This window comes from Carex rostrata, chromosome 22 (genome assembly GCF_964058835.1).
Source record: "Carex rostrata chromosome 22, lpCarRost1.2, whole genome shotgun sequence".
NCBI lineage: Eukaryota > Viridiplantae > Streptophyta > Magnoliopsida > Poales > Cyperaceae > Carex > Carex rostrata.
This window is the reverse complement of record NC_135939.1, coordinates 7475810-7617599: the sequence shown is the minus strand read 5'-3', so window position 1 is coordinate 7617599 and position 141790 is coordinate 7475810. Positions and strand designations below refer to the sequence as shown.

Sequence of the window (141790 nt, the reverse complement as noted above, 5' to 3'; positions counted from 1 at the left end):
ATTGGGAAAAGGAATTGAGGGATCGAGCAAGGGTTTTAGGTGATATGGCACTGACGAATTTTATTCTGACGGTGGTTGGAGTAGGCGCGGCGGTGATGCTCTTGCGCACTGACGTGAAGCAGTCGGCGACGATATTTCGTCGGAACGTGCGTCAGATCCGACAGTGGCTCGAGGAAGAATCTGCCTCTGCTGCCAAGTAATTCCTCTTCTTTGATTTTTACTTTATTTTCTATTCTTTTTTTGTTGTTTCAAGTAAAGTGCAAAGCCAGGAATGGGATGCTAAAACAGGAGGAAGCTTGCTTTGGAAGATTCAGCTTCTTGTTATGGGTATTATTATAGCAGATATGCTCTGGTATCGATTTGGTGGAATATTATGTAGTTGACGGCATGCTACTTAGATAGATGATTCCAATGGATAGAGGTTGCATATTCAGAATTTTTTTATATAATAAGACCAGCTTAATTTTGTATTATGTAGCTCTATTACGCTGCCTTTTAGATAATCACTTTGATTTTGAATTTTGCTGATGATTGTAGAAATGCTGAGCGGTCTGCACCCAAAGAGCTAGATTCTTCATCTGCTAAGAAGGATCTGCCACCAAAAGATGAGAAGCATTAATCTGGTCAATTGTTGTTCTCTTTTAGCCTTTTTTTTTTAGTTTATGCTCGTGTAACAGGCAGTTTGCACCCTGGAACAAGAGTAATGAAGAAATTTTGTAGATCTTGAATAAGAAAAGGCTGATGTCGAACAAGCTTTTCTGTAAGTTGAAAGATCTAGTTTTTTTTTTTGTTGAACATCCCATGGAATGTTGGAAGCGTGGTTAATATTGTAACCAAATAGAAGAAAAGAAATTGATAATGGAATTGAAGTTCTGTAAGGGTGTGTTCGGCAGACAAAAACCCACCGGAAATTAAGTGGGATTGAGTTAATATTCCCCGAACCGTTCGGCAGACCTATTTTCTCCCCAAAACTCCCCACCATTTTCCCCATCTCTTTCCCGTATATGTTAAAATTGGTGGGAAAAAATCTATTCAGTCAGACTGAATTTTCATTTTCCCAATTGCGCGTTGCCTTCTCTCTCTCTCGTCAATCGTTTTACCTCAAATATCATTTTTGCGGGAGAAAGTCAAGCGGGAGCGGAAGAAAGAAGACGATGTGCAAGACACTCGAGTGCTAGCACTGATTTTGCTTCGATCATGACAGGAGAAGGTAATATGTTCACCAATTTTGGTTATAACGGGTATTAGATTATTGTTGAATTTAAGCTTGCCTCCTCAAGAGAGCTTGGTGTATGAACGTTGTGGTGGTGAAATACCAACGCTGATGGCAGCTTGAGAATAACTTGGCTTAAAATCAAACTCTTTGTTGTAGAATTGTTGCATTTTTCCTATTTACTGAATGCCTTGTGCTGCTGTTAAAATATTGTTGTTTTCTTAAAAATGTTTTAGAATGAACAAGGTGTGCTGGTTTTAGCAAGGTTAAGGTTTTTGGGGTAAAATTGTAGTGTTTTAGTTTGTACTTGACGTTTCATTAATGAAAAGGGGCCTATCTGGCCTTTTATATAAATAAAAAAAATGAGATTATTGTTGGATTTCAAATTATCACGAGTTTAATTAAGTTAGATATCCCATTGTCATACTTTAGTCTTCAGATATTTAGATGAGAAGGGCCCTATCTGGTCTATCTTTGTACCTGCTAGTGTACCGACCTTGACTTGGGGCCATCTTATCCTTTCTAAACATAAATTATCCTTGTACACTTCTTGCTTGCATTGTGTGAATTCCTTGGTACCAGTTGATACCAGGGACAGTTCCCAACTGGTACTGATATGAGGTTTGTTCTCCAATTCTTCCTGTTTTATTGTATTTATATTGTTATATATTTGTTACTTAAAAGTGCTCAGTGAAGAATATTTTATCTTTAACTTTTATGCTTGGTGTTATCCAAATTATTCTAGGTTCTGGTTTCAATTGTTCTCGACTTCATCCAAAAGCCTCATTTTGGCCTGGGTTCTTCAACTATTCTAACAAGCATCGAGAAAATAAAAGGCAGAGGGAAAATAAGGGGCTAAAAGTTGTTCAAACAGAATTTACAGTTATCTTGCAAATCCACAGTGCTTAAAATTCATATTATGTTTCTTTTAGTTATTTTAACCTTGTTTTGTTTGTCAGTTTTTACTTTTTACTATTAGGTGTTGTACCAGGGACAGTTTCCAACTGGTACGGATATGTGATGACAGGACCAATACATAAATTTATTAATTTGAGGGACCAAATCGTATACTTATTAAGGCGGAGGGTGTGCTTTGTAAATTATGTGAATTTGGTAATATTACTTTCATGATTGTGTAGTTTAAATAAGTCTTAATTATATCAAAATAATAGACAACATTATGATTGTGCTATCATTTGGTATATCGGGTTTTGGTACCAGAACAGTACTAGTCGTTGCATAAATTTGAGAATGGTATTTTCAAAGCAATTAATCTTAGGCAAGATATTATGGTATACTCAATTATTTAATCTTTTTCTACTAAAAAGAAATTATTTAATCTTATGTATACTCAGTTATATAATGGTACCAGCAACTACTTGGTACCCCTTTTCTGTTTGCTTCTGGTATGAATTATTTGTGGTTTGAATTGTGAATGGTTCAAGATTTCCAATTATACGCAACATACACTCCTGAATTTACTTTGGCCGGTACCGTTAGACTGGTACAGGTTGGTGGCTTATGGTTATATGTGATAATCCAGTTTGGTTATATATGGACCATGGTACTTCAGTTTGGTGGCTTATGGTTATATAATATGTGTGGGTCATAGTTATTTTGGAAATTTTGGCACTTCATAACTTTACTTGTTTTGAGCATATTAACATAATCCACGTGCATAGCTTACTAAATACATTCCATCAAGGATACTACGTCGTTGTCTTCATTAAAACCCAATTTTCCATTCCACATTCAATTATTCCAACTCAATTTTGATTCAACTAAGCAATAAATAAATGTAATGTCTAGAAGCCAATTTAATGAAATTCGTAAAATACATCGATCTCATTGAATACAACTTATTTAATATAAAAATAAATATTTATATTTTATAAAATAATAATCGATAAATAATGTTATGTTATTATTTAATACATATTATTTAGTTACATGTAATAATTTATTAATAAGAATAATTATATAATATTAAACATTTTTAAATAAAATTTTTTATAACTAATCCAACAGTACAACTGAAGCTCATTTCAGCATGTTCCCATTATCAATTCCATATTCCCATGCATATTCATACTTATTGGTTCCCACTTTTTCAAAAGTGAATTTCCATCTCCATTAAAATTCATCTCGCGTAATTCCGTGACAAACGAACAGGTCCTAGAGGTGATTCTTTTTTCACCAATTGTCAACTTTTAACCACCTGTGCCATCTTAGGATCCACATACAAGTATCATTTTGTTTAGTACTTTGCATGCCAGAATGTGGCATTCATGTTAGGGTTCATAATTCATCACTGAATAAAATATATATGCAGGGAATCTGTTTAACTTTCAAGATTATTTATTATGGACACACACACCAATGCAATATATTGAAGTAAAGACACTGAAATTGTATGCCAGGGAATTTAGAAAAAAGAAATGGAAAATGGAAAAAATGTAGTTCCAGTATTTAGACTGGTCTCCATAAGTTGCAGAAAAATAAGCCTGAGTTATATTTCTGACAAACCAGTAAACTGATTGGAGACCAAACTGTTCTTTTCCATCCCAGAAAAATATCCAGGCAGTCAAAACCAGTAAACCACCTAGGTTGTAAATGTCACTGCAGACTGCAACACTAAATAACAACATCAAATAATGAAACAAAGGGGCAAGCTGTTGTCCATAGAAAGGGTTTCATTATCCACTGTGTCATACTGTGCACAGCAGTCGGTTATGTACCAGGATACAAGAATCAAATAGCCTCTATCATGCCTCTCTCTAGGTCGCATGCCGGTGAGGTTGCCCATGTTCTATCTGGCTCAAGCTCTAGTCATATGGGTGCACTCGGCTTGTACCAGCATCTACTGTTCCTCTCTTGCTACATTCTGTCCGATATATAGTTGGGTTTTGTGCTAAGAAACCATAATTCTTAGCTGTGCCGTCCCCACTTTTACAAAAGTATCAAATGAATATTCTTGTTGATATTTATGAAATAATAAATAATATAATTTAATTCCTACAATTTTGGTTAACATCTCTCGAACTTTTTAATTTGATTGCTAGATTGAGCGAAATCTGAAAATTCCTAATAGGAAATGTTTGGGACACATTATGCACCAGTGTAGAGTATGGCAAGTTCTGTTTAATTAATTCTGCAGTTTACTATTGTTAGTTGATTTCAGTGAATATGGTTTCATGTTAATTGAATAAAACAATAATATATATACAGAGAGAGAGATGGGCTATGGTGCATTGCAATGCATGGAAGGATTTGTGCATTGAATCATAAATCTAAAATTCAAAATCCAAATGGCCGATCCAAACCGTTCATCTTGTTCTCCATATTAATATGTGCTTGGAGACCAAATTTTATATTTTTCTGAATTTTTTTACTATTTATTAAGTATTTTACAAAATTGTTGATCCAACGGTGGCTGCTGATTTTACTGTTTTGTTAAGCCACCGTTGAATAAACAATTTTGTAAAATACTTAATAAATAGTAAAAAAATTCAGAAAAATGTAAAATTTGGTCTCCAAGCACATATTAATATGGAGACCAAGATGAAAGGTTTGGATCGGTCATTTAGATTTTGAATTTTAGATTTATGATCCAATGCACAAACCCCTCCATACATTGCAATGCACCATAGCCCATCTCTCTCTCTCTATATATATATGAGTTAGGCTGGGGTGCTATGGATAGCATAGTGGCCTCTATGCTACGGCTCAATATTCGAGTTTTCAAAATCCAAACGGTCGATCCGAACCGTTCATCTTATTCTCCATATTAATATCTGCTTGGAGACCAAATTTTATAATTTTCTGAATTTTTTTACTATTTATTAAGCCACTTTGAAAATCGCTAATCCAACGGTTTTACTGTTTTGTGCAGCCACCGTTGGATCAACAATTTTGTAAAATACTTAATAAATAGTAAAAAAAATTCAGAAAAATGTAAAATTTGGTCCCCAAGCAGATATTAATATGAAGAATAAGATGAACGGTTCGGATCGACCGTTTGAATTTTGAAAACTCGAATATTGAACCGTAGCATAGAGGCCACTATGCTATCCATAGCACCCCAGCCTAACTCTATATATATATATATATCAACCAAGTCAGTATGTCGTACCATGTGGTGCTGTTTTGTTATGATGAAAATAACTTCAATAATAGAAAAAAAAACTCAGTGGATATGCTGTTTTGCTATCAATATTTTCCTGTCAATTTCTATACGGATATGGATATCTTCTTTTTATAATAATAAATAACATAATTTTTTCATAATATATATCTACTATTTGGATACGGATAATTAAAATTTAAAATCATATCCGTATCAGCATGGATATTCGGATATTAGATATCCGTATCTAATTTTTGAATACGGATTCACATACGGTCGGATAATATCCGATCCGTTTGTACCACTACTAATGGACCTAATCTATACTAGAATATAAGTTTATAAAATATAATTTATATTCTATAAAAATGATTAAATCTTAAGATACTTACTCAAGCTACGTCAAGTTCAACATTTACAATTCAATTTTACTTATTACATTTTAAATTATCATGACCAAAACTCATATATTCTTATTTAACTCTACTTATCTAAAAGTGGGTTTGTTGTGTATAATTAGGGCCTGTTCGGATGTAATTCCGAAAATATTGTTCACGTGGGAAAAAAAAAATTCACTCAGACTGAATTTTTTTTTTTTCCACGTGAATAGTAAATTTCAGTTCAAACTTTTTCTATTCCCGTTCTTATTCCCATTCTCACTGTGCAGCCGAACATGACCTTAAGGTATAATTTATATTCATATATGATGTATTCATTTCTTTTACCATAGTTGTTGGATCTTCATTTTGATTAGACAGGCAATGTACAATTTTTTTTCTTTCTTTTTTTTGTAAATTGAACCACGCGATACATTCAAAACGAGTAAAATAAAATAAAGTTAGAAAAGATAAACATAGAAATCAAATCAATTGTCAGGAGGTGTATTATGCATTTATGCATATCGTACAGCACAATAAATTGTTTTGTCAGTATAATAATTAAAGTAAAAGCAATCTTAAAAATTCCATTACCGGGATTTGAACCCGGGTCGCCTGGGTGAAAGCCAGGTATCCTAACCGGACTAGACGATAATGGATTTGTGATTCATTTCATTATTTCTATAATAAAATAGATAAATACGCATAAGATTTCATGTGCCTCAATTGAAATTAAACATTAGGACAAGACGCCTCGAATGATTTCAATATTATAATCAAATGATATTAATTTTTTCATTCAAATTGAAATTGCGAATCTAATTCATGCGATGATTACAATTGCATTGCAATTAATTAGATGCATGGAATTTATTAACGAATTTTGAAATTTTAATTAATGCACAATAACTGACATCATTAATATGAAAAGAAATTAACTTTAATTGCATTTTTTTGGGATTTTAATGCATAAACAAAACAATAATTTTTTTTTTAATTTTATATATATTATACAGAGAGAGAGAGAGAGAGAGTTAGGCTATGGTACTTCGTGAAGTAAAGCGAGTATTTTACTTCATGTTTATATCTTCAATTTCAAAGTTCAAAATGTCGATCGAAACCGTTCAAGTTGATCTCCATATTAAATTGTGCTTGGAGATCAAATTTTGACAATTTTTAGAAATTTTACAGTTGATCTCATAAAAAGTTATCAACTTTTGGTTTTGTTTATATGTGAATCAATAGGTTTAAAAATTAACTTCGAGAAATTATCCACATTAGTACGTTTTTACAAGTTTTGATTACAACCAAAATAAAGACGAAATGTCATAATTTTTTACACGTGCATAAATAAATTGATGTAGATCATATCCAACGTTTTATTTTGACTTTTAAGTTTTAAATTATTAAAGTTTAAAAAAAATAGAGACATGATGGAGGCACAAAAAATGGAGGTATTTGAATCCTCCAATATATATATATACAGAGAGAGAGAGAGAGAGGTTGACTAAGCTCAAAACATTTTTTCCTACCCTCAAAACAAACGACTCGGTTTTTCGATTTTCAAAGTCCAAAAAGTCAATCCAATCCATTAGATGTTCAATCAATATTAAAATATGCTTTGAGACCAAATTTTACAATTTTTGGAATTTTTTTGCTATTTATTAAGATGGTTTGAAAATTGTTGTTTTTCAATGGTGCAGAAATTTAATAAAAACAATGATTTTCAAAACATCTTAATAAATGTAAAAAAAAAATAATTCAAAAAATGTAAAATTTTGTCTCCAAACACATTTTAATATAGATTAAACATCTAACGGTTTGGATCAACTGGACTTTAAAAATAGAAAAACCAAGTCATTTGTTCAGGAGGCTAGGAAAAAACATTTTGAGGTTAGCCAACCTTTATATATATATACTAGTATCGTGCCCGTGTGTTGCAACGGAACATATTATAAGATTTAATAGAATATGAAGAGACATTTTTGTTTGACATTCACACAAAATTAAGAAAAAATATATTTAAATGAAAATAAAAGCAAATGAAAAAAAAAATCAAAATAATAAATAATAATAAAAGAAACAACAAATGAAACAAAAAAGATCAAATATAACATGAAAAAAAATCTTGAAGTATCATTGCGATTTAATATCTAATTTTCTCTATAAGGAAGGCAGGTCATTAAACGATTTAGAGGAGAAATGATATGTAAAGAAACAAAATTGAGAAAGATATGATTAAATAATTAAAATAAGAATTTTTTCTACATATATATTCTTAATGAAAATTATTTTAACAATGAAAATTTCTCTACACAAAAGTTATAGATATTATTTATTTTCTTTCCAGATCGAAAATATATGATTGTATCCATCAGTACAAGATCTGCTATTCATCTATTCACAAAGATAGAATAGTCCTAAACAAAATTCAGAAAGATATGATTGTTTCTATTTTTATTGTCGAAGTTATAGAAGAAGAGAATAAATGAAATGGAGAAAACAGAGAAATAAGGAAATAATTTAATTATAGGAATCAAAGATAGGTGTAAGGAGCTATAAGGAAACAGATCGCTAGGGATTTCTTTAATTTTAATTATGACAAACCATGTAGCAGTCATAAAATAAACGTTTTTAATCAAAAGAAGACAAATTATGTGATTGGACGGTTGATATTAAATTCAAAAATTTATCTTTCAATTTCAGCCGTTGGCGGATCAGGACAACTACTGTTAGTGTAATAATCTAGAAGTCAATAAAACAATAATTGATTATATATAAAGCTTTGTTCATGAATTGGATGATTAATATCATTTTGTTGCATTGAGTATTATTTCATTTATGGATCATTTCGAGTTCATGACTGAAATTGTGAAACTCCATAATATAGATGATATATACTCTTAAAAGGTCACTGACCAAGGTAATTAGCAGGAACACTAATTACCGCTGTAAGGTTAGTATGTGGATTAAATGATGGTCAAGTTTTACATACCATAGACAAGGAGTTGTCATTTTAATCACATAGATATATGTTCCAGGAACATGATATCTGACAGACCCCGAATGAAACATTATACGGAATTGTGTTCGTGTCATTAATGCTTTCATTCAGTGTTAAGTTCTAAAGTATGAGGTATTCATCTTTCCTACTAAGAAATGTATATGTGTGATTGTTATCAAACGCTGTCGGTAAAATGCAGTTATAACGGTAGCTCTTCGATATACATGGCTTAGCTGAGGTAGTGATGGTTTACCAAAAGTACTATTGTCCCTCGTATCTCTATACGAGCTATAGCATCACTGGGCCCCTTGATAGAGTAAGATTATCAGCGCGCGGTATGATTACAAGAGTAATCATATTTGATAATATGCTCAAGATCAAGAAAAGATTAAGTTTACAAGGATGACACACACCTACCTTGAAACTAATCTGATAGCTATGTGACAAAAGAATTAACACGAGTAAATTGTTTACTGGATCGTGATATTGTACTGTACAGCATCATCTGTGTAATTGGATGGTCATGATGTGTTGCCAGATGCCGCTCATGATTATAGAAGTTAAAACAGTTTTAACTCTATTTACCAACATAACGCAGATCCTATTGGGTCACACCATATAGGAGTTAATCGGAGAATCTTATTGTGATTGATTATAAATTGGTTATGATCAATAGTAAGATGGTTATAATTAATTATACGTGTTATAATTAAATTATAAATGTTATGTGAAAATAACAAGCAAAAACATTGGTTAATTTATAAACGTACACGTTACGTTGTATAAAAGTTAACCGGTTAATTTATAAATGTGCAGGACACGTTGTATAAATTACCGAAACAACAACCGCAAGAAAAATATATATAATTGTTCAGAATAATTATACGAATATTATTTGTATTCGGGCCGAGGGCATTCGGGTCTTTTCAGATTCGTCCTTATCCGCATGACATGTCATCGATCCTATCCAGATGACACGTCATCGATCTTATCCACATGACATGTCATCCTTATCCATTCAATGGCATATCTTGTAAATAGGCATATGTTGAGGGGTATTTCGGTCTTTTGCGAACCTCCTCAAAAGCCTATAAATAGATGGGTGCATGTAGAGAGAAAAACCGCTAATTCACTTGTATCGTTTCGTGCAGAATCGAATCGGTATTTTCTCTCTTTCTCAGTTTCTCTCCCAAATAGTGTTTCGGTTGAGAAAAGAAAGTTATACGTAGTTGACGTATAATCTTGCGGGTTGTTGTGGAGTATATTTACGGGATCGATGAATAGTGTTTTACCGAATTTCGCGGTATGTCAGTTTTGCTTATTGATGAAACTGAGTAACCGAAAATTCGTGTTTACGGGTTTTCGTCTTTTTCCTGTGAATAGTGTTTTTGCAGAATTCCGCGGTTTGTAGTATTTCTGGCAAAAGAAATAAACCGCTCTCTGGTTAGTCCTGGTGGATAACCAATAGAGGTATCACACGTGTGATACTCCGAGTCGATTCCTTCCCTAGTGAGGCTCTACTCGCTCGGTCTGCATTCCAACTGTGATTTGGAAACAAGGTATAAATATGTTATATTAATCTATTTAATTGGTAAGTAGATTAAAGTTTTAGAAATCAATCATGGAGTAGATCTGTAAAATGATTAAATTGGGTTTTGATGCCAAAGGAATACTGAAGGTGGACCGCCTTGGAAAGTTTCCTGACATGCCCCGTTTAATCCTTGGCTTAAGTTAGAAGTAAAAATTTTGTTTTACGTTCTTTCCGCAGCTTAAGCCTAAACGGGTTTTGGTTACAAGCACCGTAAAAACCCAACAACTACATGCTAGTGGTTTGCTAACGGGTTACCCGTGACCCATTCCGGGTAACCCGTTAGGGGTAACGGGTAGGGCGGGTAGACGGGTAGGATGGGTACGGGTACAACCCGCAACGGGTAGACGGGTAGTTTTCCCAAAACCTCTACCCTACCCGTTTATTACCCGTACCCGTTGCGGGTTGACTGGTACGGGTATCCCGGGTACGGGCGGGTTTTTTTTTTTTTGTTTTTTCTGAATTTTTATGCTTTGAGATTCGTGCCAAGTTAAAGGACATATCCCGGAGTCCGTTTAGATATAGGGGTCCGTTTTGAGATTCATGCCAAATTAAAATTGACGACTCAGATCTCATTGACTCATTCTACTCAGTCAGGTATTGCACTGGATCTGAATTCTATAGGGGTCAAATTTGAGATTCATGCCAAATTAAAATTGACGACTCAGATCTCATTCTACTCAGTCAGGTATTGCACTGGATCTGAATTCTAAAAGTAGGCCTGTTACATTAAGAAATTTTTAATAATAAAAATTAGAATGTTTAAAATATAATCGAAAATTTTAATGGCAAACTAGGAGTCAAAAAATTTAAAACAAATATAACCTTGGTCTGAATTTTCGAAACAACCAAATTTAATCGAATCTTGAAATTATAGCTTATATAAAATTGGGAACAAGATACAATCTTTTATGCATAAAAATAGGTTTAAAGCTTCTTTTATCAATATCCCGTACTTGGAGGGTCTATTTAGCAAAATGACCAACATAACTCAACTCTTCTCCCTCTCTTTCCCTCCCTTCTCTGTGTAGTCCGCCCCTCCCTTTGCTTGGTCCGCCAAAAGAAAGAAAAAGAGAGGGGAAGCCCTCTTCTCCCTCTAAAATCCATTATATACCTTGAGATCTTGAAGAAGGAAATTGGAAGGGTTGATTATCTCCCTCTAGTAAGCATCTAGTCCCTCCATTGACAACTCTCTCTTCTCTCTTTCAAAAATCTGAATTTTATCTCCATTGCTAGGGTTTTGCTCCAAATCCGAAATCTTTGTATAAATTATGAGTAATCTATCTCCATTATGCTTCTAGGTTGTTAATTTAGTGATTATCTTCTCAATTCTATCTTAATCTTGATTTTCTATCTAGGGTTTGGTTCAAATCCGAAAATTAGAGAAGGGTTTTGATTTGTCTAGGCTAATCCAACAAATAAAGGTGTTAATTGGTAAGTTCTTCTCTCACTCTCTTAAAATCTGGAATTATTTTGATTATGATTGATTTAGGATTTGTGTAGTTGGAAAAATTGATAAATCTGAATTTTTATGTGACATCGTCAATTTATGCAATGTTCTTGACTTCATGAAGTTAATTAGTGTTGTTGTGCTTGATTCAAACCGACCTTGCAAATTTTATAGTTACTACCAAGGCTTGAGTGTTTTGATCGGTTGAAACTCTCGTGTTAAATTAAATTTGGTTATTGAGATTTTGAATGGATTGAATCAGTTTTGATGACCTCTTCTCTCAACCTATGTATGTCATTGATTAATTAAATTTCCTTTGCTTGAATGAGTTGTCAACAATTGCTTGATTTTCCTTCTAAAATACTGAATTAGTCATGATTACCCTTGAAGGGTTGATTAACCTATTTATACAACTTTGAATAACCAAAATTACCCTCCTCTCTGTGCTGGTATTGATTTTTCCGTTCAACAGTATTCTGTGTCAGCACTTTCTGGTATACTGGTATGTTGTTTTGAGTTGCCAAAGTCATTTCTGTAAATTTTCAGCATTTTGTGCTGTTCTGGCCGAATTCTGGTAAAATTCAGGGGTGGTTTTGTAAATTTTCCCATTTTCTGTATTTTGTGTGCTATTCTGCAACATTCCAGGGTCTGTTCTGTAAATTTCCAGTATTATGAACAGTTCTGGGTCAATTCTGGTAAATGAAAGGGTTTGTAGTGTAAAATTTCGGGTCTGACAGGGTTCAGGGACCAAATGGTGACAGAAAATAAAATTTGTTTAGAAAACAGTCCCTGGTAATTTAATAATTTGTGAGCACAGATAGCTACTCAAGAATAAATAAATAGGGGACCAAGTTGGTATAAGTTGATCTCTTTTTTATTGTTCCCTCTTTTGTGCATGTTGTTGTTCAATTGGAATTCTAAAAGGTGAACTTTGCATATTCTATGATGTCCAACGTATTGAATCAAAATAGCAAGTGTTGATGAACAAACTTGATTTACCATTAAATTCGTGACTGCACAGTGGGCAGATTTTTAGGCTGATTAAGGAGCTAATTTGAATGGGCAATTCTAAATCATTCTGGACAAATAAAGAGTCTATTTGATGCGTCTCGGAGTCTAGTTTCTAGTGGTTCAAGTTTCAAGTTGTTTGGAGTTTCCTATAAAAAGTTATTGCAGTTTTAGTAACCAAGGGTCAGAATTTAGGGCTGCTGTCTATAATTCTGTTTTTCATTTATTTTGTGTTCTTGTTTACTCTTCCTCCAGTAGCACTCTCTATTTTTAACATCAAGAAGGTGGATACAAAGTTATATGGATTATGTTAAGGAAAGTATAAAGAAAATAATATCACTCAAGTAAGCATATCAATCGTCGAACAAAGATTGAATTAAGTATATATGTTGATATAGGTGTGGGCTCGGTTGAGCAAGATTTTGCGGGACCTTTCGAGACGTTCGAACCATAGGTGCGCGATACGTTTTTCATAATCAGGTGCGGGGTTCTTGGACTTGTTTGATGTTTCATTTTCAGAAATTAAATTATCTTTTCCAATTGTCATGTTGTGTGATTGATTGTTGCATACTTGGAATTGTCATGTTGTATGTTTGATTGTTACATAATTAGAATTATGTGAATTGTGTGCATAATACATCTAAAACCGAATTGTTGCGGTATGGTTGATTTGCATATTTGTATGGTTGTCATTTTGATTGTTCTCTTATGAGTTGACTATGGATAAAGGTCACCACAAATTGATGATTGTGAAATGATATGTGAATGAAATGGCAAGGTTGAGCTGTATCAGCTAACTTTGAGATGATATGTGAATGAATTTGCAAAGTCTGCTAGCTGACTTTGATCCCAGGATCCTAATGGCCTTAGGTGAACGGCCCTCGAGGTTTCCCAGTACCGGTTGGGACGAGGGGTGGGTGACTATATACATATGTGTTGATTGTGATTATGGGTGACTTATGTGTGACGTCTGTGGCTCGGGGGCATTACCCTACGTGGTAATGCATTTGGATGGTTAGTTGACTATGACGGCATTCTGAATTATTTCCTGTGAATTTTCATTTTATGACTTCGAACCAGACTTTAGTAAATGGTTAATCCAAAGCATTTACAGATGGGTGTCAGACAAAGGGTCCAGCTCGGTGGAACATCTGTAGGTGCCTGTAACCCTACAGATGAGGGTCAGATAAAGGGTCCAGCTCGGTGGAACATCTGTAGATGTTACCAGCCATAATAAAATAAGTTAGGCCAAATATGTGTTTGTTTGAACTTCATCTTGGAAATTCCTTACGTTGCTTTTCATTCGATTATTGTTGTCAAGCATGTGCATCCATAGATATATTGTAATAGAACTGCTAATGCGATTTTGTATGGATTTCATTTTTGAACATGGAGTCTGATTGCAAGTCCAATAACCTGATTGTGGCAAATTTCGCACTGAGAATTTATTCTCACCCCCACCCTTTGGGTTCTTTTACAGGTATCGGTGCGGCTGGGTCTAGAGAGACACGCTAGTAGCTGACCCTTGGTATAGATCACCATATTACCTTAGCAGTTATTTTGTTATTTGACTAGAGAGGCATATCTTGTTTTGTTGTATAGTGCTCTCTATGTCACACCTTATGGTCAGTATCCGTACGAGATACCTCTTGTATGATCTACTTGTACCAGACATTTTGTACTTGAACTATATATATAAACTTATTTTAGGTATTTTATTGTGATGTGATGGAAATATTGTAATTGCCTTGTAAGCATACATGGAGTTGTATGCTTACGGCGGGCGGGGCTCTGTCACTACTCGTGGCCGCGGGGTGTGACAAGGCCGCCAAAAAAATTTTGAATTTCAAATTTTATAACGGGTCAGGTACGGGTACGGGTAAAGGGTAGAAGAGTACGGGTAGGCGGGTAGACGGGTACGGGTACAACGGTTTTTTTTCAAATTGGGTAGTCCGGTCCGTTTATTACCCGTACCCGTCTACCCGGGCAACGAGTACGGGTATCTCGGGTAACGGGTACGGGCCGGGCAAAACGGGTTTAGCAAAACACTACTACGTGCATAATATAAGAATGAAGATATATAAAGGTTGGCTAAGATCAAAGTGGTAGTTCATGAGCTTTGGTGCTACCAATTAATTTTTCAATTTTCAAAGTTCAAAATGTCGATCCGAACCATTCAAGTTGTTCTCCATATTAAATTGTGCTTGGAGACCAAATTTTACATTTTTCTAAATTTTTTACTATTTATTAAGCCACTTTGAAAACAACTGATCCAACGGTGGCTTCTGATTTTACTGTTTTGTTAAGCCACCGTTGGATCAGCGATTTTCAAAGTGGCTTAATAAATAGTAAACAAATTCAGAAAAATATAAAATTTGGTTTCCAAGGAAAATTTAATATGGAGAACAACTTGAACGGTTCGGATCGACGTTTTGAACTTTAAAAATTAAAAAACGAATTGGTAGCACCAAAGTTCGGGAACTACCACTTTGATCTTAGCCAACCTCTATATATATATACTAGTATCATACCCGTGCGTTGCAACAGGGACATATTATAAGAAACAAATATATCATTGAAAATAATAATTATCTAAAAATTAAAACACATGTTAATAGAAAATTTATATGATTATGTATTTTTAATTAACTTTAATCGTGATCTCTGATAACAATTTGATGATGTGATGATTCTTTATTTTTAAGTACCAATGATATCAACTAATAGCTCGATTCGAATATAATATCAAATATCATACAACAATTCAATATCAACATATAATATGATATCAAAAAACATAAATAAAAAGTGTTATCGTTTGTTTGTATATGATATATATATACACACACACATATTATAAAAAAAATATATATTCACACACATGTTCCAATTTATATTCTTCTTTGTTTCCAATTTAGAATACACACACACACATTGATATATTATATATTGGAAATATATTCTAAATTACCCACACCAATATGTATAGAAACAAAAAAAGAAAAATAAGGAAATTAAAAAAAAAAATTTCATTGTGATTCGTATAGAAACGAAGAAGTAAGGAAACAATAAATAAGAAAATGGAAGGTGAAGTCTTCTCAATTGAAGAGGAAAAAAAAATGGAAATAAAGGAATAAGGAAACAAATAAATATATAGCTATATTTCATAATTTGTTCATTTTAAATTGTAACGTATCGTGTGGCAGCACATGTGGTGGGTATGTTTTTAACTAAATTTAGACTTTTATACATAAAAGAGATGCATTTAATCAAAAGAAGACAAATTATGTAATTGGAGAGCTGAGATCAAATCCGAGGTTTTATCTCTCAATCATAGCCGTTAGCGGATCAGACACCCAACGTGCATAATAATAGAATGGATATATATATATATATATATAGAGATGGGCTATAGTGCATTGCAATGCATGAACCCTCTTATGCATTGCACTATTAATCATGGATTTAAAGTCCAAACGACCAATCTGAACCGTTCATCTTGTTCTTCATATTAATATGTACTTGGGGACCAAATTTTATATTTTTTGGAATTTTTTTACTATTTATTAAGCAATTTTGAAAGCTGCTGATCTGATGGTCCAGAAAATTTTACTGTTTTTTACTGTTCACATCAAAACAGCAATTTTCAAAAATACTTAATAAATAGTAAAAAAATTCCAAAAAATGTAAAATTTGGTCTCCAAGCACATTTCAATATGGATTAAACATCTAACGGTTCGGATCGGTCGTTTAGACTTTAAATCTGTGATTATAGTGCAATGCATAAGGGGGTTCATGCATTGCAATGCACCATAGCCCATCTCTCTATATATATATATATATATATATAGATGGGCTATGGTGCATTGCAATGCATAGGCCATGGTGTGCATTGGACCATAAATCACCGATTTAAAGTCCAAATGACCGATCCAAACCGTTCATCTTGTTCTCCATATTAATATGTGCTTGGAGACCAAATTTTATATTTTTTGGAATTTTTTTACTATTTATTAAGCCACTTTGAAAATCGCTGATCCAACGGTGACTGTTTGGAACAGTAAAATCAGAAGCCACCGTTGGATCAGCGATTTTCAAAGTGGCTTAATAAATAGTAAAAAAATTCCAAAAAATATAAAATTTGGTCTCCAAGCACATATTAATATGGAGAACAAGATGAACGGTTTGGATCGGTCATTTGGACTTTGAATCGGTGATTTATGGTCCAATGCACACCATGGCCTATGCATTGCAATGCACCATAGCCCATCTCTCTCTCTCTCTCTATATATATATATATATATATGAGCATCCGGTAGTTATATGTATAATATAAAGGAAAACCAAGGGAAGTGCGGTTGGGAAGGTGCAAGAACATAATGATACTACATGCGATCACTTGCACACATGATTATAGAACAAAAAGCATCATATTCATGCCCCTTTCCTTTCCTAACCGCATGGATCTCATATTGGCAAATTAAAATAGTGCATTTTTATGAACCGTGATGCTGTCGGTTCAAAGTGGCACGAACAGAATCATTTTTATGCGCTAAATTTCAACTCACATGTTTTAGCTGCTTGCGTAAGAATTAATTAATTAAGTAGGTAGCTGCCTACAATTTGTTTATTATATATATAGAGTGAGTCTATGTAACTATGCATATTACGATTTGGCACCGTGCTACGGCTCTATATTCGAGTTTTCAAATTCTAACGGTCGATCCGAACCGTTCATCTTATTCTCCATATTAATATGTGTTTGGAGACTGAATTTTTTTTACTATTTTTTTAGATTTATTGAAAATCACTATTTTTGGATGGTCCATAATTTTCAGATCAAGTGATTTTCTAAATATCTAAAAAAATAGTAAAAAAATTTCAAAAAATGTAAAATTTGGTCTCCAAATACATATTAATATGGAGAACAAGATGAACGGTTCGGATCGACCGTTAGGATTTGAAAACTCGAATATAGAGCCGTAGCACAGTAACAACCCATGATATGCATAGTACCATAGACTCACTCGTATATATATACACTAGTGGAAAAACTGGAATCAGGATCGGCCTATCTAGATCGGTTATATGGACACCCGATCCTAATAAGTATCTGGATCGGTTTATTTAAAACAACCGATCCTAAAAACTATTCAGATCGGTTTTTAGTAACAACTGATCCTAGTTTAATACTATTAGGATCGGTTTTTTGTGGAAACGGTTCCTGATACTATCAGGATCAGTTTTATTTTAGAACCGATCCTAATAGTTCAATCATTTGGATCTGTTTTTACTAAAAACCGTTCCTGATAGTATCAGGATCAGTTTCCAACAAAAACCGATCCTAATAGTTTGAACTATTAGGATCAGTTATTGGTTAGAACCGATCTTGATACTATCAGGATCTGTTTTAAATAAAACTGATCCTGATAGTAATGTATATTTTTTAAGAAACTAGAAAGAAATTTTTTTTTTTTATTCCATGAATATACATATTAGTTATAAATGATTTCGATGTAACATTTGGCAAATTGAAAAAAGAAAGAGATACATTATTTCCAGAGAATAGAGAACTAAATTTCCAGGAGCATATCACAGCACCTGTCCCCTCATTAAGTGTCATTGCTGATGACAAACCTCCAAAAGAAACAAAACACACACCAAGAACCATAAATCTAGAATTCCAAAACATATAAGATTACACTTCTTTTTTTGGTAAAAAGCCAAGGTCCAGTTTCATTAAGAAACAGTGTTAAATTACAAAAACATAGTAAAAATCTTCAGAGCTCCAGTCATCCAAAATTCAAAGAACCAATTTTTTTCAGTCTGACTCTTCATTTTGTTCTTCATCTGACTCCGAAGATCCTTCATCTGACTCCGAAGATCCTACATCCATCTCTTCCCCTTTCTTTGATGATCCTTCAACTAACTTTTTACTTATTATTTAATTATTTTTGTATCTTTGATTTATTTAATTAAAGTAGATTATCTTTGTGATTTGTCTAATCTGGAACGGTTCTACAGGTAAAAACCGTTCCAGATTGTTATCTGGAACGGTTTTTACCTGTAGAACCGTTCCAGATTACTTTTTCTGATTTATTTTGAACTAATATATATATCTGAGATATTAGAAAGTTAAAAAAAAATTAAATAGATAACTGTACAAGATTTTTTTGTATCTTAATAATTAACTGTACAAAAAGAATTGTATAGAAATGTGTTTGAGTATATGTATGTGTAGGTCTGTGCAATTTTATGTAAAAAAATTGATTATCTTTGTGATTTTTCTAATCTAGAACGGTTCTATAGGTAACAACCGTTCCAGAATGTTATCTGGAACGGTTTTTACCTATAAAACCGTTCCAGATTACTTTTTCTGATTTATTTTGAACTAATATATATATCTGAGATATTAGAAAGTTAAAAAAAAATTAAATAAATAACTCTACCAGATTTTTTGTATCTTAATAATTAACTGTACAAAAAGAATTGTATAGAAATGTGTTTGAGTATGTGTATGTATAGGTATGTGCAATTTTATGTAAAAAAATTGATTATCTTTGTGATTTGTCTAATCTGGAACGGTTCTACAGGTAAAAACCGTTCCAGATTGTTATCTGGAACGGTTTTTACATGTAGAACCGTTCCAGATTACTTTTTCTGATTTATTTTGAACTAATATATATATATGAGATATTAGAAAGTTAAAAAAAATTAAATAAATAACTGTACAAGATTTTTTTTTATCTTAATAATTAACTGTACAAAAAGAATTGTATAGAAATGTGTTTGAGTATGTGTATGTGTAGGTATGTGCAATTTTATGTAAAAAAAGTTTAATATTTTGGTCATTTTTATAATCTGGAACGGTTCTACAGGTAAAAACCGTTCCAGATTGTTATCTGGAACGGTTGTTACCTATAGAACCGTTCCAGATTACTTTTTCTGATTTATTTTGAACTAATATATATATCTGAGATATTAGAAAGTTAAAAAAAAATTAAATAGATAACTGTACAAGATTTTTTTGTATCTTAATAATTAACTGTACAAAAAGAATTGTATAGAAATGTGTTTGAGTATATGTATGTGTAGGTCTGTGCAATTTTATGTAAAAAAATTGATTATCTTTGTGATTTTTCTAATCTAGAACGGTTCTATAGGTAACAACCGTTCCAGAATGTTATCTGGAACGGTTTTTACCTATAGAACCGTTCCAGATTACTTTTTCTGATTTATTTTGAACTAATATATATATCTGAGATATTAGAAAGTTAAAAAAAAATTAAATAAATAACTCTACCAGATTTTTTGTATCTTAATAATTAACTGTACAAAAAGAATTGTATAGAAATGTGTTTGAGTATGTGTATGTATAGGTATGTGCAATTTTATGTAAAAAAATTGATTATCTTTGTGATTTGTCTAATCTGGAACGGTTCTACAGGTAAAAACCGTTCCAGATTGTGGTGAGAATACTGTTGTGGTGGCCATGGGGACAATTCATGTTCCAGTTGTACCCGGTGGAACAATTCACAACAGGCCGATGCCGCCCGACCATGCAAGAGTAACGGTGGATGGTGTTAGAGATGCGGACTTCCTAGAGCTCCCCTTACCTGTACCAAATGGTGAGCAGTTAACCCTTGGATCGGTCCTCGGCAGTTTCACTGTATGGCCGATGCCCATGATATTGACAGGTTCAGACGAGGTATATTATTGCTAAGTTCTTATACTTCTTAATTTGTATCTATATGACAGAGTCATGGTTCATTATGGATTTTATTTCAATTTATTACGAAATTTTGCAGGTACCACGCGAAGAGGTACATCTTCCTGTAGGTGGGAAAGCAACGAGTCACTGCAAGGCGCTCGATGGTATCAACTTTGACAAGCTGGGACAAACATTCAAGAATCTGCGTGATCGATTTGCGGAGCTAGATGGCAGTCCATTCAAAATCGATCCGCCACTTGATCTTTTCTGTTCAGCAGACTCCATATACGTTTATGCAGATGATTTTGCGGCCTTGCTTGCACCACGGGAGTGGCTCACTGGACCAATCATTCAGATGTGGATGCTGTGAGTTAATATTCATAATAATTATAGAATTTAGTACATTCAATTCAAATAAAACAAATTTGAGAACACCTGTATGCCTTCTTTTTTTTAGGTATTGGCACAAATACATCAAGGAGGAATTTCCCGATGTGCATGTTGGTTTCATGGACCCCCAGCGGACGAATGCCACCATGCTGAGTGATGATCGAGGAGGTGTACTTCAATACATAGGGCAAGCACTCAACGAAAATCGGGACAAGAGATTGATATTTATACCTTATCACCACATGTTAGTGTTATATATATATTCTAATTTTATTATATTTATGTCAAAATATAAAAATTATATAATATGACATGCTACAAACCTAACATGCAGCAATCATTGGGTATTGACCGTGCTTATCCCAGGAGAGAGTGCATTGTACGTGTACGATTCTGATAAGAAAAGTAAAAAAATGCTAATGATCACTGCTGCGGTCGAGGAGTAAGTGCCATCCTAAATTTTATGTTTGTTTAGAATGCATTAGATTTTTTTATTATTTTCTCATTTATCATTTTAAATATCCCTCGTAAGTACTGATTGTTCAATGTGTGCATATTTCAACAGTGTTTTCGTCAGGGTAATGAAGACTTCTTTGACGATTCATAACGAATGCAAGGTACTAGTTTCTATTGAGTTATAATTGTAAGGACCTAGATGCAAAAAATTGTGAATATCTAGACATATAAGCCATTTGTATGCTCATTGACATACAATTCAATTTTTTCAAACTTATTATGTAGTGCCCACAACAACCAGCCGGCTGGGAATGTGCATATTATGTCATGTTGCTCATGCAAGACATAATAAACGAACACATATATACTTTTCCGAACTTAAAGGTATGCATTTATATATTTTCAAAAAGTAATTAACCATTGTTGCTTCAAATATAATAAAATACACAATTAATTGTGCATGCTCTTCTATCTTTTAAAAAATGCAGGACATTCCCGCTAAACATACTGTACAACGCTTGACCGACTTACGAAAAATGTGGGTTCAAATTTTCTTGAAAGAGGTACGGTAGACATGAAGTACAACAATTTAGGATGTGTATGTTTATGATTTTTAATTTCGGACTTTATTGTGATTTGTATGTGTAAACATAATTTAGGATATGTAAACTTAATTTGTAGGATGTGTTTGATATCTATTTGTGATTTGTATGCATATATATTTATCAATCTGTGATTTGTATCGGTAGCATATTAATTGGGCCAGCATATATATATAAATGGGAGCTGGCCAAATAATTAAAATTACATTTTTTTACATTCAACAAAACATCTGGATCGGTTTTTATTCAAAAACTGATCTAGATATGAAATTTTTAGTAAAAAAATATTCAAAAATATTATCAAGAACGGTTTTTATATTAAAACTGATCTCAATAGTTCCTATCTGGATCGGTTTTTATTCAAAAACTGATCTAGATATGAAATTTTTAATAAAAAAAATATTCGAAAATATTATCAAGAACGGTTTTTATATTAAAACTGATCTCAATAGTTCCTATCTGGATCGGTTTTTATTCAAAAACTGATCTAGATATGAAATTTTTAATAAAAAAAAATATTCCAAAATATTATCAAGAACGGTTGTTATATTAAAACTGATCTTAATAGATCCTATCTGGATCGGTTTTTATTCAAAAACTGATCTAGATATGAAATTTTTAATAAAAAAAAATATTCCAAAATATTATCAAGAACGGTTTTTATATTAAAACTGATCTTAATAGATCCTATCTGGATCGGTTTTTATTCAAAAACTGATCTAGATATGAAATTTTTAATAAAAAAAAATATTCCAAAATATTATCAAGAACGGTTGTTATATTAAAACTGATCTTAATAGATCCTATCTGGATCGGTTTTTATTCAAAAACTGATCTAGATATGAAATTTTTAATAAAAAAAAATATTCCAAAATATTATCAAGAACGGTTGTTATATTAAAACTGATCTTAATAGATCCTATCTGGATCGGTTTTTATTCAAAAACTGATCTAGATAACTATTATTAAGATCGGTTTTATGAAAAAACCGATCCTATTAGTTACTATTTGGAACGGTTCTTTAAAAAATATAAAACCGATCCTGATAATATCAGTATCGCCTTCATCAGGATCGGTTGGATTCCGTTACTGATATGTGTATATAACCGATCCTGATTCCATATTTTCCACTAGTGATAGCAATTATTAAAGTCAATAATTTACAACTTTTCTTTTCTTCAAAGAAGAACTTTAATGTTAATGATGGAAGTTTAGCAACAATTACAAGTGTGGGAGAGTATTCACAAGGTGGTGGCGGAATATTTTTTCATATTTTTTTCATAAAAAATGATATACCAATTGCAAAAAAATATGATATACTCCGCAAGTATTCTTTCATATTTTTTTCTTGCGAATACTTTCATATTTTCTCACAAGAAAAAATGATATACCAATTGATAGAAATTAATCAATTAATTGGTATATCATTTTTTTCTTGTGAGAAAATATGAAAGTCTGGCCTTTTAATTTTTTAATATTCATGAAAAATCTTTTGTCTGAATATTAAACATATGATCTTTCAAATAAAAATTGTTATTTTTAAATATTTTAAATAAACATATGATTTAAAAAAAACTTCAATTTCAAATTATTGTTTCAAATTCTAAAATTAAAATATTTTGTGTTTTCTTTTTTAAAATTTATATATGAGATTCATGAGAATTAGCATTTAGTCTAGTATCAAATGCAATATTTTCCGTGCGAGAAGTGGTATATTTAAAACCCGGCTGAAATATCCCTGGTGAATATTAAATAGTTGTAAGGCTTGAATCCCAACCCTTTTAAAAAAAAAAAGTTCTGAAATTGATATTCAAAATTCAAACAGCCAACATGGCACTTTTAAATTAAAAATCTCAACTTTTATGTGACTATAATATATAGATTTAGAGTAGAACTAGGGTGCTCTTAAGCTCACCAAAGTTTTGGCGAGCTTAACTCTAAAACTCACAAAATCGATTTCAAATGACGAATCCGAACCGTTGAAATCCGCCTACCTTATGTGTGATGCATCTACATATGAAATTTTTAAACATTCGAATTAATTTAGTATAAAGTCAAGTGGTCAAAATTAGAAGGTTAATAAATTAATTTTAGTGCATTCATTTTTGAACGTTTTTTGACCGCTTGACTTTATATTATATTAATTCGAATATTTAAAAATTTCACATGTAGATGCATCACACGTAAAGTAGGTGAGTTTCAACGGTTCGGATTCATCATTTGAAATCGATTTTATAAGTTTTAGAGTTAAGCTCACCAAAGTTTTGGTGAGCTTAAGAACACCCTAGTTCTACTCTATAGATTTATATATTTTAAATTTTCAACTTCGGAAATTTATTCTTATAAATGTAATTAACAAGATAAATACAGAAATACTATTTCTAAAACTCAAACGAAAAACTTTATAATTATAATCCAAAAATTGAAATTCCATAAATTCTTAATTTAAAAAGAAAAACTACCTGGCCAATATTGAAACTTATTTAATGACATTACGTTTCTTTTGGTAGCTATGAAATTTATTCATACCTACCAAAGAAAATATCACTTAATTCTTTAGAAAATTGTACGATGAATTTTAATCATAGGAAGGACGAGGTTGCTAAGTTGGACCCACCCACAGTTCCCGATTGTGCTTTTTTTTTTTTACCTGGGGAAGCTAGTGCCAGAACCTTCCCAATTACGCTTTCTTTCCTTCGATTGGTGTAATATTATTTTATATTTTGATATTGTAATGAAAAGCAGAGCTGGGTTGTTTTTAAATTTATCAAGCCTTTTTTTGAATTTAATTTCTAAATTTATTCAATTAATTTTATATAGAGTCAACTTATAAGAGAGCGATTTAAATTTATTCATGTGACATCAACTTCAAAATTTATTGGACAGACTTCAAATGAGTAATTGAAACCGATTTACTTTATGAGTGACGTGTTTACATGCAAAAATTAAAATATTTTCGAGTTATTTTAGTATCAAGTCAAACGGTAAAAAAGTGTAAAAAAATGAAAGTATTAAAATTAAATTAAAAATTCACACATTTAACCGCTTGAGTTGATACAAAAATAAATTAAAAAATTTATAAAAATGCAGATCGATTTGAATCCACCTTTTAAAGTCGATTTGAAAGTTTTTGATGTTGGTATTATATATACTGAAATGACATTGAGATTATAAAAGAAATAACAACAACAATCATAATTACAAGATTTTTCATAAAAAAATTTGAGACTTGGGCAAAATAATATAGCAAATGAAATAAAATAACAAATAACAAGAAATAAAAAAATGACCCGGTGGGCCAGTACCTCTAGATAGAGATTAGAGAGCGATTAAAATTTTTCTTGTTAGCTTTTAAATTTTTTAATGGGAAGAATCAGTTCGATTCGAAAACTAAAGTAGCTCTAAATAGAGATAAGAGAGCGATTTAAATTTTTGTACCATTTGGCGTCAGTATGCTTTTATTGCCTTTCTTTTGCTTTCAACTCGCACTTTTTTCGGTGAATGCAGCAAAGCCTCCACCCCTTTCAAATCAAATCAATGTTTTCTCAAAAGAAAAAAACAAAAAACAAAAGTATTTCAATTTTCAAATCAAAACTTCTTGTCCGAAAATGAGAATAGAATCTTTTGGTGCGTTATTTTGCGTGCATCGGACGGTTTAACATTCATCGAGATTTATATAATAAAAAAAAGTTTCGGGCGTATGTTCGAAATTCAATTATATTATTAGGTTATTAAAAACTTTAATTCTTATCTCAAGAAAGAAAATCCATTTACTATAAATCATACGGCTACAAACAAGCACATGATATTACACATATGTTAGATTTGAACAACAACCAAGTACTAGAGAATATAAATGCATATTATTTCATTTGAATTTACCATTATTTAGATAGGACACAATCACTGTTTTTCAGAAGAAATGCAAAATTACCCTACACAATTACTGAACTTGAAAATGAAGATAACATGAAACTTATTATTACTGAACTTGTTGATATAACAAAAAACAAAAAAAAATCTTTTACATTTTTATAAATGAAGATTAACTCGCAACTTCTATCTTAAAACCTACTCAATTAGCACAGATTCCTCACATGTCACACACACACACACACTATATATATATATATATATATATATATATATATATATATATATATATATATATAGGAGGGTTCAAATGCCTCCATTTTTTAAAACTTTAATAACTCAAAATTTATAACTTAAAAGTCAAAATAAAACCGTTAGATATGATCTACGTCATTTTATTTATGCACATGTAAAAAATTATGACATTTCAATTTTATTTTGATTGTCATCAAGAGCTTGTAAAAATTGCATTAATATAGATGATTTCTAAACGTTGATTTTGAACTTATTGATTCACATAAAAGCAAAATTAAAATGTGATAATTTTTTATGAGCACATAAAGAAAATAACATAGATCACATCTAACGGTTTTATTTTGACTTTTAAGTTTTAAATTTTGAGTTATTAAAGTTTTAAAAAATGGAGGCATGATAGAGACACAAAAAATAGAGGCATTTGAACCCTTCTCGTATATATATATATAGTTTCATGTAATGAGTTGCCAAATGGCTGGTGCCAAAGCAAATAGCCTAATTCATTAGAATTTAAAATTTTTGGATCACTTGATGTCTCTTGCATTTTTACACATGTTTACGTCGGACTTAGAAAGTACTTTTATTTATACAATGGAATTTATTCCTTCAATTAAGACCGGATTCCAAGAAGAGAAAGGTTTGGTGAAGGTGAACTGGCAAATGGCAATCTTTTAAGTTTCACGGCCTTCAATGACACAATTTTTTTTTTTATTCTTCCCATCATCCCATGTAAGAGATTCCGTTTCAAATTCAAAGAGGTCACGAATTTTCATTGGGAAACTTTTATGCCTTTTTGTTTTCAGAAAAATTACCCTCTTTCTCAATTAAATTAATCTTCATCAAGGAATAAAGGCCAGACAACTATTTTTTTGTCTTTTCTTTTCTTGTATTGATGAAATTCTTGAAGAAATAATTGATCAACAATTTTTTGGATGAAAAGATAAACCTACTTCCACGCGTCAGTTTTTTTTTTTTTTTTTTTTTTATAAAAACCATAAGAATCGAAATGTCATTTTGGTTCCGAATTTTTTTTTTTTTTTTTTTTTGAGACCAAAATGACAATTCGGTTCCATTTATTTTTACAATTTTTCAACGTATTTTTTTATCGAAATATATGAAAATGACTGGAACCGAAATATCATTTCAGTCCAAAAAAAAAAAGAACCAGAATGACATTTCGGTTTTTATGATTTTTGTAAAAAAATAAAATAATCACGTTAGTTTCATAATTTTTTTTTTTTTCTAATTATGATTTATAAGAAAAATTCAGAGTCTTCAGTCAGGACTCAGGAGTCAGATTCAGTACAGGGCTGCTTTTTTTTTTTTTTTTTTTTGTGGGGGTGGGGGGGGAATATTTACACACTACAATTTATCGCTAGTCAGTAAGTCAGTATACTATCTTGAGCCCTACACTTCTTTTATAATTTCTGGTTCTCCTCTCTTCCATATATATCCTGACGTCTAGGGCCCACTAATATGAACTTTCTCAACATTGTGCATGGGAGCTGCTAAGGGTATTTGTGGGTCCCTAAGTCAGTGAGACAGGACCAGTGTATGGTCCAGAGACGTTATCACATTAACAATACATACACATACAATCTAGATGTTTCTTTTCTGAAATAGATGTGAGTTTTGGCACTACAGTAAACCCGTTGTAATTTGCAGTTTCATGTCAGTCAGTGGGACCCACAGGTAACCTTCTTGTGGTCTACCACGATTCCTTTATACCAGATCCGACAAAAATAATTTACTATCATATATTGAAGTACATACGCTGATACGCACACCCAGAACTCTTTTGTCTTTGTTTCTCTCAAACTTAAGCGGTATAAAGAAAAGATAATCACAAGATATCACAGAGACAGAGAGACAGAGAGAGAGAGAGGAGAGAGAGAGAGAGAGACATGATTGCTTTGGAACAAATCTGAAGGAAAAAGTGAGCGCACTCTATCTGGTAAAGCTTCTCTTCTCTTTATTTCCACCTTTATTTCTCTTTCCCTTTGAGGAACATCTTTATTTCACTTTCATTGAAATGGAGATGAGATGGCATGATGAGAAAGCACCGTGCATGCAATGTCGCATTCATTTCTTTTGACCAGTACCAGTTTTCCGTTCCCTTATTAGAATTTCCCACAGACTGAAAGCGATGAAACAGAGTAGCTGCTTGTAAGCGAGAAGGGGATTTTAAATTCTGGGAAATTGGTTTGGTATGTTATTTTATTTATTTTTATCTCTCAGTTTTCATGGCTAAGTATGTGTTGCTTTGCTTCAAGGTGATTTAAGATTCTGTTGTTTTTCAATGGAGAATTTACTGAAAATTAACCAACAATTCTACCAAAACTAACATGGCTATGTATTCTTATCCTTATATTTTCAGGTAACGAGGAGCTTCATCAAAGTTGAACCCTGATTCGATTCTGTTGAAGAAAAAAACATCTCAGTTATTCAATTTCAATCCAGTGCATATTACTCCATAGACAAAATTTGGAGAAAATAGAAAAAAAAAATGGCAGATTTTGCTGTACAACTCCGAGCACGGCACACCAAAATACGTAATGTCCCAATTGCTGTAACCCCAGAAGGATTCTGGTGTTGCCCTTCTCCAGCTGTTCTTCAAAAAACCATGAAAAATCAAGCACCACAAACTAAACCTCACAAAGGATCCCCACCAAATTCAAAGGCTTCTTCAGTTCAAAGAGCACCAACCATTTCATCAGAGAAACGAACGATTGCAAATTCAAATGCCGAGAACCCAAATTCCTTGGAAAATTTATCTAAAGTCACTGATAAGCCCCAACAGAAGCACAAGATTTCAGTTGGGTTTGGGCAGCGTGAGACGAGCGACTTTAAGGTGGTTTTGCATGGAAAAGATGGCTTTGTGGTGAAAATGAGTGTGCATAAAAATGTTTTATTGGAGAATAGCAACTATTTTGCCCAAAAAATTTCTGAAAATTCTCCGATGTCTTGTGCGGAGATACCGGACTGTGATGATGTAGAGATTTATGTGGAGACGGTCGGGTTGATGTATTGCAAAGATATCAAGCTTAGATTGGTTAAACAAAGTGTGCCTCGTGTTCTTCGAATTTTAAAGGTTATTTCTCTAGACAATGCAATTAAAAAATTATACTTCCTTAAATTGATCCATAATATTTATTAGGATGGATATTGTGATAATAGTTCTGTTTGGTATATTTGTTGGTTTGTGCTATAAGATAATATAATATACCTTGATACTCATGTAGGCCACAGAGTTAGTTAGCTAGTTATGATCATCCACCACAACTTGCATCTAGTAGCAAATGCTTAGTGGAATGCTCAAATTAATATATATATATTTAAAGGCCCCACTAATCTGTTCCCTAATCTGTAAGTCTCAAGAAGAGACCCAAATTAAACTACTGAGTTACTTGAACCACCTATGCATATTACATATAGAAAAATTTGTTCAACACAGTTTTAATTCTGATTTCAGATTGCTGAATCCCTTGGCTTTCGTGCATGTGTTGTATCATGCCTGGATTATCTTGAAGCTGTTCCTTGGGTAGGAGACGAAGAGGAAAACGTAATTTCATATTTACGCCATCTCCAAATTGACACCAAGGATGATTACGGCATTAGCCCTTTACTAAGAAGAGTCTCATCCAATACACAAAACAATGCACCGAATAACACATTAGCCCAAATCATAGAGCTGGTTTTAAAAAGCACTGAAGATAGAGCCAGGCGTGAGATGAAATTGGTTGTCTCGAAACTTCTAAAAGAAAACAATAGTTCTACTAGCGGAGCTATCGACATATCCACTGAAACCTTGTATGAGTCATGCAAAGTCTGTTTGAACTCGTTATTGGATCGATTCAGACAGGCATCCGAGCCCGAATTTGCAAACCAGACAATGGAGGTCAGAGACCCGGTAAACAGGGGGATTGTATTAGAAGTCGATAACCTACTTTGGTTGCTTGAAATTTTGTGTGATAGGAATGTTGGTGATAATTTTATAACAATGTGGGCTGGCCAAGATGAACTGGCAAGTCTCCACGCGAAGCTACCAACCATGTCACGCCACCTTGTCAGCTGTGTCACTGCCAGAATTTTTGTCGGTGTAGGAAAAGGAGAGGTTCTTCCCTCAAAGGAGACGAGGCAACGACTAATACATGTTTGGCTGCAACCACTTATAGATGATTATAACTGGTTGCAACATGCATGTAGGTCGTTCGATCAAAAGGTAGTGGAAGAAGGAATCGGAAGAACGATACTTACTCTTCCATTGGAAGAACAACAAAGTATATTGCTTACATGGATGAGCCGGTTTCTAAAGGCCGGTGATGCGTGCCCTAATTTGCAAAGAGCATTTGAGGTTTGGTGGCGAAGAACCTTTGTTAGGCCATTTGTTGAAGAAGGTAATAGAAGTTGATGATGTGAGTTTGGATTAGGATTTTATCTTATCATGTTTGGTAATTTGTATGAGAATGTGTGAAAATTCTCTGGGTTCCTTTCGCTAATCTCTTCTCTAAAGCTCAAAATTTCAATTTGAGATTGATTAGTGATATATGTATCTTTAGCTCCCATTTTGGGAAACAAAAATTTATGTATCTTTAGTTTTCTTGTGTCAGTGGTTATTACCATTTAATCCTCTCTCCGTCCAATCTTCTCTTTTTAGAAATGTAAAATTTATTTTATTTCTATTTTTGTTTGATGACATTAAAAAATTGTGTAGAAGTTGTACCAACAATTGTTTTTTCGTATAAGTTGAACTAATAATACCAAATTGGGCCAATTTTGTAAATTATCTGCTCCTCCTACTTTGGTTGGTCTAGGCCCAAAATATCTTTTAACAACAAAAGAATAAACCGACGAATAAATGCATTTTGTCTTCCAGGTTCCATAGTCTCCCCTAAAACGGGTCGATTATTTCGTAAAAATCACTCGACACAAATATAGTTACAAACATCCAGTCGCATCGTTGGTAGAAAGCCTAGGAGTTTGTGGAGCTTAAACTTCACATCACTCTCTCTTTCCCAATTGCTGATTGATAGCTCTCTCTCCTCCTGTCTCTCTCTCTCTCTCTCTCTCTCTCTCTCTCATGGAGATGGAGCCATGGAGGGATTATAAAAGAGAGGCTAATCTCAATTACCGTATCAATTAATCCAGCTGTGGGCTCGGTTAGTTCCATTTTCATACTATTTCACATTTTCACTTCAAGCGCAATGGTTGCTTTTTCTTTTTTCTTCATTTTTTTTTGGGTTTCTCAGTCTAAAAAGGAATTTTAAAAGTTGAATGCGACACAGCTCCTTATGGGTCTGATTAAGTAAAATTACAAAAACACCATTTTTTTTTTTATGTTTTTGACATAGCTTTCCTTAATATTTAGTAATTGTTCTGAAAAGAAGGGTGCTAACTGTGAAACTTTTCTTTAATATTTTAATGTTTCGTGATAAATTCGCGATGTTGCGACCGAAAGAGAAAGGCTTTGCTCTGTTTGTAACTTTTTGACTTATTTACACGCTGCTGATTCTGATCCTCGTCATCATATACTTGTTTTCTTTTGTTTTACTTTTTCTATATAATTAAACTTTCTTTGTGTCTCGCTTGGTAAACAGATTGCATACACAAAGAAGAATCGATATAATAATAGTTATGAATGCTTTGTGCTAGCCACATGCTCATGCTGCCTTAGTCTACTGAGCTAATCCAGGTACTGTTGATTCTAAATTGATTTTTTTTTTTGTCTCCCAAAGTTGTATTGAGTTCACTGATCAAGATACTTGGAAATTTTTTTGTTTGAATTTAGAATTGTTGTCTGTGATTATTGAAGACATTTTTTTGTCTATTGTTTAACTTTGTGTTGAGGAAACATTTGTAAACCCACTAAACCCGTAAATTATTGAGAATTACTTATTAAATGCTCATTTATGGGTAATTTTGTAGAGAAATAATGGGATGGCTGAAGAAAATTTTCAGTGGTTCGGACAAAATTACACGGTCACACTACCATGAAGAATCAGATGACGACAGAGACTCAGATGATCACATTAAATCATCTGTAATAACATTTTTTTCCCCTTTTTTTACTTATTTTCCGTCTGTTACATAAATTCAAGGATTACAGAGGGCCAATAACACACTCTTAGTGTTGTGCTGTAAATTACAATGCACCAAGATGTTAATGGACAAAAGTAACTGTTTGTTTCTCTGCACTTTTCAAGAGCTGCCTTTTGTTTTACTGACTTCTGTCAGTGTGCATAATACACCAACAATTATGTAAAGATTAACTTGGTTTACCAATAAAGAATCCTCTTTGTGCTTTAAATTATTACTCTTGTTGGTTCTGTAAAATCTAGGGAACGAATAGTTCAGAATCCAAACAATCATACCTTACCATCTAAAAGGGTGTTCTTTTTCTTAAATTACCAGAAATCTCTGGTATTTGCTGCAAATAATTTCTATTTTCTTTTGGTGGAGGAAAACACCCAGGTCTTATTACCAGTAATTGTAAGCCTGGATACATTCATCTGGTTCTCTCATGGAAATAAGGGAAAGCAATAAATTGTGTTTCAGAAAACTCATTTTTTCAGTGATTTAATTTTTCTAATTACTGTATAATGGAATGAAGGGTTCGCGATCAGAAACTGACAATGAAGAAGTCGATCATGCCATTGCTCTTTCTTTAGCTGATGCAGAACATAAAAAGGGAAAAGCAATAGGTCTGTTTTTTTCCCCTTTGGATAGGGATCCATTGACAACAGATTAGTTTGATAATCTTGACAACCATATAAAATAACTTATTATTTTGAAACCCGGAAAGTAAAATATAATCTATATTTATACCCATCATACACATGAAAATGATGAAATTTGATGTAAGTTTCACCGTTCATCACATGACAAGAAATTTGCAACAATTCATATTTAACTGTATTTGATGGAACATCAAATGATTTTAGAATTGCGTGAAAATTGATACACAACCAATCTATAAAGAAAATAACATTTCTATAATTTTTTTCTATTTTTTTTGACGTTATTTAAGAAGATGTTGTCAAGGTTGTCAAGATAAGGCATTTTCAAGGGATCATAACCCTTTTTTGTTCCTATTTTATTTTCCAGAATATTAGTTCTAAATTGTTATTAAATGTAACTTTTTGTACAGTCTTTCTCAATGTCAAAGTATTAAAAATGCACCTCTGAAAACAAAGTTCATGCACTAATCCTCCCAAATGCAAAAAACAATCATGTGCATATGCCCCTATAAACATGAAAACTCAATTGTCTGACATTTTCACATGGTTCTCTTCAAATGAATGAAGAATCAAGAGGGACACTGTTGGTACTTATCTAAAGATATTTCAGAGGGAGGGTATGTCCTGATGTTTCTATTTGGGTGTTTAGCAAGGACAAGCATAAAAAATAAAATAAAATAAATAAAACACTGTTCCTTGTCATGTGAAAGAAAACTAAGAAAAAGACTCATTTTTTTTCTAATAGTATCATTTATTGTTGAGTGTTTAGCAAGGACAAAAAAAAAAAAAACTGTTCCTTGTCATGTGAAAGAAAACTAAGAAAAAGACTCATTTTTTTTCTAATAGTATCATTTATTGTTGGATTAATTTTAGAAACAAGCTCTCATACGGATGAAGATGAAGTGCTAGCCAGGGCTTTACAAGAAAGCCTAAATGCTGAGTCACCCCCACACCTTACCAATCAATTATACCAACCCTTTCCTTATCTTGTACCTATAGAAACATTCAGGTATGTTTTTAGTTGTAAATTTGGAATAGATCTATCAGCATTTCTTATATGACCTGAGAAGATATAACATTTTTCTTTTTTCGTTTATCATTTGGGGAATCAACATCATTTATAGAATCATTTATAGAAGATACAGTTTATTTCTGCAAATTATCTTTTAATACTTGACATATAGCAAACACGATACTATTTTCCAAAATTGGATTTCACTTGCTGTTTTCAAATTCTGCTTAGGACTGCGGTATATCTAGGTAGGATCATTGTGTAATAGAACAGACTTGTTTTTTTGTTATTTCATTTTCTTTCTATTCTTTTCATTTGTCTTGTCCGGGATGCAGGGTATGTGCAGGGTGCAAAGCTCCAATAGGCCAAGGGCGTTTCCGTAATTTTGTGGGTCATATCTGGCATTCTGAGTGCTTCCGATGTTGTGTTTGTTTGGAGCCGATGTCTGAGGCTGAAGTATATATATTGTTACTGTCAGAACTGTATTTCCTTTTTGTACATTCAAAAAATATTGTAGATTGATTATTCTTCTCTTTGTTGGGAACAGGCCATGATGCATAATGATCGTCTCTATCACAAGTCATGCTACAAGGAGCAGTATAGGCCGGTTTGTCATGTTTGTAAGAACTATGTATGTGCTTTTAGCATTTTATTTTAAATTTCCAGTTAGTCCTGGTAAGAACCATCTATCACCTTATACGGGGTGGTTCTTGACATCTATTAAATGTATGGTTCCCAGAAAAAAATATTAACTGTTTATCCACAAACACCTATACTATTGTTATTTCCAAGCATGACAGTGGCTAGTAATAATCTAATGTATATTCGTTTTGTCTATAAAAGTTTTTGAGTCTTGGGCTCTTGGCTTGTCTGTCCCTTCGAAATAGAAAACAGTATGTTTTGTTTTTCACATTAAATAAACAGTCTACTGTTAGGTTTATTGAGAAATGAATTGGAGAATAAATGCATAAGGAGAAATTAGACAGAGAGCAGCTAAATTTATTGGAGGTGATCAATTTTATTGGGAAGATATTAATTCAAAATGAATATCTTTGGATTATTGAATGTGTTATATTTGTTTCTTAAATTTTGTTTTCCTGACAGAAAGTTGGTGTGCATGTCTACTGTGGGTTCTTTCCAATTATGAGACCATGGTGTTATTTTTCAAATGCTATACACAGTCATGTTCTTTTGCAAAAAAAGAAGAAACATGGTTAAAAAGTGAAATGCTTTTTCAAGGTCCAAAGCTAATAGCTTTATCTTATTTGTTCAGATACCAACAGACAGATATGGCAGAATAGAGTACCGGGTGCACCCATTCTGGCAAGAAAAATTTTGTCCTTCACATGAGAAGGATAAGACGCCTAGGTGTTGCAGCTGTGAGCGAATGGAGGTTTGTGAAATTACTGTAGCACCCCTTTTATCAGTGTAACTGAGGAAGTGACTTTCCTAATCCTTCAATTGTTGAAGTCATGAAAAACATCCTTCTCTGTGAACAATTACATGCACTATGTTGAGAAAAGGTCTTTATGTAATAGAAAAATGGCACAGTCATTTGTCAAAAGAAAAAAAAAGAAATACATTTTCTATTCTGTCTGTGGCAGCTTTGGATTGGTAAATTAAATCCTTAATCAATGTTTGTTAACACATGACATTCTTTTAAAATACTCTTGAATTTAGTCATTTGCTATTATGAAAATGCTTTGCTTACTATATCTTCCCTTGTCGGTTTAATTAGCCGAGGGATGTAAAGTATGTGACACTAGATGATGGCCGAAGGCTGTGTTTGGAATGCTTAAATTCTTCTATAATGGATACAAGTGAATGCCAACCACTTTATCTCGATATTCGTGAATTTTACGAGGGCTTAAACATGAAAGTCAATCAGCAAATCCCTCTCCTCTTAGTTGAGCGAGAAGCCCTAAATGAAGCTATGGAGGGTGAAAGAACTGTAAGAATACTTGATTATTTATCTGTTTATTTTTCTTGTATTAGTTTTAATCCAATGTGCCTCATGGGAGAACTTAAGGGACTATCCTGTTAGATAATTGAATGTACATATTCCTTGATAAACAATGTTATACCACCATGAAATGTAAAATATGTACTTAATGAAACTTAGCCCCTTGTACCCAAACTATCCTCCTTTTCGGAGGGCATTGTTGGTCATTTTTCTTAATAAACTAGGGCAAGAGAGGTATGATGGTATTTTGTCATGTTTTATATGGTCCTGTAAATCTAGAAAGAAATCTAGAAAGATTTACAGGTTGATGTAGATTGTTATTTCAGATTTTATAGGGGCATACATGAACTTTTCTGATTCAAAAGAGATGTTTACTGTCTTTTGATGTGCTGCAAAAAATAAAAAAAACTTACAGGATTACCATCATCTTCCCGAAACAAGAGGTCTTTGTCTAGCTGAAGAGCAGATAATCAGAACTGTAAGTTTTTGAGTAATTTAGCAATTTTACCTTAGATATTGGATTTTATTTATCTAAGCTGAGAAAACATTATTTCAGATTCTGAGAAGACCAAGGTTTGGGCCTGGAAATATGATCTTGGATCTCATTACAGGGCCACACCGATTGGTAAGGCATTGTGAGGTTACAGCTATTCTAATATTGTATGGGCTACCAAGGTAACAATTGGCATATGAAATATCTTTTAAAAATTCATATTTACCATTATTATCTTTAGCGAGAATCATTAACCCACTTTTTATGAACATTTTTTTGGTGTTGTTGCAGATTATTAACAGGGTCAATATTGGCTCATGAGATGATGCATGCATGGCTTCGGCTTAATGGTACTTGCCACAATATAATGTAGAGATAAATTTGTAGAATGATTCCTGCAACTTAGATTAAAATACAGAGATGTAGAAGTATATTAATTATATATATTAAAAAAAGATTGTACTAATAAAATTGAATGCACATCTTATTTATTTCAGGTTATAGATCACTTAGACCAGATGTGGAAGAAGGCATATGCCAAGTACTGGCCCACATGTGGCTTGAGTCAGAAATCATGGCTGGTTCCAGTAGCAGCGCATCGAGCTCGAGTTCAAGTTCAAGCTCAAGTTCGAGTTCAAGTTCGAGTTCATCTAAGAAAGGAAAAAGGGCTGAATTTGAGAGAAAGCTCGGTGATTTTTTCAAGTTTCAAATTGAAGCTGACACCTCACATGCTTATGGACACGGATTTAGAACTGGTATTCGTGCAGTTAATAACTACGGTCTCAGGCGCACTCTCGATCACATTAGATATACTGGTTCCTTTCCTTAATTCCCGTCGGTCATTATATGTAACTAGAGAGAGAAAATAATTGGCAGTTATCATTTTGTTCCTGGTCAATAACCAATAAATTTACAGAAAATGGAACAGTAAATAATAAGAAATAGAGAAATGACAACAATGAAGTTCATCTAATGATTGATGTGATATGTGTTGATTTATATACTATTTTTTTTTTTCCTTTAATTAGATGTGTAGTTTTGAATTCCAGAAGAGATGGTAACATGTTTTGGCGTAATGTCAAGTATTACATTTCTGCTTTGTGCTACGATGCACCTCCTTTTCTATTTTAATCTCAAAACTAATAATTAGGATGTGATGGGCCAAGACAGCAAATGAATTGAAGCCCATACAAAACACTGTATTAGAGCCCATTTTAATTGTGTGCACACCACATACAAAGCGATTAAAATAATTTTGGAAGATTATATTATCCCAAATGCATCCCATTCAGTTCCTTTTTCTGATAAACTTTCCCATAATTATAAGATTTAACTTGTACAGACAATATATATGCCATTATTGTAGCGGTCAATAGAAGAAAATCAGCACAAAACCTTTACAAGATATGTTTCTGGATTAAGTAGTCATTGCAAAATCATTCTGTTAATAAATTTAGATATTCTTTATTAGTATTACAACTTTAATGTGATCCATCAAATGGAAAAAGAAAGGAAATGTATCTTAAAAAGGATAGATTCCTCTTAAAATAAAAATCTCATGTTCTTCAAATTTGTAGCTTTTCTTATTCTTCCACCTTTATCTATGGAATAAGGCCATAAACTTTCTCAGCTGTCAGTATTGTTTTATTAAGGTAAGATTATATTATTGAACTTAAGTATGAATTCCTATCATAAATTATTTATTTCGAGCAACTCATATTGATATTTGCATCATACATTGCAGATTTGTATATTTGCTTCATCTTTGCCATGAACTGGCTCAGACGAAATTACCATGAAAATTACAATTCCGAGGTTTCAAATATCATGTTACTACCTCAGTAATTAATACGAGTAGAACTAGGGTGTTCTTAAGTTCACCAAGCCCCTTTGTGAACTTAACTTTTAAATCTATCAGATTAGCTTTGAAAAATCAAAACCGTTGAAACCGATCTACCTTAGAAGTGATGCGTTTACATGCAAAAAATTTAAGTCAAGTGGTCAAAATTTGAAAGTTTATACATTAATTTTTCATTTTTTGAACATTTTTTGACCCCTTGGCTCACCAAGCCCCTTTTAGAAGGCATCACTACTAAGGTAGATCAGTTTCAATTGTTTGGATTCCTTGTTTGAAGCAAATCCGATAGGTTTTAGAGTAAAGTTCACAAAGAGGCTTGGTGAACTTAAGAACACCCTAGTTCTATCCAGTAATATATTCTAATTCTTCTGAGAAAAACTTGATTTTCATGAGATTTTGATGTCTTCTATTTCGGTATAATATGATTTAGGGAGGCGAGGATGGAGACATCGAACTTGCCGTTGCCATGTCTTAAACAGAACAAGAAAGCAAAAATGGGAAAGCTGTTGTTGGTATATATTACTTTTTCTCACAACAATAATTTTATTGTATTGGCTAGCATTGGCATGGTAATGACATTTAGCAGGCTTTGAAAAATAAGAGAAACATTTTAATTGATCTTATTAATAATTTCAGAAACCTCCTTATATCTGGAAGAAGATGAAATGCTAGCTTGGGCATTACAAGAATGTCTAAATGTCGAGCCACCGCCTAAACAAATTTTGGTGTAAGTGAAAATCTCAGGCACAATTCAGCTGTTGTTCCTTCCTTATCTGAGCAAATTTTGGTTGTTCAAGGCAGATTTTTTGGTTTTGTACAGTACATGTGCAGCTTGCAAAACTCAAATTGGTGAAGGGAATTTTGAGAATTTTATGGGTGATACATGGCATTATAAGTGCATCAGATGCCATGCTTGTAGCCAGTCAATATCTGGAGCTGAGGTAGAATACCACAAGAACATTCCCCATTATACCCCTCAAAGTATCTATTTCATATTTATTTTTGTGTTTTTGAACAGGCCTTTAAGCGTAAGGACCGCCTCTACCACAAGTCATGCTATGGTCAAATGTGTGAAGTTTGCTTGAAAAATGTAAGAATTATCTACACATTCATTATTCTTTTGAACCATTTTTAATAAACATCATTCTATTTTAGTTCATTTTGTTTTCCTATATTCTACTTGCACACTTACCTGAAGCTAGTTTTAGATAAACGTTTACAAAATTGACTACTTCATTAGGTAAGTACCAGTACCAGTGTATTTGTCTTGTGAGGTAGTTGATGAATACTAAACTTCAAACCGGTACTTGATGAACATTAATGTTTAAAAACTATTCATATGCAAAGGTATAATGTTCTTGAAAAGTGAAATGTACTACTCTGACAACCACACCTTTGATACTCCTGACTATTATTTTATTTCAATTTGTGTAGCTTTCAGCAAATCAGCTTGGTAGAACACAGTACAAATGTAATCCAATTTGGAACCAAAAATATTGTTTGTCACACGACACAGATGGCACACCTCGGTGTTGCAGTTGTAATCGACTGGAGGTATGTGCAATAGCCATAATAATATTATTGGTTTAATTAGAGCAAAAAAACTCTAATAATCACCAATTGAGCTATTGTGGCACCTTTTGATTCTAGCATTACTAATAGAGGATAAAAAATATTGTATTGGAGATAATAGTGGGTGTGAATTATGGGAGTTGATTAACATTGTAATAGTGGTAGGTAGGAGATGCTTAGTGGAGTCGTTTATGATTATATCTTTAACCAAGTCTATAAATAAGTGTCATGTCATTGTACTCAAATACACAATATCAATACAAATTATCTCTTTTCTTAAATCCTATTAATTACTCTTGAGGCCTTAAAACAATCATATAAATTAATCTCCTGGCCAATCACAATGCACCATGACAGTTCCTGTGATGGTGTTCCATCTTTTGTGTTGTGGTTTTTCACATTGATGATAATGCCATAAAACCAAAAAAAGAAAAGAAAGGAGAAGCAAAAAGAAATCCAGTGTGTGATGCCAAGGTTTGTTTACGATATCAAAGATTTTATTCATAAGAAACAAAATTGTCTTGTCCATTTAATTACAAGAAAGGAAGAAGAAAAATCATGTTTCTTTCATTCTGGAAAAAGTATTGATATCTCTGCAAGTTGCTTATTTACATGTAGGATCAACCATTTGAATTAAAAAAATGAAGATTTGGAGGTGAAGCACCAATTAATCAGTGCTTTGCAAAGAACCATTTGCCTACCATTTTATAGTATATTTAACTATTTGAAAGGAGGCCCGCAATTTTTATACAATTAATTCATATATCTTTTTTGTTGGTTCAAATTAGCCAAGTGATGTTGACTATGTGACACTAAATGATGGCCGAGATCTTTGTTTGGAGTGTCTAGATTCTGCAACAATGGATAATGTTGAATGCCAACCACTATACATGGATATCCGAGAATTCTTCGAGGGCCTAATGATGGAAATTAAACAACAAATTCCTTTGCTTTTAGTCGAGAGAGATGGACTAAATGAAGCCATGGAGAAAGAAAAGGCAAGGAAAACAACACACTTTACACACAAGCGCACACGCAACTATTTATTCAATTACTGAATTGATTGTGCAATTTTGTTTATCTATTTTATTCACCCTTCCTTGAGTAATTATTAAATGTACCAGCAACGTTGGATGCTCATTTTAACATGTTCAAATATTAATTTATAATTCCTATTCACATGATTACGGATAAGAAGGGGTAATGTGGTAATTACTTTTTGGGAAACATTGAAGATAATTTAAATATGTAGTTTCATACATAAAGGGATGTTTTATCACATAATTTTGTTGATGGATTTACAGAATCACCACCATGACTCTCTGACAATAGGCATGTGCCTTTCTGAAGAACAAGTCATAAAAACTGTAAGAGTCTTCTAGCAATTTTCAAATTTGGAACATAAATAGTTAAGTTTTGCTCTGTTAAACATAACTTACATTATTTCAGGTCGTGACGAGGCCAAAGATTGGACGAGGTAACAGGATCACAGGCCTCATCACAAAGCCGTACAAAGTAGAAAGACACTGGCAGGTTACAGCCATTCTGGTATTGTATGGGCTACCAAGGTAAATTTAATCTACATTAACTATGTTTTATTTTCTTTACAAATAAAAATGTTTTTTAATCAAGTCCACAACATTTACATTTGGCAATTTGAAGTAATATTGTCTCAATTTTGCCAATGCAGACTATTTACGGGATCGATATTGGCTCATGAGATGATGCATGCATGGCTACGTCTCAATGGTATTGTGTGAGCATTACATAATTGTATATAAAATGTACTGAACTCATTGTAATTTCATAAATATACATTGTATTTATCTTTAATAAACTTCTTTCTATATTGTTTTCATCTTTAGGATATACATGCCTTGAACCTGATGTCGAGGAGGGCATTTGCCAAGTAATGGCACACATGTGGCTTGAGTCAGAAACTATGGCCGGCTTCATAAGCAGCGCCTCAAGCTCGAGTTTGAGTTCCTGTAGAAGGGCAAAGAGTGAATTTGAGAGGAAACTAGGTGCATATCACAAACTTCTAATTGAAAAGAATCCTTCACGTGTTTACGGAGCTGGATTCAGAGCTGCTATGGCTGCAGTTAATAGATATGGTCTCAGGCGCACTCTTGAACATATTAAACATGCTGAAGCCTTGCCTTAATAGTTATTAGTATAACTGCCGGTTGGGAGAATTTATTTAACTGTTAGGTTCAAATTAGAATTTACTTGAGAAGTAGAAAACTTATAGAAGAAATATGTAGGGGAATAAGAGATGAGAGAACTGGCTATGTTTCTCTATTGCTTAATTATCCGAGATACTTTGTGATATATGTTACCAGAAAAAAGACCTATCTGATGCTTTTACCAGTAAAAGCTTAAAAAATTATGCATACTACACACCCAACATAGAAGAAGATATAATAATACAACATAAATTAGTTTCTAAGTTTCCAACATTTTGAATAAAAGCTGCTAAGAAAATTCCTTTCTGTTTTAGAAAAATGCTGCAATTTGCAGATATCATTCTTCCAGTCTTATCTTAATTAACTCTGCTCTTCATATCTTACAATAAAGAATCCATGAATTGTTTTTAATTGGCGATACGGATTTATGCTTATTCTTATTGCTGCATATATGATAACACCTGAAATGAAACCACCTATTTAACATGAAAATGTCAATATGTTTAGGGAAAAAATGGACTGGGCCAAAATGACATTTCTGACCCTTTTGTGTCTCTATCATAAGTTCATCCTTAATCGGAACAGAGAGCATGATGCTACAAATGTAGATAACAACTTTACAATCAAACCAACTAGACTACCTAAAGAGCAAAAAAGAAAAAAAAAAGAGGAGGGTTCAAATATCTTTCTTTTTTGTGTCTCAATTATGCCTCCATTTTTAGAACTACAATAACTTAAAGTTTAAAACTTAAATGTCAAAATAAAATTGTTAGATATGATTGATATTATTTTATTTATGCACACATTAAATATCATGGCATTTCAATTTTGTTTTCATTAGCATCGAGAGCTTGTAAAAATACACTGATGTGCACATAGAGAAAATAATATAAATCACATCTAACAAATATTATTTGACATATAATTTTTATAATTTTAATTATTAGAAAATTAAAAAGTGGTGGCATTCGAACCCTCCTCGAGAAAGAAAGAAGAACAAAATTAATTTCAACAACTACTTGATCTAACTCATCATCCGATGGAACTCGTGGAAGTCGAGTTCTCCATCTCCATCGACATCATACACGCTGATCATGGCTTGGCAATCAGCGACCGACCGCTCATCCCCGAGCCGACTGAGCACCCTCTGTAGGCCCTTGGATGTTATTCGGCCCGACCCTTTCACCGCCTCAAACATCTCGAATGCTTTCCTCAAATCCTCCTCTTCTTCCCTCTCCATTAACTTCACAAAGTCACCAAAGTCGAGGTGAGAAATAGTGTCAAAATCAATCTATCAACAATATAAATTAACACAGTTAGTTGAATTAAGTACTCAATTTGGTGTTGTTCCTCCGATGTACGTAATTAATATATATATATATATATATATATGGTTGCAGGGGAATATGGGATTGAAGTTGCTATCTCTTCTCAGCTTCGATCTCTTGTTTATCAATGGCTACTCAATTTGGTGTTGGACTAATGATTACTATAATGAGATGCATTCATAAGAATATTTTGGTCAAATCCCTGTAGATAAATGTTTTTACACAAAAAATTAATGCCACACCGACAGTAGCTTTATTAAGCTTATTCTGACGTGTTTCCTGAGATAATGGGGGATGAGTGTAAAATTATTTGATTAAGCTTGGTTCTATTTTAAGTAATTAAAGTCAACTATATGAATTTTCTAGCTTTGTGCTGTTGCCTCTAGCCATATTATTCAATATTCACACCATTGGACGAATCATTTGGGAGGAGCTACCTGCCTAAGGCAATTTTCTTATCTTATTCAAGAAAAGAAGTAATTTTTTCCTTTTTAACTATGTTCATTAAAATATATATATATATATATAGGGACCGGCTAATTTGCTGCTGGCAGCACTTCGGTGAAGTGCTTACGGGGTCATATTAGCGTATGTCTATCTTTGACAAAATTATGCCCAGATGATGAAAAATCACATTTTTTTAATGCAAATAAAATATAATAGCTTAGTGAAGATGATTAATTATGTATTTTTTTATTTTATTTTATCCTACTCTCTCTGTCCCTGATTATTGATTTCCAGCATCAATATAGTGGAACTCACTGCAACAGAGGAGGTATGGTTGAAATTGTACACAGAACAGCTAATTCAGAAATCTTTGAGAAATAAAGAAAATGGTGAATACCTCATCAGAGCGCAGTTCTTCATCTCCCATGGCGGAGAAAAATGTCGATAACTCATGACCAGAAATTTTGCCATCTCTATCGCTGTCCAAGTGCCGGAAAACTTTCTGTAATTCAGCCAAACGGCTTCGGCTGTTAGACGAAGAGGAAGAATGACAAGGAGAGGAAGCATCTGAGTTGAAACAGAGCATGGGGATCAAACTGAGCTTGAAGCTCCTTTTGCGCGAGAGCTTTTTCGAATTGGAGTACTGTTTCGGGTTTTTCAGGGCTACATTTGCCATGTTTGTGTTTGAACTTTCAAGTATACTGGTAACTTTGGCTTTTTTCGAGTGAGGTGAGGGAGTATCAAGTGTCTAATTTATAGAGATTGGAGAGAGGTTTATGTAGTTAACTTTGTTGATTAATAAATTAAGTAGATAATATATAGTATATATGTTAAGTGGTTACTTTTATCATGTAGGTTTTATTATGGGAGGCATCATCTGCATTTCAAACAAAACTGGAGATCTCCTTAATCATTTTCTCAGGATATATAGATAGCAATCCATAGGCCCATGGCCAGATGTGCGTTTGGAGAAGTACATTAAATTTTAAGTGCTTCAAGAAATTAAATGAAACGAAATTATTTTAAGGTGTTTTTAGCTCGAGCAGAGTTGCAAAAATTTTAATATTAAACATCTTTTAATTTTGTTATTTTACTTGTTAACATGGAGATAATATAGAAAAATACAAATATTTTTTTTTAAATCCGATAGTATTTCATTTCACTTTATTCATTACAGTTAAGTATATATAAATAATTTAAAATGATTTAATATGTTCGTTTTAATTGTATTTTACCTATCAATACAAATAAAACAAAATAAATTATAGAAGGTGAATCATGTTTGTCAGAATTCAGAAGAAAGTTGTTTATAGTTTTTTGAGAAAATTTACCCATTTTTCCAAATCAAATGACGACAAGCAATTGCGATTTTAAAGTTCAAAACATCGATCCGAACCGTTCAAGTTGTTCTCCATATTAAACTGTGCTTGGAGACCAAATTTTACAATTTTTGAAACTTCTTTTACTATTTCTTTAGAAATTTTGAAAATAGCTATTTTTGCTGAAAAATAGCGATTTTCAAAATTTCTAAAGAAATAGTAAACAAATTTCAAAAATTATAAAATTTAGTCTCCAATCACAATTTAATATGAAGATCAACTTGAATGGTTCGGATCAACGTTTTAATCTTTGAAATTGAAGATATAAACGTGAAGTAAAACACTCGCTTTACTTCACGAAGTACCGTAGCCCAACTCTCTCTCTCTATATATATACCATGCTTAAACTTAATTTTTGGTGGTTGTAAAGTTAAAGGGTCATTAGTTATTTGGAAACCCTTAACTAGTTAATTGTACTCTTTCAAAGCATTCTTTTTTATTCCCATGATGCAACAATCGAACTTTGATATTGATACCTGAAATCTAGATTTTAAAGAACAACTTCCAATTTTCAATCTTGCATGTTCAAATTTGCTTAAAATTCATAGTTCACTATGTGTACAAGAAATCAAGTCAGTGATTTTGATTTATCATCTGAAATCTAATTGTTGAATTTTTAAATCTCAGATGCAACTTCAATATGATGTACCAAAACGAGCCATTTCATCCCTCCTCGAACAGTACATATATAGTCGTTAAATATATATAATTATTTTTTTTCTGTAAATTATAATATTGAGAGAGAAAGAGAGAGAGAGAGAGAGAGACCTAGCTAGCAACTAGTCGAACAGATAAGATATCCTGTTAATTACATGACAATTTCACTGACATAATTATAATGTAAAGGAAGCTTCACAGTAGCTTCGCAAAAGCAGTTGCGTGCGTTGCCTCTATTGTGCTGTTGTGCAGTGACAGCGATCTCTAATTAGATAAAAGAACATAACCTATTCTGGCTGATCGATATCCATCTTTTGTTCGTATGTAGAAGAGAAAAGTGTAGCTAGCTAAGCCCATCATCGATCTTTTTAGAAAAACGGAAAGAAAACATCTTTAATTGGTAGTCTCCTCTCCTTTAGTGGGAAGCTGCATGCATGGTTTTGTTTTTCATGCATGCGCAGCGCAATCAGTTCTCTCTCTTCACGTAAAAAGTGCATGTGCTTTGCAGAATTAATATGCAGATGGCTTTAATTTCTCAGTTAAATTAAAACTAAGAGGAAGCAAAATTTATTCTATTCATCTCAAAAAAAAAAAAAAAAAAACTAAGAGGAAGCTAGCTAGCTAGCTAGGTGGGTACCGCCACCTTTTTCAATCTGGTCTGAGCTGAAGATTATTTATTTACTTACTTTTGAGATTTTTCAAACTATTTAGTATAAATAATTGGGGTCACCGTTTAATACGTACATATCATTCATACAAATGGAACAAATTAGCGTTCATTTTGAATACGTAACTACTGTCAGTATTAAATTTGTATTTGTATTCTCCATCGCAATACTATATATACAACTTTTTTCAAACTATAGAGGGATCAACTTTTTTTTTTTTTTTATGGCATCGAATTACCCTCTACGTTTTCAAACTTTTTAAAGTCTAAACAGTCAATCCAAACCGTTAAACCAATGAATATTTTTACTATTTATTAACTATTTTACAAAATCATTTTTTTAGACCAATGAATTTTTATACCCATCTTAATAAATAGTAAAAAAAAATATATATATATATAAAATTTGATCTGTAAGCACATATTAATATATCCATTATATTGAACAGTTTGGTTGACTATTTGGACTTTGAAAATGTAGGATGCAATCCGGTGTCATGCATAAAAAAAAGATCCATGTCATAAAAAAAAAAGGATGTAAGTGGATCCCTTCTCATATATATATGTGTGTGTGTGTGTGTGTGTTGGCCAAAGTTTGCATTAACAAAAAAAAATCGAAATTAAAAGAAACGATCGAGTAGTTTCCTGCAATTTTCTTTAATTTATTAGTAATCTAGCTATCAGCTGCTGCCTTTTGTCTTCACTACCAAATTGAAGTTGCATTCGTCCATTGTTGGTGTATATATACGCTCGCTTTTTCATGTACAAAAAGATGATGCTTTTTTGAAGTCAAGACTTGGCCAACTTTTTTTCTCTCCTTTTTAAAGCATATGCAATTATGGATGCATCGTCCAATGATTTCGGGCTGCATGTATACATATATATATATGCTGTGTTGTATTTCTCATTTTCCCTTTGTAATTTTTTGGTCGGGGGTGGCAAGGCCGCTGTCAATTTAAATTAAAGAAAGATTAATTAATTGGAATAAAAACGGATTTTGGGTAGGATAAGAAAATGATGCATGGTTTAATTAGTCTTTAGAAAGCAAAAGGTATCGTACGTTGCCGAGATTTGAATGAACTTGGTACATTCATTTCGCACTAATTAATGCTTCCTTTGAAATTGAATTATTATTGCAAATAATAGTACTATAGTTTTGTTTGTTTCTTTTACAAAAAGAAACACTAGCTAGTATACTTTTACGATACAAATTTTGTGGCAACTGTGTAAATTATAAATACGGATATAATTAATTAAGAACCAACTTTGATTTAGTGATAAAATAATATTTGTTTGTAAGATGTCGCATGTTTAAAATCTGAATGGAGAATCTCTTATGGATATTAAACTAGTTTTCGATGACTTGACTCCAAGTGTATTAAAAAAAAAAAACCATAAATATAATTCTAGGTATATTAATTGTGTACTTTGAGGTCCTTATATCGACTATGTACGTAATTATATATATTTTGTTTGCTTTTGTAACTTATAAATCTATAAGGTTTTTGTTTATTTTTATACTAATAGCGTGCCCATTGCAACTAGAATATATTATAAGAGAACAAAACAATTATCATACAAAATGACATATTTTCATAAAAAAAATTAGACTAATAAAAATAATAATTATATATTCAACGATAAAAAATAGATAAATATCTCATACAAATGTAATACTCATTCATTAATGACATACTTCTGAAATTTCTTTTTACTGGTACATGCCATTTTTTTTTTTTTTTTGTTAAGTTGGTTAACAGAGAAACAAGAGAAAAATCATCATAATACGTTATATTATTTGTAGTTGTCATATTATAACACCTTTTGTTCTCATATTATGGCTTTTGTTATCTTTATAATTAAGAGTTGTTCTATCTTCTTAGAATTTATATGCATTTGTGTACCTAAAATAAAGAATAAAACCATACTTACTTAAATGAGATCATTAAATGACAAATAAAAAAATTTAGACATGAGAAATCAATCCAAAAGTTTCTTAAATGATATTTAAAAAATGAAAATAAATCAAGACCAAAAGAAGGAAGACTAAATAAATTTAAACTTGTGGCGAGTACTTGTCTAAATAAATGTAGACTTGTGGCGAGTACGTGTCTAAAATACATAAAAAAAATGCATAGAATCACAACAAGGCATACTATTTGATCGGATTATTGTTATTCAATTCAAAATTTAATCTTTTAATCACAATCATTAGTGGATCATGACATTTACGTGCTTAATATAAGAGAAGAGATGATTGCATTGTAATATACTCAGTGGCAGATTTAAGTAGAATGAATGGGTCAATATCAACTCAATTTTTTTTATCTTTGTATTTTTGTGTGAATTTCTATATAATGTAGAGTAAAATATCATGGTATTGTTAAATTGATCCTCAATATTTTAGGAACGAAAATTTTATATGATTGACCCATAATGTGTGTTTCACTTCACAGTTTGAAAGTCTATCTAGCTCCACCCCTTATTATACTAGTGAATTATATAAGTGGAATTTTTTTATTTTAAATAATTCTCAAGAATCTTATTTTATAATTATTTTTATTTTGCACAAATATTTTTTATGGAAAGTTTCTAGTCTGTTCGAGTCAGTTAATTTCCACATTTCATCATCTGATTTAGACTCCAAGAATTGCAAAACGATTTTATTTTCAGTGACGTATTTTAGGATCATCATTTAAAAATCCAAATAAGAAATTTTGAACCCTTTTTTTATATTTCATGAGGAATGCATCTACGAATTTTTATAATTTGATTTTACAAGATTGAGAGACAAGAAGATATATAACCGAACTAAATTTATATATTGCATTTAACTTGATCTAATTTTCTTATGGACGATTACAAAAAAAAAAAAAAAAAATTCTCTGATAGACTGTTCATCTTAGACTATACAAACTAAAGAAAATTGAAGATTTAATTGGTGATGCATTGACAAGATAATAATAAAAATATTACAAATTAAATGACAAAAACAAAAAAAACTATTAGCAATTATTATGCTATTTATTTCTCGTAAATGTCTTTTGTTATCTATTTAAACACTTTTTATCCCCAAATAACCTTAAAAAAGAATGTCTTATGTAGTTATATTTTCACATCTGGGTTTTGTTTTGATGACTATATAAAGAGCAAGTAAAATAATTTAGTTATACAAAATATTTGATGATCATCAAAGTAGAACTGAAATATTAAAATATTCGACATACATGTAAAGAAAATGACATAGGATTACATCAAATAGTTAATTTTGTCATTTGAAGTTTTCATCATAATTTAAAATAAAATAATATACATAATGGAGATAAACAAAAATAGAGACATTTGAGCCCTTCCATGTAATTCTCCCATCCAATGAATACTTTTTAAAATATTATTTACATGTGGTGTTTTTACATTTATTTTTTCATATTAGCATCTCCATTTGTTTAGTCACAAAATTAATCATTTTGGGCTGAAATGGAGGTAATGCCTAAAAATAATCATAGTCCAAGAAATTAAACTTTGTCAGTAAAAATGTATTGTTTGCAAGCAAGTTGATGGTTAAATTAGAAATAAAAGCATGCGATGGATGTAAATTTAGATAATTATTAAATGCATGTAGGAAATGATCACATGAATGGACGGCGTCATCACATGGTAGGGAATCAATTTGGGGACAATATCTCAACTTCTCTGGAACTCATCATTGGCAAGCAGCATTGACTAGAGGTGCTATCGGGTCGGGTTGGGTCCGGATACTATTATATTTGAACTCGTACTCTAAAAGTGTTCGGGTCCGAATTTCGATCCATACACTTATCTGTTTCAATTCGAGTCGGGTCCAGATCCGGATACCTATCTACCCGTAGGTATTTCAAGTCCAGTCTTTCGATTCCGGGTAAATAGATACCCATAACTTGTTTGTAGATTATCGGGTCCGGTTTGGATACGGGGCAGTTCCGGATCCGGAGCGGGTATATGTCATAAAAAAATCAGGAGGATGAAGAGAAAATAACTTTTGAAAATAAAAATATTGAAAAAGAAATAATTTTTAAAAAGTAAAATATTAGAGATGACGATTTCTTTTTTCTATGGTTCAAAAAATCTATGAATGAAATACTAATAATTTGTAGAAAAGACATAACAATGAGCGCAATAAATTTCCATTATCATGCAGAGGATATCAAGTCAAATATTGAAGGATGTATTCATAATAATAAATTTTATTTAAAAAAATTAGTGCGGCTGTTATAGAAGGAATAAATTTGGCATCCATTTATGTGTATAAACATAGCAAATATGTGACTGCATTCTATTTTCTCACATTCAAAAAGTACTGGGCTCAGCACGGCTTATGCAAAGTTGTATTTTTTATATATTAATAGTTATTAATATATGTTTTATCGGGTATTTATACGGGTATCAGGTTGGGTTCGGTTATGGGTTGGATAATTAAATGAAACTCATATCTTATCCATTACGGTATCGGTTCCGGTTCGGATATTAAATTATTAATTTTGTAACAATACCCAGTGTTTTAATATCCGGTTCTTATTCGGTATTCGGAAAGCCACTGAATACCGCATATACAGTATGCGACCGAACATTCGAATTTTTATTTGGATTTATATATTCGGATTTTCAAATGAAAAATCATAGACATTAACTCTAATAAACATAGATAAACATTACAAATAAATATAAATAAAACATAACACAAGTTAGAACAAGTTAACAACCCACAGTACAAATTACAAAACTACAAATAAGCATAAATAAAACATAAGTTCAAACTTAAATAAATGAAATTATAACTTATTCGATTCTTATTCGGTTCTTATTTAGATTTTTATTCTCTATTCGGAAATATTCGGAAATATTCGGAAATATTCGGTTCTTATTCGGATTCTTATTCTCTATTCGGAAATATTCGGCCGATTAGATAATGCGGAAAAATATATTCAGCTGAATATTCGAAATTGAATATTGGACCGAATACGAATACTCGGCCGAATAGACCGAATATTAAAACACTGACCATACCCATAATTTAACTGGTTATATTTTTTAAACCATACACTATCCAAATTAATTGGATCCAAATAATCGGATAAAAGTAGCACCTCTAGCATTGACAGTTGACTATCCTTTTTCTGCTAATTTCACAATTCACAAATACAAATTATATATATTCAGCTTGTTGTCTGAATTGATGCATACTTGTCCATGATCATGACATTCTATCCTATTTGAACTCTTTCTCTGCACATGACAAAGATAACACAAGATATATGAACAGTTGCACAAGATCTTCATATTGATTCATGACAAAAGATAATACAAGATATGAACAGTTAATTAAACAAGATCTTCATATTGATTCTTACGTACAAATTTACCAGCTCTCTTTTCCTTTTCTTTTTTCATTAATTATCAGGGTTGGAGCCAGACTTTCAAGTTATGAGGGTCAAATATGAATGAGAGTCAATTTTATAAAAAAAATTTCATGCTACGAATGAGAGTCAGTATTAACGTACCTACATCATCTTACTTTATACTATATAGAAAATTGTGTATAAGTACAAAAATATTCAAAATAAACTGGGATCAATTGACCTCATTTCTTGAATGTAGCTCCGCCTCTTATTATCAATGACCCACATTGTATCAGGAAAAAAAAAAATGAGCTCAAGTTTTTTGGTATTAACAGAGGCGTACATATAGCTTATTACAAGAAAATATTGGTCAAGTTCACATAAGTATAAAAAAATTAATATTTTAAACAATAAAATAAGATAGTCAGATGAAGGTTACAAATTTTCAGTCAATAACTGCCATGTTCAGTTCTTTCAGTTAGTTCAACAACTACCATTTGGCAGTCATTAATAAATTAATTATTTAATAATAAATATTGGAAAACATATATTAATCTTCTCATCATATGCATGGATCAGCGGAGGAAGTGCTGATCAATACCTCCTAATTAATAAAATAATCTATGATTAATTTACTTGATTCCATAAAGATTCAGTAAATTAGGGGCTTACAAACTATAAAAATGTATTTGAACAAATTTAAATAGAGAATTGCAAATAACAAAACAACCGAATTTTCTCTTGCATAAGCAGAAAAGCGCCTTCTGTTTTCTCAAAAACTATGTTCTGAACCCAAATCAATTATGATAACCGGAGAAATGTCCCTCCAAATCCTTCAATATAATGAAAAGGAAGGGAATGTTCTTCAAATTTTCAAACAAGAGGCCAGTCAACTTACCAAAAGAAACAACTTTCTTTACAGTATACAGAGATAGCGCCTTTTTGGAAACTTCAAATCTCAAAAGGCTCAACAATAAGCAGTAAATGAAAATAGGTGACAAAAACCTTCCCACGAAATTCCTTACTACTTTTCTATATTATAATTATTTTTAGTTACAGTCATCATTACAAAGATGAATATCTCACCAAACGAAATTAATAAAACAAAATCTCGCATGTAAAATTTTTACTCCTCAAGAATTACCAAGAACGCTCACTTATGGGAAAAGAGCCAAAAGAAAGTTGGAAATAGGGGGCCAAATAATTAGTAAAGTATGATCTTAATTTTCATGAGAAGTGTGAAAGAGTATTCAGAAAAAGGAATAAAGGTTTAAAAGAAAACATAATTTTCCATTTCATAGGGGTGGGTAGTTTGGTCCCCCTCTGCCTCCCTTCCCTCCGCCCCATTTCAAAATTATGTATGATTTTTTCAACTGTCAATTGCATCATTTGCACTAGCAAGCTCAGGCACTTTACAAAGTAATCGATTCATCTCCTGTGAAAATTCAAGCTTGGCTCGGTTCGTCTTTCCTCCGACCACAACTGTGCTCCCATCTTGTAGAGCCCATATCTATATTTCAAATCAAAATTAAAAAAAAAAAAAAAAAGTTTCTCTATTGCATCTCTACTGTTACCTTATAAAGTATTTATTACCTGAGAGTGGGACAGAAAGCTGATGCAGGTTGTAAGCATCAAAGCACCAAATCCTGCATATACAACTGGTACTCCTGGGTCCGTCTGATAACAATGGAAACATGGAATACCAAATTTACATATTTTAATAAAAAAGGCATCAGATTGAAATGTAACTGTTTTGCTTTCTGTTTCTCAAAAAAAAAAAAATAATAATAATAATAATAATAAGCTGTTTTTGCTTCCTGTGAATATCCATATATATGTAGTGTGAGTAAAGCTAGCGTGTGACATGCTCACTAAGAAAGTTTGGTGAGCATAACTCCAAAAGCATATCGGATCGACGTCAAATGCCAAATCCAAACCGTTGAAATCCATGTACTTCATGAGTGATGCATATATATGCAAAATTTTGAAAGTTTCGAGTTTATTTGCTACACGGTCAAGTGGTCAAAGAAATGAACATTTTATTATAAGTTATTTTATATATTCAATTTTTATTATTTCTTTGACCACTTGACCGTGTAGCAAATAAACTCGAAACTTTCAAAATTTTGCATGTATATGCATCACTCATGAAGTACATGGATTTCAACGGTTTGGATTTGGCATTTAACGTCGATCCGATATACTTTTGGAGTTATGCTCACCAAACTTTCTTGGTGAGCATGTCACACGCTAGCTACACGCTAGCTTTACTCATGTAGTGTTACTCAGATAATAGTGAACTTCAGATGACTTGCATTTTTTTTTTTTCCAAAATGCAAAATCTTTTTGGAATTAAAACTTACCTTCAAATCAAGGCCAGTACTACCAATAGCATCTTCCACGACGATTTTGGTGCCGTTAATTTCAATAGGAAGTTTTGAGCTGGGCCTGCGGACCCCAGCAAACTTTCCCTCTTCATCATACAGGACAATGGACTGTAAATCACGCGCCAGCATAGATCTACAATCCATCAATGAATATATAATCATATTTCAACTTCGAACCTATATATATCTTGGGCAAAAGTAGCCTCTAAAAAAGTTTTTCTGTCGATGTATTTTCTATCTAGGAGCTACACCAAATAAGTAACTTAGTAAAAATACAAATTTATCCGCACATTAACAAATTAAGGGATAATTGCAAGGAGAGTTGAAAAGCCTAAACAGTGAATTAACAACCATGAATCATATAATAAATTATACTGTATGGTGTGAACTTACATTCCTTTGACTCCTTTAGAAGAAGAGTCAGATTCACCGGTTGGCAAGAATGTGCCAAAAAGTTTAAAATCACCACTCCTTTGTAAAGGAGCGACAGCTAAATTGAAAGGCCCCTCTCCGTTTTTCAAAATTTGAAGAGCTGAAATTCCCCAGTCGGTTTGATAAATCGTGATACCTCCATATCTTAACGGGTCATTCACTCTAATAGTTTTCCTTAATACTTCCTTACCCTCAAGATTGAAAAGCGATATATCGGTGTAAAATTGTGATACCTATTAATGTGCAAAGGAGAGTCAGAACCTTATTTACCTTTAGAAAAGTTTCTACAATGATTTCACAGGTAAAATGCCTATATTATTATGGACAGATTGCAACAACTAATATTTTAGACCAAAGAAGGTTTAGTACTTGACATTCGTATTTGCCAGAAATTGAAGCAGTCCTTGGCAAATACAAATATTTCCATGACATTTGTGCAAAGAAAAGAAATATATTGAAAAAGATACTGGTCCATAGCAAAAGATACCTCTCCACTCTCATAATACTCCATATAGAACCGGTTCACATGGACCTCGGTGTTAAATGAATCCAAGGGATTGGAAAGAAATCCAGTGGGAGCCATCACATCACCTACTACGAAATTAAGACCTTGAGGCACCATAATGGACCCTTTAAAGCTCCCGGCTGCAGTAAGTGTGGCCCCACCCATGATTAGGAGCAATGCTATGTGTACTCCAATTGGGGCAAATCGACCTGCGAGTCCTTTGAAAGCATACAAGCTCGGCCCCTTTAGAAATACCTATATAGAAGGTAATAAATCATAACATACACTAGTCAGAAAGGGAGAAAGAAGAAAAAAATAATAATAAGAAGTAATGGAAATGCACCTCATAACCATTTCCCATTAAGATAGCACCCAAGTCTTGAATGGAGGCACGTGGACGTGAATCCGTAAATTCTTGCTTGCGAATAGTCACTGGCGAACTTACAAATGACCATCTGCAATGGTACAGTCAAAAGGTTTCTCAATTGCACAAAAGGTACTAATTTGATCCAATTTTGCTTCAATTAACTAAACATTACGTACCTTCTAGCAATTTTGACAAGAGGTATCTGAGTAGTGTAGCTACAAGCCATGAGAGATGATGCAAGAAGAACCACTAAACCCAAGAAGACAGGGGATGTCCACATGTGATCGAACCCAGGGTACACGATCCATTTCCATGTGAAAATTCCCAATATAGGGCTCTCTTCAGGAAATTTGTTGGAATAGAACTCCAGCGACTCCCCTTGCTCAATGAATGTCGCTGCATTGCAAAATTTAGATAATCTCAACTCTCAAATGACAAATGATTCCGAGTATTGGAGCAAGAATTTGAACATTGATTGAATTTATTGTACCTAAAGCCATGAGCGATCCAATGACAGCCATCTCACCAATGGCGAGAGGTAGGTTAGAAAGCAGCGCCAGAGATTTCCTTGGTAGTCTCTTAACAAAACGCCAGACAGAGGGAGACGAGGAAGAAGGAGAAGAGGTGTCCCCGCGGCCATCTTCAGTGGTGACACGGCCGAAGAGCACGATCTTCTTCTTTGGGTTAGGTTTCTGTTTGGTGCCACCCTGGTTGCATCGGATCCGGATGGAGAGACGGAGATGGGATCTGAGAGGAGAGGTGAATTGGGTTTTGAGAGGGTTTAGTGCGGGAGACATCGGAGAGATAAGGTCGAGATGATCATTCTGATTTCTGGGGGGGTTTTAGCGGGAATAGAAACGGTTCGTTGTGGATAAGGTGGGCGATTGGCGAATGCGTGGGTACGGCTACAAATTCTCGCTCCGTGGTCCATTCTGCACCGATCGGGTTTTAATTGATCATATGGTACACTGGGTCGAGACTTGACAGGGGATCTGAATCTGATGAGTTGCCGACCGTTCGATCAACGGATTTCATAATAGATATCTCATGTTGTAAACAATTATCTAAGTCATAGGATAGATTCAGCACCTGAGGAAGAACGTTAACAACCTACTGCTATGGATTGCTCGTGAGTAAGATTCTTTAGAACGATTGTGTTGTGAACTTGGTGATTGTTCATGATTTTTTTTTTTTTTTTTTTTTTTTAGCTTGATATGAACTATATGCATGATAGGTGTTGTTACTTTATTGAGGGGTCTATTTTGGATTAGTGTGTTTGCATCGAGTCCGCATCATCTTCGATTCATTAACTCAAAAAAAGAGAATCTTTTGAGTTCACTTAATTTCAACCGTCTGATCAAGATCGGAATCAATTCGGTCCATACCTATATCGTACGAGATCATTTAATATTAGTATGCTACTCCCTTGAATTTTCAAAAGTAGTGAAAAAAATAAGTTGATTTCGATATGATAAAACATATATTTTTATGATAACAAAAACAGTGATGCTTGAATACTAAAAAAATATTTTACAGCAGTGGGTTGCTTGAGAGTAACAAAGATTAATACTAGTAATGGGCAAGCCCAAATAACTTATTTTATTTAAACTGTCTGATCAGCTAATTAATAAAGCCTTTTAAGAGATCCATTTTATATTATCCAGCTGGTTGCCCTACAAAATAGAAATTGAAACTAGAGAGCCTAAAAAATTAGAGCAACCATTTTATTTCCATCTAATAAGAATCTTTATCTTTGTTTTATTCAATACCAACAAATACAATTTTCTAAGCATGTTTTATGCTCGTTACAAAAATACAATTTTCTTTAATAACAACAAATACAATTCTTCTTTCCAAATAATATACTCCTTACTAACGAATAATAAACTAAACTGAAGCAAAAGCCCCAAAAAAAGAAAAGATAAATGAAAAGACATAAATCACAAACTAAATCCGGTATAATTAATCTCATCATCAAATGAAAAAGGCTATGACACCCCAGATGGGATAGAGCACAAGAAAGATGAGCCCAAGAGTGTTGTACATGGCGTGGGGCTTGGCGAAGCAGTTGCGGAAGCCTCCGGAAGCTCTAATGTGCTCTTGGAGAAGGTAGACACTGATGACAAGACAGATGAGCAAACCGACAATGCCTTCCCGAATTGTATGTGCGATGAAATCAGGAGCTATCACTAGTAAAGTCCCGAGTGCGTTCGGAATCTCCGACCATTCTACACTTGCCAGATGACACCTTGTTAATAATCTTCTTCATGTGCATGTTTTAGAATATATATATAGTACCACATTTTTTTTTATCCAACCTATATATGCGTTGCTACTGTATATGTAACTGTTTAATGGATAATTAAGTTTGTACAATTATACACTTTTTTTTTTTCTTTAGGTTCATTCGTAGTCAAATGGATGCATTTAATTTGTAGTTATATGTCATATTGGAAATTGATCTTCATTTAAAAGCAGGAGCAGAGTCAGACTTTCAAACTATAGATCTAAAAAAATATATAGGGATCAATTATATAAAAAAAATTCTATGAAAAATAAGGATCAATTTTACAATATCAAACCATTTCACTCTAAATTATATAAAAAAAAAAACCATACCTAAAGAAAAAAATTAAAATTGGGGGGTCACTTGACCCCATTTCCTCTTAATGCCCCTGTTTAAAAGTAATAAATTGATATGGACAGACCATGACACATTAAGTTAATTAATATTTCCTGCTCTTGTCAATTAAGTTATTGGTAACTTGTTATATATATTATATACCTGGGCTATGTTGCGGGAAGAAAAAGCGAATAGTAGTGAGAACAAAAGCAATATAATGCCCAACCTCGCCACTGCAATTAAAAAACCATAAAAACCATAAATTAAAATTCTTTTGCTGAACTTGGATCGATAAGAAAGAAATAATTAAAATGGGAAAATGGAAAGATATTCACCTGAGGATTGCAAACGGCAAATTAGGAATGCTACAGAAAATGTAAGGCACCAAAAGAGCAGTGAACATCTTTGTTTTCAATTTCGTGTTGCTCAGTACCACCAAAAATCTATATAATCCATATATAAATATTTTTTTCGTCAACAAATAAGAAATAAAAACACAAATTAAAGTAGCAAAAATAGAGGGAGATTAATTACACACATGCCAGCGATGGATGCGAGAGACTGGAGCAAAATGGTGCTGATGACGACGAGGCTGAGACTACCACTGAGGTGAAAGGCATGGCTCACAAGCTTACGGGCAGCTGATCCGAGTTCGTTCAAATCTGACCCGATCGATGAGCTCGGAATCTGACATGTCCGTTGTCATGGCCAGGTATTTCTCGGTTCTTCCCATCTTTTGGTTTACTAAAATTCTGAGAGAATTGATGAGATGGGAAGAATGTGAAGGGTAGAATTGGTTTATACTAATTATATATGTCAGAGTATTGCTATTTATATAAGAATTAAGAAATGAGGGGGTAGATTCGCCAGGCCCAGGGAACAGAAGAGAAGACGGAGGTAGGTGTGGTCAGACCGTCAGAGTTGAGCCCTGACTCCTGAGGCAAGCCGCGCAGGAATGTCAACATACGGATCAGGTATATGCTCGTTTTACTGCAGTGCTTTCTGGAGCGGGTCAGTTGTTTTTACTTTTTAAGCCCGCTACACATGATGTTGAACAGATTGCATACAAAATAAATAAAAAGGTTGTTATAGTTATAGAATGAACCTGTCGTGTAATATGAATATGATTACTGGTTCAATTAGTAGCAAGTAGGTTGTAGACTTGCAGTCCGCACGCCATAGTAGACGGGCGGAATAACGGACAACTTATTCCAAACTTAATTAATAAGTCGAAAGTTTTATTTATATCACATTAAAAATAAATAAACTAAAAAAATAATATTTTGGAGGGAATTTTGAAAAATACCAGGATCTCTAAGTTAATCTCCGGAATCCAAAAACTAAAAAATACACTGATCGGGTTTTAATTGAATGCGTGGGTACGGATACAAATTCTCGCTCCGTGGTCAATTCTGCACCGATCAGGTTTTAATTGATCATATGATACACTGGGTCGAGAGGGGATCTAATAAGTTGCCACCGTTCGATCAACGGAATTCGTGTTTGGTTAACAATAATATTAATTAATATCTGATGTTGTAAACAATTATCTAAGTCATAGGATAGATTCAGCACCTGAGGAAGAACAACCTACAGCAATGGACTGTTCTCGAGTCAGATTCTTTAGAATGATTGTGTTGTGAACCATGTGATTGTTTATGTTGCTTTTTTTTTTTTTTAGCTTGATATGAACTGTATACATGATATATAGGTGTTATTATTTTATTGAGGGGTCTATTTTGGATTAGATTGTTTGCATCGAGTCCGCATCGATATCATCTGCATTAACTAAAAAGAAAATATTTTGAGTTTACTGAATCTGTGCCGTCTTAACTTACAACGTAGTAGACACTTTTCGCGAGGGAAAAAAACGCATTTATGACAGTACTCCGTCGCGAAAAGTACCGTCGCAAATAGAAAAAGCAGAACAATGACGGTACTCCGTCGCAAAAAGTCATTTTTTTTATCTTCGCAAAAAGTGTATCATTCTTGTTGTTAGGATCAGAGCCAATTCGACCCATGTCTCTGATGCATGGTATTTTTTAATATTAGTACGGATCTCAATAGGACAGTTCAGATCTATTAAAGCACGTTCCATTAATGCAAAGGATATGAATTCGTTTGTATCTAATATTGAGGGGGAATATTTTGGGGATACGAATCTGTTGTTATTCTAAGAAAAATAGCAGCTCTCTGCTCTGCATTCTTCTACTTCTCTCTTCAAAAGAAGAGGAGAGAGAAAATAGAGAGATAGAATAGCAGGAAGATATAAAGAGGAGAGAGATAGAATAGCACAATTTTTGAAGAGTAAGATTTCATTACATATTTTGAAACCGTTGGTACGATAGAACATATATTTTCAATATGATAGAACATATTACACGACAGGTTTATTCTGGTGAAAAAATAGGTTGATTTCAATATGATAGAACATATATTTTTATGATAACAAAAACAGTTATTCTTGACTACTTAAAAAATATTTTACAGCAGTGGGTTGCTTGAGAGAGTAACAAAGATTAATACTAGTAATGGGCTAGCCCAGATAACTTATTTTATTTAAACTGTCTGACCAGCTAATAAAGCCTTTTAAGAGGCCCGTTTTACATTATCCAGCTGGTTGTCCTACAAAATAGAAATTGAAACTACATAACCTAAAAAATTCTATCTTTGTTTTATTCAATACCAACAAATACAATTTTCTAAGCATGTTTTATACTTGTCACAAAAATACAATTTTCTTTAATACCAACAAATACAATTCTTCTTTCCAACTAATATGCTCGTTACTAACGAATAATAAACTAAACTGAATCAAAAGCCCCCCCCCCCCCCCCCCCCCCAAAAAAAAAAGATAAATGAAAAGACATAATATTACAAACTAAATCCGGTATGATTAAGCTAATTTTCAAATGAAAAAAGCTATGACACCCCAGATGGGATAGAGCACAAGAAAGATGAGCCCAAGAGTGTTGTACATGGCGTGGGGCTTGGCGAAGCAGTTGCGGAAGCCTTCGGAAGCTCTAATGTGCTCTTGGAGAAGGTAGACACTGATGACAAGACAGATGAGCAAACCGACAATGCCTTCCCGAATTGTATGTGCGATGAAATCAGGAGCTATCACTAGTAGAGTCCCGAGTGCGTTCGGAATCTCCGACCATTCTGCACTTGCCAGATGACACCTTGTTAATAATATTCTTCATATGCATGTTTTACGGTATATAGTACCGCATTTTTTTTATCCAATGTATGCGCGTTGTTACTGTATATGTAACTGTTTAATTGATAATAAAGTTTGAACCATATTATAGGATGATACACTATTTTTTTTCTTTGGATGCATTCCTAGTCAAATACATGCATTTAATTTGTAGTTATATGTCATATATATATAAAAGTTGATCATCATTTAATTAAAAGTAATAAATTGATATGGACAGACCATGACACATTAAGTTAATTAATATTTCCTGCTCTTGTAAAGTTATTGGTAACTTGTTATAAACAAACCTACTGTATTAATTCATAATTTCATATTTCATTGTAACATTACTTTATCTCTGTAATGAGTTCAGGATGTGTGAAAAAAAATATGTATATACCTGGGGAATGTTGAGGGAAGAAAAAACGAATAGTAATGAGAACAAAAGCAATATAATGCCCAACCTCGCCACTGCAAAAAACCATAAAAAACCATAAAAAAAATATTCTTCTGCTGAACTTGGATAAGAAAGAAATAAAATTTTCACAAGTAAAAAATGGGAAAATGAAAAGATATTCACCTGAGGATTGCAAACGGCAAATTAGGAATGCTACAGAAAATGTAAGGCACCAAAAGAGCAGTGAACATCTTTGTTTTCAATTTCGTGTTGCTCAGTACCACCAAAAATCTATATAATTCATAAGTATTTATTTTATCGTCAACAAATAAGAAATACAAATACAAATTAAAGTAGCAAAAATAGAGGGAGATCAGATTACACACATGCCAGCGATGGATGCAAGAGACTGGAGCAAAATGGTGCTGATGACGACGAAGCTGAGGCTACCACTGACGTGAAAGGCATGGCTCACAAGCTTATGGGCAGCTGATCTGAGTTCATTCAAATCTGACCCGATAAGCTCGGAATCAGACATGTCTGTTGCCATGGCCAGGTATTTCTCGGTTCTTCCCATCTTCTGTGTTTACTGAAATTCTGAGAGAATTGATCAGATGGGAAGAATGTGAAGGGTAAGGTTAGAGAAAAAGGCAAAATTGGTGTATACGAATTATGTCAGAGTATTGCTATTTATATAAGAAATGAGGGGGTAGATTCGCCAGGCCCAGGGAACAGAAGAGAAGACGGAGGTAGGTGTGGTGTGGTCAGACTTCGGAGCCTGAGGCGAGCAGCGCAGGAATGTCAACATACGGATCAGGTTTATGCTCGTTATTCTGCAGTGCTTTCTGGAGCGGGTCAAGTTCATTTTACTTTTTAAGCCCGCTACACATGATGTTGGACAGATTGCATACAAAACAAATAAAGAGGTGGTTATAGAATGAACCTGTCGTGTAATATGAATATGATTACTGGTTCAATTAGTAGCAAGTAGGTTGTAGACTTGCAGTCCGCGCGCCTTAGTAGACGGGCGGAATAACGGACAACTTATTCCAAACCTAATAATCCGAAATTTTTATTTATACCATATTAAAAAAAAAAAAAAAACATGTTTCGTGAGGATTTCGAAAAATACCAGGACCTTCAAACCAATATGCAGCTCTATATTTTGGGGGAGGACAGAGAGGGGGACGCAGATTGGTTTGAAGATCTCTCAAAAATCCAAAAATGCATTATAATATTAAATACATTTAGGTTTTTTAGGGGCCTCCAAACCAATATGTGTCCCTCTAAGAATGAAGTCGCAGATTGACTTGGAGGCATTGGTATTTTTCGAAATTCCCATAATTTGGAGTATTTTTTTTTAATACGGTATAAATAAAAATATCAGCCTAATAAGTATGGACTATTTGATAATAATTTCTTTACAAAAATTAAAAAGTATGTTTATACTTTATAAATATATTGTTGGACATATAAATAGCTTAATAAATAAATTTATACTTTTCATTAAGCCTTTTTTCCTAGTAATAATGAGTAATTGATATTCCATAAGAGTGTTAAGTCAAGTCTCTAATTTATTTAGCTCTATATCAGATATGTCGCATCGCATCATTGATATATTAATCTATCCAATTTAGTTTTCCTTTAACTCATTTTTATTTTATTTTATTTTATCAGATATGACTCTTGCATCATGCATCTTTTTCTTATTTCATAAAAAAATTGTGCTTGATGCATCTATCCAATTTAGTCATTATGTACCAAGGTAACGGTAAAAAATGACATCAATATTTGCAGTGGAAAAGTGAAGTGAACTTCAATATATAAGCTCAATTGACCGGAATTTGTTAAAAGGTGTCTCCATTTATATATTAAGCAAGTAGGATAGTTGAAATTAAAAGATAAAAATTTCAGATTGAATATCAATTTTTCAATTAAATAGTATGTATTTTTATGTTTTTTTACGTGTAGAAGTCTAAATTTATTTTGACATGTATTCACCACATGTAAATTGTATTATCTTTTTAATTGATCATGGTTTATTTCCATGTTTTAAATACCATTTAAATAATTTTTTTAACTGAGTGATAATTGATTGGTTATGTCTTCATTTATTTCTTTGTTTCTTACATATTTAAAGAATATTATTTGTCATTTAATATGTCATTTTGTATGAGATATTCTTATGAAAATATGTCAGAAAAAATATTTAATATGTCATTTACCATTTAAATAATTTTTTTAACTGAGTGATAATTGATTGGTTATGTCTTCATTTATTTCTTTGTTTCTTACATATTTAAAGAATATTATTTGTCATTTAATATGTCATTTTGTATGAGATATTCTTATGAAAATATGTCAGAAAAAATATTTAATATGTCATTTAAAGAATGTTATTTACATGTAAATGTAAAATGTCATTTAAGAAATATTATTTGTTATTTAATCTGAATTTTTTTTATGAAAATATATTATTTTGTATGTTTTTTTCTTCTTATAATATGTTCGCGTTGCAACGCACGGACACGATACTAATTTAGAATTATATAAATATTTAGCATTATTCAACGAAGATTTAAAAAAACAATACTTGTAGAATATATATTGCGAGTTAGGCTGGGGTGCTATGGATAGCATAGTGGCCTCTATGCTACGGCTCAATATTCGAGTTTTCAAAATCCAAACGGTCGATCCGAACCGTTCATCTTATTCTCCATATTAATATCTGCTTGGAGACCAAATTTTATAATTTTCTGAATTTTTTTTACTATTTATTAAGCCACTTTGAAAATCGCTAATCCAACGGTTTTACTGTTTTGTGCAGCCACCGTTGGATCAACAATTTTGTAAAATCCTTAATAAATAGTAAAAAAATTCAGAAAAATGTAAAATTTGGTCTCCAAGCAGATATTAATATGGAGAATAAGATGAACGGTTCGGATCGACCGTTGAATTTTGAAAACTCGAATATTGAGCCGTAGCATAGAGGCAACTATGCTATCCATAGCACCCCAGCCTAACTCTATATATTGCCGCTTTGTAAAGCCAATTAAGATTTCCTGATTAACTACAACATACTTAATCCAATTCTAAAGATAAGTACTACTATTTTTTATTTTAAAAAAAAAAAAAACTGATAGTGGTTAATGATAAGTAATTCTTATGAACCATCAATTGATGGGGTCCGGATTCCAAAAGTAACTCGAATTTTGAGTTTAAATCCGGACCATCTGATCAAAATTCAGACTAATTCGTTTCTCTGTAGGACTCAAGGAATTCCTTTAATATAATATCTGTGCATATCATGATTGGACGATGAGAATTCAACTCAAAACTTCGAGTCACTTTAGGAGATCCGAATTGAATCTGAATCCCCCAAAGTAATCCAAATGTTGAGTTAAGATCTTTAATTAGAATTCGGATCAATTCGGTCCAGAGTACGATGCACAATACTTTTATCATCTCAAATGCTTCGCCTTTGAGTTCTAAAATACATTAGATTGGATTCAAACGGCAAATTCGAATCATTAAAATTGATCTATTTAAAAAGTAATGTTTTTGTATACAAAATTTGTTAATTAGTTAATTTTGTTTAGTATAAAATAAAGTAGTAAAAAGCTATTGAAAAATAAATTCAGTAAAAAAAAAAAACAAATAATTTGTTATTGCTTTGACTTTTTGACTTTGTTCTAAATAAAATTTAAAATATAAATGATATTCATCGTTTAAATAAAATTTTCAATTAAGTTTACTGGTCATTTTAATGAGCTTAAATACATATCAACATCACTTATAATTATTAGCACGCTGCTAATAGGAAGTAGGAAGTCATGTTTCATAGCAGCCTTTTTCTTAAAAGTCTACAAAAAGTGCCGTGACATTCGACGCAACTAGAAGTCTAGAACTAGTAGAAGAACATTTTGGATATGAATCCGCTGCTTTTTTATAAGAAAAGCAGAGCGCTGCTTTTCTGAATCTAACCGTTTAAAATTTTATATTCACATATTTCTTTAAAGAAACTTTTTTATACACAAATTTAAACGGTTAGATTCAGAAAAGTAGCCTGCTGCTTTTTTTATAGAAAAGCAGCATAGTTGATTCCTTGAATCACTCATTCAAATTAGGAGAGCATGTCCAGGTGGAAAATGGGACCAATTTTGCTGACCATAATATATTTCTAAAACTAATAATTAAGATCGTTTGTCTATGACACCTTCTAGAAGCCTCTTGATAAAGATACAGAAGCATAGGAACGAAGTAAGATATGCACTTGAAAAAATAAATCAAAATTTAAGAAATATCTTTACAAATTTTAGTCAAAAATAAAAAATGCATCATGTACTAACATAATTTTAGATTTTTTAAATAATAAACTTTATAATTAATTTTAATATTTCTAATAAAACAAAAAAAAATAGACATTTAAATATGTTATTGAGTATGCAGTGTAGGTTGCTTATACATATAAGTTTACCATGATATCAGTGTTATTTCTGTCTAAATGCTACAAATTTCAAAACTTATCGATTCAGCTTCAAACGATGAATCAAAACTATTCAAGTCGATCTACTTCATAAATAATGCATTTACATACAAAATTTATAATATTTTGAAATTTTTTAGTATCAAATAAAGCAGTTAAATATGAAAAAAAAAATCATTATTTTTTATCATTTTTTGTCCGCATGTGTGGAATTTGTTATTTGAATTTGTTTCTGATAACAAATCGCTTCTTTATTTCTTTCTTGTGAGAGACCGGAAAAGCCTAGTTTCAAGGCCCACAGAAAAGCCCAGTAGCCCAATTTCTAGGTAGATTATTCGCTGAATTAATCATATTTTTTATAAGAAAAAAAAAAAGGAAGATATTTTCACACTTGAAGAAGTGCACCTGGAAATTCCAGCTGCCATGATTCCTACAATTTCTGCAACTCGATTCCCACAATTACCACCTCCAACTCACCACATTAACAAATCCAAGCACCTTCAGTTCTGTTGCTCTGTTCCGAACAGCATCGCTCTTTCCTTAGCTGTATCTTCAACAAATTCAAATTCTGAGAGCCAAATATGTGAAATCGAGAGATTATGTGACCAATCAAATACTGAAGCTGCAATTCGTTTAACTGAGCAATTGATAAAAGGTGGTTTTATAATTCAACTACAAACACTTCTTCTTCTTCTCCAATCCTGTGCTGGGTCCCCCTCACTAGCTTCTGTTCGGAAAACACACTATCTCATAACAAGATCACAACCCAAAACCAGTACCTTAGTGTTTTGCTACTTAGCTTCAATATATTACAAGCTTGGCAGTGTCACTGATGCACGACAACTGCTCGACAAAATGCTTCAAAGACCGAGACCGGGTAATAAAAGAAGGGACACCTATGAAAAGGTGAGAGAGTTACATAAAGAAATCAGAGAGATTGGTTATGTACCAGATACTCGGTATGTATTACATGATATAGACGAAGAGGCCAAGGAGCAATCGCTCATGTACCATAGTGAGAGGCTTGCTATTGCATTTGGGTTAATTAGCACACCTCCTGGCACAACACTGAGAATCATGAAGAACCTCAGGATATGTGGAGATTGTCACAATGCAGTCAAATTAATTTCAAAGGTTGCTAATAGAGATATCATAATGAGAGATAACAAGAGGTTTCACCATTTTAGAAATGGTGTTTGTTCTTGTGGGGATTTCTGGTGAATATAGGTCTTGAAAAGGTAACTTTTTTTATTTTTTTCATTAGCCAAATGGTTTGTGTGGTCATATAAGAAATTTACAATAACTATCCAGCGATCTGAATTTGTGCACATTTTGGTTATTGTATTTAGCTTTGTTAAAAAAATACTTAGAAAATACAAATGAACACTGTAAGAGATGATTCTGGGAAAAGGGATTCTAATATATGATGCACATTATATAATTATCTTGTTGTTTATAGATTGCGATGTCTTTCGAACCATTGATCTTGATCTAAATTATGAAATCTGCTTTTACATATGAAAATTCCAAATTTTTACCTTCTTTTTTTTTTGGCCAAACAGCCCTTAGGCAGATTTTCATTTAAAAACACTGAAAAGGATCAACGTTACATGAGATCCATCAGTGGATAAGTAAACCCTACATTATTAGTTCAAGCTTGTGATAGCTCTCTGAATGCCCACAAGTGTATTTCCAGAGTGTATGATTGAATTAGCCATGCTAGCTCTTTGGAAATCTGTATCAAATATACATGACTCAATTTGCCTTGCCCTGGTTGGCCTGGATGTTGTCACTAGCGGGTGATATTCCAGCTGCAGTGGGGATAGAGCACCACAGTACCGGAAGGCGGCAGCCCTACTCAATAAGATTTGTGTCAAAGAATAGTAAATATCCGATTCCTTCTGATTTGGAGCTTTGAAGGAACCGTCTACATAACAAAAGTATCGCAGTTGGGGTTATGCATTTGGGTTTGCTGGTCTGTACCAGTGTACCAGTGCATTGTTAGATCCAAAAATTGAAAATTATGCAAAGTTTTGATAATCGTGCCAAACAATAGTGTAATTTATTTTCCCTGTCTCTTTCTCTCAAAAATTAGGTACCAAACATTAGTTTTGATAATCAAACAAGTTTTGATAATCGTGCCAAACATTAGTGATGACCTGATGACCACTAATGACCACTAATGTTTTGGATAATTTATTTTTTGGATAATCGTGCCAAACATTAGTGGTACACTAGTGTAATTGAAAATTTATTTTTTGGATAATCAAACAAGTTTTGATAATCGTGCCAAACATTAGTGGTCATCAGGTCATCTTTCTCTCATATTGTTCTACATTTTCACTCAAATGAATGTCTTGCCAATTGACATCTTCCTTTCTCTCTTTCTTTCCCTAATTTCAAAACAATTTAATCTGGCTGTTGCTCCATCTGGCTATGAAGGAAACATGTTTTTGTTTTGGTTTTGCACTCAGCAATTAAGCTGGTATATTTCAAAACAATTTAATCTGGCTGTTGCTCCATCTGGCTATGAAGGAAACATGTTTTTGTTTTGGTTTTGCACTCAGCAATTAAGCTGGTATATTATATTTTATTCAACAATTATTATTTTGCTCAATCAGCATTAAATGCCTGATTATTTTGTTTCTCTTCATCAACAACCATATGATATATACCCGCTAGGTGTTCTACCTAATACTCAACAGAATCTTATATTCTCAAAGCATGTGTTTTCTACTTTTCTTAATCAAAATACATACTATTTGATCCATGCTGCCAGCGTTGGGTGACCTGACAAGGACCTATAACCTTCTCTAGTCCTTGTTAAGCACTTGGTTGTTGTAATATTACTTCATGCAAACTTGTTTGATGAAATTCTTCACTCACACCATGACCACCTCCAACTTTATCTGAACTTTCTAAATTATTGCTCGGGTAATATTATAATCCTCTTTCACCAAAATTTCTTAGCAAAGGCGGATTTCTGTCCGAAAAGTAATGGATGTATGGTTGTACTCATGATACTGCAAATTCTGGTCAAGGATATCTTTTTCTATGGATTGTAAATGTTCTTATCATTTCTACACTAATTAAATAGTTTGTTGCAACCTATGTATAATCTTGTTCGATGAAATTGCTATTCCACCAAAATTATTAGCAAAGGTGGATTTCTGACCTCAGAGAGTTTGGTTACATGTGGAACCTAATGTACTAGTGAGTGTTTGTGTGTGTGTGTGTGTGTGTGTGTTCTAATTTTGATACTGGTTTGCATTTTTCACATGAATTATTGATTTTGCAGGAGTTTGAGACTAATAGTATCTGAAAGCTGGGTTTGCTGCATCACCCAATTAATCAAAAAATTGGGTAGTCTGAACCCCAGAACTTAAAAGGGAACATGTCATACTTTAAGTTATTTTCTTCCTAATAATAAATTGTTACTGTTCTTAAAAGTAAATATACAGTATTTTACTGTACATCTATCTACAGTACAGTTACACTGCCAAAGGTGTTTAACATAATCTGCAACCTTTCCAGCACTGCATAGTACCTGTTACTGAACAGCCAATTGTAACAGTGAGAAGGTCTCAGCAGATTGCACAAGTGTCAAACAGCTCCTAATCAAAAAGTTCATTGTTCAAGAGCACATATATTTCTCATGACCACACTGCTTTTTATTCGGGCACATATCTATTTCAATAAGGGAACAATTATCATAATTTTATGGGGTTCAAGAACAAACTTTCTTAAGAAAATAGCAGTATAACACCAAACAAACCATATATGTGTAAATGCCTTAGAAAATAATTGAGGGCATTGATATGGTAACTAACGAATGGCCTTTGTTTATGATGAAAAAATTGTATCTTCCTTCCTATGTCATATGGTTTGTGAATTAATTTATGTTTTGTGTTTATTTCTGATGCTATGCGTTCATTTTGGTGCTGGCAGTTGTTGTAGGTTCTCTGTGATGTTGTTTAAAGAGTACAAGTATTGTTTGGATGCGGTAAGCTCCGGCTGTCTGGAGTTGTATCCTGTTGCAGGGGTGCAAACGGGTTGGATATTATCCGACCGTATCCGACTCCGTATTCGAAAATTTGATATGGATATCCGATATCCGAAGAGATTCTGGAGGCTTGGAAAATTTTCAAACAGAACAAGGAGTACAGGTGTGAATACGTGGGTCAGGATCAGAATGTAATGGCAGATGCTTTAGCAAAGATAGGCAGAAGGGAAAGATGGGATAGTATAGGTTACACTTTTCCTCTGTTTAATGGTTTTTAGAACATGCTCGAGTGGTAGGGAGTACCAGAGTGTAATGAATTTTGTGCCTACGGGCTTGAAACATGCAAAAAAAAAAAATGCGGATACGGATACGTATATGGTTTTAAATTTTAATTATCCGTATCCGAATAATAGATATATACTATATAGTTTAATATATATTATGAAAAAAATTATGTTATCTACTCTTATAAAAAGCAGATATCTGTATCCGTATCCGGTTAATATTTGATCCGTATCCGTATCCGGAAAATAAAAACAGATACGGATATGGTTTTTACCACTATCCGATCCGTTTGCACCCCTAGACCTGTAGACATTATTTTATTTTAATACATATTGGCCATCTGGCCGACCAATCAGAAAAGAGGAAATAAAAAAAAATAATAAAAGACAATGGAGACTTAAATCAGACAAATTGGCTAATTAAAAAATTACTTTCTTGGTTTCCAACAAAGAGCTAGTTGGAAAGCACTTATGTGATTGAAATATAAGCACAGAATAGTGGAATGTTGGAAAGTAGAATGGATGGGCAAAGAAAGGGAATTAATTACCAAATCCTTGATATCGGGAAAAGGCATTTACCTCTAAAAAGACTTAAACCCAATATGGCTCTAGCGGTATGACCAACGGTCACAAAGTCCAATGCTTCAGACATCCATAGGCACATACCAATGAGAGGAATAATTTCATTTGGTTTTGTTATCATATTACAGAAGCATGAAGAACCTGTTATATTGGGCCAGTGGTCCCTCTGTTCCGTTCATCGAAAAGATATCTCAGAAAATGCCCCATCAATACTGCTTTAGTGATGATTTGGATATTATTTCAATTTAAGAAATTTTAAGCACCATAGAACACTTTACCATTTCACATGGCACTTTTTCACTTGCTTAAATCAATTTTATTGAACGACGACAATACTTTTGCATTTGGAAAGAGAAAGTGCTGGGACAGATCTGAAGCAATGGACATGATACCAACACTTTTCACTTTTCTTTTTCTTTTTTTCTTATCTTTTATTTCTCATCATCCAAAGATTTGGAACATTAATTAATTCCTTAATTCTTGGCCAAGCGTTGAAATTCAATCAAACAATTTAAACAAAGTACAAAGCACTGAACCAAGAATTACAATAGTAAATAAATAACCAACAAAATATCCAAACAGAAAATAAAGAAACCCGATCAAGGGCTCTGCTCGATTCGAGGCCTACGTGGTGGCGCCACCACCGTTCGCTGTTGCGAATCACAAACCTGGGTCTTGAATTTACAACCAAACCGCTTAGCCACGGTTGATCCCTTTTTCACATCCCCTTCCTCTCCACCCTTCTTATCAATCCTCTCGATCGCTTTTCTCATGCTACAGCACTCTTTTTCAAGCTCGTGCACCCGACTCCTCATACTATCCATGTCCAATCTCATAAGCTGGTTTCCCCTGACGGCTGCACGCCAGCTCGTCCCTACTTCCCTCGTTTGTTCACCGCTTCCTTCTGCTTCTGATTCTGCTTGTTCCTCAGTTGCTATTATTGTTCTGGTTATGGCTCGGCGAAGCTGGAGTTGCTCGAAAAAGAGAACTTGCACGACTGCTCTCAGCGGTAACCGTTCATTTTGAGCGGCATGTGCACATGCTTCAAGAGTTAATTTTTGGTAGTCCATTATACTGGTAACTCTTTCCTTTTCCTCTTCGGTTATCCCGGGGTGCGCCTAATTATGTTAAGAACAATTGTATAAAATAATATTGTAGATGATTGGTATTTATAATTTATATGTAGGTTAGGCCATGTTCACAGCATGTGTGACCTTTCTAATTTGTAGCAGCAATTACCTAACCAGGGTACAACAGACAAATAAATTATTTGCAAATGTGGGGTTTCCAACAAATGACAACAAAATTAGAGACATTCCCATTATACATCATTACCTATCAGGCAATAGTGCATGCTTAATGAAGCCAAACTTGCAAACTAAGGGATGTAGTTAGCAGACATGACAACAAACTTTGGAAGTATCAACTAATCAATAAGAGATTTGAGATTGCTTACGTGCTAAAAGTTTTATAACATAAATAATTAATCAATATATTGATGTACTAATTTACAAAATGCACCTTAATTTAGACTATAAAAAATTTGGAAACACATAAGCAAATGAACCAACCCTAATGCTGATACTTTAAAATGCTTTTTTCTCATAAGCAAACTAAGAGATTTGAGGTTAAATTCTCATTATTATGAGCTTTATGCGTCAAACAATAACTTTGTTAAAATTGAACCTATGAGACAGCTTAATATTAAAAAAATAATCTTTATCTCCGTACCTTGAGATAAATGTCGATGGCACGATACAACCCGTCATCAACTATCCTACCCTGGTCAGGCAGCATAAGTGCCAGGTCACAGAACCTCTCAGGCCGGAGATTCGAATCTGTCGCTATTTCAGCCAAGTATCCATCTATCAACTTCCCGACCGGCACAAGCCTCCTTGTAATCCAATCCTCTCCATTTTGGTCTCCGTTTCCATCTCCATTAGTCCCCAGTCCCTCTAAAAACCACCTTAATATCCTCTCCACACAATCCACATCATACAATGTCTCAACAAGGCATGAATAGTTTGGTATCAATAAATCATCCAGCGCCGCATGCTCAAGTTGGGATGCTATTTTCCTTTCCAATGAATTTCTACAACTTTCCGAAGCATGTAATATACCAACAGTTCTCAATAAACCAAACAAGAATTTAGCTGTGTTTAGGCCAGCAGATGTTTTCTCCCTTGGTAAATTGGATATTACCGTTTCCAATAGTTCTCTCTGTTCATCCTCTGATGGCACGAGCACCGGTGCATTATGCCGGGTTGACCGAGATAATCCAGGTATAGTTCTTTTTGCATATGAAATCAATGACCCTTCTATTAAATCAGGAGTAACATTTTTTGATTTCATGGCTGAGATAATGCGTGTATAAATAGGTAGACTTAATCCGGCCAATTCATCAACCCATGTATCTGATCGGATAACACTCTTTCGCCTAAGGGATGATGTAGTCGATGCCTTTTCAGTAATCGGCCAACCAAACAAGGAATTCAAATCAGACGAATTTGCCCTTGAGGCAATTGCATCTATACATCTTTGAATTAATCCAAGTTGTTCAGCTAGGGGAAGAATCTCTCCTTCACATGATTTCAGTGCTTTGAGAGAATCCTTTAGGTTACGAAACACGGATTGGGACAGAAATCGGTCGGTCCGGGAAAGTAAATTCTGTGACGAGAATTCTTCGGTCATTTCTAAATAATGAGCTGCACAATGGAGAGGGATGGAATTGGAAGACGTCATGTCGATTTTTACACCATAACAAAATTTGGCAGCTATTTCAAATATTTCAGGGCCACCGGGGAAGTTGGGAAGTGAAATTCGGCGTAAGTCCACTTCCTGTATTTCTTCTTCCTCCTCCAATTCGTCGTCATCATCTTCTTCTTCTTCTTCAATTTCGTTTTTGGTACCACCGGACTTCCGTTTGGTTGTGGGTTTTTGATCTAGTATGATGAGGTTTAGTTTTTTGCTTCTAGACATTAGTGGAAACTGGAAAAATGTGTTTAAATTCAAAATTTCAAATTACATTCTTGAGAAAACAACAAGAAATTAAGACAAAAAGGGAGAGCAAGGAAGCTTAATTGTTACCTTGTGGAGATGGTAGCTCATCTCTCCGACTTCTATTACAATATCACTTGGCAAGCCAGTAGTGCAAAACCTACGCAAATAAGATAAAGAAAATTAAGTGGGGAGACAAAACGAAAAACAAAAAGATGAAGAAGAAGAAGAAGAAGAAGATAAGAAGGTGGGTTTCTTACCAAGCTTGGCCTTTGGAGCTGTGCTTCTCCAGTGCCATTGTAGATTGATTAGTAGCGGCTTTTAGAAAACCAATAGCAAATCTTAATTCATAGCGAAGAGTGGAGTCTGGAGTGTACTGAAACGAAACGAAGAGACGAGTGGTTTCTTGTGGGAATCAAAAGAGAGTAGGAATGACGAAATTTTATATATTTTAACAAAGCGTTCTGTATCCTCTACAATAATCTCTCTACAATATTACTAGACTCAAAACGGTAGAGAAGCATTGTACTGTAGTGTATTCCTTGGTACTATTGTTTTTTTCTTTTCCTTTTTGAAAAGAGACTCATCTACTTGTATTAAAGTCTAGAGAGAGAATAGAGGCAGTAGGAGAATCCAAAATCCAAATGGGAGAGATGCATGACGAGACAAGAGGAACTTTGAACGCTGTTTACAAAAGAAAACGCTTTCCGTACAATATTTTTTTACAGTTTTCAAACCAGGCGTCATGGTTGCTTGATTCTCTTATTTCTGATAAAGGGAAGCAAAGATGCCTTATTTTTTTTAGTGCTTCTGCAGCCTTATATTTTTTTTTTCAATTATGAGATTATTTTATAACCCAAAATCAACAATTTTGTACTTTTAAGGGTATAACAGCAAGTATGTTGTTATCCTAAAATGGTGGAACAAGGAAAAGATTGTAACATATTACATATGATTTTTTTTTTTAGTAAGAATCGTAGATTTAGTACACTGGTATGAGTTTTAAAAGTTACTGGAATGTACCATAATCTTTTTATAGAAAAACACATGGTTTTCAGTGAGAGAGATTATATTTTTTTTTATTAAAAGTCTCGGTACGCCCAATATTTTTTAGAATGTTATCTTTAGAGTTGAATATGTGTCTCTTTGTAGAAAAATCAAATATCGTATTACTGCACTAAGTCTGTAGTTCTTAAGAAAAAAATAGGGTAAATTTCGCTGGAGGTCACTAAACTTTGTTATTTGTCACGAATTGGTCACTCAACTTTGATTTGTCCTTTTTGAGTCACTCAACTTTGTTATTTGTTCCAATCAAGTCACTCAACGTTTTCCATCCAAATTTTTAACGGAATATGCTAATTCCGTTAGTTTTTTGGATGGAATATGCTAATTCCGTTAAAATTTTGGATGGAATGGGTATATTCCGTTAATTTTTTGGACGGAATAGGAATATTCCGTTAAAAATTTGGATGGAAAACGTTGAGTGACTTGATTGGGACAAATAACAAAGTTTAGTGACTCAAAAGGGACAAATCAAAGTTGAGTGACCAATTCGTGACAAATAACAAAGTTTAGTGACCTCCAACGAAATTTACCCAAAAAAATATACTTATATAAAAGTAAAAGTTTATTTAACAATCAAAACACATGTCAGAAATAATAAATTGATAAAATTCAAATTGTGATATGCTTTTTTATTTATAGGTATTTAAATCAAATTTTATAAAATTTAAAAATCGGTTGATCAGCAATGTTGTAATTACAAAGAATTATTAATTTAGTTCTTATTGACACTTGGTTGTTAACTGAAAGAATTACGATGCATCGAAAAAATTCATTGTATTTTTTGATATCGCACGCACAAATTTATGAATGGAAAAAAAAATTAAACTTGCATAATTTTTTTATACCAAAAAAACTATTTATAAATGTTAAGGTTTTAAATAGTAATTATAACGTTATTGCGGAGAAGCTAAAAAAATAAAAGTTTTATAGTACATAACATTTTGCTTTCAAAGATTATATTTCATATTTCTACTAAATATTATTGACATTGAAGAATTGAGATAGCAATCAAATAACAACTAATTTTAAGTCTATACTTTTTGTCAATCACGTAAATCAATAAGAAGAAGAAAGAAGAATATATAAAGTAACATTTTTTACAAGTGAAACTAAGAGTAATGAATTTTACAAGTGAAGTCAGTGTCTATTTAATCATTTTACATACTATAATAATAGAAATCAGCTTTCAATTGAAAGTAAGGATAATAATTCAAGTGAATACTAAATGAAAAACAAGAGAAAGGAAGAATTAATATTTAATTTTTTCCGATATAAAAAGAAAAGATTAAATCACAAATAGAAAAAGAAACACATATTTCAGTTTAGCATATCTAGTATAGCGGATCATATGACATCACAAATAGAAACAGAAAGCACAAAAGTCCATGTAAATTGCATAAAAAAATCACATAGCATAGCGGTCTGCGATAGCGCGTAGCAGTAATAGCGGTCATTTATTATAACTATAATGGTAATAGCTAAATTAGCATATTTTTACTTCATAGTTTAGTTTTTATGATTCGAAAAGAGTATAACACAGCTACAACTAGCTATTTAGGACCCTCATAAATGTTAATTAATTTTAATTTTTAAAAACTTTACCTTTTTCCCGTTACATCAAAATTCTCAATTTCCGCAACATCTTTTCCTTTTGAAATTACCAAAATTGCTTTTAATTTTACAGAGTTTGTTTCCTCTAAAGTCACATTTAAGAAAAAAAACCTCCATCCTATCCTAGAAAATTGGATCATGAACAAAACAATTTTACGGTTACCTGACTAGAATCCAACGCCGGGCTACGGAGCTACGGTTCTTGAGATGTACGATTCTACGGCCTATATATAAAAAATACACGAGCAGAGCAGGGGCTCCTTTTTACTTTTGGATTTCTACTCCAGTTTCAGCTTTTCTTTTCAGGTATAGAAAATAGAAATTGATCTTTTAATAGCGGTTTGTGGGGCCCAGTTTGAGAGTGTCTCAGGCGGCAGGCGGGGTGTTTATTCAATCTCCGCACCCACCGTCTGAACCTCATTTAAAACCAGCAGATGGGAATTCTCTTCTCTTCTCTTCTCTTCTCTATCTCATTTTCTATCAAATTCAAAAAAAATCTCTAATAGAGCATTAAAAGCCAGATAGCTCTTTCAGTATTTTAGGTATTATTTCGCTTCCCTCTTCCAAACTAGGAGGTTTAATTATGGTTTAGATTTTAATGTGCACTTGTATAATGATTAGCAACTTTAGACAGTTCAAAGTTCAAAGGACGACATCGAGATCGAGTCAATCAATAATATTTATTTTAATCCATCCAACATTAATTATATACAAACTTATTATGAAAAACTTTCAGTTTCAGTTTCAGTTTCATTTTCAGAGCTTGTGATTAAACCTATTTTATTAATTAATTGTTTAGACTTTAGACTTTAGACTTTAGATAGATTAATAATAAAGTAACGTGGTCATATTATTATATTAATTCCGTAGATGAAATATGAATTGTATGGTTTGACTGCCGGGTTTTATGTTCTGTTACAAGTTACAACCCAATTCATTAATTGAACATTCAATTTGAAAATTCCATGGAATCTCTCTGTGCAGTTTGAACTGACGAGTTCCAACTTTGCATATATATATATAGGAGCTCTGAAATATTGGTTCCCTGCAGACCATGAAGCACCACAAACGCAACAAAAGACTAATTCATTTCTGCTTGGAAAGAAGAGAGATGCCTGAATTGCAACTTGCAAGAGAGAAATCTTGGTTATCCAACTTCACTACTTTTGGAGAATATATAATTCTTTTCTTTACATTTTAAACATCAGTTCCAGCCAAGTTAAATTTTTTTAAAGAATCTTTCAAGTTTCAACTACTTTGTCTCTATGCCATTATTTTAATTTTGAACGAATGAACTTCAGAAGAAGGGTTTAATGGTAATTTTATGAAATTCAAATTTATGGTCAGAAAGTCATAAATCATACGTGCAATGGAGGGAGAGCTGAGCATAGTGGTAAGTGCTAACATTTATTATGCATCATTGTTATGAATGAATACCACAACACAAGGTGTGTAGACTTAAATGGAAGAGGTGGTGTGGCCGTTCCAGATTGGGGCAGCATTTATCTTTTTAAGCATGGTTTCTATTTATGACACAAAGACCAGATCTGTCTCCCACTATACATGGAAAGGAATTTAAAGTCATTTCAGTTACACCTCAATTTCTCACCAATTAAATGTAGTAATGAAGCAAATTAATATATATATATATATATAGAGGAGGGTTCAAATGCACCCAAATTTTTGTGCACCCTATCCTTTTTCTCCGTTTTCAAAGTCCAAATAGTCAATCCGAACCATTAGATGCGATCTATATATTAAGATGTGCTTGGAGACCAAATTTTATATTTTTTGGAATTGTTGTACTATTTATTAAGCCACTTTGAAAAATCGCTGATCCAATGGTCCAGAAAATGTAAAATCAGCGATTTTCAAAGTGGCTTAATAAATAGTAAAAAAATTCTAAAAAATGTAAAATTTGGTCTCCAAGCACATCTTAATATATAGATCGCATCTAACGGTTCGCATTGACTATTCGGACTTTGAAAACGGAGAAAAATGATTTGAAAGATAGGGTGCACAAAAATTTGGGTGCATTTGAACCCTCCTCATATATATATATATATATATATATAAATAAAATAATGTGAAGAGTAAGGTTCCGTTTGTGGGACTGGGACAGGTTAACTAGTAGCAGGTTTATATATGTTTCTGCCTTTTGAATCCATTGATTAGACTCACTTTTTAACAAGTTCACAAGGAAAGGAACCTCCCCTTTTTGTTTATTTTTTATTGTCTAATCTTTTCGTTACAGTAATCATTGAGACTTTCCCGTTGAAACAGTTCTCAATGGCTAAGCCAAAAATTGTTATGATGTAACCTGATGTTGAAGCCTGTTTCCAGCCGTGCTTTCTTTTCATCATTGATGATTAATAAAACAATCCGCCATCAATAGACCACCATTTTTTTGTAGGGAGAACAAATAAACTTGTTTATTTTTACTGAATATTTGTCGGATAATACATGGATAGAGACAACTCGACAGATAAGCAAAGCAAAGGAAAGGAGAACCCAGGTTGGCAAGCACACATGGGCTTTCAACCAGGCACTAGCGTCTCCTTGCATAAACTGCAAATTAAACAGTGTTAAAGAATGATTGAACAATTCATTCTAGTTTGTTATTTTCTTTAATGCAAACAAACAACTATTGTTTCCACATGCTTGTCTTTGGACCCAAGCGTTGTTCTCTTCCTCATATCGCATCGTCAGGTTGTGGCAGGGTACAAAATATATATAACAATTGGTACATTAGACTAATTCAACTTGTCGCGTGTTAAAATTCTGATGGACGGTGTAAATCAGGACCATTAATCATAGAATGTTAGAAAAGAATAAATTGTGGCCCGACAAACAAATAATTCACAGAATTGAAATGCATAAACAAGAAATTCATGCCAGATAGACCCAATAATCCAACTGTTGGACCAGAATGATTTGAAAAATACTGCACGTCTGTGACCCAAATCAGAACATGAGCCAACCCAAATTTTACCTTCTCTCTGGATCTGCCCCTTCTAATCATTTCATCTGTTTAATTGTTAGATTCTCAAGTTAATATTTGTGAAGTTTCTTTCCACCACCACAGTCACATACAATATGCCTAACAGCTTCACCATCCCAAATTGTTCTACAAAAAAACTCTTAAGAACAAGTAACAATCCGCATAAGGTCAAACATAGTCATACAATCTAAACATCAATAAACACAAATATCAATTAAAAACAGATCTTAAATGAAATGTAAATTCAATCCTTGTTCACTGATGAAGATTCAGTCAGAGGCTTCTTGTCCTTGTGCTCAGCAGAGGAAACAGGTTGAACAACAGCCCTTTTTACACCTCTCCCAACTACACCCAGGTGTGTAACTGTGCTGCCACTGCTATCACCAGCTGCAGTTGAGACTGTAGGCGAATCAAAGCCGTTGGATATTGTTCCCATCTGGGAAGAAGATAGGGATTCAGATCTTGGCACAGCTTCCGGCAATTTGAGTTTTGATTCCTTGTCAGATGACATGGCAGCCTTAATCACCTCTATTACTTCAGTTACTTTTGAGATTGGAATTGAAACAGCTTGCTCAAGGTCTTCCAGCTATATTGCATTTAAAATTAACCGTGAGTATTAATATTCTATCCTTGATATGATATTTTTCTTGGATAGTTTCCCTAATCCACCCTAGTTTTATCATTGTTGTTCTCTTATATGACTTGACAAAAAGTGGGATATTCCAGATTATTCTGGAGAAGAGACTGATGCAAATATCTCTTACCATGAAGGGTCATGGACATGATTTAGCAAGACTTCACAGGGAGCCTCCATAAAATTTTCTACATACCTTTGTTTCAAGATCACTCAAAATGCCAGAAAGCAACTCAATCTCATCTTGCACAGCAGATTTGGCAGAGCCTTCTTCTGGTATTGCACAATCTGGTGCTGCCATTTTCTCCTTTAGTTTCTCAATTCGGGATTTACTCAAAGAGATGGCCTTCGCACAGTACGGTAAAGCCTCCTCAAGCCTCGTTGCAGTCTCCAGCACAAGACATATTCTAAAATTTCTATTTGACATTAAGTTACGCAAATACATTTTTTTTAAATAATATCTGAACCTACAGCAATTAAATTAAAATTTATGAATTAAAACGATTGGTGGATACAGTTCGACAACTCGGCGATGATCTGGCTCCACAATGTGGTCCAAGATGGCCAAAGCTTTCTGATAGTCATTTAAAGACATCTCAAGATCCTCTGCAACAACAAGATCAATAAAAAGTGATAATTCACAGAAAACTAATATATGTGCATTTCTCATCAGCCTAAAGCAATTGTCAGAATCAAAGAACTACTACACTATGGCAATATTCTGGTACTCTTGCTTTTCCCTAGCACCCTTTGTAATTAAATCATTAAGACAATTCCATTATTTATTGCAGAGAACTGAATCTTTTTCTCAAAATTTACAACTGGAACTCCATAACCAGTTCATAAAAACTCAAAACCAGACTTAATAATCAGCTTAGTGCAATCCTAGTTCAATAAGAGCTAACAAGAAAAAAATAGTTAGGGGTAAATTTTGTCAATATTTGTTGGCGGGTTCTATCAAAATAGTTCTTTGTGGCTATAAACTACTCAGAAAATATTTCAGTTGCAAAAACATGAGAAATTTGGTGTTAATACAAGTATGATAAAAATGTTTTTTATTTTTGCAAAAAAAAAAAAAAAATTAACCTCTTTCCATGGCGACTTCAGCTAGGGCAGAAAAGATGTTAACCTTCTCCAGGGTATCCTCAGGGCACTGTTCTGCAATAACCCTCGCAATATCAAGCATCTTCCAAGCCAGGTCCAAATCTGATTCATCTTCTTCTCCTTCCACCTCTCCATCCGCATCCTCCTCATCTTCTGAATCATCATTGCCTTCCAGCTGCCCTTTTGTACTGGATCCTTCTCCTGGAATGACAAAAGGAACATGTTCACGAACAAATCAGAGAATACTAAATACGAAGAACAAGCTCAACCCCACCCCACCCCCTACATGCATATAAGTTCAGTCATTGCACTCCACCTTTTAATTTTTTTTTTTTTCATTTTAAAACTTCTCGATGAACCCACTAAATTACATAACTGTGAGCACTGGATTTAGTTACGGTAGCTAAGTTCTTTATAAAAATAACCCTAACTGGTTGAAAATGTCTGGAATAAACTTAAAAGAAGAAAAAGGAAACAAAGGTCATGTATGCAAATATTTAGTGTGGGTATAGAAGAGTATTTAGACTGTCATACTAATTATGGAACATTAATATCCCATAATACTACATCAAATATATAAAAGATATGAGGAAGATAAACATAATTTGAATTTCTTTAAGAAGATGATGCTCCATTTTCAAGCAAATTAATGGTATTTGCAAAAGAACACTACTATCTACCTTAGTATTATTATTATTATTATTTTATTACTATCTACCTTACCTTGCGACTATGATTGGGTTTCATTTCTAGCATACCCCAACTTGTTTGGGACTAAATGCTTGGTTGTTGTTGTTGCAAAAGAACACTACTAAAATGCCTGATTTCAAAATAGATGGCTCAAGTTCGATAGCTTAAGTTTTTATCCTTTTTGGGGTCCGACTAAGAGCTCTCCTTTAGGCATCTTTACAGAAAAAAACACTAATGCCTTTAAACATGAAGAAATAAGAAAGAAAGAAAGAAAGAAAAATCAAGCAATTTTTGTTTTCTATACATACCTGTAAAGGAAAATACCAAGCAATAGACAAAAGTTAATATTATTTTTGTCCCATAAAGGATTCAACAGAGAGAGATGACACCAATTATGCACATACCGATACTGCACATTACTGGTAACCTATTGATCTCAGAACAGGACAACTTACTGGTTACTGCATGCTTCTTCAATTGCCATTTAAAATAAGCATATAATTGCTATCGTACCTCCTTCAGTTGCCTTGGTTTCTCCAGGTGACACATCATTGGCTGAACTGCTTTCAACACTCTTTGAACTGTTGCTTCGATCGATGACAATACCAGATTTCCCTTTCTCCGCATTAGCTGATTTGTTTGGCACATTTCCTAATGGATCAGTCTCCTCTTGTGCCTTGAACAGGAGTGCACACCCGTACTTGTAATATGCACTTCCACATTCTTTAGCTAGCTCACCATGATGCATGACCCTAATAGTTAGAGAGAATAGTGTTAGACCTAACAATAGAGTAACAAACTAAGCATGAAATTTAATTTAATTTGAGGTCAATAAGCTGCTTTAAATTGTACAGAATAGAAACTCTGGTTTTCTTAGACCCAATATTTACCCATACAGGCAACTTATACTCAAATTTTTCTTTAATTTCCAGTGTACTCCCAACATTTATTCGAGTATTAGCAAATAAGACCTAACCATTAAGCAACAGTTCTAGCCCTACTTTCACAAGCCCTTTACTTATAAACGAGTATTTAATAAAAACAACCTAAGCTAATTGGATATTGGTATTAAGTTAAGGCCTTAATGTCAGCTAAATTATCAATCAATTTGTCTAATTCATGTTAAAATTTATGGACAAGCTAATTATCCTTGGTTGTGACACTTAGGGTGTTCAAATGGTTCGGTTTATTTGGTTTTTAACTAAACCGGAAAATTTTGGTTTAAATGGGTCAGTTTTTTGGTTTAAATGGTTCGGTTTGGTTGAATTTTTTACTTAGATCGGTTTAAATGGATCGGTTCGGTTTAGGTTTTCCTTGCACAGTAGTTTTTAGGTTTAAATGTTCTAGCCTAGTAGTTTGTTCTCATCACCACACTCTCATAAGTCATGGGTTCAAGTCTCCCCCAATTCAATTTTTGGGACTAAAGACTTGGGTTGTTGTTGTTGTTGTTGTTGGTTCAGTTTAGGTTTTGAAAAACCAACTAAATTGAACTGACAGGTTTTATAATAGTTCAATTATATTTCTGTTATCCTTACACACGCCACACCTAAACCTCTCCATTCAGTACGCACGCATGCCTAAACCTATTCACTGACACTTTAGGCGTCATTTACCAGTACACCAAAAATGTTGGATTGCTGGTTGCAAATACACAGCAATGTCGGGTGCTATTGCAAATGAAGTAAAATACCGGATCTAACTTCCGGAAACATACAAAGCAGATTAGAATTGAGCTTAATGATGGGCAAGAACAGCTCAATCCTCTTGTTAAAATAACAAAGGATGTGACAGGAAATTCACACAAATCATTATGCATCCATTATGCATTTCAGAGAAAATAAATTACTCATACTCAATGAGAAATTACTAACCACAAGATTTGAGAACCAAAAATGACATTTATAAAATGCAAAATCTCTCAGCACCGTAAACATAACTATTACTTTATGTACATTAAAAACCCTAAATCCTCACTTGATTTCGAGTGCACGGCTCAGGCAATCCGCGGCCTCATTATAATCGCCTTCCTCAATAGCCTTGGATCCCCTCTGGAACAGCTCATCGGCCTCAGCTAGGGTCCCTTCCACACCGTCCCCCTCCACACCGTTAGAACCATCTCCGTTGGAATTAGGGTTTTCGACATGAGCATCCTTCTCGTGAACTAGGGTTTTAAGGTCATCGTCGGAAGTTGCCATTGTTACTACTGACTGGAAAGGTGAGTGGGGAATGATCTGATGGTGCGGCGAGGAGTATGGTGGGTTAATAGACGGCTGAGATTTTGCTTTTTCCCGCCGTTTCCACTTTCCAAGTATCCCAAGTTCCGAACCACTACTTGTGAGTTGTGACTTGTCCGCGGGATTTGGGAGCCGGGTTGATCTTCTCAGTAAAAACGCAAAAATCGTTGTTTTGCTGCTGCGGCTTGGGCTGATTGGGCTGAAAATTTGGTTGATCGAGTCAAGTAGGTGATCCGAATTCAAATTTACGTGGCTCACACAGTAGTTGCGTACAGTAAACCAATTCATTTTTTTGAATTTTTTTTACCACTTACTTTATACTAAATTAATTTGAATGTTTAAAAATTTTACATGTAGAGGCATCACACGTAAGGTAGACGGATTTCAACGATTCGGGTTCGTCATTTTAAATTAATTTGATGGATTTTAGAGTTAAGCTCACCAAACACTTTGGTGAGCTTAAGTGCACCATAGTTCTACTCATATATATATAGAGAGAGTAAGGCTATGCTACTTTGTGAATTAATGGGTTTGTTTTAATTCGCGCTCATATCACTAGTTTTAAAGTTCAAAATAGTCGATCCAAACCGTTAGATGTTTAATCTATATTAAAATGTGCTTGGAGACCAAATTTTACATTTTTTGAAATTGTTGTACTATTTATTAAGATGGTTTAAAAATCGCTATTTTTTAACGATGCAAAATTTTAATAAAAATAATAATTTTCAAACCATCTTAATAAATGGTAAAAAAAATTCAAAAAAATATAAAATTTGGTCTCCAAGCACATTTTAATATAGATTAAACATCTAACAGTTTGGATCGGCTATTTGGACTTCGAAACTAGAGATATGAGCGCAAATTAAAACAACCCCATTAATTCACGAAGTAACGTAGCCTTACTATATATATATATATATATAGAGGTAGGCTAATATACAATCGATTGTTCCTAGCCTCCCGTGCAACCAAGTCGTTTTCTGATTTTTAAAGTCCAAATGATCGATCCAAACCGTTAGATGTGATCTTCATATTAAAATGTGCTAGGAGACCAAATTTTATATTTTTTGAAATTTTTTTACTATTTATTATGTTAGTTTGTAATAATCTAGAAGTCAATAATACGATAAATTATCATAAAGCTTTGTTCATGAATTGAATGTTTATTTATATATCATTTTGTTGCCTTAAGTATTATTGAATTTATGGATCATTTCGAGTTCATGACTGAAATTATGAAACTCCATAATATAGATAATATATACTCTTAAAAGGTCACTGACCAAGGTAATTAGCAGGAACACTAATTACCGCGATAAGGTTAGTATGTGGATTAAAAGATGGTTAAGTTTTACAAACCACCTGACACGAGATGTCATTTTAATCACATAGATACATGTTCTAGGAACATGGTATTTGACAGACCCCGAATGAAACATTAAATAGAATTGTGTTCGTGTCATTTATGTTTTCATTCAGTGTCACGTTCTACAATATGAGGTATTTATCGTTCCCACTGAGAAATATGTATGTGTGATTGTTATCCACCGCTGTCCGTAAAAAGCAGTCATAACGGTAGCTTTTCCATATGTATAGCTTAGCTGAGGAAGTGATAGTTTACCAAGAATACTATTTGTCCCTCGTATCTCTATACGAGCTATAGCATCACTGGGCCCCTTGGTAGAGTTAGATTATCTCCTAGCGGTATAATTACAAGAGTAATTATATTTGATAATCTGCTCAAGATCAAGAAAAGATTCAGTTAGCAAGGATGACACACATCTACCTTGAAACTGATCTGATAGCTATGAGACAGAAGAACAGACACAAGTAAATTGTTTACTGGATCGTGATATTGTACAGTACAGCATCATCTGTGTAATTGGATCGTCATGATGTGTTGCCAGATGCCACCCATGATTATAGAAGTTAAAATAGTTTTAACTCTATTTACCAACATAACAGAGATCCTATTGGGTCACACCATATAGGAGTTAATCGGAGAATCTTATTATGATTGATTATAAATTGGTTATGATCAATAGTAAGATGGTTATAATTAATTATACGTGTTATAATTAAATTATAAATGTTATGTAAAAATAACAAGCAAAAACATTGGTTAATTTATAAACGTGTGTGACACGTTGTATAAAAGTTAACCGGTTAATTTATAAATTTGCAGGACACGTTGTATAAATTACCGAAATAACAAACCGCAAGAAAAATATATATATAATTGTTCAGAATAATTATACGAATATTATTTGTGTTCGGGCCGAGGGCATTCGGGTCTTTTCAGATTCGTCCTTATCCGCATGACATGTCATTGATCTTATCCAGATGACATGTCATCAATCCTATCCACAAGGGCAAAATGGTCATTTCACACCTATGCCACCTTGCATGTGTAGAAACATGGAGAAGAGTGTGGAAGGGTGTGGAAGGGGTATTTTGGTCATTTCACAAATAAAAGGATGAGGTGTCAATGGCATACCTTGTAAATAGGCTGAACTTGGAGGGCATTTTGGTCTTTTGCAACCGACCCTAAACACTATAAATAGGGGTGGAGGGGTAGAGAGAAAATAACTAATTCATTCGTACCGGTTTCGTGTCGAAACATATCGGTATTTTCTCTCTTTCTCGGTTTCTCTCCCAAATAGTGTTTCGGTTGAGAAAAGAAAGTTATACGTACTTGACGTATAATCCTGCGGGTTGTTGTGGAGTATATTTACGGGATCGATGAATAGTGTTTTACCAAATTTAGCGGTATGTCATTTTTGCATATTGATGAAACTGAGCAACCGAAAATTCGTGTTTACGGGTTTTCGTCTTTTTCCCGTGAATAATGTTTTTGCATAATTCCGCGGTTTACGGTATTTCTGGCAGAAGAAATAAACCACTCTCCGGTTAGTCCTGGTGGATAACCGATAGAGGTATCACACGTGTGATACTCCGAGTCGATTCCTTCCCTGGTGAGACTCTACTCGCTCGGTCTGCATTCCAACTGTGATTTGGAAACAATGTATAAATATGCTATATTAATCTATTTAATTGGTAAGTAGATTAAAGTTTTAGAAATCAATCATGGAGTAGATCTGTAAAATGATTAAATTGGGTTTTGATGCCAAAGGAATACTGAAGGTGGACCGCCTTGGAAAGTTTCCTGACATACCCCGTTTAATCCTGAGCTTAAGTTGGCCGTAGAAATTTTTGTTCTACGGTCATTCCGCAACTTAAGCCTAAATGGGTTTCAGTTAGCACCCGTGAAACCCCAACATATTAAGCTACTTTGAAAATCGCTGATCCAACGGTGGCTTAACCAAACAGTAAAATCAGAAGTTACCGTTGGATCAGCGATTTTCAAAGTAGCTTAATAAATAGTAAAAAAATTCCAAAAAATGTAAAATTTGGTCTCCTAGCACATTTTAATATGGAGATCACATCTAACGGTTTGGATCGATCATTTGGACTTTAAAAATTGAAAAACGACTTGGTTGCACGGGAGGCTAGGAACAATCGATTGTATATTAGCCTACCTCTATATATATATATATATATATAGAGGTTGGCTAAGATCAAAGTGGTAGTTCCTAAGCTTTGGTGCTACAAATTCGTTTTTAAATTTTTAAATTTCAAAACGTCGATCCGAACCGTTCAAGTTGTTCTCCATATTAAATTGTGCTTGGAGACCAAATTTTACATTTTTCTGAATTTTTTTACTATTTATTAAGTCACTTTGAAAACAGCTGATCCAACGGTGGCTTCTGATTTTACTGTTTTGTTAAGCCACCGTTGGATCAGCGATTTTCAAAGTGGCTTAATAAATAGTAAAAAAATTCAGAAAAATGTAAAATTTGGTCTCCAAACACAATTTAATATGGAGAACAACTTGAACGGTTCGGATCGACGTTTTGAACTTTAAAAATTAAAAAACGAATTGGTAGCACCAAAGCTAAGGAACTACCACTTTGATCTTAGCCAGCCTCTATATATATATATATATATAAAGAGAGAGAGGTAGGCTAATAAACAATCGATTGTTCCTGGGCCTTGGAGCAATCAAGTTTTAACCGTCCGATCTGATTTTAGATCCGTGCTTGATCTGATCAGAGTTGTCGCTGGTTTCAATAGAACGGAACGGAAAAATTGAAACTTCGCTCCGTTAGCTGATTTGGTTTTCCTCCTCCGCCCGCCTCTCTCTCTCTCTCTCTCGGTCTCTTCTTCTCCATTAGATCGCTCGATCCTAAATTGCTAAACTCTTCTCCTTCTAAATCGCACCATATTGCAGTAATGCGATTTTCTCACGACGATAGCCTCCAACCTCTCCACCACAGTGTCTCCTCCTTCGCGCCCCATCTCTTTCCAGCGCCTCCTGCCTCGCTCTCCTCCTCCGATTCCCAAGCTACTGTGCTCTCTAGCGCCTCCTCCGGTATGCTCCTTATCTCTCTCTCGTAGGTCAGCTTGTGGCCTTCTCTTCGTGGCCAATTTGCATTTTTCTGGTTTAGCTCGTGATTGTTTTTAACCATCAAATTAGGATCTTGGTTGGGTACAAATTGGTACAAATTTCGAACAAACTAATTGGGGATGTAATTTCAAACACATGCAAGCTAATTTCGTTTAAATATGCTCCCGTCCAAGCTAAGTTCGATTTTCTTTGATTTGAATCTGTATTTTGAAACTTGTAAGTATCAAATTGGCCTTCTCAAATCAGAGCATCAAATTCAATGCAAATAAGACAAACAAAATTAAAATAACTTGAGTGTTAATTTCTGGTCATGAAAAAAATGAACTAATAAGTAATTCATTCTAACAAATTAGACCAATTTATGTTCATTCCTGGCATGAGCTATCTGGAATGCCAGAAGTACCAGTTTGCTGCTTATTGGGCCAATTTATGTTCACAATGCAGATTGAAGCATTCTCATTGGAAAAAACGTTGTCAGAAGAAATCAGAGGCAACTAAAATCTGCAATGGGGAAGGGCTTAGGAGATTGGAAGCAAAATAGAATTACTGTGGATGCAAGGGCTTAGGAGACTAGCCCTGGCCGCACAAAAATATATGGCCTAAGACTAGCCCTGGCCGCACACAGCAAAACTGTACCAGTCTATGATACATAGACCTGGACCATATATCAACATTAAAAAAAAAAAAAGCATCCTTTGAAATCTTGCTCAATTTAAACTTCTAGCTTTAAATCATGCATCTAGTTTATCTGCACAAAAATACCAAGAGATGAAATTAGAGCATATAAAAAGACTTAAAAGAAATAACAAGAAAATAAATAAGTCTTGTAAGGTTTCCATGAAAAGGTCAAAACTGAAATATTTCATAATAAGCCACAAGCATACTAAGGTACAAAACTATATAACAGTACTGCCTTAGAAAGACAAGAAATCGCCTTTAAAGGCAAAAACCAAAATGTTGAAACAAATTAACAAACCTGTAATAATCTTGAGAGTGAAATAAATGTCTGCCTCCTCACTACTTCACATGGATCACATAATGACTATGCTATTCTTGGGATATAGCTGCAAAGTTTGCAAATAATATTGAAGTTTTATCAGCTGGAATAAATGTGAAAGAGCATTAAGAACTCAGATAGCAACAACTTATAGTAGGTGCAGTGTGGAACAGTACAGGCTGGTACAGGAAGTAACAATTGATTTGAGAACTAAGCAACATATAAGCAGCATGTAATGGAATCAGTGTGGGTTACCAGTAGTTAAAAAAATACAAAATACAAAATCATTAGTCGTTTATATCAATTCATTACAAATAGGCATGTGCCTTATAGCAACCAAAATAGATAGGAAAAAAATACTTTAGTATATAAATAAAGCCACGTTTAATCTTCAATTTAAATAAATCAATGAATATTTTATACTTTTGAATCTGATTTTTATATAAAACTTACATGCCTACTACAGTACTGAATCAATGAAGACTAAGCGAATTTGAAATCACTTTAGTATTGGACCACTTCACTGGATAATATCACTTACTTATGAATCTGTTTTTTAAAATAATAATTTATTTATTTAAATTTAAGACCCGGTGAAGAGAGGTGCTTACCTGCTTCAGAGAGGAGAGAGGTGCGATAGCGTCATAAATAGCAGAACCTTGGCTGTGGCGCGATAGAGAGGAGACGAGGGGTTCTTCGATTTAGGGTCGAGCGATCTAACGGAGGAGAAGAGAACGAGAGAGAGAGGCGGGCGGAGGGGGAAAACCAAATCAGCTAACGGAGCGAAGTTTCAATTTTTTCCGTTCCGTTCTATTGAAACCAGCGACAACTCTGATCAGATCAAGCACAAATCTAAAATCAGATCGGACGGTTTAAAACTTGATTGCTCCAAGGCCCAGGAACAATCGATTGTTTATTAGCCTATCTCTCTCTCTCTCTATATATATATATATATATACACTAGTATCATACCCATGCGTTGCAACAGAGACATATTATAAGAAAAAAAAATCAAAGAAAATAATAATAATATTCAAAAATTAAGACACATGTTAATAGAAAATTTATATGATGTTGTATTTTTAATTAACTTTAATCGTGATCTCTGATAACAATTTGATGATGTGATGATTCTTTATTTTTAAGTACCAATGATATCAAATAATAGCTCGATTCGAATCTAATATCAAATATCGTACAACAATTCAATATCAACATATAATATGATATCAAAAAAACATAAATAAAAAGTGTTATCGTGTGTATGTATAGGATACACACACACACACACATATTATAAGAGAAATATATATTCACACACATGTTCCAATTTATATTATTCTTCTTCTTTATTTTCAATTTAGAATACACACACACACTGATATATTCTATATTGGAAATATATTCTAAATTGCCTACAACAATATGTATAGAAACAAAGAAAGAGAAATAAGGAAATAAAAAAAATGATTTTCATTGTGATCCGTATAGAAACGAAGAAGAAGTAAGGAAACAAAGAATGAGAAAATGGAAGGTGGAGTTTTCTCAATTGAAGAGAAGAAATATGGAAACAAAGAAATAAGAAAACGGATAAATATATCGCTAAATTTCAGAGTTTGTTCAATTTTAATTGTAACGTATCGTGTGGTAGCATATGTGGTGAGTATGTTTTTAACTAAATTTAAACTTCTATACATAAAACAGATGCATTTAATCTAAAGAAGACAAATTATGTAATTGGAGAGCTGAGATCAAATCCAAAATTTCATCTTTCAATCGTAGCCGTTGGCGGATCGGACACCCAATGTGCTTAATAATAGAATGGAGATATATATATATATATTCATACGAACCATGAAACAAGATTAGTACTTCAGATCATATGTAATAATATTTAATTGGCGTCAAACATAAAGAAAGTTAAGTTTTAAATTAGTATTGATGTAATTTTGATAGCTTAACAATTTAATCTCTAATCCCAATACAATTCGGTCACAAGCGCATGACCTTATTATTTAGTAATTTGGGTATCGAACCACAGAGAGGTATTGTAAATACTGGTTTACCGGTTTTCAATAATCTAGACAATCAAATATTGAGTGATTTTTTATGAACTGAATTCTAAAAATGCGGGATGAATTATAAACTAATGCATACTAAATTCTAGAACCTCAACCTGAATTCCAGACAGAATGTAGGACGAATTATCTGAATGCAACTTAAATTAACAGAATGTAGATTGAATTCCAGAAACAGTAAATGTTGAGAGAAATCAAAGGAAATGAATATCTAGGGTTATGGTTTCACTATGATACCTGTAGCAGGATCGTCTCTCTCCTCCTCCTGCCATCTTCGTCTCTCACCCTCCTCCAAAACGAATCGTCTCTCTTCTCCACCGGCTCATCTACCCATCACCTCTCCACCCCGATTGTCTCCGCCTCTGGTAAATAAATGTCAATTGAAGGAGATACTGTTATTTAGGTAAACCTAATTTGTCAAATTACATAAGCTGTAGATAAAAACAGAATAGAGGAGATACTAAATTGATTAATTAGTCACTGATTTTCTCTCTTCAATTTTAAAAAAACTTGGTTTGCGCATGTTACCGCATGTTCGCGCATAACCGTCTCAATTCACAAATATCTTTTTTTTTTAAAAACCGGATAGTAGCTATAAGGAAAAAAATAAATAAATAAAATACAATCTATTACCGGTACTGTACCTCCAAACGTACCGGTACCCATACCACCCTCAAAATTAAAACTGCCAATAAAAAAACAAAAAATTCAGAATAACATCCCTAAACACACCTAATATTATATCTATCATATCTTGTATTGCTCTTCTGGCCCACTCCATCCACCGTCAGCTCCAAAGGGAAAAATGCAGAAATTGCAAAAACCCCCCTAGAAACATCTAAAATTCATCAAGCATATTTCAACCAAAATTTGTAGATATAATTGCTTCCTTTGAGTCAACAGTGCTTCGTCCACATCTGTACAGCATGCATGGCTTGATTTGCTAGTACTCTTGGGTCGACCTTGTCGTCATCAAAAATAAATTTGTTTCGATTCCTCCATATATGCCAACATCCTGCAAAGAAGAAAGAACCCCACGTTTTGTAGGATACTCGGTTTCTGCATACTCTGCGTGAATTAGTGAGTGTATTATGAATCGTATCTCCACTATCCATAATTCTGAAACCGGCTTTGACATAAAATATATGCCAGAATATCATTGCTTCATTACATTGGAAAAACAGATGTAGAGCCGTCTCCATGGCATCTGTTTGACAAAGTGCACATTTGAGATCACATTGAAATCCCCTTCTAGACATTTTCTCATGAGTCAATAGTTTGTCATGAATGCAAAGGAAAGCAAATACTCTCACTGTTGGGGGTATTTTGAGTTTCCAAACAAATCGGAACTGGCATGGTGACCTCCCTTCTGTAATCATCATATCATAGAATGATTTTGCAGAATACTCATGAGTACTATTCCAACGCCATAGAATCATGTCTTCTGCTTCACCATTTAGGATACTGCTATCTTGTAATCCTTGTTGAACGGCCATATGCAAAGACCATTTTCGGTTAGCTGGTACCGGATTGCCGCTTTCTGCCATGATTGAAGAAGACCAATCACTCCTCTCATTCAGACCTAACCTAACCAAAATATGTCAGATCTCAAAGGAACCCAACACTATTTGAATTCAATTTGTACTAAATTTGTGTAATTAGAAAGAAAAATAAAAGAGCAAAATATAGGTAACTTGTAAACTTGGACAGAAAGAAACTTTGGTTTTTGATATATATATTTTTTTACATCCTACAAACAGCGTGACTTATATTTAATTTGCATAACAGTAATTCTCCAGTTACTAATTAAATGGACTCTCCATTAAACTGAACTAACAGAGTTCAAACTAGAAATTAAACACAGCCCAATAACAAAATCATGACAAAATTAAACACAGCCCATTAACCTATGCTATGAGAAACCCCACCGATCAGATTTATCTCTTTGTTTGGTAGAAGTAGAACCCAATTTTTCCTTCAGATCGTGACAAAATCACAGCCGTCTCTTCTCCAGAATCGATCGCCTCTCCCTCCTCCGGTGCCTCTCAAGCGGCTCCTCTCCACTGTCCGCCGTCGCCTCTCTCCTCCCAGCGCATCACCGTCTCTTCTCCAGGTATTTCACTGAATTGAATTGGTTTAGCGATTCTGTCACTAGATTTGGATTGTTTGGTTTAGCGATTCTGTAACTGAGGCTTAATATTTCATCTTTTTTTCCTTTTAATTTGCATTCTCGTCTGTCTGAACTTTATAGCAATGTTATCAGAACCAGACCGGACATCGAACCGCTAAAGCTTTGGTTCAACGGTTCACTGGTCAGACCGATGGTTCAACCGGTTTAATTGCTAGTTTTCTAAAACATATGTTACCTATTATATGAAAGCCAAATTATTTATTTACTTTTATGTCTTCTAACAAATAATAATGAGAATACGTGTGTATGGTTAAATCAAACATACAGCTCTAACAAACTTTAACAAAGATTTTATAGTTCTGGATGGTATTTTTTGGGGTTCTCAAACAGCAGGTAAGATGGTATTAGTTCGGTGTTATTATATGCAACAATCATATATCAGTACAATCTTATATGCAACTACAATTCCTGCAGATACGTACGATTCACTTTGACATTGCTGGTCAATCCTTTATATGTGTACACAAGGCCTCTATTGCCCAAAATGCACTACATTCAACCCTATCCATGATGCAAGAAGACATGCCTCGTTTACCAGACTGGTACACATAACACAAACATGGTAAAAAAAACAATTTGTACAAACTAGGCGTGGTTCTTTGAATTATTTTCCTTGGTTCCTCTTAGAAAAGGTTTTTTTTTTGGGCAGAAAACGCGCCCGTAGGCTTTCATTTCAATCAGACAATGTTACAAGGTTAATGAAATGCAAAAATTAAAACACTAGTATTACATTCCAATGCCCTGTTTCCCCTTCTATTTTCAACTCCATTCTCTAAAAATAGGGTATGTGTACCCTGTGTGGTTTAACTTCTCAGTTCTACCCTTCCTCGCTAAGAGATCTGCCAAAGAGTTTTGGAATCGCGGAATGTAGAAACACTCAAACATCGATACTTCCCTGAACAATTTCCCCACCTCTAGCACCTCCTGGAAAGCTGTTCAGTCTACCCCCAATTGGCGGCTGCTATCCCTGACATGCGTTTGCCAGCTGTTGGCAATCAATCAAGAAAGTGCAAGTGGATAGTCCCTTAGATATGACATATCTTACCACTTTCAGAAAAGCGGCAGTCTCAGACTGAAGGGGGGAGCATGCGACATAGCTAGCCGAGTGGTAAGCAAGTAATTTCCCCTTCGTAAGCATGACAAATCCAATCCCACCATTCCATCCTGATCCCCACGATCCATCCACTAGACACCTGGTCTCGGCTGCCCCAATTCGATCATGATTATGCCTTGACTGATGTATCTTAGAAAATGTATTACTAATCTTTTCTATGTGGTTTATGTATGGAACTGCTATCCACTGATCTGATATTTTGACAGTAATTATCATATTGCTCGTGTGCATCAGTGTTCATTGTTTTTTAACTAAAATAAAATAATCCAAACAATGATCTGTGCCATGACTTGCATATTTAATTCATCTATGAACTTCATAATAACTTTAGATTAGAAGTTGATCTATCCAAGCGACACAGTCACTGCTTACCTCATTAATAGTTTTCAGTTTCCACACGCACATCATGGATGCTTAACTAGTTGAGTAAAAAATCAAGACCAAAAGAAAAGAAGAAATTAGAAGAAAAATCCGAATAATACTAAAGAGAAAGAATTAAAATTGTTAATCGAATCATTGGCAACTCCACTATTTTCATCTAAATCTTATTTTGGTTTTAGCATTTCATCAAACAACTTTAATGCATTAATCTATTTAATACAATCAACTTAACGATTCATCCTTTTCAAGTGCATGTTTTACAAATTCGAATTTAATGATTAGAGGATATTACTTACAATATTTGATGCCGATTCATTGGTGATTTCGTTTCAAATCTAGCCTTCAAAATGAGATTGTTCCTGTGGGCAATACACAAAAATGAACAGAAGAAACTTGAAGGAAAGAGCCAAATTGAAGGAGAAAGGGGAGCCAAGTTCACATTACCTTCCATCTATGTGTGGGAGAAAAAGTAAGAAATGGAGAATCCAAAAAATTAGAAAATACGGGAAATCAGAAATCAGCGAGAGAAAGATGTAATCTGATTTGAACCGGGGTTTTATGCGGTTTTCTTCAGCGAATTTTTAATAAAGACCGGCCGGTTATATCGGTTTTAACCGATTCTTTAACTTAGACGATAACTTAACTGAACCGAACCACACAGGTGACCGGTTCCGGTTTTTTCCGATCCAACCGGCCGGTCCGGTCCGGTTCTGATAACACTGCTTTATAGTATATAGGCGGGAAGTTTGGGTTAATCAAGTCTAAATAACCCTTGTATTGACCATTAATTTAAAGTTTAAACAAGCATATTAATTTTTAATCATGCAATTATTTCATATTTGCATCTGACATCATGCGATTCTATCACTGATTCACTGAGTGTCAATTAAATAATTGTTTTCAGAATTTTTCAAAACATGATTTTTCATATTTTTTATTTTTAAAATATTTTTTAAGACTGTTTTGAAAATTTTGAAAAAATAGTAAAAAATTCCAAAAAATATAAAATTTGGTCTCCAAGCACATTCTAGTATGGAGAACATGTTGAGTGCTTCAGATTGACCATTTGAACATTAAAAACACAACAATGACTCATAAGCATATATTCTCATATACTTATCAAAGTAGAGTAGCCAACTTCAATATATATTATGAACACATTTATAAAAGAGATACCTGATCTGTATTCGATCCGTATTAAGAAAGGAAAGAGTTTTTTTTTTTTGTTGAAGAAAAAAAAAGTTTAATACGGTCATACGGATAGAATTTTACCACTATCCGACCCGTATCCAGATCTGTTTGCGATGCGGTCTTGCGATGGCGTATGGACCGCAGCAGAGTACCCAAAAAATTTCCTAGGCACAAGCGTTCTAATTTTTAACACGTGGCACCGCAGCAGTCATTTTTTCCCTTTCTTTCTTCTTACTTGTCAGGTCTCAACTCTCCCGCGACTCCGCGCCGTGACCATTTCTTCATTCCCGTCGCTCAAACCCTTTCCCCAGACAATGGCGCACGTTGCTTCAAGCCATTTCAGCCTTCTTTCCGAGCTCCGACCGGGTCAATTCGGCCTCGCTCGGGTCAAGCCAGCTCGGCTCAGCTTCGTCCCACCTCAGCCCCAGCCCCGTCGCCTCCGCAGCTCGCATCTGCGAGCCACAACCGAGCCGGTCGAACCGCAACCAACTTCCCCTCCTACTGTAAGTTCATGATACTTTGATTGTAGTCAAAAGCTTGTCTATCAGAAAAGGGGAAAGGTAATGTTGTGTATTTACCAGTTGATTTACTCCAAGTGTAAAAGTGCAAAATCAGTACCTATTGTTGTGGGGTTTGTGAAACCTAAACCCCAATAATTTGTAAATTTCTGTTATAGGGTGAACAAAGTGCAAAACCTGATTTGACCGAAGATAAGAAGGATGAATGCTGCACAAATCAAGAGGCTGGATTTATCGAATTCCCAAATAAAGACGTAAATAGAAGAATAGCACTAGCCTCTAGCTTAGGTGCCGTAGGCCTTTTTTTTTCTTCAAGACTTGATTTTGGGGTTTCCTTAAAAGATCTAGCTGCTAATGCTGTACCTTATGAGCAGGTTTTACTCTTTGAATTTTCATCCCTTTTTTTTATTAACAATCTTCTTTATATATAATGGCTTGTGCCATCTGGTGTTGCAAATTTTTAATTAATTGAATATACATTTTTGGACATATGTAGGCTCTTAGAAATGGGAAACCTACAGTGGTTGAGTTTTATGCTGATTGGTGTGAAGTTTGCCGCGAATTAGCACCTGATGTTTACAAAATCGAAGAGCAGTATAAGTATTCCCTCATTGTAGTCCTTGTTTCGGTTTTTTTTTTTTTTTTTTTTTTTTGAGCAATAGCAAGGGTCTGCCCCCCATTTGTATATTGAGGTTCGGCTATAACTGAAAACTATCAGACATCATATATGACCATGTAAAACCAAAAAGATGTATGATACCTTAGCAACACGGTGATATTTCTATCCATCATCTAATCCAAAATTGAATGAAAGCGCTGTTCTTTCAAACCCAGGAGTGAGTGAATTCGGTGAAGTCCATTTTATTATCTGTATTGGCCAAGTTTATAATTTTGACTAAATTACAACATCTTTGATTACAGTAAATTTGTAAAATAATCCTTACCAAGATATTGCAGAAAAGCACCTATGAAGGTGCTAACCTTCAATTTCTTGATACCATAGTAATTTCATTGCAAGTATTTCATTCATTTGTCATCTGCAAAAAAGTAATCCATGTCTATTTTTGTTTTTTCATTCGTCTATTTCTTTTCTTGTTTTGTACAGGGATCGCGTTAATTTTGTAATGCTAAATGTAGACAACACAAAATGGGAGCAAGAACTAGATGAATTTGGTGTAGAGGGAATTCCGCACTTCGCATTTCTAGACAAAGAAGGGAATGAAGAGGGAAATGTGGTGGGAAAATTGCCAAGACAGTACTTCCTTGACAACATAGTTGCTCTTGCAAATGGAGAGAGCACAATACCTCATGCCAGAGTTGTTGGCCAGTTCTCCAGTGCAGAGGCACGCAAGGTTCATCAAGTTTCCGACCCTAGAAGCCACGGTTAATTGCCTATTAAGGTGTCATTTCAGATGTAAACCTGAGGTAAGGTTGATTATATAAAAGAAGATAGTAGACTATTCCATACGTCCCTTGAAGTATTACCATTTTTTGTTTATATCCCTGAAGTTTTGGATTTCTTTGGGGCCTTAAAGAATCTGATTTACCATTAAAATTTACATTTTGCATATATAAAAAGAATAATGGTAACTAGTTACAGTTGACATCAAATGAGTGAGTCATTTTGGTGCAGTATCCATCTTTAAGAAATAAAATTGACCAATTGTTATTGGACATCAATGCTGATTGTCAATAAATCGATGCAACAGATCGAAGTATGGACCAAACTGGTACAATTTTAGCACCAATGGAATTTTGAAACTTTCAAGTATATTCATACTGAAATGTTTCAATTTAGTATGCCCGCTTTCATATGGGAAAAAGTTTGACAAAATTGGAAAGTGAAAAGCATCTAGAGTTACTAATATGATTTTACATCTTTCCTCTAGTAAGAATGAAATTCAATATAGCTACAGAACTATAAATGGATTACTTCTTCTTTTTAGCAAAGTGCTTCATTTTTAACTTGTATCTCTCTATTAATATAATTTGAGGTTAAATACTTGGTTGTCATGTGCTTTAATAAGATCTTTGGGCATCCTCACTGTCATGTTCTGACACACATTCTTCAACTTGCTCATATTTTCCATGGATAGGATTGAATCTGATTGGCTGTGCAAGAAGTGAGAATTAAGCTTGTATATGTTCTATTTTGGTGGATTTGAACTCTGCCGCAATAAAGAAGCAATTCTTGTAAATGTTTTTCACTTTTTGTTCTTTTGGTTTTGTTAGGGCATGCAGGACCGCATTCTATAGGCAATAAGAATCTCTTAGTAAATAATTTCTATTAGTAACTGATTTTACTCGAGGAAATTGAAAAAGAAAACCCTCTGGAGATCCCCAGGATGCATTTACATATTGTGTGTAGGCTCATTCCAAGCAGACATTGGTTTACTAAAGGAAACAAAATGATCCAGTATTGTTGAATTTGGTTTTACACAAGGAAGAAAGTTCAATTTCCATCTGATTTCCTTGCTTTATAGCCAAACAAGATGCAAATGCTATTTTGCCCATGCAGATACTTAGGATTAGGCCTAGAGGCTTAGAATGAATATTACTATTTTACCTAGTTATTAAGAAAAGTAGAGCAAAATATTTTTTGATTATTCACAAATTGTATAATTAGGACTAGGCATAAAGGCTTAGAATGAATATTACTAATTGTATACTTTATGATTATTCACAAATTATTTTTTATTATTCACATATTTTTTATGATCCAGTATTATAATTCTTTATGAATATTAACATCAAAGGTTTAAATAGTGTTTATCGCGCCATAGCGGAATGGTTAAAAAAATGACGCTTTGTCCATATAATGCCGCTATAGTGTGAATAATGCTGCTGCTGTAGCTTTTATGAAAAGCTTGCTATGTTTTTCAGTTTACTTGAATATGACAAAAAAACCACCTATTAAGAACTGGAATATGAGAGTATGTTTGGTTGCAAAATAAGAATAGTTATAATAGTCAATTGGCTAGAAATAAGTCATAGAGTTGTTGTATTCAAAGGTCGAGAGATCGATTCCTCCTCACGACTTCGCAGCTTCTGTGAAGATTTTCAAAAAAAAAATAATAGTTATAATAACTCTTTTGCTATTTGTCTTATTAGAATAGTTAATTCTTTTTTGTAAGAACAGACTATTCTAATAAGACAAAATAGTTGAATTCACTATTTTAGTTATTTAACTCCGTTCAAACAAAGAATTAACTATTCCGAACAAAATTGTTCTAAGAATAACACATGTGTACTCCAAGCAAACATATCCTGAGAGAACTAAGAATAGCATATTTTTACTCTAACCAAACATACCCTCGAGAACTCGTACTCATCGCACTAGAACTTACTATGGTGTCTAAAATGACTCTTGATTCGACCGATTTTTTTCTTACCATCTTTAAAAAAAAAATCAAACAACCATTATTTTGAAGTAATTTCATAATTACTAGGTTCGGAGTTATTAGCGGTGCAATCAAGTTTGGTTATAAACCATGATTTTGGATGTTAGGCTTACCTATTTGAATCAATTTGAACTGAACGTACAAAAATGTCGGTTGCGCAAGTATAATCTGTGGACTTTGATAATTTAAAAAAAAAAATTCAAAAATAGTAACTATTGGGTTTATAATTTTTTTTTTCAGAAAATGATCAAAATAAGGTTTCGGCTAGACTGAACAATTTCTTAATCCAACTTTAATCGGGCCACAAACCCATTTGGACCCTAATCAAACGATTGAAAACAAAATGAATCCATATCCGAAGCATCGAAACCTGGCCCAAATTAAAATATATAATATGAAGAGCGACTTTTTATAAAACGGAAGACAATTTGTTACACAGGAATCGCCTCACAACAAATTTATTTTGCAAAACAAGAAATCCACCGACAAGCCGAAAATTTAATATGAAAGAAACAGAGAATCTACACTCTTTCCACGTACAAGCTGTGCCAACTGATAAAAAATTTACCAGAAAATCAGCTACTCCTAATCCCTGACGAGCTAGAAGTCATACCTACCAAAATTTTAACATAATTCTCAGCACCAGCACCAGCACTAGCTCAAGTCACAAGCCATGTAGTCTCCCTTAGAAGGTGGCTTTCTGGAGGGATGTGACCTTGACCGATGAGCCGAGAGGTGAACTACCGACCTCGATCTCGAATGAATCGTACCGCAAAAACACCTCCACCACCAGCAATCTTGCAATCAGCACCACAAAATCTTTGCCAGCACACTGCTTGTTATCTACCGTAGGGGACTCTGTCTCGGGCCCGTTCGACCACATTACGTACTTTAACAATTTCTCGCCTTCCTCCCCTACAAACCGATCCGGCACAAATTCCTCAGCCCGGTCAAATACCCTCGGATCCTTCGTGGCCATTGGTTGATACCTGTTGCAAACAAATGAAACATAAATAACAGATTTTTAAGTGGCAATATGTGTGCTGTGACAGACAGATTACATTTTAGTGAGCATGATGTGATATTATTTCTAAAAATGGGAGCCGGGTCAGTCTACAAATTAGTCAGATTTTTTATCACATTCTTAAAAAGCATGTTGGACTGACCCAAATTCAGCAAACAAGGTAAAATTAATACTGAATATAAGTATATATATAGCAATAAAAATGTTATTTTTTTTTTGTTCTTACCCAAACAACATTTCTCCTGCTTTAACTTCATAACCTGCATCGTGGCTTTGTATCACCATGTCGTGTTTGGCTCGGCCATACTGCATCGCCACAGGCGGTTCAATTCTAAGAGCTTCGTATACTACCGACTTGGTTAATGGCATTAATTCTTCGATGGCACGCATAGTGACAACCCCTCCTGAGTCACGCACAGCGGATCGGATTTCCTGTGCCAACTTCCCATGGAGAATTCCACCAGCCCGTCCAATACTTTTGATCAAATTGGGAAATAAGATTTTCAAACCACCAAATGTATTGAAACAAATTGCGAAAACAAGGTTATGAATTGCCTCGTCCTGTGAAATGCCAAGTCGGTTGGCTTCATCCAGGACTGGCCCGGCTGATTCCCTAAAGAACTCAACTAGCCGATTATAATCAGATTTAACCAATGCAGGGGGCAACCTAAATGAATGTAACAGTAAATCTTCTAGGTATGGTGGTAAACCGAGTGTGAGCAAAGGACCGAGGTTGAACAATACCCATTTAGAGATCAATTTCGGTGCATCTCGCCCGATCTTGGTTTCGGCCGGGTTTACACCGAACAATGCTCCGGCTAGATAATCAAAAGCTGCTAGATCATTCAAACCGCCAAAATCAGCCTTTCCCTTTTTCGCTAACTCTTCCTCAAGATTCTCAAAGAGAGAACCATAGGTGCTACGAAATTGTGGTATGATCTCCGACCGACGTGATGCAAGGAGGAAGAAGAGGAGCTTCTTCAATGGAGCATGGTGCGGTTCTGATGGATCAAGGTATGATAAAACACGAAACCCTCCAGTCAAATCAGTCGATGGCATGTACGTACCAGTAAAAAGATCCCGTTTTTCTACAAGTGAGGTGTCAAAGAGAACTTGAAAGCTAGCGGCATCTAGTAAGGCAATGACACGTGGGTCCTTGGCAACAGAAGGGCCAGGTGGCATGTTGACACGAAGCACAGTTGAACCATGCTTCCTTATCCGAGACTTGAAAAAATCATCCCGACCTTCAAAATAGAAGTAGTTGAGGCGATCGCGTAAAGGACCGATCAGAGGCAACCCGTAATCACCTGGTATCTTACGGATCGGAACAGAAGTCTTTGATTTTGTGACGAGGGATTGGGATTTCTCGGATAAAGAAGCAGTGATGATGATTCTACTAGTATTGCGATTTGTGCGGGGATTGAGAGAAGCTGTTGAGAGAGGAGAGAAGGTGAGAGAGGTTGCAGCCATGGTTGGTGATCGATCTGTTTGGTGTTGTGTTTGGAATTTGATCTGATGGTACCACTAGTAAGAGAGCAGAGCATATAAGGGAGATTTAGAAGGCGACTTGTCGGTAGTCGTCGAGGAAAGTCAGGGTACGCGTGCGGGAGACTTGTATTAAATTTCACACTACTACATATTAATCTTGCCCGCATAGGGCAGCCCGTGCCCTGCCCGCTCGTGCTCGGATATAGGTCGGGTAAACGGGTACACGGGTACACGGGTACGGGCAAAAAAAAGACCGGTCACGATTTTTTGGGCAAATACCTGACCATACCCGTATCCGACTATATCCGTATCTGACATTATCCCTACCCGCGTACCCGTATACCCGACTCACTTTAATTCAAAATCCAATTTTGAAAACTCCCTCCACCCGGTTGAATAATGATGCATGTAGTTTGATTGATACACGGTTCTTAATAAAAACATGTGCTAAACGAAAATTCAAGTATCAAGGGAGACTAAAATTTAAATTAAATTGTATAAACTATAAAGAGAGGTGTTGAATCAGCTCTAACCGAAAAAAAAATATTGGTCTTTTAGCATTTAAGATTATATGTGTCCTGATAATTCAAATTAGGTATTAAAAAAGATAAACACAAGACCTTGATATATAATATCAAGGCCGACATTTTTATTTTTACTCAATTAAAAAATTATTTTAATAATAATAACTAAGGTTTATCAAAAATTTAAAAAATACCCAACCCGTGGAAAAATTCCACGGGCCCAATTTATTTATTTTTTATTTTTTAAAAAACAGAAATTTGTATTTATTTTTTATTTTTGTATTGAAATATTAGAAATATTGGATATATTTCTTTGAAAATAGATGGAATACAATATAATTTGATTTATTAGAAAGACTGCAACAAATAACCCGGATCAATATTTTTCAGGTCGGATTTTTCGCAGCTGTAAGAAAAATTAATATATTTCTTTATGTGTTATTGGAAAAAAATAAAAATGCTTAGATTCCGAGTTATTGATCCCGGTTCAAAAGTCACTTCTATGTAATCTAGAAAATATTATGATCTTTCTAGTACATTTAATTTATTAAAAGTTATATCTATTTTGAAAAAAACAAAAACTTTAATTTATTTAATGATTATTATTCAAAAATAATTCTCAAAATAGATAAAACTTTTAATAAATTAAATGTACTAGAAAGATCATAATATTTTCTAGATTACATAGAAGTGACTTTTGAACCGGGATCAATAACTCGGAATCTAAGCATTTTTATTTTTTTCCAATAACACAAAGAAATATATTAATTTTTCTTACAGCCGCGAAAAATCCGACCTGAAAAATATTGATCCGGGTTATTTGTTGCAGTCTTTCTAATAAATCAAATTATATTGTATTCCATCTATTTTCAAAGAAATATATCCAATATTTCTAATATTTCAATACAAAAAATAAAAAATAAATACAAATTTCTGTTTTTTAAAAAAATAAAAATAAATAAATTGGGCCCGTGGAATTTTTCCACGGGTTGGGTATTTTTAAAATTTTTGATAAACCTTGGTTATTATTATTAAAATAATTTTTTAATTGGGTAAAAATAAAAATGTCGGATATCAAGGTTCTAAATAGCGATTATAGCGGCATAGCGGGGAGACAAAAAAAAAAAACTATTACAAATAGCGTAGCTATAGCGAAAGCTATCGTATATAGCGATTTTCTCTTTTCAAATTTTATATTCTATATTTCTACTAATTATCAACATAATTAATATTAAAAAATTAATGTAACAACTAAATAACAACTAATAACAACCGTATTATACTTAGCCGAATAAACATACAAATTTTCGCAAGAATAATTTTCATATATAAGTTACAAATTTTATTTATGTAGGAATTATAAAAATGTGACTTGATAATTTTATGTATATATATATATGAGTAGAACTAGGGTGCTCTTAAGCTCACCAAAGTTTTGGTGAGCTTAACTCTAAAACTTATTAAATCTATTTCAAATGACGAATCCGAACCGTTGAAACCCGCCTACCTTACGTGTGATGCATCTACATGTGAAATTTTTAAACATTCGAATTAATTTAGTATAAAGTCAAGCGGTCAAAAAACGTTCAAAAATGAATGCACTAAAATTAATTTATTAACCTTCTAATTTTGACCGCTTGACTTTATACTAAATTAATTCGAATGTTTAAAAATTTCATATGTAGATGCATCACACGTAAGGTAGGCGGATTTCAACGGTTCGGATTCGTCATTTGAAATTGATTTTATGAGTTTTAGAGTTAAGATCACCAAAACTTTGGTGAGCTTAAGAGCACCCTAGTTCTACTATATATATATATATATATATATATATATGAGATGGGCTACGGTGAGTTGCGAAGTAAAGCGACTATTTTACTTCACGCTCATATTTTGCGATTTTTAAGTTCAAAACATCGATCCGAACCATTCATCTTGTTCTCCATATTGAAATGTGCTTGGAGACCAAATTTTACATTTTTTGAAATTTTTTTACTATTTATTAAGCAATTTTGAAAGTCGCTGATCTGATGGTCCAGAAAATTTTACTGTTTTTTACTGTTCACAGCAAAACAACAATTTTAAAAAATGCTTAATAAATAGTAAAAAAATTCCAAAAAATATAAAATTTTGTCTCCAAGCACATTTCAATATGGATTAAACATCTAACGGTTCGGATCGGTCGTTTGGACTTTCAAAATAAAAATACGGCGTGAAATAGAAACGCGTTTTACTTCGCAACTCACCGTAGCCCACCTCTCTATATATATATATATAGATGGGCTATGGTGCATTGCAATGCATGGAAGGGTTTGTGCATTGGACCATAAATATAAAATTCAAAATCCAAATGGCCGATCCAAACCGTTCATCTTGTTCTCCATATTAATATGTGCTTGGAAACCAAATTTTACATTTTTCTGAATTTTTTTACTATTTATTAAGTATTTTACAAAATTGTTGATCCAACGGTGGCTTAACAAAACAGTAAAATCAGCAGTCACCGTTGGATCAATAATTTTGTAAAATATTTAATAAATAGTAAAAAAATTCAGAAAAATGTAAAATTTGGTCTCCAAGCACATATTAATATGGAGAACAAGATGAATGGTTTGGATCGGCCATTTGGATTTTGAATTTTATATTTATGGTGCAATGCACAAACCTCTCCATGCATTGCAATGCACCATAGCCCATCTCTCTCTATATATATATATACTATTTGATATTGAACTATTCAGATTTTAAAAGTCGAATTATAAACACGTAATAATATTTATACGACACTGTTAGAAAAAAAAACAAAAAAAAAAACGAACCGGACCGGACCACCCTGCCCCTCAAGGGTACAACGGCGGGTATAGGACGGGCAGGGCACGGTTTTTGAAAAAAATATCCGAGATACCCGTGTCCGACCTCTACCCGTGCCCGTGTCCAGGTATGCCCGGCCCGCCCTGCCCCTGCCCGAGATTAATACACTGTCTACAAGAAGAGTGGAAACAGCAAAATGGAAAGGAACGATGCTTTGGGTTTCTTTATGGGGGCGGCGTAAAAGCGTCGTTATTTTTCTTTCACATCTGCATATATAACACGTGTAAATTTGAGTATGATGAGATGGAAAAAGGAACAAGAAAATGAGGCTGTCAGTGTCATGTATGGAGTATGGACCACCAAAATTAGCAATTTTCTATTCGTCTCAACCCCACTCGTTTATCTTATAAGATTATAATAATCTGTCACGTGGATACATTTTAGTGGGAAATGGTGTAGGAAAAAAAATGTGAAAATTTAGACCATCCGAACGGGGCTCCGGAAATTAAATTGGAATTGGAATTGGAATTGGCCCAATTCTCACCCATTCCCACAGGAAATGGAAATGAGGCAGCCGAACAGGACCTAGGTTTTCATATTTTACTAAATATTTTATGTATAGTTCACATACATGATAGATTTTTTATTAGATGGACAAGCTTGAGAAATTTTTATTACTAAACATTTTACTTATGTATTTGTGCTTCTACCAATGAAGTTGTAGAAGAATGAAAAAAAGAATAAGACAGTTAAGGACAACTTGAATATTTTCAAATTTGATTTAAATTTTTTTTTATGATTTGAATGCACTGTAATTGTGAGCTTTCAGTTTCTCTATAAAAGATTATATATTTATGATATAACAATTGCTCTTACTAAAACATAGCATTTTTTTTTTATGAAGAATAGTGGAGTAATCCACCGATTTCATTAAGAAATCTCAAAAGCACTTGATGGGTACCTAAAATGAGTACCAGAATCAAATATAACCATACATCAGTTCTTTACATGCATATCTAAAACATAGCACATTAAAGTTTAAAATAAAGTTGAGGGGATTCAAATGTCTTCATTTTTTGTGCCTCCATTATGTCTTTATTTTCAAATTGAGGTAGGTAAGTGTTTACTTCTGGATTTGAATTTTTTAATTTGATCCAGTACTAATTGTTCAATGTGCCTATTCCTGATTCGATGCAGTACCTATCCTTGGTTCAAGTTAGTTCAATTCTTGAACCGATTTCTTCTTGAGTTTTGGTCAATTATGTATATTTCATTTTTTTTCGGATACGCGATACTCTATTTTGTAAATAGAACGAAAGAGAATATGAGAACAAGAAAGATTTGAATGTGGAATATATTATTACAATTTTAAGAAATGGATTGGCCGAACTTTTTGTGCCTTTTATTATTCAACACTTATATTTCGGTTAAATTTTTATCTAAATTTTGACTTTAATTTGCTAATTGGCTAAGAACAGCCCCACTTTGAATTGTGCCAAACGAATTTTTAATTAGCTTACTAAAAATATTTCAATACCGTGTCACTTGATTTTATGATTATAACAGATTTTATAATAAACATAGTTATAAGAATGGAGTTGTAATTATGTACCCGATAAATTAATGGATTTGAACCTGATTAGTGCCCTACCCTGCTTCAAGTGGGTCATATAATTCATTCCAGATCTTCTCATATAGGATTCAAATTATAAGCATTAAATATAAATGGAGATTAACCATATAAAATTTTCATACTGTGTATGGAATCAATTTTACAATATCAATAATATTTTACTTTGAACTATGTATAAAGTCATGTATAATTACAAAAAAAAAAAAAAAAAATGAAGATGAATTAATCTCCACTTAACTTATATTCACCTTTGTTCTTATTTGTAAAAATTTTGCAAGTCCCATGTCATGAGCATGATTCAGATATTAGCGGGTGAGTATCCCCCTACCCTACTGTATAGAATAATTTCCAGCCAAGTCAAAATTATTTTGATACCTATTTAAATTATAAGGAGGGAGTCTTCTTTAAGATTTGTGCTAGATTAATACGGATGATGCAAAATTCATTCTACACGGTAAGGTAGTAGGGCTGGGCAAAAAGGCTCGAACTCGTAACTCGCTCATTTACAGCTCGTTTAACTCGGCTCATTTACAATTCGAGTTGGCCAACTCGTTTAATAAATGAGCTGAGTTCGAGTTGGCCCCACCTCACTCATTTATAACTCGAGTTACATAAAGTTAGATAGTATTGGTCACAATAAATTCCAAAATAATTAAATCCGAATCTCTAGACTGTTATTTGTGCTTTGAGATTCGTGCAAAATATGTTTGAACTTGTGTTGTAATACTATCATTGGTTAAACGAGTTGTGAGCCAACTCGAGTTAATAACGAGCTGAGTTTGAACTTGTGTTGTAATACTATCACTGGTTAAACGAGTTGTGAGCCAACTCGAGTTGATAACGAGCTGAGTTCGAGTTGACTTTACAACTCGTTATTATTATCTCAGCTCGAGTTGGCTCGCTCGTTTATTAAACGAGCCGAGTTCGAGTTAGGAGTAACTCGCTCAAACTCAGCTCATTTACAGCCCTTAGGTAGTGTACTATCTATAAGATAAAATCCCCTATCAGACTGCTTTCTGAGTTAATTAATAGCGTGTGGATTTCGATGAACAGTTCAGTCTGAACTATTTCCGTCCTTATCCAAAACGAGTTTTAAATGCTTAAGTTAGCTCCTTTTCTTTAACCCCACAAATTCCTTTTTTTCCTCCTCACTTGAAAATCTTAATACGAGCCTGCAAAATCATAGAAGCAACAGTAATTATAAAAGAATATATGGATTACAGAGTAGAACTAGGGTGTTTCTAAGTTCACCCAAAACCTTTTTTATGAACTCTAAAACCTATTCGGTTGGTTTTAAATGACGAATTTGAACTATTAAATTCCGTCTACCTTACAAGTGATGTGTCTACATGTTAAAATTTTAAATTTAAATTAATTTTATATAGAGTTCAGTGGTAAAAAAAAAAGTTCAAAAAATAAATACATTAAAATTAATTTATAAACATTTTAATTTTGACTGCTTGACTTTATACTAAATTAATTGTACAAAAACTTACACGAAAAAGGAGTGGTCATAATCGTATGAGCACATTTGAAGGGAGAAAATTATTAGATTTTTTTTTATAGAAGTTGGGTAATCGGCTCTTAATATAAACAATTTTGTGGTCTTAGTGATTTTGTATACAGTATGACCACCCAATGAACCATACAAAATTAATGTCATAGTCGTTGGTACGGTTCTGCATAGGAAGTTCTTTTATTTTCCTCCTTTTTAGTGAATTTCCATAGCGAGTTGGCAATATAGCACACTGTTTAACATGTCACATATTCGTTTGAAAGACGAAAAAAATATTCTAAACGAGGAAAACGGATTGTGGCTACTTAATGGAAGCATCTACCTATCCCTAATTCCCTATCATATCATAATCAAGCACCTGCTCAAAAGTACCCGGGACCCTATTACAAATTATGAAATTATGCAATTTTTCTATCTAGCTTTCCACGTGGCTCAATCAATTATGATGCAAAAATAATGTGTTTATCCTTCCTCACGTTGCTACTTGCTAGTTGGTACCAGCAATAATTATGGTGGTCTAGAACAGAGTCATGTCAGGAGGTGGGCCATATACTGATTTCCATGAGAGCGGGATCATCCATCCACCTTCGTTTCCTGATATATATAATACATCAATTGAACTTCATTTTAAAATGTACTTCTTTAGGTTTTTCTGTGATCTGTACAAGTTCTAAGCAAATGGAAAATTCAAAATAGTAAAGTGTACCATGAAAATTCTCAGGATTTAGACCAAGAAGCTTGCAAGCTGCATGGGCTAACTGAAAGGAGTCTGAAATATTATCCCCTTCTGAGCAGTAGCACAGCAAGCAGGTTACTTTCAGTCCCTTTGCCTGCCCAAAGCCGATAAATTTCATGTCAGAATAATATAAATAAAGAGGTTTTTGAGTTGCAAGATTGATGGACCGCGCAGAGATTCCCTAATTATCATCATAAAAACCTATATATATATATGAGGAGGGTTCCAATGCCTCATTTTTTTCATACCTCATCATACCTCATATTTTATATTTTCGTTTTCAAAGTTCAAATTGTCGATCCGAACCGTTTAACAAAATATTTATACTAAAATATGCATGGAGATCAAATTTTATATTTTTTGGAATTTTTTTGCTATTTTTTAAGATAGGTACAAAATCACTGTTTTTGAACCGTTCAAAAAACAATGATTTTCTCCCCATCTTAAAAAATAGCAAAAAAATTCCAAAAAATATAAAATTTCATCTCTAACCATATTTTAGTATGGATATCATGTTGAACGGTTCGGATCGACAATTTAGACTTTGAATATGAAGAAAATGAAGATATAAAATATGAGGTATAAAAAAAAAATGAGGCATTGGAACCCTCCTCTATATATATATATATATATTTTTTTTTTTTTTCAATTTTTGCCGGTTTAAAGTGTGAAGTTCAATTGAGGTACTTGCTGCTACAAAATAAATGTACATACCAGAAGTGAGAAAATGACCAACATTGTATAACTGAGAAAATTCTTGGGATATTCTGTTTTCTGTTGCAAACCAAACTTTAACCTAATTTGAGTTGAACTGAGATCAATTACTCAAATAAGGCCGTAGTATTTACCACTTTTGAAGCAAGAAAAGCGTGCCCAAAAAAATAAATTTAATAAATAAATAATGAACTATTAGTGGAGGAACAAAAGAGAATAGATGCCAAATTAGTAAATTAGATTAATTGAGCGTGCAATCTTTTTATACCTCTACAATGAATACCTCCGGTCATCTTTTGGCATTCCTAAAGGTTTTGAGGTTCCAACTGATCTCAACATCTCATTTTTTTTGTACCAAATATAAAAGCACATGTTGGCACCAGGTAAGTTTTCATACAGATGAGACCACAAATTTAAGCTTAAGAAAGGCTTAATTCTCCAATAAAGAGCTCAACTGGTACTAAACCATGACACGCTATCACTCACACCCCCAAAATAAGTAATAAACTAAAAAGTGAAAGCATAAAAAGTTAAAAATTATCCAATCTTCAGGCCCTAGCCTTGTCTGCCATATAAAAGAATCCACACTTTTAGCTTTTACTGCTATATAGGCTCTAGTCAGTTGCCGGCCAAAAGTTAATCCTGTTCCTTAATGCATAATGTACCTTGAGACAAGTAAACAGCGCAGAGAAAGGCAAGCTAGCATAATAGTCACTCTCAGTAAATTCCTCTTCATCAGTCATAAGTTCTTCATCATCGGAAGAAGCTCCTCCTGCCAGAGATTCGAGATATTTCCACCGCCTCTGACAAGGGTCATATTTGTCTAGTTTTTTCCACCCCAGTTTTTCACAGTCTTGGTTTGATCCATCATCACTTACACTTGAAAGGTAATATATCTGCAAATCACTGTAATATACAAACAGCACAAATTCAAAAATAATGCACAAAAACACTGCTCAACTTCAAACAAAATTAGGGCATGAGTTTGAGAGGAAAAGAGATAGCAAATAGGTGAAAAAGAAGGAATCGTTAAAGATTAGATTCAATTCAAAATTAGGAACTAAGATGGAAACCGTCATCATGACTGTTACGAATTACGAGCACCAAACAATTACAGTTTTACCTTGCATTATAAAATGAAGGCAAAGTGATTTTTCTTTATTTTAAATTGCACAGACAAATTAAGGCCATCCTACTTTTTTATTTTTCATTTTTCTGCAAATTACACAACAGAAAAATTATAACTGGTAAAACAAAATGTGTCCACTGTTATTTTTTCCATATCTGAAAAGTACTCTTTCATCTTAAAATGTGCACTGTGACAAGAAATATATTTAAAATTGAGGAATAATGATATAAGGAAAAACATAACTTGACGATACTGACAACAGGTAGAAATCAAGTTTAACTTCAAAATCCAAAACTGTAGGTATGATCTGGTTATCACGTCTATAAAAAAGGATGAGTTTCGGTGCATGTTTTACAGTTCATTGAACAATTTGAGTTTTTCCAAAAGTTTACAATAGACAACCCTTGATGATTTATTATCAAGCAATACTTAAATTGGATGAAATTTGTTTGGTAGGTCATCCATATGTCAAACAACACACCTATAAACTTGTCAATTTTTGTTTTTCAATTTTATTTGGATTGAATTTATAAACATCTTCAAGATTGGCAAAAAAATCAATTGTCAAATGATTCCTCTTTAAAGCTTCAAAAAGAGTTAAACAGAAAACACAAAGTTTCTCATCTTCTATTTTCTGTTTGAAAATTTATTCGACATTGCAAACCTTACAAATAAAAAACATCACATTTCATGAACGATGAACCATCCCATACCTGGATGCATCAATTCGTTTCCTTCTACCAGAATCTAAGCTTGAAAGAATCAAAACATGCTTCTTTCCAATGCTATGTATAAAGTCCGCCATATTCCTCGCAAATGAAATCATCATCCCCTAAATATTTCTTGATTAGGTAGGTATAGAATTTAAAATTTGAAAGAAATGAAATTTCACATCAGGTTTGGAAAGCTGATGTGCACATATTATAATACCTTAATAACAGGAGATCTCTGCTGGATAAGCGTCAATCCATGTAATGCAGATTCATATGCTACATTTAAGTTATGTTATCAGAAATCATTGAACAATGTCACATGTATAATGTAGACTATATTTTAGAAAATATATGTACTTTCCTTTCTCTCTCGGCATTTTTAGAAAATAAAAATACATAGTTTCCTCTTTCTCCAAGCAATTTCTTGCGTTTTTTCATAAACCTTTTACACATTTAAAGAATAGCAATTTGCTTCACAAATAGCAAAACTTTTGCAAATCAATTGGATCTGAACATTCTACAACAAACATTTTAAATCATAGGATGGTACTCTATAGTCTATACCAAGTACTGCTCAAATAAACACTTGACAAACTAGAATATGCATCTAAACTAGCGAGTTCCATATGAATTAGCATTAGACTTGCAAAACAAGTCACACACGGACTAGATTAGAACACAAAATAATATAGGAAAAAATGATAGCATCATGGATGAAAGAGGAACCTTCTAAAGAAAGGGAGAGATCGCCTTGAGGAACGGGGGCAAAAGCGTCATTTCCAACGCAGGGAAGAATCGACGACTCGTCCAAGTAACCTACTCTCTTCGCTCTAACAGACGAGATCAACAAATCAGTGGCGAATTGCCCCACATTACCAATCGAGAGAGCTGGCTATAAAAGAGGAACGAGCAAAAAAAAAAGTAAATAAAAAGGAAACTTTTGAGCAAGTGCGATTAAGATCTATATATATATATATTTTCAAAATAGTTTCTGACCAGGAGAAGTGTGGGGCAATCAGGGGAGAAGCTCTGTCCTTCTTCTTCGGCGGCGAATTCCATCTCAAAAAATCTTATTATCACTGGATTTATTACTTGCGCGCGCGCTCTTTCTCAATTCCTCCTCATCACTCTTTCGCAGTCGGCCGAGGGAGAAGAGATGAAAATATGGCGACGTAAAGGATGGTTAAAAAATGGGCTACAAGCCTAGACACGTTGCTACTTTGGGCTTTTCAAGGCCCAATAACTAAAGCCCAGTATGGTGTGTACATATTGTTTCTTAATAGAAAACATTCAGTTGTACTAGTCAAACTCACCTTAACAGCATTACCACTACATTACACATTACATACATGCAGACAATTAAACTATCAAGAGGGGTCCTCACTCCTCAAGCACATAGAGAGGGCCAGGATGTACGTGTTTCCTCTGGAGGGGGAATGATACATGTAAAAGGGATTAATTATATTAATTGCTTAATTGGTTGCCTACTTGCCTGGTCTAAGGTTTGCACACTAAGGCCCTGTTCGGCTGCACAGTGGGAATGGGAATAGGAACGAGAATAGAAAAAGTTTGAACTAAAATTTACTATTCACGTGGGAAAAAAAAAATTCAGTCTGAGTGAATTTTCATTTTCTAAACCCGAATAGGCCCTAAAGAGGAATGGAGGCACGAAGGTGCTAGATTTAGAGATCCAAAATAACGCATTGCTAACCAAATAGCTATGGAAGTTAGATAGGGCATGAATTAATTGACCGTGAGCACGGACAATGTCATTGTTAAAATATAGAAATAGATTCAAATTTATTTTGTATTATAAAAAGATAAATGCTAGTGTCATTATTAATAAAATAGAAAATAATGCCTGTAATTAAATAGGATAGGAAATAGTGTAACAACTAATTTTTTATGGTCTTGTAGTATAAATAAGGACACACTTGTAATAAGAAAAAAAAATAAGATTACAATATAATTTTTTTTCTTATTTTTTTTTTCTCTCTCGTCTTACAAAAAATAATATGATATCAGAGTTATAGAGTTGTGTGACAAAGAAAAATAAAAAATCACAACAAAGTTCAACAAAAAGAAAAATAACTCAAGAAGGACAACTCGAGGCAACAAATTCATGCTAACAAACACTTTGCTCAATGGTACTTGTTATGGACAAGAGCAACATCTAGGGCTCGGACTGGCCTTGAGATGTTAGAATTCATCACTAGTGAAAACAAAGAACCAGAAGCCGCAGATCCAAACAAACTACTGCTGACGAAAAGAAGGCAGTAAAATAGTGGAGAACCACAAACAATAGAATCATCACATCACTCATGAACTCAATGGAACATATTGTATCCGACCTCTTTATGATGGCGGAAACGGCACACAAGTTGTGGAAAGCGGTAAAAGCTATGTATGGCCAGCAAAATAATTTATCACATATTTATCAACTTATGCAGAAAATTCAACAAAAAAAACAAAGGTCAAGAAACAATGTTGAGTATCTTGAAAAGAAACACAATGAGTTTTGATCCTACTGGTCAATAATAATAGATCTGGCTGCACTCTAAAAGAGGGCCGAAGAGGATGATATATATTAGAACACGTCAAGCTTGATTTTAGACGAGCCAAGCTGAGTCACTTGTTAACAATTTTTTTGTTGTGTGGGCCGCTTGATTTTAGACAAGCCAAGCTGAGTCACTTGTTAACAATTTTTTTGTTGTGTGGGCCGCGTACAAAGTAAATATTTTTATTGATTTGATGTTGTGAATCGCATATAGACCACGAGTTCGAAAAAAAAAAAAATTATCTTGCAATGAAGGGTTGAAAAATAGCTTCATTTTCTTTCTGCAACGAGCAGAGGAACAAATCAAACTCGTACGAGCCAAGCTGAATCAAACTTAAACTCGTTAATAATGAGCCGGACTTGAATCGAACGAATTATTTATGAGTTTTTCTCCAAAAATAACTGCACAGTGATCATTTATCAAACAAGTATGAAAATTAACCTCAAGTCATAGATTAAAAGCAGTGCTTCTGAAAGCAATTGAACTTAATTAATTATTGAATGCAAAATACAATCACAACAACTACATATATACATAAATGTAACAAATTAAGGAAGCACTCAGGCAAATTAAGCTTAGCTAGCTAGGCGCAAAGCGATCCATGAGCAAACAAACTGTGACATCAGAAAAAGAGCTTGATACCCTCCTCTTTTTCTCTTGTACCTCCTCTTGTTTCTCGCTTCCTTTCTCCTGCTCTTGCTTCTGTACAGCGCTGCTCCTTTGAAACTTGGCCAATTTCGCAAATTCATTTGCCCAAGCTCCCATTGTGCCTGACATTTTTTCCCTTGTTTTTTTTTTTTTGAGAGATCAGAAAAGAAAGGATATAAATTGTGTAGTTGCCTTTCTCTCTTTATTTTTTTCCTATTGGAGAGAAAAGGGACCGTTTTTTATAGAAAGGTGCGAACATTTTCTAGAGAGATCCTGGACCTTTTATAATTTTTTAATTGAGTCCCCAGTTCGAACTTAGCACTACAATCCCTAATTTTTATACTAATTATATTAAGGTGTTTTTATTTCTGTCCCTTATTTAATGTTTTCAATGTTACTATTTTGTATTTCGAAATAGTGAAGAAATTGTATGATATTAAAAATATTGAAATTATGAGGCCAACTAAAACTAGAAACACATATTGTGAAAGTTTCTTCTTCTTTTATTCATGTATATGATAGTTGAACTTTATTCTTAAAAATATGAAAATGTTTTTAAGAATTATAGACATGTTCATTACGATTTAGATAGATCACTTATGGTTTTATTCAATTAGATAACAATTGATTATGCGTATACAGAGAGGGCCAGACTTTCAAACATGATCGATCGGGTATGTTTGGTTGAAGAGTAGGCTATTCGGAATAGCTTGTTCTTTGTTTAGATGTGGTTGAATAGCTAAAATAGTGAACTCAACTCTTTTGTCTTATTATAATAATCTATTCTCACAAAAAGTTGGATTTGACTATTCTAATAAGACAATATAAAATAGCTATTCTAGCTATTCTTGTTTTGCAACCAAACATGCCTCATATTATAAAATTTTCATACTGCGAATGGAGTTCAATTTTGCGCTACTCATAACATTATACTCCAAATTATATAGAAAATAAGACACAAGTACAAAAAATTTGAAAAAAAAAATGAGAGATCAATTGATCCCCATTCTTTTAATATGGCTCCATCATTGCACACATAGATACATATTTAGGTGTTTTGTAAAGTATGGAGTGGCCCATTCTTTATATTTGTATCTCTAAAACAGAGTAAAGACTCTAAACTATCAATTCGACCTACACAATATGACCTCCGTATAAAAATATATATACAAATCAGATTTGACATACTTAATATTTTTTCCTACTTCTTAAAATGTTTGATTTTGAAATATTTCATTTTAGTTGTCATGATTGTTAAAGGAAAAAAATTGATGGCTTATATATATTTTAATTTTTATCAATTAAGTTTTCTCAGGAAAAAATTGATTGCTTAATTACAATCTCAGTGAATTAATAGAAAAAAAGTGCTGATACCACTAAATTATAATAACAATACATATTAAAGTAAATAATATTTTTATTATTGTATTAGTATTTATAAATTATAATCGAATCTGGCATTGGCAATTTGACATGGACATCATAAAAAGTTTTCAAGTTTAATCTGGACTTGTTTAGAAATGAACCCGTTTGGCAATGGAAGCCTGCCAGGCCAGGAAAGCAATGTGATCACCAATAATACCTTCTGACTAATACATAATACAGTAAAACAAAATAATCTTTGATTTAGATAGTGACGGTCAGATGTCTAACTATACTCTCGGTTTCACTGTTACAGTAGTTCTTCCGTATAAATTATGTTATGAAGTCACTGACAGATGGCTCGATCACCAGTATTCACTCTCTGTATGAGTGGGTGAGACGGTGTTAGTGTGCGCTAACAGCGTAGCAAGCCTCGCATATTGATCCGTTCTAAGAGTAACAGCGAATCCTCCATTCAAAACAAGCTAGGTGCAGGAAGTCTTGGGTGATTGGGTCCGTACCGGGAGATTCCGGATGAACCTGGCATATATACTCGTTACTTGCAAAAATCCATGGAGCCCTATTCACCATGTAGCCAAAAAATTTCAACTGTGGGATGTTTTAGATAAATTTTTTTTTTTTTTTAGATGTAGACAACAATCTGATTGTACATATTTATATTCAGTTTTCAAAATTCAAAAGTAAATAATTTATATCCGATGTTTAAAATTTACGAGTAGACAGTTGTCTACACTGGTTCAATATGACTCTATCACTATTTCTATGAAGAGGTGGGATCCATAGACCAAGTCCAGCACGGCAGCATTATAACAAAACTGTGATTCATGCATCCCACGGTTTAGGCCTTTGGGGGTCAGTCAAACCGTCAAAGAAAGGAAAAAGAAAGAGTGGGCAATTGGGAAATGGAGGTTGGAGGTACAAAGCTTATCCGTTTTGTCTCCAAGCGAAAGAGGCCACGTGACAATGCTTCCTTCCGAAATCTGGAATGGACCCATAACTTGGCACCTACGTGTCAAAAGATGAATGAGGGAAGAATATCCCAGGAGCGGTGGTCTGAATTGTGGTTGTGGAAGGATATATTGAGGAATTAAGCAGGAATATCCTAATAACGGATTAGAGGTCTGAATTGTGAAGGATATATTGAGGAATTAAGCAGGAATATCCTAATAACGGATTAGAGGTCTGAATTGTGAAGGATATATTGAGGAATTAAGCAGGAACTAGCTAGGAAGGAATATCCTAAATAGCGGATTCATCGTCGTATAATAGTGCCAAAAAGGCGGTGCCGCTGGTGCGTAGCCGCCTATATTGATATTGGCTGGTTAGAACTGTAAGTTCGTGGAATAGTATGCGGTATAATGACAAATCTGGTATCTGGGGCAGGTCCGGGCCGGATTGTATTTTGCTTTCGGATTCAAATAGCTGTTGAACTTGGGTTTTTGAAGAATAATTTAGTTTTGCTCCAGGATATATATATACTGGTTCCAAGTCCAATACGGTCAATTCATATGAAAAAGTTTATGTGATTTTGAAGGAACACGAATACTTAATAACGAACTGGTAAATTACCTCGTCTACTCTCATCAGTAGATGGTCAATGAATCTCTAGCGTACAAAACAAACATCAAGATTGAGATGAGATATTAATTATTAAGACCCCTGTCGTTTTCGACAAAAGATTCCACTGCATTACAAAAATCTGAGGAGAATATTAATTTTACCCAAATATCTAGATGTGTAGACGAATCAAATACTTATGAATAGTACGAATATACGGATAAAAATTAAATATTTATGATCATATTGTTTGAAATTTTAATTTACGGATTTCTAAAATTATTTATTTAAAATTGTAAAGAACATATCTAAAATTCAAATTTTAGTCATTAACTTATACCCTTTATTATATCTTTATTATACGTATCTGTATTCACATCTGCTTATTGAAAAATAAATATGAATTTAATATCAACATTATTCGCTTCGGATCCGCTCCATTTACACCACTGGTTTACATCCTACAAATATCTCATCGATATATAGACTTGTAAAAAGTCCAAGTCATAATTTGTCTGCTTTTTATTTATTTTTAAAATGATTTGACAGTGGTTGTCAATCCAAGTCATAATTTGTCATTTTCAATGACATGTACTCGATCAGCAAATCTGTATTTTACAAAATATATATACTGAGATAATATATCACTTCTGCTGAATATATACGTGATTTAACACGTGATATGAAAATAATAATAGTAGTTCGTCCATACAAAAAAAATTGAAAAGAGAAATGAGCAATTCATACATAAGACAACGTTACCTCACATTCTAAATGCTAATATATATTATAAGTTTATAACAAGGTAATATTATTTATACACCATGCTAATTGCTATCCCCTCCAATAGGAAAGAAGAAAAAGGAGAAAGAATCCATAAACAATAATCATTGGCCGAAGCAATCTACAAGAACAGACAAGGCGATCTCAGAATCAAGCACCGCCGGTTCAAAAGAGTTGCTCTTTAAAACCCGGTCCAAAAATGTCCCTTTCAAACTAGAAACCACTTGGGCTTTATTGGGCCTAGTCTCATCTCCTACTGGGCCGGGGTTATTAGAAGAGAAAACAACGCCGTTTTTCTCTCTCCACCTCGCCATCTCTGCGCTCCAGATGTCGATCAAACCAGACATGTTTTGATTTCGTCAGGGGAAGAAGAGAAATAGAGAAAAAAAGATATATTGAGAGGGAGGTTGAGGTGGTTGTGATTTTATAGAAGCGAAGTTAGGTTGGAAGGAGGAAAGCCCATTGGATTGAAGGAAATTGTTTTAGCAAATCTGATGGAAACAGCCCATTGTTTAAATCATGGTTTCTCCTGTGAACAATAAATAATCCAGGGGAAACTGCCGACAGACGGAGACTCGTCCCTGTTTCATTATCGGAAAAAAAATGATTTCTTGTACGCAAGACTTTTCAAATGTTAGAAAATTATGCTTCTAACTTTGAAAATTTAACGTGAACTCGGTCCGGGTCCGGATGCCCTAAAGTAATCCAACTTTTAGGTTTTGGATTGAGATTGTCCGATACGAATCCGTCGTTCGAGATTGCTTCGGAATTTAGATTCCTTCCTTGGAATATGTGCGCTCCACTTCGGATGGATTATCACGGATTCGAATTGGACGGTTCCAATCTAAAACCCAACAATTGAGTTACTTTACTGGATTTGAACTCAACTCGGTCCACTATCGAAAGCAATTGTGCGCAAGACTATTGAAAATCACTTGTTTTCTTTTGATAAAAAAATAAAAAATTCTGAAAAACAGCAAATTTAAAAAATTCTAAAACAATAGTATTTTTATTTAGAAATATTTAAAATTTGGTAGCGAAGTTTTACTCAAACGCATTAAAACATGTAATTGGGATTTTCCTAAAATTCAAAACATTATTTTCTTCTTATCTTCATTCCTTTCCTTAAAATATTGAAGTAATTGTTTCCATAAGGTAAAAGTGATTGATTATCTAACCCTCATTTCTCATACGAAATTGTATGCAAAGGCTCTTGCAAAAGAAGAAAAAGAAGATAGGATTGACCTTCGTTAGGTTATCTTTTTACCGATTTTTTTTAGTTACCATTTTAAAAAAAATATATATATATATGCGGAAAGGTTATTTTTTTTGCCGAATTTTACTGAATTTTTCTAGTTATCATTTAAAAAAAATATATACAAAACGAAAAAAAAAATCAATCATATTTCATGTGCACGCAAACATATATTTTCTGTGCGCTATTAAAAAATAACCACACTGTACTACTGAATTCTTAGATAGTGCACGCAAACAAATTAAGGGATACATTATTTGTGGAAGTCACAATTTATATAAATATTTTTAAGTTTTAGAAGTAGCAACAAGCTCCAATCTAAGACTGGACCTTGTAAAAGGAGCTATTTAAAATTCAACAATGTTGACGCAAGCAAAAGTTTCAAAATTTCTTTGCTTCTTCTTCAGTTATTTATTTTTCTTTTTTGAATGTTAGATCTTCAACTTTTCTATGGTTTTGCATCCTTCTGTGGGCCTGAAGAAAAAAAAGGGGCCTTTCTGTGCTGTCAAGTCTCCTGGCCCACTATCTATCTTTAGTCTTTACTTTTCCTTGATTTCCAAGTGTTGAAAGGTTATGGAAACCTTTTTTGACTTCTACTTGACTGATCCGACTTTTCTATAATTAACACTTTATACATATTACTTCTGGTAAATCTGACAAGAACCCACCACCCTATTCCTATCTGGTATCTTACCAGTTTCCACCAAAGAATATAAAGGTGATTTAATTATGTGCGTGTCGATCACTTGTGAAACAGGTGACAAGTAAAGTAGCTAGAAAGAATCTCCTGATCAATTATTTTAAGTTGGTATATAATTAATTGTATCCAGTTGTTTTGTTATGATATGTGGATTTGAAATGCAATATGCAGAATAAAAATATTAATTAATTTACCGGTTCAGGCCTCTCATTGTAGCTCAAAAACCCAAAACAACAACACAAACAGAAAATTACATGGTAATTTAATTTGCATGCAATTCATCACACTGAGCACAATGAACAATTAATGATTTTTTTTTTTTTTTTTAGTTTGTTTTAAGTCTGAAGATGGAATCCATATGCCAACTCTGCCTTCCTAGAGTGATTTCTAGGTTTGGTGCCTTAAGAGAGGGCTCCTTTGAAGCTCGCTTTGGATGGTCAAGGCTAATTCCTCTTTGCTCTAATCCCAATATTGCCTTCATTATATATCAAACAAATAACAAAGTAGGTGTGAATAAAGTTAAGAGGAGCTGGTTGGTTGAAACTGAAGGTATCTAATTAATTATTAACCAAAAAATTGAACAGCTACCTGTTTTTCATTTGAGAATGATATTGAGATTTGCTTGCTAGTGTGCAATAATTCACCTGCTTCCACAGGAGGATTCAACCTATATATATATGCACAGGAGGATTCAACACACACACATATATATATATCAGAAAAGATTAGTGGGCCGGCTTATATATATTTTACAAATACCCACAGTAAAATCTAGAGATCTAGTATAATATTGGATATATATATATATTTTTACATTTTAGATTTGGACAAGTTACAGTACAATAATTTTTGGGTAATTATGATATTTATGCACAGTGTGTTGTCGCTTGTGAATGTTAGGTTCTATTGATGATGCCATATGTTGTGTTGGAGAGAGACAATGGCTCAGAACAATTAAGGGGCCCATCAATTAATATATGCATCAAGGCGTTTAATTCTCTCCAGCCATCATTTTCTGGTTTTGTTGTGGTTCTGATGCTGATACTGATGCTGATGCATGTGTTTTGAATTTTGTAAACTGCTGCTTTCAGTCTCTAGGTTCTATATATTTCTCTATCTAATATTTTAAAAGCGCAACATTGACTCATCATTAAATTATCCTCATGCATGTGCACTGTCAGAATAAACAAAAATTGTTCCAAAACAAGAAATAAAAAAGAGAGAAATATATATGTCAACTAATTAACAAGCAAAGACAGTTCAGGAATAATTCTCAAAGCAAAATATCATAAATTAATTATGAGTAAAATTTCACTTCTCCAAGCAATCAAACAGAAATTATTAATTAACCAAAAACAAGGATGCAGTTGGCACATGCACAAAAGCACAAAGGAGCCTAAAAGCTTACCATTAATATAGAAGCATCTACTGGCACAGCAAAAAGCTGACTTCGTACACAATCAAACCGTAAAAATCATGTGCTAAAACCTAAAAACATTTGCTCATCTTTTATATATTGTGAATCTTTTTATGTGATAAAATTAAGGATATTTATTCTTGAAACAAGTGAAGCCATGCAAAATGTACAAGTCATAACTTTTTTGTTAAAATAAGGCAGTTTTGAGAGAAAAACATTGACTCATCATGCATGTTTTATTACTCATTAAATATTTTAAGTTCAAAACTGAGCATTGACAACACGAGTTTGAACGCATATGAGTAAATTTCTTGTTCTCACATGCGTTCAAAACCATTCAAATGAGTTTGAACCCATGAATTATGAAGCGAATCAGACGATTTAGAGTGGGCAAATAAGTTTGATGCTCATCGGACACACTCCTCTTCCGTTAGTCATGAACGGTTAACTTTGACTGAAATCCTAAACTTCTTTTAAATTCAATAAAACCCTAAACTATATAACTTGGTTCAATTTGACTCCACCACTATATAACTGTGTTATCTCTTCCAAATCGGTTATATATTTTTCATTCAATATAAGTGAAGAAAAAGAGAAGGACAATGAAAGAGATAACAAAGATACTAACAATTTGGTAACATATATTGTCGGTATACTCTCGCAGATAGTAACTTTTTAAATTGAACTATATATTGCAGATACTGTCACATTTTTGTAGCATACATAAGTATTAAATTGCTGGTGAAAAGGCGACTACAGCGAAAAATATAGACTGACAAAAATAAAAAAGGAAATTGGATTGCTATAGGATAACTTGGGTTTAATTAGGATTGGACAAATTAACTATTTATCAAAATTGGACAATAATTCAATAGTATATATATGAATAAAACAAAATATATTCAAAATTTAGGATTCGGAAGCAGTCCACCCCTATTAGTACACTATAGCTATGTCTCTGATTATATTGTTGTTGTGAACATGTACACGCATTCATTTTATACACACATCATAAAACATTTAAAATCGAAGAATGCATATAAAGTACATTTAAAGGTTGAGATATTATTAATATTACCAAATATCTTCCTATTTTTTTTTATATACTTCTCTCGTTTTTTTTAATGGTTAAATTCTATCTATTTTTTTTAAAGAAAATATTTTATACAAAGTCTGCCAAATTTTGTACTCTATCGACTCTTATCCTTTCTCGTTTTGCCACTAAATTCAAAATTTGTTCCTACAGTTTTTCCTAAAAAAAAGTTCTAAACTTGTATAGATATTTACTAATCTTAGTGGAATTAATAATTAGTTAATTTTATGCTTTCCGTATATATAATAGCAGGTATTACAATTACATTATAACACTAGTTCCGTAATTACTAATTAGTTAATTTTATTTTTTTTGTTTTGTTATGTTTTTTTATAAATTTTATTTGTCATGTACTGTAGTCTCGTGGAACAAATACTATGATATAAATGGAGTTCAGTAATTAATGTTGGTTATAATGCACATTTTATGAGCGTCAAAATGTGAACTACAAAATATTATTTAAAATTAAACAAGAGCTTAAATTTTATGAAATTGTTTCAGAACTACTACATAACATAAGCAGATCAGGGGTACCTTCATTTTTTTACGTCTCTATTGTGCCTCCATTTTAGGATTATAATAACTTAAAATTTAAAACTTAAATATCACACAACATTTGATTTTGTTTTGATTAGTATATCAAGAGCTTGCAAATTTACACCTATATATGTGGATAAATTTTTAATGTTAATTTTTTTAATTATTGATTTATATAAAACCAAAATCGACAAGTGATAATTTTTTCATATGAATGTAGAAAAAATAATATAAATTGCATATAATTAATGGTTTCATTATGATATATAATTAGTTTTAGAATTCTTGTTATTAATAATTAAAGAAGTGGAGAAATACCAAGATTAATCCAAGAAAAGATGAATGAATAATGATAGAAGTAGACAAACCTAGCTATAGTGCACTTGGACGGTGGTAGTGGCCTGGAGAAGGAAGTGTTGATAGTACCAGATCTGTAATCACATGTAAGTCCAGTTTCAGTTGCCTCCACTTCCCTGCAACTTATGTCTGCCTGTCCAGCTTGTAGTTGTCCTGCACATTACATTCACCAACCAATTGTTTCAATATTTGTGCCAACATATATAGAAGTTTAATTAAGAAAATATATATGTACTTTAATTAATTCATCATGTTGATAATTTTCACTTGCTTAATAACTAGCTTGTCATAAATCAACTAATGTTGTTTTATATATTAATGCTTGATAACTAGCTATATATATCTGTTAGATAATTTGTAAACCTTTGCCCTTAATTTGGTTTATCAATAGAAGGCCTTCATCTAAATAATATTGCAGTTCTAGTAGATAAATCAGATAACATTTTTATTTACTGGCAAGTATAAATTGTTGGGAAACTCAAGTTAAAAGAGGCACTACTGCAAAAAAATACATTTACCATTGGGTGTGTTTTCAAAAAGATGATGTATGCAACGAGTGGCAGCGCTGTAATTACTTTGAACTTTTTACTATCGGTTGGAGTTGAACTAACCGATGGCTTTGATGGACCCCCCTCCCTTTGCCATCCGTTTTTTATATCCAACCGTTGGTTTTGAGTGTCTCTGCGACATCGGTTGGGTTATTGTACCGATAGTGTAGATGTGGTGATGTTTACCATTTGTGATATTTATTCAATGAAGATCTTCTAATGTTTATGATATTATGAGACGCACTATAATTAAACACACGATTACATGTTTATGTGTGTTAATTCAATTAACGGACTCCTACACTTTTTAACATGATGCATGTTTGATTAATAATCAACTAAATGCATGCATGTTTAATATTAACATTATTAGGTTCAACTAGATGCTGTGAACTTAGACTATATATATATATAATTGTACTAGTACATTAATTATATTCATGACATATAGAAAACAAAAGATGCATTATTGAAGGAGAAGTTGAAAAGCTGAAAGTTAATATAATTGCAGGTAATTATTAAGTACCTGAAGCCCTATCTGTGCTCTTCACAGTTCTATACATCTGCGATATAAAAACCAAAACTCAAAAACTATTCAAGACAAAAATGAAAACAAAGATCCAAGAGCTAAGCTTATTAACAAATGCCACTTTTGTCTCATATGTTTGTATGTATATATATATTGGTAGCTAGAAAATTGAAATCAGCCCAGCCCAATTTAATTATAACCCTAGAAATATATATATATATATACACCTCGATAAAAATATATAGATCTGGAAGAACTTGATATATAGTAGCATGACAAAAAGTATAAAACAAAGTGGACAGAAATAAGTTTGCTAGCTAGCTGGAATCATGCATTTTCATTTATTCTTTTTGCATGCAGTTTTTATTTTTCCTTTATAATTAATTTATTTTGTACCTGAAGGTGGCTTTTAATGTGTGCTAGAGTTAGGTCCTTCACATTCATCAATTCCAATACTGATTTTGGTGTGGCTCCTGCAATTAGAAGTTTCCATACAGTATATATTAGAAATATTTAATTAGATAAAAACTTCAACTTGTATGAAAATAAAAATATGTAAAATTTATTTGTACTATAAAAAAATTACGCAACTGTTCATCATAATATTACTAGCAGTAAAGCTAGTTAGAAGTTAAGAGAATGGAGATAATAATAATGCACGAAAATTTCAAATTTGAGAAGTAAAATGTCCCATTTTAAAAAGATATGGGACAATTATAGCTAGCGATCATGAGGCAAAAAAGAAAAATTAAGCAGTATGCATGCATGCATGCATGCGAATTAAAATAAATATATATATGTGAAGCTATAAGCATATAATTAATTAAACAAATTTAGAACCAATTAATGTAACTAATTGTTAAGCTTGAGTAAGAAAACAAAAAAGGAATGAAATTCATGCATGATATGGGTTAATTAAAATAAATATATATATGTGAAGCTATAAGCATATAATTAAACAAATTTAGAACCACAATTTAGAACCAATTAATTAATGTAACTAATTGTTAAGCTTGAGTAAGCAAACAAAAAGGAATGAAATTCATGCATGATATGGGTTAATTAATTTAAACTAAGACTAGCTAGGATTAGAGAATTTTGATTTTCTTACTCTCATGGCCACCGAGGAGTTGCACCGCATGAACAAAGCGAGCATGAAGCGCCGTCGTCCATCTCATCCTCGGCGCTCTGATGCTCCTCTTGCCTCCTTTTTCCGACCTCGAACTCTTCTTAAATTTATACACCCTAGGCCTTTGTTCTTGGTGACTATAGAAATTATTATTCTGTGCCAGATCCAACAGGCCCGATTTACTGTTACTGTGTGCGGGGTCTGGCATAGATGGGTTGAGAGTGAGGCTTAGTGTTGGTTCGTTGCCGGTAAGGTTTTGACTGGCGTTGCTGTTGCTGCTGCTGCTGCTCGGCGAATCAACCACGGGATGATCCTGATCCAAGAGATCAAAAGCTTTTCTGATCATGGCTGCATTATTTGTGGAGATAGATGTGGATGGAGGACTTATTTGAAGAGAGAGATGAGAGAGATGATCAGGGTTTGTTGACATGCATGAATTGAGGATCTGCAAATTTATCTGTTTTGGTAGTGTACTGTTAAAATGCATGATGGAATTAAGGGAGAGACAAAGAGAAGGTTTGGTGATGAATTTTAGGGGTTGTGGAGAGACAAAGAGGGAGGAGAGAAAAGGGGAAAGTCAGAGAGAAAGGGAAGGATGGAATGATGGAATATTAGAGAAAAGAAAAGAGATGAAAAGGAAAGGCGATTGATGGATGGAGGGATAAATGTAGCTATGTAGTAGAACTAAGTGATAATTAGGTCATGAGTGCCTTATCATTTGTATGGAAGCCATCTACTTATGGCGTATTAAATGAGACGGAGCTGCATGCATATATAATTGCATAGCATAGCTAATGTAAAAAATCCACAACACAACTTTTGTTATTTACAAAAATCCGTTTCGGATTCGATGGAATCTGTCGGAAGTTTACTACACAAGTGTACCCTACACCCACACACACACACACACACACATAGAGAGAGGGGAGTTGGCGAAACTCAAAACGCACTAGTGGAAAATATGGAATCAGGATCGGTTATATACACAAATCAGTATCGGAATCCAACCGATACTGATACTATCAAGATCGGTTTTATATTTTTTAAAGAACCGTTCCAAATAGAAACTAATAGGATCGGTTTTTTAATAAAACCGATCTTAATAGTAGTTATCTAGATCCGTTTTAGAATACGAACCGATCCAGATACGAACTATCAAGATCGGTTTTTATATAAAAACCGATCTTGATAATATTTTCGATTTTTTTTTATTAAAAATTACATATCTAGATCAGTTTTTAAATAAAAACCGATCCAGATACGAACTATCAAGATCGGTTTTTATATAAAAACCGATCTTGATAAGTTTTTCGAATTTTTTTTTTATTAAAAATTACATATCTAGATCAGTTTTTGAATAAAAACCGATCCAGATACGCACTATTAAGATCGGTTTTTATATAAAACCGATCCTGATACTTTTTTTTTTTTTTTTTTTGGAATGAGGATCTGAAATATGGATCGGTTGTTTAAAATAACCGATCCTGATGTTTTATTGAAGCTAAAAAAATATATTTTTATTTATTTGACCAGCTTCCATATATATTTTGCTGGCCAGCATCCTAAAATTTTTTTTTTGCACAGTAAGAAACAATAATCAAATATCATATACACATCATAAATTAAATATCATACACATCTTAAATTATTACAAAAAATTCATGTTCATACAAAGTTTTGTGAAGCATTACATATTATAACAAGAAATTTAAATCCAAAAAAAATTAATTAACAAACATACAAGTGACTAATTGAGCTATTTCTTCAATTAACACACATTTATGCAATTAATGTAAAGCGCAACAATAAAAAAAATCAATAATTACCTCTTTTGCAATCACATCACTTGAGATTAAAAAAAATCCTAAAAATAAAAACAAATGTAACAATTAGATGGAAAAACATTTTACAATAAAAAATACAAAAAAAATGTGTTTTTAAAGTATAATAATGAGAAAATTAGATAAAGTTAATACCGTGATAGTTGATCGACCGAGCCGGAGGTGCGAGAGGCTCGGCTTTGAGAGGAAGAGACGGAGAGAAAGAGAGAGAGAGACACGGAGGAGAGGGAGAGACGGAGACAGAGAGAGAGACGCTAAGTTGAAAATGAGAGGCGCGGAATGAAAATAAGAAGAACCCTAAGCAGGTTATATAGGGAGTTATCATTAGGATCGGTTGTTTATAAAAAACCGATCCTAATACTAATTTTTTTTGGCGGGACTAACTTTGAAAAAAAATAGTATCAGGATCGGTTTTTATAAAAAACCGATCCTGATACTATTAGGATCGGTTTTTATATAAAAACCGATCTTGATAATTTTTTTTTTCAAAATGGGTTCTATAGCAAAAAAAAAAAAAAAATTATTAGGGTCGGTTTTTTATAAAAAACCGATCCTGATACTATTAGGATCGGTTTTTTATAAAAAACCGACCCTAATAATTTTTTTTTTTTTGCTTTTGCTGCAGAACCCATTTTGAAAAAAAAGATTATCAAGATCGGTTTTTATATAAAAAACCGATCCTGATACTATATATAAGAAAGATCACTGCGGTAAACCCCACTCATATTGATGGTCTATCAACCATCAAACGGCTACCATTTATTTTCTTTTCTGTTTGGTAATGCATGTACACAGATAAATATTAAGAAAAATGTGAAAAATATAAAATTTATTTATTTGTGTTTGTATGGCCAAATCAACTCTACTATGATCAATTTTGTACAATTTTATTATTATTAATGGCATCAAATTGTTAAATGGAATGCAGACCGTTCATTTCTGCATGATCATCCAACGGTGGGTCTGTAATTAAATGACATGTAATAATTTTTAAAATGATCAAGATATAACATTGAACATTAATAACGTAAAAGTGCCGAAGGCCCGACAACTGTAAGTTTTGATCCAACGTAAATTATTTACGGCCGTGCGATGTTGCTATATTGTTTTGCTTTGATGAACTAGTACACGAATCCCGAATTGTATCAAATTTTATAATGGTGAAATTAATATGACATTCTTTCATTTTAACGGTTCCGATCGACCAAATGCTAATATTCGAATTCGTTCCTTCACAACCCCACACAACAAGGGTTCAAGTCCTATGTATATTATTATATGGCACAAGTCATTGATGCATCATGCATGATTGTATAAAAAAATTCAATAGTCAAAATGACTTCAAAATGAAATATCAATGTCAAATAACTAATTATATTATCACATAAATTTTAATAATATAAATTACATTAATTTTCATCAAAAAAATTTTATAATTGAACCATATGCCATATACAACAACCATATATATATTCTATTAATCACCACACTAATTACATATAACACAAATGCCTAATTACATATACTTCTCAATATTAAAATTACAAACATAAATATTTTAAAATATTGAAAAAAAAAACTAATTATAAAATGAAATTTGATATCTCAATTTTGAAGCTGTCACTGTGCCAATTTGCTTTCAATCCGAACAGAGCATTTTAGACTACATACAGCGCACCACACAAAGTTGGTTCTGCAAAAAAAAAAAAAATAGTATTAGAATTGGTTATTTGAAATAACTGATTCTAATACTATTTTTTTTTTCAAAGTTGGTTCTAAAAAAAAAAAATATATATATATATATATATATATATCAAGATCGGTTTTTATGTACAGAACCGATCCAGATGCTATTTTCTGATATATTTTAATTTGTTAGATGTATTTAAGAAAAATCTACCTTAAACACCGGTTGTTTAAAATTTATCGGTGTTAAAAATAGTTTTAACACCGGTTATTAAAAAAAACTCGGTGTTAGAAAAACCTACTTAAACACCGGTTATATATCTTTAAACTAATTTTAATCATTCTGCAATATAAATCGTATATTTATAAATCTTAATTAGGCGAATTAGACTGCCGAAACATAAATAGAAACATCTAAAATTATTTCAAACAATTATTTACAGGTCTTAAAATCCAGCTTCGCAAATAAAATTTGATCTATATTTTTTTATAAAGATTATGTAGATTGGTTCATGATCAGATCGATTATTTTCATTTTTAAAATAAAGATATTAATCTAAAATACATACCAATGTTTAATATGGATAATATCTAATTATTTTATTTTATATTTAAGTTTTAAATTTTTTATAATTAATAAAAAATATAAAACTAATTAAATCCTTCACAATTGCAGTGCTGTCTCTACCTTTCTCATTTGTAGGATTTGATTCTAATACTATTTTTTCTGCATCTATATTGACGTTGTATTATTATTTGAAGCTGTCACTGTGCAAAAAAAAAAAAAAAAAATCAAGATCGGTTTTTAGCAATAAAACCGATCCTGATAGTATCTGGATCAGTTTTATTGCTAAAAACCGATCCAGATGCTATTTTCTGATATATTTTAATTTGTTAGATGTATTTAAGTTATCTGGATCGGTTTTTAGCAATAAAACCGATCCAGATACTATCAGGATCGGTTTTTATGTACAGAACCGATTCAGATGCTATTTTCTGATATATTTTAATTTGTTAGATGTATTTAAGAAAAACCTACCTTAAACACCGGTTGTTTAAAATTTATCGGTGTTAAAAATAGTTTTAACACCGGTTATTAAAAAAAACCCGGTGTTAGAAAAACCTACTTAAACACCGGTTATATATCTTTAAACTAATTTTAATCATTCTGCAATATAAATCGTATATTTATAAATCTTAATTAGGCGAATTAGACTGCCGAAACATAAATACAAACATCTAAAATTATTTCAAACAATTATTTACAGGTCTTAAAATCCAGCTTCGCAAATAAAATTTGATCTATATTTTTTTATAAAGATTTTCAAGATTGGTTCATGATCAGATCGATTATGTAGATTGGTTCATGATCAGATCGATTATTTTTTTATAAAGATTATGTAGATTGGTTCTAAAAAAAAAAAAATCAAGATCGATTTTTAGCAATAAAACCGATCCTGATAGTATCTGGATTGGTTTTATTGCTAAAAACCGATCCAGATGCTATTTTCTAATATATTTTAATTTGTTAGATGTATTTAAGTTATCTGGATCGGTTTTTAGCAATAAAACCGATCCAGATACTATCAGGATCGGTTTTTATGTACAGAACCGATCCAGATGCTATTTTCTTATATATTTTAATTTGTTAGATGTATTTAAGTTATCTGGATCGGGTTTTAGCAATAAAACCGATCCAGATACTATCAGGATCGGTTATTATGTACAGAACCGATCCAGATGCTATTTTCTGATATATTTTAATTTGTTAGATGTATTTAAGTTATCTGGATCGGTTATTATGTATAGACCCGATCCAGATGCTATTTTATGATATATTTCAATTAATAAGATTTATTTGAGATATTTTAATTATCAGGATCGGTTCTTGTTGGAAACTGATCCTGATACTATCAGGATCGGTTTTTACTAAAAACCGATCCAAATGATTGAACTATTAGGATCGGTTCTAATATAAAACCGATCCTGATAGTATCAGGAACCGTTTCCACAAAAAATCGATCCTAATAGTATTAAAGTAGGATCAGTTGTTACTAAAAACCGATCTGAATAGTTTTTAGGATCGGTTTTTTTAAATAAACCGATCCAGATACTTATTAGGATCGGGTGTCCATATAACCGATCCAGATAGGCCGATCCTGATTCCAGTTTTTCCACTAGTGACGTTTATTTAGCCTCCGGAACAAACAATTAGGTTTTCCGATTTTTAAAGTCTAAACAGTCAATCCAAACTGTTAGATGTTCAATCGATATTAAAATGTGTTTGGAGACCAAATTTTACATTTTTTTTATTTTTTTACTATTTATTAAGATGGTTTGAAAATCGTTGTTTTGAATATCGTTGTTTTTTTGTGGTCCAGATTTGTCTAAAAAACAATGATTTTCTGAGTTTTTTTACTATTTATTAAGCCACTTTGAAAATCACTGATCCAACAGTGGGTTAACAAAACAGTAAAATCAGAAGCCACCGTTGGATCAGTGATTTTCAAAGTGGCTTAATAAATAGTAAAAAAACTCAGAAAAATGTAAAATTTGGTCTCCAAGCACATTTTAATATAGAGATCAACTTGAACGGTTCAGATCGACATTTTGAACTTTGAAAATTGAAAAACGAATTGGTAGCACCAAAGATCAGGAACTACCACTTTGATCTCCAAAATCACTGTTTTAAGGAGATTATGGACCGTCCGATAAAGTGATATTGTACCCTATGTAAAAAAATAGTAAAAAAGTTCTAAAAAAATATAAAATTTGATCTCCAAGAATATTTTATTATGAAGATCATGTTGAGCGGGTCGGATCCACTATTCAGACTTTGAAAATAGAGATAAAAGATGTGGAGCATATTGGAGCACAAAAATTATGGTGCATTTGAACCCTCCTCATATAGCATACATAATTGTCATTTTCATTTTGATAATTTCAAATAATATTGTTCAACCTAAAAAAAAAAATTTGATATGTTCGTTCATCATTAGATATGGCGAAATTTGATTAAATTAAAAATTTATTGGACATCCATCAAAAAGCCACATAAACTTAACCATTAAAAATTTAAATCTTTTTATGAAAAGCTAGACGATATTCAAACTAGCCCAACTTTATTTGATACAGTACTCATATTTGATCTAATGATAAAGAATGCATTTATAATTTTAAATTTTAGTCTAAAAATAGTTTTCAAGATGCTTAATTATTGTACCAAAATATGAATGGTTAAAGAAGAGCATTAAAATGTCATTATCCCTATTAAAAATGTATTGTGTGGGAATGAGTAAGTTTAGAAAAGGGAGTCACTCAGTCCTGTACTCCTGTGTAAGTGTAATGCAACAAAAGAGGATAATGCGAATAAAAGTCATGCATGGATCCATTGCAACTTTGCAAGATACGATGCATGTGTTTGAATTGTTAAGCGAAGCATGAATACATATAGAAGTTGGTACGCTGTACGCACACACGGACGTACTAGTTACGTAGCAACAGTGAGGAGAGACTAGAGACTAGAGACTAGAGACTAGAGAAGGGTACTGACTACTGACAGTGAGAGATGGCCTTATTAATTGTTCGCTGAACAAAAGGTATATTGATGATTGATCCCAAGTGAGCATATAATTAATGTCCCTTTTCTCATTGTCTCCTTTTTTACAAGCAAAAGGGAGAAAGGGAGGACTCACCAGCTAGCTACTCTAACCGATAGAGTACGTACGTGTGATAGGTGGTGAGTGTTCATGTTTCACGTGTCACCACTCACGACAAGGCTAGATATATACGTGTCTACGTACACAAGTATCATGTTAAAAACATCTGTTAGATCCATTAATTAATTGGCTAATTAGCTCTTGTTGACAAAGATTTAAATAGCGTACGTTTATCGCGTCATAGCGTACTGGCTAATGAAACAGCGCTATTCTCAAATAGCATCACTATAGCGCCATAGCTTTTATGGTCCGAAAACGCTATAGCACTGCTATAGCACGCTATTTAGAACATTGGTTAGTGGTGATTTAACTGTCACGGATTTTTTCTACGAACCAATCGATTATTTCTGATTATGGTTGATTATTCTTGATTATTCCCGATTAATTGCTTGGCGATATCCTATTCGTCCATCGAGTGCATACTGTTATTTACAATATTGGTCTAAACACATGCATGTTAATTTGTAAATAATTTCTCTAAAAAAAATTGTAAATAATAAATGATGATGTTAATGCTGGAATACAATGAAGATATTTTATTTATAGAAATTATTATAAAATAATATAGAGAAAGAGAAAAGTACTTTTGTATTTCGATGTATAGAAGGATCGGTGAGATTTTTACTAATTCAAAAATTTTCTTTACTAATATAGGAATTTTTTTTACCGATTTGTTTATGCAAAAAATAAAATCGAAGTTACTCCTCTCTTTTCGTATATTATTTTATATTTTTTTCTACGAATAAAAAATTCTCCAAGAGAATAGGATGATAATTTTTTTCGTTCGAACAATTTAATTAGCATCGCTCCAAAATTCTCAATAAAATTAATGTGAATTACTAAATTCAATATAAAAATAAATATAAAAATTTATACAATTTTTGAAGATAATATGTTAAATAAATTCATGTACATGAATATTTACACTAGTGTTCTAAATAGTGCGCTATAGCGGCGCTATAGGGTTTTTGGACCCTAAACGCTAAGCTATGGCATCAAAACGTGCTATTTGAGCTACGGACGCTATAGCGCATAGCGTGTAGCGCATAGCGTGTAGCGCATAGCGTGTAGCGCATAGCGTGTAGCGCATAGCGTGTAGCGCATAGCGTGTAGCGCATAGCGTGTAGCGCATAGCGTGTAGCGCATAGCGTGTAGCGCAAATAGCGCGCGCTAATGCAACATGATATGTTTTTTCTTTTCTTTTCAATTTATATGGGCTTTAAATAAAGACGCAGATTGGATTTTAACTGTGATTTGATGTTGATATTTAGTACAAATATATGATATTGGTTCAATATAAATATTATAATTTTTTAATCAATTTGATGTTATTTATTGTTTTATGACACTTAGATAATGTTGATATTTAGTACAAATATATGATATATTTTTTATAAAAATAAAAAAAACGCTATGTAGCATAGCTTTCGCTATAGCTTTTTTTGTGGGCTTCCCGCTATGACGCGATAAACGCTATTTAGAACCTTGATTTAGCACTTGGAGTGTACATATTGGTAGCAAATCGAGAGCAATATTACCTTTGATGATAGTTAGCAATCCATTAATTCCCTTTTCTAACTCGTCCATTTATTATTATTTAAAATAAGTTCCTTTAGTATTCAAGAAATAAGAGATACTAGGAAAAATTCAAGAAAAACAATTTAAAATAATAAAAAGAGTGGGTGAAAAGATTTTTTTTGTTTTTGCTTGAAGACAAAAGTAGTTAGGAGTTAAAACTATGAAGATTTATAATTTTAATGCTTTCAGACAGAGTTTTACATACTTATTATGAGTAGCATTGTAAATGTTATAAACATAGTTTTAAATGTTTTGATATAGCGTTAGAAATGAAAGTTAGACAATATTAGAAGTTTTTTCTGTTAAATTACTTGGGGACGCGCCCGGATATAATGGCTCGGGGTATCAGAATATTTCTCTAAAATTAAGGTATCTGTTTGACATGTTAAATGTGTGAGAATTAGAAAACGACTTTTTTTATTGATTGTTTGAATAATAAGACTAATAATAAGAATAACAATAATAGTCCATTTATATATTGATTGTTTAATGTGTGACTGTGTGAGCAATATTACCTTTTTTTTTTTTGTCTCAAATAAAAGTACAGTACTCTAAACAAACTCGCTATTTGTCTTTTTTAATAACGACGTGGTGAGTTAGTGTTGGCACACATGTAATGCAATTAATTAATTATAAATCATTGCATCAAAATCAGCAAAATGGATATTGATTGTAGTAAAATTTATTAATTAGCAGCTAGCTAGGCTGCATGCGACACGTAGAGGTTACACAGATTGTGTTTTGTCTTCCTAATCCTAGCTATATATATTGATGCTATAGGTTTAATTAATAAATGAAGGGAGGTAGAGGCTAAGAGGCGTAGAGGTAGAGGGGCAGAAAGGGCAGAAGGGGACGAATGCAACAGTGACCAGACGCAGCTTTTCTCTTCTCTTCTCGGCCTTTTCTCTTTGTCTCTCTTTTTCTATGTTGCTGCTTCCATCTTGCTTCTTCTTGCCTCTGTTCACATGTCATCCGCTGCAATGCTGCATCGATCATCATCATTTCCTCTTTGGAATTGGACCGCCTGTTCGATCGTCATTAAGGTTAATTAAGCTTCTTAATTAATTAATTAATTAATTAATTATATTACACTTAATTTTCACCTATATATGTCATATCAGCAATATTTTATTAATTAACCGATTCATAAATTTCAACTTATTGTACAATATTTATTTTAATTTTATTGGATCATCTTCACTCAAGTTTTAAACAACAAATTAAATATGAAATATATATATAGGATCTTGCTCCATGTGTCGTTGAAACGGATTTAAGTATTTTAAAATATTGGTAAAAAATGGATTAAAAATAAAAGAAAATTGTTAATATTTTAGATCATTTTTTGCCATCTTAATTTCATAAATCATAAAATAGTAAAAATTAGTATTCTACATGTTTAATATATAACCAATTTACTGAGCTACTTAGTTCGAAGTTTCGAATGCGGTTTTTTGAAATTTGGCTCGGTAGCACTTCAACTGAAGTGCTACCAAAAACATATTAGTCAATCTCTCTCTCTCTCTCTAATTATATGAAATTGAGTGAAAGAAAGATGAAATAGTTGTACAATAAGTACACATTGTAATTGGATGTAATAAATTAAGTGCAATGATGGTAAAATAGAATAAAATAGGGGAAAAAAAACTGCAATTAGAATCTTACATTTTAGACTTCTCTATTTTATGATTATTTCCTATTAATTATTTATTCTATTGTCACGGAATAGCTGTTTATACACAGTATATATATAGTTAGTGAGAGTGAAACTTGTTAATTTATAGACTGTTACTAACATAGTGACATGCATGTAGCTAGCTAGCTAGTATTACTGTAGTAGCCTATGATAGATCCTACTACACAGTAAGTAGCACAGGAGAACCGGAATGGATGTTTTGGGCGGTGCTGAATTGCTGACGCTGCCTGACGGATGAAATAGAGAGACGAATAACGATGGTATGGTATAATAGAGGCAATGACTAATGTAATTAATGTAATGAGGGAGATAGATAGATGTTCAGCCTTCAGCCTTCAGCCTGGCGAGGAGCGTGGTACAGCACGTGAGCTGGATGGAGATCAGATGACATGACAGAGAGAAAAAAAGCAACAAAAGAGAAAAAAGATGCATCTATTAGCATAATTATTAGGTGAACGGTCTAAAGCCTGTCGCCCGGTCCCACCATTAACCGCTTCTTCCGCTCCCTCATTAGTCACTATGCCAGTGCCTGTGGGCCCCATGCCATGCGTCCCCATTTTATTACTGATTAACGTCCAATGTATAAATTGAGACCTACGAGATTCGGCCCAACTAAGCAGTTAACTAGGCCCAGTTCATCAACTAATCCATGCGCGGCCCAGCCCAGCCCAGTTTTATTTATTTTGGTTTCTTTCTTTCCAAAACGAAGAGGAGCCGAAATCAGACCGGAGGCCACCACCGCATTATACAAGTTTATAACAGGCATAGCCGGAGAAGAGGCGAATACTAGAAGATGACGATGTTTCATTTTGTCAACTGTGCTCTCCTCACCTTTGGGCCTCACGTCGTCTACTACTCTGCTACGCCTCTGTAATTCTCTCTCTCTCTCTCTTTCTCTCTCTTTCCGTCCCGTAGGTTGATCTCCTCTAGTTGCCTCAATCTCTAGCTAGGTTCTGTGCTTCAGATCTGGAAGTAGGCTTTGATCTTCTTCTTGTGCTATTCAATTCAACTTCAATTTCTAATTTCTAGAAGCTTCAATCTGTTTTGTAGTGGATAATTTTTCATAGACTGTTTTGAATTATGCCCTTTTCTTTTAGGCAAGTAATTACATATACCTGATGGATTTAGTTACCTGATTTATATCTGAATTTCTGTTGACCTAGGTCCTGTAATGAATTCACCAGATATATTTTGTTAAATTAAATATACTCATCATTGATGTTGTTATTTTGGTTTTACTTGTAGATCGGAGTATGATACTATTGGGACTTGTGTAAAGTCTGCAGTTGTGTATCTTGTCACGGCACTAGTTAAGGTTCGTAATAATTTTATCTTCTAAATTTCAAATCATGCTTGAGAAGTAATAAAAGGATCATCAATGAGGTTTATCATGACGTCTAAGATATGTTCAACATGTACTATGATGGTATTAAACAGAATCTTGCACTGATAACAGATCTCAATATTTTCAGCTAGTTTGTCTGGCAACATTTCTTAAGGTCCCAGAGAATGAGGGTTTTGACCCCTATCAGGTACTTGTCCATTTTCCATTTTTATTTTTATCTTTTTTACATGTTCCTCTGAATTGTGCAAAACAAGAAATATAGTGATGCACCTGCCAAACAAAGGAAAAATCGCATAACAAAATTTGGATGTGGGTCAGCTGTGGACTCCATCTTGCAATAACAAAATCGCATAACAAAACTTGCAATAAAAAAATTCTGTGGACTCCATCTTTCTAATTCTTGTGGTTGTGGGTACACATATGAGGAAGAGAAAAGGTGTATTGGTTGACTTAATTTGGATGCTTTCAAAGAAATAAGGAGAAGAGTGTTTGTATTTATTTCCATGTCTCGGAGGCTATCCAAGGTGTTCTTCTTCTGTAGGGTACTCACTTTAGTGACGAATCCGTATAAGAGGGTGGGATCAAATGACCCCACAAATATTTACAAAATAAGCTTGCAATTATGGAAATTAGTTTATTTTTTTCACCAGCTTTTTTAAATTGATATTATTTATTGATCCCAATGTAAATAACTTTTCTGCCGCTGGGGGTATTCAAAATCAAGATGTTAAATTGTAGGGTCTTCAAAGATCAAGATGTACTTATGTTTTGTAGTGCCACATGCGAAATCATCCATGTTGTATGATCATAATTTTGTAATTTATTTATTTGCAGGAAGTGATGAAAGTACTGATCGGCTTCATAGATGTGGCTGGTCTTTATTTTGCACTGACACAGCTGACCCACAGAAATATTTCCCAAAATCACAAGTTCCAGGCTGTCGGTTTAGGTATTATCTTTACTACAATTTCTAGATTGCTTTTTGTTATACCTATACCGTCATACCTATTATCATAGTATGAGTTTGCCCTCAACCATTGCACTTGGCTCATTTTCGCCAACTAAATTACGATTAATCTTCCTTTTGGGCTAATAAACTGGGTTTGATCGGGCCTGACATTCTTTTCAATTTAGCCCTTTTGCATTGGTTCAATTAGGGGTGCAAACGGATCGGATATTATCCATCCAGATCTGGATCTGGATTTTTGCAGATTCGGATATTCGGGTACAGATAGTTTGCGGATACGGATACGGTTTTGATTTCGGAAGCGGATACGGATTCGGATACGGATACGGATAATTATCCATATCCTTAAACTTTAATTGAACGGATATCCGATAATTTACTGGTTTTTCCAGGAAACCCACCCAACTTCTATCATTGACTTGGAAAACGTGTATTAAAAAAGTGGAAACCATGCATTAAAATTTTCAAATTTAGAAAGTTGCATTTTTCTTTTCAGAAACTATTAAGAATCTGAAAAGTTATTCAATTAAACTTTTTTTAAATCAAATTTCAATTTCTAAACCTATGTCTGATCTGACAAACTGTAGAGCCAGCCAAAATCTTATAAATCATAAATACATAATTATGTTTGGTGTCTTACAGTAAAACATTTATTATATCATGAGTAAATAAATGAGATATTTATTTTGTATTTATAGTTTACACCTCAAAAGTATTTTTACTTCATGTACTAGTTGTTTATATTTGAATATACGACTATACTAGTGTTTATATTTCATATGTAAAATATATATTTTGTAATGACATAATAAATTTAACATTAGAAAAAATATTTTATTGTCCGAATTTTATACGTATTTTATGTACTTTTTTTCTAGTGAGAAAAATAATAGTTGAAAATATGTTAATTATGTTAATATGTATGAATTAGGTATCCAAATTATATCCGTATCCGTATCCGTATCCATTTAATATCCGATCCATATCCGTATCTGAAAAATAAATACGGATACGGATATGGTTTTATCATTATCTGATCTGTATCTGATCTGTTTTCACCCCTAGGCTCAATTAAACATGTAATGTTTGCTATCTATCAGTAGAAAAAAATCTTCAAATAGGACTTATTTGCTCTAGAAATGTTGTGTGCCTTGCAAATGCCATAATTGCAATAGATTACGAGAGAGAAGAAACCGCATTAGGAGCTGGTATTTTGGATGCCAGATTCAACTAAAGAAATTTTAATGGGAAAATCAGACTTCTTCATTAATTAGATTTTTTTTTTTTTTTTAAACTGTATCGTTGCAGGTTGGGCTTTTGCAGATTCGATTTTACACCGACTTGCGCCTCTCTGGATTGGGGCTAGAGGATTGGAATTCACATGGGAGTTTATATTTCAAGGCCTTGAGGCCAACGCAAACCTCGTAAGTATTAATGATTGATATTAAAAAAAAATGTGATGTTTTAAAGTACTTGCGACTGGCATCGTGGCATCTGTATTTTTAC

General features: G+C 33.2%; 16 protein-coding genes, 1 long non-coding RNA gene and 1 other non-coding gene across 21 annotated transcripts in view; 8 read left to right on the top strand and 10 right to left on the bottom strand.

Annotated features, from left to right (window-relative positions):
• Positions 1–878, top strand: part of LOC144573957 (uncharacterized) — a 1974-nt gene extending 1096 nt beyond the window's left edge. The window contains exons 2-3 of the mRNA XM_078323745.1: positions 12–196; positions 538–878. Coding sequence (XP_078179871.1) covers positions 45–196; positions 538–619 — 234 coding nt within the window. The 5' untranslated portion in view covers positions 12–44 and the 3' untranslated portion in view covers positions 620–878. The remainder of the gene's footprint in view (positions 1–11; positions 197–537) is intronic.
• A 5423-nt stretch (positions 879–6301) lies between these two features.
• Positions 6302–6375, bottom strand: TRNAE-UUC (transfer RNA glutamic acid (anticodon UUC)). Its single transcript has one exon. It is a non-coding gene; the product is annotated as a tRNA-Glu (tRNA).
• Positions 6376–11655: 5280 nt separating this feature from the next.
• Positions 11656–14314, top strand: LOC144573850 (uncharacterized). The gene is made up of 3 exons (XR_013518095.1): positions 11656–11742; positions 13165–13246; positions 14247–14314. It is a non-coding gene; the product is annotated as an uncharacterized LOC144573850 (long non-coding RNA).
• Positions 14315–27838: 13524 nt separating this feature from the next.
• On the top strand, positions 27839–30678 carry LOC144574058 (BTB/POZ domain-containing protein At3g50780-like). Of its 3 annotated transcripts, none has more exons than XM_078323891.1 (4): positions 27839–28007; positions 28190–28260; positions 28431–29144; positions 29526–30678. In XM_078323891.1, the coding sequence occupies exons 3-4, from the start codon at positions 28560–28562 to the stop codon at positions 30462–30464; spliced, it is 1524 nt and encodes a 507-aa protein (XP_078180017.1). In that variant the 5' UTR covers positions 27839–28007; positions 28190–28260; positions 28431–28559; the 3' UTR covers positions 30465–30678. The 3 variants fall into 3 exon arrangements, with proteins under 3 accessions (XP_078180017.1, XP_078180016.1, XP_078180018.1); XM_078323890.1 differs by having other exon boundaries at positions 28178–28260; XM_078323892.1 differs by lacking the exon at positions 28190–28260 and having other exon boundaries at positions 27866–28007.
• Positions 30679–31074: 396 nt separating this feature from the next.
• On the top strand, positions 31075–37241 carry LOC144573961 (protein DA1-related 1-like). 2 transcript variants are annotated; one of them, XM_078323751.1, is made up of 13 exons: positions 31075–31212; positions 31651–31745; positions 31981–32093; positions 32664–32754; positions 33664–33799; positions 34138–34258; positions 34350–34433; positions 35076–35195; positions 35541–35753; positions 36181–36243; positions 36322–36440; positions 36550–36608; positions 36756–37241. In XM_078323751.1, exons 3-13 carry the CDS (start codon positions 31986–31988, stop codon positions 37085–37087), a joined length of 1446 nt encoding a protein of 481 aa, XP_078179877.1. In that variant the 5' UTR covers positions 31075–31212; positions 31651–31745; positions 31981–31985; the 3' UTR covers positions 37088–37241. The 2 variants fall into 2 exon arrangements, with proteins under 2 accessions (XP_078179877.1, XP_078179878.1); XM_078323752.1 differs by lacking the exon at positions 31651–31745 and having other exon boundaries at positions 31110–31212; positions 31979–32093.
• Positions 37242–37419: 178 nt separating this feature from the next.
• Positions 37420–42064, top strand: LOC144573904 (protein DA1-related 1-like). The gene is made up of 12 exons (XM_078323685.1): positions 37420–37910; positions 38003–38073; positions 38547–38628; positions 38753–38843; positions 38937–39057; positions 39135–39206; positions 39551–39670; positions 40477–40723; positions 40955–41055; positions 41138–41256; positions 41379–41437; positions 41554–42064. Exons 4-12 carry the CDS (start codon positions 38782–38784, stop codon positions 41850–41852), a joined length of 1200 nt encoding a protein of 399 aa, XP_078179811.1. The 5' UTR covers positions 37420–37910; positions 38003–38073; positions 38547–38628; positions 38753–38781; the 3' UTR covers positions 41853–42064.
• Positions 42065–42773: 709 nt separating this feature from the next.
• Positions 42774–44349, bottom strand: LOC144574286 (putative calcium-binding protein CML41). The gene is made up of 2 exons (XM_078324218.1): positions 44047–44349; positions 42774–43165 (listed from the first exon to the last, which is right to left on the bottom strand). Exons 1-2 carry the CDS (start codon positions 44323–44325, stop codon positions 42899–42901), a joined length of 546 nt encoding a protein of 181 aa, XP_078180344.1. The 5' UTR covers positions 44326–44349; the 3' UTR covers positions 42774–42898.
• Positions 44350–52931: 8582 nt separating this feature from the next.
• Positions 52932–56245, bottom strand: LOC144574183 (cytochrome c biogenesis protein family). Its single transcript, XM_078324071.1, has 8 exons — positions 55909–56245; positions 55595–55814; positions 55395–55506; positions 55034–55306; positions 54508–54779; positions 54091–54247; positions 53321–53404; positions 52932–53237 (listed from the first exon to the last, which is right to left on the bottom strand). Exons 1-8 carry the CDS (start codon positions 56213–56215, stop codon positions 53097–53099), a joined length of 1566 nt encoding a protein of 521 aa, XP_078180197.1. The 5' UTR covers positions 56216–56245; the 3' UTR covers positions 52932–53096.
• An 895-nt stretch (positions 56246–57140) lies between these two features.
• On the bottom strand, positions 57141–58807 carry LOC144574095 (cold-regulated 413 plasma membrane protein 2-like). The gene is made up of 4 exons (XM_078323957.1): positions 58580–58807; positions 58377–58484; positions 58204–58274; positions 57141–57646 (listed from the first exon to the last, which is right to left on the bottom strand). Exons 2-4 carry the CDS (start codon positions 58442–58444, stop codon positions 57393–57395), a joined length of 393 nt encoding a protein of 130 aa, XP_078180083.1. The 5' UTR covers positions 58445–58484; positions 58580–58807; the 3' UTR covers positions 57141–57392.
• Positions 58808–60760: 1953 nt separating this feature from the next.
• Positions 60761–62301, bottom strand: LOC144574085 (cold-regulated 413 plasma membrane protein 2-like). The gene is made up of 4 exons (XM_078323939.1): positions 62027–62301; positions 61824–61931; positions 61644–61714; positions 60761–61203 (listed from the first exon to the last, which is right to left on the bottom strand). The coding sequence occupies exons 1-4, from the start codon at positions 62215–62217 to the stop codon at positions 60950–60952; spliced, it is 624 nt and encodes a 207-aa protein (XP_078180065.1). The 5' UTR covers positions 62218–62301; the 3' UTR covers positions 60761–60949.
• Positions 62302–66506: 4205 nt separating this feature from the next.
• On the top strand, positions 66507–70521 carry DYW1 (Pentatricopeptide repeat (PPR) superfamily protein). Its single transcript, XM_078324368.1, has 2 exons — positions 66507–67364; positions 70075–70521. Exon 1 carries the CDS (start codon positions 66550–66552, stop codon positions 67345–67347), a length of 798 nt encoding a protein of 265 aa, XP_078180494.1. The 5' UTR covers positions 66507–66549; the 3' UTR covers positions 67348–67364; positions 70075–70521.
• Positions 70522–71475: 954 nt separating this feature from the next.
• On the bottom strand, positions 71476–74406 carry LOC144574328 (BTB/POZ domain-containing protein At3g50840-like). Its single transcript, XM_078324273.1, has 4 exons — positions 74253–74406; positions 74083–74152; positions 72727–73983; positions 71476–72113 (listed from the first exon to the last, which is right to left on the bottom strand). The coding sequence occupies exons 1-4, from the start codon at positions 74288–74290 to the stop codon at positions 71595–71597; spliced, it is 1884 nt and encodes a 627-aa protein (XP_078180399.1). The 5' UTR covers positions 74291–74406; the 3' UTR covers positions 71476–71594.
• A 5293-nt stretch (positions 74407–79699) lies between these two features.
• LOC144573866 (Tetratricopeptide repeat (TPR)-like superfamily protein) lies at positions 79700–84523 on the bottom strand. The gene is made up of 6 exons (XM_078323633.1): positions 84072–84523; positions 82611–82849; positions 81390–81608; positions 80819–80909; positions 80500–80719; positions 79700–80255 (listed from the first exon to the last, which is right to left on the bottom strand). Exons 1-6 carry the CDS (start codon positions 84290–84292, stop codon positions 79914–79916), a joined length of 1332 nt encoding a protein of 443 aa, XP_078179759.1. The 5' UTR covers positions 84293–84523; the 3' UTR covers positions 79700–79913.
• A 9274-nt stretch (positions 84524–93797) lies between these two features.
• HCF164 (Thioredoxin superfamily protein) lies at positions 93798–99678 on the top strand. The gene is made up of 6 exons (XM_078323788.1): positions 93798–93987; positions 96994–97254; positions 97428–97643; positions 97766–97869; positions 98375–98694; positions 99366–99678. The coding sequence occupies exons 2-5, from the start codon at positions 97066–97068 to the stop codon at positions 98655–98657; spliced, it is 792 nt and encodes a 263-aa protein (XP_078179914.1). The 5' UTR covers positions 93798–93987; positions 96994–97065; the 3' UTR covers positions 98658–98694; positions 99366–99678.
• A 1382-nt stretch (positions 99679–101060) lies between these two features.
• Positions 101061–103326, bottom strand: AOS (allene oxide synthase). Its single transcript, XM_078324002.1, has 2 exons — positions 101921–103326; positions 101061–101659 (listed from the first exon to the last, which is right to left on the bottom strand). Exons 1-2 carry the CDS (start codon positions 103162–103164, stop codon positions 101356–101358), a joined length of 1548 nt encoding a protein of 515 aa, XP_078180128.1. The 5' UTR covers positions 103165–103326; the 3' UTR covers positions 101061–101355.
• Positions 103327–109822: 6496 nt separating this feature from the next.
• On the bottom strand, positions 109823–114157 carry LOC144574332 (clast3-like protein). The gene is made up of 7 exons (XM_078324276.1): positions 113955–114157; positions 113685–113850; positions 113176–113234; positions 112959–113077; positions 111782–112022; positions 110373–110496; positions 109823–110260 (listed from the first exon to the last, which is right to left on the bottom strand). The coding sequence occupies exons 1-7, from the start codon at positions 114015–114017 to the stop codon at positions 110184–110186; spliced, it is 849 nt and encodes a 282-aa protein (XP_078180402.1). The 5' UTR covers positions 114018–114157; the 3' UTR covers positions 109823–110183.
• A 7870-nt stretch (positions 114158–122027) lies between these two features.
• Positions 122028–128039, bottom strand: LOC144574192 (putative transcription factor KAN4). The gene is made up of 6 exons (XM_078324080.1): positions 127435–128039; positions 126720–126796; positions 126321–126357; positions 125258–125399; positions 122431–122509; positions 122028–122317 (listed from the first exon to the last, which is right to left on the bottom strand). Exons 1-6 carry the CDS (start codon positions 127937–127939, stop codon positions 122168–122170), a joined length of 990 nt encoding a protein of 329 aa, XP_078180206.1. The 5' UTR covers positions 127940–128039; the 3' UTR covers positions 122028–122167.
• Positions 128040–138638: 10599 nt separating this feature from the next.
• The window catches only part of LOC144573815 (seven transmembrane domain protein), a 4765-nt gene continuing 1613 nt past the window's right edge, over positions 138639–141790 (top strand). Inside the window, exons 1-5 of the mRNA XM_078323571.1 lie at positions 138639–138842; positions 139218–139287; positions 139445–139504; positions 140152–140266; positions 141593–141708. Coding sequence (XP_078179697.1) covers positions 138766–138842; positions 139218–139287; positions 139445–139504; positions 140152–140266; positions 141593–141708 — 438 coding nt within the window. The 5' untranslated portion in view covers positions 138639–138765. The remainder of the gene's footprint in view (positions 138843–139217; positions 139288–139444; positions 139505–140151; positions 140267–141592; positions 141709–141790) is intronic.

What these genes read in the sequence shown, in the direction of transcription:
- DYW1 (XM_078324368.1), top strand. Translation starts at nt 66,550, where the DNA reads ATGATTCCTACAATTTCTGCAACTCGATTCCCACAATTACCACCTCCA.
- LOC144574332 (XM_078324276.1), bottom strand. Translation starts at nt 114,017, where the DNA reads ATGGAATTCGCCGCCGAAGAAGAAGGACAGAGCTTCTCCCCTGATTGC. An exon ending in TCTCTCCCTTTCTTTAGAAG is followed by an intron (nt 113,235 to 113,684) that starts GTTCCTCTTTCA and finishes ACTTAAATGTAG; the next exon opens with CATATGAATCTGCATTACAT. An exon ending in AGAGATCTCCTGTTATTAAG is followed by an intron (nt 113,078 to 113,175) that starts GTATTATAATAT and finishes AGAAATATTTAG; the next exon opens with GGGATGATGATTTCATTTGC.
- LOC144574085 (XM_078323939.1), bottom strand. Translation starts at nt 62,217, where the DNA reads ATGGGAAGAACCGAGAAATACCTGGCCATGGCAACAGACATGTCTGAT. An exon ending in CTTGCATCCATCGCTGGCAT is followed by an intron (nt 61,932 to 62,026) that starts GTGTGTAATCTG and finishes TGAATTATATAG; the next exon opens with ATTTTTGGTGGTACTGAGCA. An exon ending in TTGCCGTTTGCAATCCTCAG is followed by an intron (nt 61,715 to 61,823) that starts GTGAATATCTTT and finishes GGTTTTTTGCAG; the next exon opens with TGGCGAGGTTGGGCATTATA.
- LOC144574058 (XM_078323891.1), top strand. Translation starts at nt 28,560, where the DNA reads ATGGCAGATTTTGCTGTACAACTCCGAGCACGGCACACCAAAATACGT. An exon ending in GTGTTCTTCGAATTTTAAAG is followed by an intron (nt 29,145 to 29,525) that starts GTTATTTCTCTA and finishes TTCTGATTTCAG; the next exon opens with ATTGCTGAATCCCTTGGCTT.
- LOC144574183 (XM_078324071.1), bottom strand. Translation starts at nt 56,215, where the DNA reads ATGTCTCCCGCACTAAACCCTCTCAAAACCCAATTCACCTCTCCTCTC. An exon ending in CTTGTCAAAATTGCTAGAAG is followed by an intron (nt 55,507 to 55,594) that starts GTACGTAATGTT and finishes GTACCATTGCAG; the next exon opens with ATGGTCATTTGTAAGTTCGC. An exon ending in GTACTGGCCTTGATTTGAAG is followed by an intron (nt 53,405 to 54,090) that starts GTAAGTTTTAAT and finishes CATTGTTATCAG; the next exon opens with ACGGACCCAGGAGTACCAGT.
- LOC144574286 (XM_078324218.1), bottom strand. Translation starts at nt 44,325, where the DNA reads ATGGCAAATGTAGCCCTGAAAAACCCGAAACAGTACTCCAATTCGAAA. An exon ending in AAGAACTGCGCTCTGATGAG is followed by an intron (nt 43,166 to 44,046) that starts GTATTCACCATT and finishes TATTGTTGATAG; the next exon opens with ATTGATTTTGACACTATTTC.
- LOC144574192 (XM_078324080.1), bottom strand. Translation starts at nt 127,939, where the DNA reads ATGCATTTTAACAGTACACTACCAAAACAGATAAATTTGCAGATCCTC. An exon ending in ACATTAAAAGCCACCTTCAG is followed by an intron (nt 126,358 to 126,719) that starts GTACAAAATAAA and finishes TTTATATCGCAG; the next exon opens with ATGTATAGAACTGTGAAGAG. An exon ending in GAGCACAGATAGGGCTTCAG is followed by an intron (nt 125,400 to 126,320) that starts GTACTTAATAAT and finishes TGTAATGTGCAG; the next exon opens with GACAACTACAAGCTGGACAG.
- LOC144574328 (XM_078324273.1), bottom strand. Translation starts at nt 74,290, where the DNA reads ATGGCACTGGAGAAGCACAGCTCCAAAGGCCAAGCTTG. An exon ending in AGCTCCAAAGGCCAAGCTTG is followed by an intron (nt 74,153 to 74,252) that starts GTAAGAAACCCA and finishes TTATTTGCGTAG; the next exon opens with GTTTTGCACTACTGGCTTGC. An exon ending in CCATCGACATTTATCTCAAG is followed by an intron (nt 72,114 to 72,726) that starts GTACGGAGATAA and finishes TAACATAATTAG; the next exon opens with GCGCACCCCGGGATAACCGA.
- LOC144573961 (XM_078323751.1), top strand. Translation starts at nt 31,986, where the DNA reads ATGGGATGGCTGAAGAAAATTTTCAGTGGTTCGGACAAAATTACACGG. An exon ending in AGCCGATGTCTGAGGCTGAA is followed by an intron (nt 34,259 to 34,349) that starts GTATATATATTG and finishes TGTTGGGAACAG; the next exon opens with GCCATGATGCATAATGATCG. An exon ending in GCAGCTGTGAGCGAATGGAG is followed by an intron (nt 35,196 to 35,540) that starts GTTTGTGAAATT and finishes CGGTTTAATTAG; the next exon opens with CCGAGGGATGTAAAGTATGT.
- AOS (XM_078324002.1), bottom strand. Translation starts at nt 103,164, where the DNA reads ATGGCTGCAACCTCTCTCACCTTCTCTCCTCTCTCAACAGCTTCTCTC. An exon ending in GCAGGAGAAATGTTGTTTGG is followed by an intron (nt 101,660 to 101,920) that starts GTAAGAACAAAA and finishes TGTTTGCAACAG; the next exon opens with GTATCAACCAATGGCCACGA.
- HCF164 (XM_078323788.1), top strand. Translation starts at nt 97,066, where the DNA reads ATGGCGCACGTTGCTTCAAGCCATTTCAGCCTTCTTTCCGAGCTCCGA. An exon ending in ATGCTGTACCTTATGAGCAG is followed by an intron (nt 97,644 to 97,765) that starts GTTTTACTCTTT and finishes GGACATATGTAG; the next exon opens with GCTCTTAGAAATGGGAAACC. An exon ending in AAAATCGAAGAGCAGTATAA is followed by an intron (nt 97,870 to 98,374) that starts GTATTCCCTCAT and finishes TGTTTTGTACAG; the next exon opens with GGATCGCGTTAATTTTGTAA.
- LOC144574095 (XM_078323957.1), bottom strand. Translation starts at nt 58,444, where the DNA reads ATGTTCACTGCTCTTTTGGTGCCTTACATTTTCTGTAGCATTCCTAAT. An exon ending in TTGCCGTTTGCAATCCTCAG is followed by an intron (nt 58,275 to 58,376) that starts GTGAATATCTTT and finishes TTTTAATTGCAG; the next exon opens with TGGCGAGGTTGGGCATTATA. An exon ending in CTTCCCGCAACATAGCCCAG is followed by an intron (nt 57,647 to 58,203) that starts GTATATAATATA and finishes TGGCAAGTGTAG; the next exon opens with AATGGTCGGAGATTCCGAAC.
- LOC144573904 (XM_078323685.1), top strand. Translation starts at nt 38,782, where the DNA reads ATGCTAGCTTGGGCATTACAAGAATGTCTAAATGTCGAGCCACCGCCT. An exon ending in GTGAAGTTTGCTTGAAAAAT is followed by an intron (nt 39,207 to 39,550) that starts GTAAGAATTATC and finishes CAATTTGTGTAG; the next exon opens with CTTTCAGCAAATCAGCTTGG. An exon ending in CTTTACACACAAGCGCACAC is followed by an intron (nt 40,724 to 40,954) that starts GCAACTATTTAT and finishes TCATACATAAAG; the next exon opens with GGATGTTTTATCACATAATT.
- LOC144573866 (XM_078323633.1), bottom strand. Translation starts at nt 84,292, where the DNA reads ATGGCAACTTCCGACGATGACCTTAAAACCCTAGTTCACGAGAAGGAT. An exon ending in AGCCGTGCACTCGAAATCAA is followed by an intron (nt 82,850 to 84,071) that starts GTGAGGATTTAG and finishes TCTAACTATTAG; the next exon opens with GGTCATGCATCATGGTGAGC. An exon ending in AACCAAGGCAACTGAAGGAG is followed by an intron (nt 81,609 to 82,610) that starts GTACGATAGCAA and finishes TTGTCATTCCAG; the next exon opens with GAGAAGGATCCAGTACAAAA.